At 45.3% G+C, this 117,205-nt stretch overlaps 10 protein-coding genes and 1 long non-coding RNA gene across 33 annotated transcripts; 7 read left to right on the plus strand and 4 right to left on the minus strand.

The window, feature by feature from the left end:
• Positions 1 to 9,765: 9,765 nt before the first annotated feature.
• SBNO1 (strawberry notch homolog 1) lies at positions 9,766 to 40,358 on the minus strand. The gene is made up of 32 exons (XM_039724503.1): positions 39,862 to 40,358; positions 34,331 to 34,464; positions 33,779 to 33,883; positions 32,523 to 32,832; positions 30,712 to 30,812; positions 29,519 to 29,615; positions 28,271 to 28,431; positions 27,164 to 27,297; positions 26,927 to 27,017; positions 25,827 to 25,988; positions 25,188 to 25,323; positions 25,003 to 25,108; positions 23,732 to 23,885; positions 23,463 to 23,645; positions 23,164 to 23,261; positions 22,345 to 22,496; positions 21,607 to 21,804; positions 21,160 to 21,330; positions 20,903 to 21,072; positions 20,094 to 20,225; positions 18,845 to 18,980; positions 18,304 to 18,416; positions 18,132 to 18,203; positions 17,608 to 17,707; positions 17,043 to 17,117; positions 16,645 to 16,791; positions 16,473 to 16,567; positions 16,254 to 16,346; positions 15,720 to 15,857; positions 15,144 to 15,220; positions 14,236 to 14,429; positions 9,766 to 13,391 (listed from the first exon to the last, which is right to left on the minus strand). The coding sequence occupies exons 2-32, from the start codon at positions 34,460 to 34,462 to the stop codon at positions 13,249 to 13,251; spliced, it is 4,176 nt and encodes a 1,391-aa protein (XP_039580437.1). The 5' UTR covers positions 34,463 to 34,464; positions 39,862 to 40,358; the 3' UTR covers positions 9,766 to 13,248.
• Positions 40,359 to 41,727: 1,369 nt separating this feature from the next.
• Positions 41,728 to 52,830, plus strand: KMT5A (lysine methyltransferase 5A). Of its 8 annotated transcripts, none has more exons than XR_005629307.1 (8): positions 44,623 to 44,919; positions 46,876 to 47,032; positions 47,852 to 48,068; positions 48,736 to 48,820; positions 49,170 to 49,229; positions 49,699 to 49,889; positions 49,973 to 50,050; positions 50,610 to 50,747. XR_005629307.1 is itself a non-coding variant. In XM_039724507.1 (8 exons), exons 1-8 carry the CDS (start codon positions 44,764 to 44,766, stop codon positions 50,818 to 50,820), a joined length of 999 nt encoding a protein of 332 aa, XP_039580441.1. In that variant the 5' UTR covers positions 44,623 to 44,763; the 3' UTR covers positions 50,821 to 52,830. The 8 variants fall into 8 exon arrangements, 7 of the variants coding, with proteins under 7 accessions (XP_039580444.1, XP_039580446.1, XP_039580448.1 ...); XM_039724507.1 differs by lacking the exon at positions 49,973 to 50,050 and having other exon boundaries at positions 47,852 to 47,917; positions 47,996 to 48,068; positions 50,610 to 52,830; XM_039724511.1 differs by lacking the exon at positions 49,973 to 50,050 and adding an exon at positions 45,118 to 45,445 and having other exon boundaries at positions 44,779 to 44,919; positions 50,610 to 52,830.
• SNRNP35 (small nuclear ribonucleoprotein U11/U12 subunit 35) lies at positions 41,785 to 62,150 on the plus strand. 6 transcript variants are annotated; one of them, XM_039724516.1, is made up of 4 exons: positions 41,785 to 41,864; positions 56,654 to 56,763; positions 57,471 to 57,653; positions 59,506 to 62,150. In XM_039724516.1, exon 4 carries the CDS (start codon positions 59,509 to 59,511, stop codon positions 60,298 to 60,300), a length of 792 nt encoding a protein of 263 aa, XP_039580450.1. In that variant the 5' UTR covers positions 41,785 to 41,864; positions 56,654 to 56,763; positions 57,471 to 57,653; positions 59,506 to 59,508; the 3' UTR covers positions 60,301 to 62,150. The 6 variants fall into 6 exon arrangements, with proteins under 6 accessions (XP_039580450.1, XP_039580449.1, XP_039580451.1 ...); XM_039724517.1 differs by lacking the exons at positions 41,785 to 41,864; positions 57,471 to 57,653 and adding exons at positions 52,365 to 52,496; positions 53,017 to 53,074; XM_039724515.1 differs by lacking the exon at positions 57,471 to 57,653.
• Positions 53,081 to 59,230, minus strand: RILPL2 (Rab interacting lysosomal protein like 2). 3 transcript variants are annotated; one of them, XM_039724524.1, is made up of 5 exons: positions 58,828 to 59,230; positions 58,182 to 58,301; positions 57,138 to 57,289; positions 54,768 to 54,878; positions 53,081 to 54,302 (listed from the first exon to the last, which is right to left on the minus strand). In XM_039724524.1, the coding sequence occupies exons 1-5, from the start codon at positions 59,056 to 59,058 to the stop codon at positions 54,278 to 54,280; spliced, it is 639 nt and encodes a 212-aa protein (XP_039580458.1). In that variant the 5' UTR covers positions 59,059 to 59,230; the 3' UTR covers positions 53,081 to 54,277. The 3 variants fall into 3 exon arrangements, with proteins under 3 accessions (XP_039580458.1, XP_039580455.1, XP_039580457.1); XM_039724521.1 differs by lacking the exon at positions 58,828 to 59,230 and having other exon boundaries at positions 58,182 to 58,610; XM_039724523.1 differs by lacking the exons at positions 53,081 to 54,302; positions 58,828 to 59,230 and adding an exon at positions 55,241 to 55,334 and having other exon boundaries at positions 58,182 to 58,611.
• RILPL1 (Rab interacting lysosomal protein like 1) lies at positions 61,298 to 82,311 on the minus strand. 3 transcript variants are annotated; one of them, XM_039724505.1, is made up of 8 exons: positions 81,985 to 82,311; positions 78,600 to 78,750; positions 74,096 to 74,214; positions 72,969 to 73,196; positions 70,293 to 70,465; positions 69,694 to 69,786; positions 66,355 to 66,442; positions 61,298 to 64,019 (listed from the first exon to the last, which is right to left on the minus strand). In XM_039724505.1, the coding sequence occupies exons 1-8, from the start codon at positions 82,285 to 82,287 to the stop codon at positions 64,014 to 64,016; spliced, it is 1,161 nt and encodes a 386-aa protein (XP_039580439.1). In that variant the 5' UTR covers positions 82,288 to 82,311; the 3' UTR covers positions 61,298 to 64,013. The 3 variants fall into 3 exon arrangements, with proteins under 3 accessions (XP_039580439.1, XP_039580438.1, XP_039580440.1); XM_039724506.1 differs by lacking the exon at positions 66,355 to 66,442 and adding an exon at positions 67,268 to 67,342 and having other exon boundaries at positions 63,883 to 64,019; XM_039724504.1 differs by lacking the exon at positions 66,355 to 66,442.
• Positions 82,312 to 82,448: 137 nt separating this feature from the next.
• On the plus strand, positions 82,449 to 84,539 carry LOC120509640. Its single transcript, XR_005629308.1, has 3 exons — positions 82,449 to 82,563; positions 83,285 to 83,420; positions 84,007 to 84,539. It is a non-coding gene; the product is annotated as an uncharacterized LOC120509640 (long non-coding RNA).
• Positions 84,540 to 84,849: 310 nt separating this feature from the next.
• On the plus strand, positions 84,850 to 90,917 carry TMED2 (transmembrane p24 trafficking protein 2). Of its 4 annotated transcripts, none has more exons than XM_039724549.1 (5): positions 84,850 to 85,093; positions 85,986 to 86,178; positions 86,549 to 86,569; positions 88,398 to 88,480; positions 89,456 to 90,917. In XM_039724549.1, the coding sequence occupies exons 1-5, from the start codon at positions 84,914 to 84,916 to the stop codon at positions 89,513 to 89,515; spliced, it is 537 nt and encodes a 178-aa protein (XP_039580483.1). In that variant the 5' UTR covers positions 84,850 to 84,913; the 3' UTR covers positions 89,516 to 90,917. The 4 variants fall into 4 exon arrangements, with proteins under 4 accessions (XP_039580483.1, XP_039580484.1, XP_039580481.1 ...); XM_039724546.1 differs by having other exon boundaries at positions 84,888 to 85,093; positions 88,398 to 88,505; XM_039724550.1 differs by lacking the exon at positions 86,549 to 86,569 and having other exon boundaries at positions 84,851 to 85,093.
• A 569-nt stretch (positions 90,918 to 91,486) lies between these two features.
• Positions 91,487 to 99,013, plus strand: DDX55 (DEAD-box helicase 55). The gene is made up of 14 exons (XM_039724583.1): positions 91,487 to 91,625; positions 91,841 to 91,891; positions 92,084 to 92,170; positions 92,550 to 92,641; positions 92,733 to 92,795; positions 93,359 to 93,508; positions 94,174 to 94,363; positions 94,510 to 94,592; positions 94,971 to 95,102; positions 96,026 to 96,118; positions 96,750 to 96,864; positions 97,513 to 97,681; positions 98,035 to 98,327; positions 98,750 to 99,013. The coding sequence occupies exons 1-14, from the start codon at positions 91,518 to 91,520 to the stop codon at positions 98,912 to 98,914; spliced, it is 1,791 nt and encodes a 596-aa protein (XP_039580517.1). The 5' UTR covers positions 91,487 to 91,517; the 3' UTR covers positions 98,915 to 99,013.
• A 189-nt stretch (positions 99,014 to 99,202) lies between these two features.
• On the minus strand, positions 99,203 to 102,749 carry EIF2B1 (eukaryotic translation initiation factor 2B subunit alpha). 2 transcript variants are annotated; one of them, XM_039724589.1, is made up of 9 exons: positions 102,721 to 102,749; positions 102,516 to 102,617; positions 102,296 to 102,432; positions 102,090 to 102,206; positions 101,777 to 101,889; positions 101,078 to 101,146; positions 100,340 to 100,415; positions 100,019 to 100,144; positions 99,203 to 99,594 (listed from the first exon to the last, which is right to left on the minus strand). In XM_039724589.1, the coding sequence occupies exons 1-9, from the start codon at positions 102,731 to 102,733 to the stop codon at positions 99,439 to 99,441; spliced, it is 909 nt and encodes a 302-aa protein (XP_039580523.1). In that variant the 5' UTR covers positions 102,734 to 102,749; the 3' UTR covers positions 99,203 to 99,438. The 2 variants fall into 2 exon arrangements, with proteins under 2 accessions (XP_039580523.1, XP_039580524.1); XM_039724590.1 differs by having other exon boundaries at positions 102,693 to 102,748.
• A 66-nt stretch (positions 102,750 to 102,815) lies between these two features.
• On the plus strand, positions 102,816 to 108,014 carry GTF2H3 (general transcription factor IIH subunit 3). Of its 3 annotated transcripts, none has more exons than XM_039724586.1 (13): positions 102,816 to 102,832; positions 102,997 to 103,076; positions 103,733 to 103,842; positions 104,384 to 104,547; positions 104,806 to 104,868; positions 105,105 to 105,134; positions 105,582 to 105,610; positions 105,695 to 105,769; positions 105,955 to 106,008; positions 106,258 to 106,326; positions 106,448 to 106,583; positions 106,666 to 106,702; positions 106,789 to 108,014. In XM_039724586.1, the coding sequence occupies exons 1-13, from the start codon at positions 102,823 to 102,825 to the stop codon at positions 106,856 to 106,858; spliced, it is 927 nt and encodes a 308-aa protein (XP_039580520.1). In that variant the 5' UTR covers positions 102,816 to 102,822; the 3' UTR covers positions 106,859 to 108,014. The 3 variants fall into 3 exon arrangements, with proteins under 3 accessions (XP_039580520.1, XP_039580521.1, XP_039580522.1); XM_039724587.1 differs by having other exon boundaries at positions 102,825 to 102,832; positions 103,736 to 103,842; XM_039724588.1 differs by lacking the exon at positions 102,816 to 102,832 and having other exon boundaries at positions 102,884 to 103,076; positions 103,736 to 103,842.
• Positions 108,015 to 108,695: 681 nt separating this feature from the next.
• Positions 108,696 to 116,828, plus strand: TCTN2 (tectonic family member 2). The gene is made up of 18 exons (XM_039724492.1): positions 108,696 to 108,850; positions 109,576 to 109,689; positions 109,977 to 110,050; positions 110,183 to 110,378; positions 110,582 to 110,682; positions 110,930 to 111,126; positions 111,354 to 111,477; positions 111,984 to 112,119; positions 112,736 to 112,801; positions 113,199 to 113,327; positions 113,587 to 113,664; positions 113,974 to 114,054; positions 114,354 to 114,465; positions 114,831 to 114,934; positions 115,320 to 115,470; positions 116,111 to 116,236; positions 116,326 to 116,414; positions 116,599 to 116,828. Exons 1-18 carry the CDS (start codon positions 108,769 to 108,771, stop codon positions 116,703 to 116,705), a joined length of 2,067 nt encoding a protein of 688 aa, XP_039580426.1. The 5' UTR covers positions 108,696 to 108,768; the 3' UTR covers positions 116,706 to 116,828.
• The last annotated feature ends 377 nt before the right edge of the window (positions 116,829 to 117,205 follow it).

Consider the following 117,205-nt stretch of genomic DNA (forward strand, 5'->3'; position numbering starts at 1 on the left):
AGCAGTAAAACTTCCCCACCAAAATTTTAAAAAGAATCAGGTTAAATGATGAAGCTTTCCAGCACGCGTGTGCCATCAGAAGTCATCCTTTTCACTGCAAGATATTCAGGTTTGCTCCTTCTGTCAATTAATATCAAATACACTCGAAAATTGTTCAATTACTCCAGATTTATCCCAGCAAAACTGCTTGGGACCTGGACAGTCTCTCCTTAGGTGCACAGCTCAGCCTGAGACCCCCCGCAGCAGACCCCAGGTATGTTTTACCAGCAGCCACTCAGATCTGATTGTTTTATTGCATGTGCTACTCAATGTCCATCCATGGCTTCATACTGCTCTTGATGGCAGTGACAGCAAACACGGAGAGCCTGATCCTGCTTCCTGGAGATCAGGGGCACATTCCTGGTCAGTGACATGGACTCAGGCCCTGCAGAGGGAAGCAGGTGACACCTCCATCACAGAGACACGGAAACAGTCACGGAGCAATCAGATTATTTCCTCTGCAAAAAGGAGAATTGAGGAAGAATGGGAAAAGAGGAGCAGCCTTTCAGCCCCTGGCTCATGCCCTACTGAGTGTGCACTGCATGAAAGAAACATCTGAAATTTCTGGTACCAAATGAAACACCGTTGTATTTTATTTCTAGACCAAGTGCTTGAGTCCAGCAATCCTGGAGAATTCCAGACTGGCACTGACTGTCCTTACAACTGATCCATGCTCTGGTCTATTAGAGAGGGGTCCTGAGAGCCCCAGGCACAGAATTACATGCTCAGTGACAGTAGTGTCACACTCGTGCTTGTGATTACAACTGTGTCATTCTCCTCAGAGCCCTGAAAGGCTGCACTGGCAAACCCTCCCCGTGTGGGTGAGAACTCTGCAAACCTAAAGCTTCACCTCCAGATTTGTAAAGAACAGCCTTTCTGTTGAATCCTGGAAGGCCAGCAAAGTCCTGCACCCCACTCTGGGATTTTCCATCCTGTGGTTGTTTACAGTCACACCAAGTGAGAGTGAAATGGGAGCACTCCGAGCTTTCGTGTTTTTCACAGCTTTACACCAACTCTACAAAACTGTGCTCAGAGCAGCACTGAAGAACAAGATCCCCTGTGTTCTGCCTGGGTTTTATAAAGACAGCTTCAAAATTTCCAACATTCCAAGGGGAAGGCAGGGGATATGGAAAAATTCCTGTGAAGTTTATTCTTCCTTCAGCACAAGGCACTGTGAGTTTTGGAGCAAGGTGTGAGGGCCAGGCTGGATGGGATGGTCAGGCTTGCAGGGCAGCATCGTTTGTCCTGTAGGCAGGAGCCCAGCAGTGCCAGGTCTGGGTGTCTGATGTCTCTGCAGTTTCCTGGGCACAGGTAGCAGTGGTGGCACAAGGCACAAGCCCCTGGTAAAGGACAAACTTACTGCTTGGCCTCAGACTCCATTTAAGATGACTTTACTCATTTTTTGGCACTCACTGCAGGGTAGGAAGTACCTGCAAGTTCTTCCCATCTGCCGTGTGCTCTGGGGGTTCGCTGCAGTTGTTCTGAGGCAGGTGTGGCCACAAGAACAAAGCCACCGTTGTGCTCAGGCCTGGGCTGGCTGTTCAGCGGGGTGACCACAGAGCCGAGCTCCCCTGGAGGGGCTGCCTGTGGTTCCTCCTGCTCTGATGCCCCAAGCTGGGCTGGAGTTGTGCTCTGCTCATGCAAACTGAGCCTCCAGGAGCGTGGCAGCTCCGGCTCCCAGGCTGTGTGCAGCAAGCTGCAGGTCCCTGCTCTGCAGCCTGATGGCTCGGTCGTGTTCGCTGCCAGCAAAAGCAGCTCTTCATCACCAAGTGGCCAAGTCACAGAGCAGGAAATACAGCAGAGCCATTTTATCACACAGGTGACATTTGCAAGCCTTCTGCACACTATGACGTAACTTAAAAATAAATGTGTGAACTGCTGTTTTCCAGCAAGGGAGGATGGAGGATGGAGAGGAAGATGTGTCTGTCCATTCAGTCACTACAAGAAGCACTGGTGATGGATTTTCCAGGTACAGCTGCCTCTTCTGGGTTCTGTAATATCTGCAACCTCCACTCTGTCCCCCTCCCCTTTCTTCTCTTGGCATTTTCTCTGTTCCCTCTCCTGGTTTGACTTCCTCACCTCTGCTCCTCCCAAACCACTGGGAATACTGAGCAGCCAAAGTTTCCACAGAGTTTGCCTCCAGCCCCTGCTTAGCCCGAGCTGTGACTGATTTGAAGGAGGTTTTCCCTTTCCAAAGCTCCGGGTCGGTGCCATGGCCCTGGGCGAGGGTGGAAGGAACACACATGCAAAGTGGGATGCTGGAAGGTGCTGCCAGCTCTGCCACAGAGCCAGGGCCTTGGGCCGTGCTGTGAAACAAACTTGTTTGTCCCCTTTTATCTGGAAACAAAATGAAATAGTCATCACAGAGCCGTGCTGTAACACTCCTGGGGACCTGCAAATGAGGAGAACAAACTAGGCTTGTTCCTTATCACCTTGGGTTAAATCTACAGTGAGAAGAATTAAAGATGGCACAGTAAGACCCTCTTTTTTCCTGGCATGTCTTTGACATGTGTAAAACATTAAATTTGCGCATTAATTTTAATGTAATTAATTGTTGTCAGGCTTAATGAATTGAGTGACTTGGGGGTATTCTAACTGTCCTTTACCCACCACAGAGCCCCATGTAGCAGCAAGGGGAAAGAAGAGGGAAATTTGTTCCTTTTCCTAGAGGGAGTTTATATTCAAATGCTTATCCCTGCATTCCTGGTGATCCAGCATTGTACATAAAATAACCACAACCAACTTCAAGTTGCTCAGCACCAATTTAATTTTCGAGTCTCCAAACTGCTCTGGTGCTACAACTAACATGATCAACCAAAATGAAAAACCTCTGGTAGGTGTAGACTGAAAATTAAGCTTTTTTAGTCTTGGGTGAAGGCAAGGTTTAACCTCTGTGGAAAGCACAAGTGGTAGAGGCAAGTGAGTGTCAGCTTTAACAAACAGCATTTTCAAAGATGCTTTGCAGAGCTGAGTACCTTTCTCACTGGGATTGTAATGAGCAGCTCCTGGTGCAGAACCTTTCCTTCCTCAGGACACCCAGCACGTCCCTGGGGCAGTCTGGGACCCTGGCACAAAGGGAAAATTGTGCATTTTGTGCTTTTTTGGCATCAGTGTTGCTCCTTATCGCTTTGCTACAGCTCCTTCCATTCCTGTCTCTGTTCCCCACAGCAGCTTCCTGCTGATGCTACAAAGTTTCCCTCGTGCTTTTTTTGTTCCCAAGAGAAAGCTTGGTGTCCCTCCTCTGTGATCTGCCTTTCCTGGCTGATATTTGCTGCCTACTGTCCCATCCTCACCAAAATGCACAAAACCAACCTAATCCTGAATAAAACAGACGTTCCCCAGCTGCGCCCTGTTGCCTTCTCACACCTCAAAATCCCCCTGGGAGCTCTGGATTGCTCCCCTGCAGGGGACAGAGCCCTTTGAGGCTCTCTGCAAGGAGGATCCAGTGTCCAGTGCAGGAGTGCTGCAGCAGCAGCCAGAGCCAGGCCCCAGGAAATCCTTGCAACAATTTCAGGTGGAAGCCCAATTTCAGGCTTTCCCCCTTAAGTCCTCCCTGACAAACTTCTTCCCAGTCTAGCCCTGCTCCCCACTCCGAGATGGTTCCTCCCAGGGCCAGATGCTGTATTATCTGGAGCGACTTTCCCTCCCAGCCCTGCTTTCCTCCTGCTCCCGAGCCCTTTGTCTGGCTGCCAAGTGGAGCAGCCCTGCCAGGCAGACAGCTGCTCTGCATCGCCGCACGGGTGCTGCCCTCTGGGCTCAGGAGCCGGCTCCAGGCTCCTTCCATCTCCCAGGGGGACGCTCTGCCTCCGAGGTGGCTGCACCAGCAGGAGGAAAAGCAAACAGCGCCTGCAAAGCTGTCCGAAGGGGCTGGAAAGGTTTAAGGTAAAGAGGCGTTGATGGTGCTCTGGGTTTTGCTCTGAGACAGCGGGAGTAGAGAGCCTGCTCTCTCCTGCTCTGGCTGGAGGTCTCCCTGGAGGACCACGGAGGAGGAATGAGAAGTTTCCAAGCCCGCAGCCACAAAAGCACAGGCCTGGAATCTCTCTAATGAAAGTTTTCCTCTTTGCAGTTTGCCAGGCAAACAAGCACCAGGCACCAATATCAAAACCAGCCCAGATTCCAATGAAAACCAGCAAAGAAATATTAGAGTAGAAATGAAACTGCTTCATTTTCCTCGGTCAGTACTGGCAAATAAAACTACAGAGCCCCCTCAGCGAGAGGAGAGGAGAGGAGAGGAGAGGAGAGGAGAGGAGAGGAGAGGAGAGGAGAGGAGAGGAGAGGAGAGGAGAGGAGAGGAGAGGAGAGGAGAGGAGAGGAGAGGAGAGGAGAGGAGAGGAGAGGAGAGGAGAGGAGAGGAGAGGAGAGGAGAGGAGAGGAGAGGAGAGGAGAGCTCTCCCTGCTCTGCTGGGCACAGGGCACAGGCAGCTGGGCTGATGGTGGAGCTTGGGCCAAGGGGCTCCTCCTTCCTTGCTGTTGCTCGCAGGGATGGAATATCACTTTATCCCCACATTACAGGGCTTCTCTGCATCATCTTTCCAGACAAACGAGTGCTCCACCCTGCCCGATTCCCTCAGTTTGCCTGGAAGGACTCTCCCTTCTTGCCCTGTGGGCTGGACTCCCGCTTCCCTCCCACTCCTGAGCCCTTGAAGGCTGTGCCAAGGAGTGAGCTGGCACTGCCGGGCTGCAGCACGGCCCTGCCTCTGCCTCCCTCCCCGCGCTGCTGCGGGCCCGGGGCAGGGAATACCCCGCCCTTTGGCTGGGGCAGAGGAGCCTCTGAGACTTGCTTTCATCCCAGCCCTGTCTGGGAAAGCTCCTGAACCTGCTCAGCGTCTGGGAGAGCAGGAATCCACAGCAGCAAAGCTGAGTGCTGGCTCACCCGGAGTGATTCCTGGAGGCAGGCTGGTGTCAAACACCCCCGTCCCTGTGGAATAATCATCCACGTGGCACCTGTGAGAGCTGCAGATTCAAATCACAGCTTGAAGGGACACACCGGGGTTAAGCCCCACAGAAAACCTGCGTGCAAAGCATCACCTGACCAGTGTCATGCCTGAAACAAAATAATCAGAAGCACAAACTCCTCTGTCCCTCAGAGCCTCCCTGTAGCACCAACTGTGCAGCCTGATGGGAGCATCCCTAATTGTTTTGTGACTGGTCATTTGAGCAGAGGAAGTGGAGGAGAGTGTGAAAGCAAAGCCCAGGGTTGGAAAATGGAAATGACTGTGAGGAAAGGAATGTGGAGCTTCAGAACAACCCAGAGCTGGCGGGGGAGAGAAGAGCAGGGTGAAGGGGGAAGGAGGAAGGGCAGGAGGTAAATCCCGGTGACAGGACAGCGCAGTCTGAGTGCCCCGGGTGGCACGGGCAGCCCTCGGTGTCTCTGCCGGTGCCACACAGCCCCCGGCTGGCACTGCTGGGCATGGCACGTCCTTCCCTCAGCAGCCCACAGCCCAGACACAGCTTTTGCCAGGATGAGTCTAACACGTCTGCTGAGCTCCTGCCCCAGGACACTGCTCAGAGCAGAAGGGAGAGCCCTGAAGTCTCTTGCCTGGTGTCTGTGTGTGAGGACCACTGGTGTGAAGGCTGTGTGCCCAGCCCTGTGAGAATGTGGGTGCAGAGTCTGGCAGTGCCAATCCCCTCTCCCACTGGAGGCACTGGGACAGGATGATGCTAAACACAAAGCGTATAAATGATCAAACTCTGCCTAAACATCTACCTGAAGAGCGACAGCAGCCTCCTGCCCTGTCACGCTGCCTAAAAACCCCTTATTCTCTCTAAAAAAAGGCAAAAAGGGGAGGCCGTGGGGTCCCCCGGTCTCTGGGAGGGGACACGCTGTGGGTGCTCCCCGCAGCTGTCCCGGCAGCCGCTGCAGCCGCCCCGCTGTCCCCCGTGAGCACAGACAGGGAGGGACAATCCCGGACGGGGAGGATTTACAGCCCTGGCAGGCGCTGGCTCGGTCGGGAGCTGGAGCAGCGCCGTGCGAGGCCGAGCCTTGCCAGCGATCAAACGCCGAGCCCGGGGCAGAGCCCGAGGCCCCGAGGGGCTGCAGGAGCCCGGCCAGGCCCTGGCGTCTCTCCAGGAGCTCGTGGGCCTGGGGTGGGCTTTCCTCTTGACACAGGGAGGGGAGGAAAGCAGGGCTGAGCTCCAGCAAGGGGCCGGGGGATGCTCAGCAGCCCGAGCCGGGGCAGCAGGGCTGGGGCTCTCCCTAAGGCAGGCAGGAGCCGGGGCTCTCCCTGAAGCAGGCAGGAGCTGGGGCAGGAGCCGGGGCTCTCCCTGAAGCAGGCAGGAGCTGGGGCAGGAGCCGGGGCTCTCCCTGAAGCAGGCAGGAGCTGGGGCTCTCCCTGAGGCAGGCAGGAGCTGGGGCAGGAGCCGGGGCTCTCCCTAAGGCAGGCAGGAGCCGGGGCTCTCCCTAAGGCAGGCAGGAGCTGGGGCTCTCCCTAAGGCAGGCAGGAGCCGGGGCAGGAGCTGGGGCTCTCCCTGAGGCAGGCAGGAGCTGGCTCCAGGAAGGTGCCGGTCCCCAGGGCTGCCGGCACGGAGAGCTCTGCCCTGCCCCAAAGCCCAGCGCTCCCGCACGGAGAGGGAAGGCTGGGAATTGTGCAGGCTCAGATCGCCACCGTTCCGTTGCTCCACGTTTGTATTCCCCCCAAGTGACTTCAGAGCAGACCTTACCCAGGATTCAGTCACTTGCACCCTGGTTCATGATTTAACTCACTCTGGCTGAGCTGACACACAGCTCTGCTTCATGCCCTGCAATTCATTGTGCATTTAGCAGGCAAAGTCGGTTTTTCCTCTTTATAAATGTGGAAGGAACACAGAAACCAGACCTGGACTTCCAAAGGAAGAAGCTGTCAGCTCCTGCGCTGCCTTGCTGGCATTTTTAAGGTGTATTATTTACATGCTGGAAAGGAGCCAACCAAAACCTCTCCTAAGAAATTTCTCCCTTACAGAACAAAGTCTACTGCTTTGTGAAAATGAATAATTAAATTCTGAGGTTTGGGCATCTTCATTTATTGCTGAGATCTTGGCATCATCACTTTTCCATATTTGGGGAAAATGAGAATAAAAGTCAATGTTAAATGATGTACAAAACTAAGATTAGTCTGTTTACCCCAGACTAACTCTTTGGATAAAGGAAAACTATTTTCATACTTTTTGCATAAAATATGCATAAAATATGAAGTTGATACTTTCCAATCTTGATACAGTTTTTATAAATCCTCCTCTCTTTTTTAAGCCCAACACAATTAGCACTTTGAGAATGTTGTGAGTCTGCTCTTAACTACCAACAAAACCAGTTTGATTTACCAGTGACATTAACCAGGTTAAGTGCCAGGATTCAAGTGGATTGAAAGAAAAGCTGTTTGGATCACAAGAACATGATTTCTGCTAGTCCCAGGGATCCTAAAAAGGTGTGACAATGAGTGTGTTCAGTGGATGTAGATGCATTGCTGAAAGGTGCTCCAGCACCTCTGTGGGCAAGTTCCAGAACAGAAAATTAAAAGGGGAAAGAAAAAAAAAATCCCAAAGTAGCAATCAGCTTAATTTATTCAACAATTTCTTTACCAAAAAAGAAAGAACTCAGTACAGAGTCCATGATGTTTCTGTTTGTCATCTTTGGGGGTATAAATCTTTTCAAACACTGCTGATGTTTTACTGCCAGGCACTCCAAGTCCTGCTGCTCTGGGGACATCTGGGACACAGCACAACCCCAGGCTGCAGGATGGAGGCTTTCAGCTTGGCAAAGGTTCCCATTAGGGCAGGCAATAAAAAAACAAAACAAAACAAAACAAAAAAAAACCACCTCACACAGCTCAGCTGAAATCCAAATGGCTTTGGGATTCTGTCACCTTGGACTGTTAAAGGTGGAGACTGAACAAGTACTGATAGCAAAACCCTACTCAAAAAAATCAAAAAATCAGTGTATCCTTTGTGCAGAGCAGATTCCCAGAGAGTTCCTGCAGGGCTGGGGGACAGGGAAGGTGCCGAGGCAGTGAACACCCACCTCCAGTAAAACTCAATATGTCAATGACTGAAAAATAAATCAAATTACTTGGCAAATAAAAATGTGATTCTGTGACTGCAAGGAAGCTGGCATTTTCCTGGTTATCTTCTCCAAGACAGGAAGAAGAGACATAAATATATATGGCATCAGAAATGGCAGCAGAAATGTCTCTTTACCCTTCCTAGCACAAATTCAGTGTAGGAAAACTGCTCCTCCACAAGGCACTGAAGTGATGCCCTAAGCACAGCTGAGCTCAGAGACACCAACCAAGGTCAGCTCTCACAAAATAAAGTGTAACACACGTTGGTTCAGGTATTGACCCTGCAGGACAGCACTCAAATCTGAACACGCTTCTGTATTTTGGTTTAGCTGCCTGTTTTAAGTGCACCAATTGCTTTACTTTGAGCTTCCACCCAGACATCTCAGCATCCCTCACACACAGGGTGCCAGCTTCACAGAATCCTGGACACTGGTGCAGGACACAGCAGGCAAAAGATTTCTTCCACGAGTTTTGGCCTCAGCTTAACCCTGCCCAGTTCCTATTCTTGAATCTTGGTGGTGCCTCAAATCCCTTTCACTCAAAAAATATTTTGGGCCAGTGAAGAAAGAGCGAAGCACATCAGACCTGGGAAGTTCTCTGCAGGTTTTTACATCTCTGTTCAGCAGAAGCTTTTAGGGGCAACCTCCCTGCAGCTGTTGTAAGAGGGGCTGAGAAACCTTACAACCTTTTCTTCCGTTTTTCTCCTTAAGAAGAGAGTTGCTGCTTTTCAAACTCATTCCAGAACCGAAGCAGCCCCTGGGGCTGACGCTGGGGTTCCCTGGGAAGGGCTGGCTGAGGTTCCCCAGGGCTGTGGGGGCTGTGGTTGTTTCTTTGCTCCTCCTGCCAGCCCCGTGCCCCTGCAGGTGCCAGCACCCCCTGGGCTCTCAGCACTCCCCGTTTCAAGCTCACAGTGACCACAGAAAGTACCAGAAGAATTCTGCTGCTATTTGCAGCTGCACACCTCTCGCCCTGGCTCAGACTTGGCAGAGCACTGAGTTCAGGGAACAACTGCAGGGCCACAGTCCTGCCCTGCAGCTGGGGAAGGGCCAAGCCCAGGGGGCAGCTGCTGGAGGCTCAAGGGATAAGTAAGAGACAATTAATGGGATTTCTTATTCATCTCCAACTTCAACAGAAATATATTATTTCTACCTGGCAATTAAAAATCTGCACTGTTTTTTTCCCAAGGTAAGAAATCTCATTATGTTCATTTTGCACATTTAGACATGACAGGAAGCTCAGAGTTTTCCCAGGAAAACACTAGAATAGACACATCTTTTCTGCTCTCAATCACTGCCATTCTAGAGAACTTTTTAAGACAGTTCATACTTAATATAAAAGCAGTAATAGACTTTGATATGTTAGAACTTAATTCTAGAACTCTGATTTGTGGAGCTCACTGAATGCACAGCTGGGGATACCAATAAGTGGAAGAAAACAGAAATGTTGCTAGGATTAAAGCTCATGTTCTGAAAGAAACAATCTGCATGAAAACTCAAATATTTGTTTCTGTGATACAGCCACTAAGTGAACATGCATCACTGAAAGACATTGGGTCCATTTCTCTCAAGGGAATGCATTTTACACTAAAAATGTAGAACAAACCCACAGAGCATCAAAAGGATCATGGGAGACAGACAAAGTTTTGAAAAAAAAATGACAACACATAACATCTACAATGTACACACACACCCTGGAAGGTTTATATATGCTCTATATATATTTCAAAGTACACACAAGGTGCCCATGTGGCAGGTTGAGAAAATAGGAATACATCTTGGGAAGGTCATGGAGGAAAAAACCACAGAGGAAAACGAGAGTTATTTACATTCAATAATTCAGTAGCCTTTAACACCTCTATATACAAACAGGCTCTATTTATGTACAGACTGCACTGGGAGCCGAGTGAAGTTATTCCAAACACAAAAGAAAAATACAAAACCCCTTGATAGTTCACTTGAACAAGCGTTTACAGGTTGCAGAGATTTCTCCATTTACAAAGAAAATACTACACATGGAACAGAGAACTTGCATCTTTGGGGAACTTTCAGTCCTTACAAGAGGAGTGTGTTCCCACTGAACCACACAGCCACTGGAAAAAGTGGAATACTTGCAGTGCAAGGAGGTCTTGAGGGGGTTATAATTGCATTTATCGTGCCAGACATATCTTAATTATGAAACTAGTTAACAAGTCATCATTTAGTTGCTGTCAAGGAACAGTTAGAAAAAAAGAACACAAAATCTGGGTTTTCAGTTCCCAAATCAACTCAAAGATGTACCTTCCCCTTCTGCAGCACAATTCCAAAATGCACACAGTACAGAAGTTGCTGCCATTTTACACGTGGCATTGCCCCTCTGTCCTCTGTAGGTTTTATACCCATTTCAGATGTACAAAGCATTTTGTATTTCATTTTGTACAAAGCAGATCAATATCCCACAAGCAGGAAAATACAGAGACCACCCTTGCCTGGCCTGGTAATTTATGATGTAATAATTGGCCTTTTTTTCCTCCCCAGGAAGATGTTTGTCTCTCAGGCAGTGCTGCAAAGGGACACCAGTCACTGTTCTTACCCCATCCAGGACAATTTATATTCCCTTTCTCCCCAAGCTTTATCAGCAGCTCATGCAGGGAACAAATGCCAAAATCCACACCCCAAGCACCAAGTTGAAATTTTCAAGAGAGAAAATATTGCTGTGGCTTGAAAGCTGTTTTCTTTTTTTTGATGTTAACTTTCAAGATGTTACAACAGTCCAGAGCCGTGGCTGCAGCTGTGTTAGTAAGAGGATGGCAAAGCCAAGGCAGTGATGGTGCAAGGAGCAGGCAAAGAAGAGCAAATAGAGGAATGGATTTCTGGAACAGGAACAGTTCCTATGGATCTTGGAAGTACTGTCAGCTTTTTTCCCCTCCAGGGGACACAAGTCCATGGGAAGTTTAAAAGGTTGAAGCAAAATAGTGCTGTTTGCTCATCAATACAGGGAATATCAGATTTGCTCATCCCAACAATCAAAGTGAGCACACCAGGCTGAGAAGAGCACTTAGGAACCAAGTGTACTTAAATCATTATTTAAAAAAAAAATATTTAAAAATCACTAATTGTGAATCTACCACTTCCAGAACTATTTCACTGAGGATCAAGACCTAAACTGTTGTGTCACCATCTCTGATGGCAGAAGTTTCTACAGCAAGTAACAATTCAGCAGCAGCCACACACAGCCTGTCGTTACTGGCAGTTTGGTTTGCTGTCTGCTGCAGTAGTAAGCTGTCAACACTCTCCTCAAAATCCCAGCCCTGCTCCTGCAATGGGTGCCAAACACAGCCCCTGGTGGGTACAGAACACAGAACAGCCTCCCCCACACCCTGTGCTCCAGAGTTTGCCAGGCCACCATCAGCTCCCAGTGCTCAGCTCCCCTCCTGGCTCCCAGCACACTGAGCACCTGCAGCCCAGGTATTTACAGAGCTGCAGCAGCACATGGGGAGCAGAGGATTCATTCCAGATCTGCATTTCCAGTTATCCCAAGCAGGAGCAGGGGATTCATCCCTCCTGACCAGTTCAGGCTGGGGCTGAGGGAATTGGGCAAGCTTCCTTTGCCTGGTGACCACACCGAGCTGCTGGCACAGGGAGCATTAACTGAGCCCCAGGACAATAATTCCACAAGGGAATTATTCCACAACCCCCTGCTTCTGCCCCACTCTGACCCCTGAGTGGCTCACCGAGTGCTTCAGAGGTGCCACACTGCAGCCATCCTGCTCTGGAACTGAGCCTTCCTTAAAGCACCCACGGAGCCTTAGACAGAGTTCAGCTGAGATTTGGGCTGCAAGACAAAGCCTGGTTAGAGCAGCCTGGAACATGCCAAGTCCTGTCGCATTCCAATTGTACAGACTTGTTAGTTTTTTTGGAATATGGTGATTGCCTAAACAAGACTCCACTTCTTGTTAGTACAATAACTTTTATTTGACATCTACAAGATCATTATCTTGTAGTTTTTTGGACAGGTTTATACAATCTCAATTTTTCAATAGTGCAACCTGTGCAAGCAAGAAATGACAAACATTGTCCTTCACTTTCTTATAAACATCTACTATTATAGGCAAAACAAAACTTACCCATATTATAGATAAGTGACTATTCACATTTGTACATTACAATTTCTTTTAAACAGCTCCAGATAAACTCTACAATGTCTTACAACATATTAAACATAACAGAAACAGCACATACAGCGGAACCCTCGAGTGTTTCCCATTCTCTAATTTACAGCTCAAGTAAGGTTTCATCTTAAAAGTGACAAATTAAATTATGTTAATGAAGTAGAAAATATAAGATTGTATGAGAGATGGAAGTGAATTTGCACTTAAGTTTCCATAACCACCTCAGATTAAGGAAATGCTTCAATTTAAGGAAAACAGGCATCCAGCCATCTTTGCAGTACACATTAGGAATACCATTAATACATTAAAAATGAACTAATTTTAATTTAAGATGTTTATCACAAAAAGAACATGTTGTAGACTCAAATATATAACTCCCAGGAGAGAACCAGAAAAAAATGCAACACCTGGGTATAAACACTATAAAAATGCAATAACCAATGCTGTACAACTAAGATTGTGTTTCTCTCTGAATTCCTGTCTCGTGTGTTTATGCTGTCCATGCCCGTTTCCAAAGACATGCACTGTCAAACAGAAACTGGGAAGGAACCTGAATGCATGATGTGCAACCTCTAGGTTTCATGCTTTTATAAACTCAAATTGAAGAGAAAAACCCAATATATATTTTCTATATATATACTCAATACATGCATTCGAGATCTCCCACAGCAATGGCATCGATGCACTGCGTTAAACCCTGAGCACTGTATGACAAGATAAAAATAAAGCCTGCTTGGGGATTTTCAAGCATTTTCAAACAAATTGTGGTTTGTAGCTTAAAAGGCCAAAAGTAAAAGCAAACAGGAAGCACTACAGAGAGCATAAGGAAAGACAGATGCACCACCATAAACAACTGCTGGCTTTCAGTTCTACCAACCTTTTTAGATCTCTTTATTCCCAAAGTATTTGAGACACAACTGAACTGAAAAAGTTATATTTCTTTGGAATCTGTCCCTGATTTTTATGCAAGTGATATGCTTTTACAGCCTTTTCCTCAAACACCAAAGTCAACACCTGTAGCTCGTCCTCTCACGCGTTGTTGAGGTTGGTGATGCTCTGGGGGTGGTGCTGCTGCCAGATCTGCTGCTGCTGCACTGCCAGCTGCTGCGACTGGTCGGACGTCGACAGCAGGTTCACCAGGGGCGACACACAGTTTGCAGGAATGATCAAACCTGAGAACAGCAACACATCAATGGTTTCATAAAAACTCCATCCGTTGTGTTCGTTAAGAGCTCAGGCTGATGATTGCACCCTTTAATTTATGCTACATTCAATAATGACTGTTCTGATGTCAGGTCTAATCAGCACAGCCACAAGTCCTGCTCCTCAGTCCTTCACATCCTTTAGGTTGTGAAGCAAGAGAAAGTTCTCATTTTGCCTGACAACAAAATTTATTCTCATGTTACCTGCTGTCATGAGAAGTCAGCTATCTTTGCTTTTTTAGTCTCACAGAAGTTACATCACCACGAAAGTTTAAACATGAAAAAACCTACATCCAACATCCTAGAAAACAGGTACTAGAGGAGCTGCCATCATGTTGGCACATCCATAAGGAGATCACATTCTAGCAAACATTTGGAGAGTTTGGTTTCTGACATCCCTGTTTGGAGGACTTCACTATGAGGTTTAGTGAAGACACAATCATCTTGAAGTCATTCTACACACTTTCAGTAGCTCAAAAACCATGAAAACAATTATTTCAATGGCCTACTATTAATTGCCCAAAGTGGGGGGAAAAGTGGAGCCATTACGATGTCAGAGAACCTTGGCTGGAGCAGGCTGTGCATGAGATTTTTGCTGCATTAAATCCAAAGAACTGAGATTAAGTGCTCCAAAGCCTGGCTGAAAAAGAAACCTGCCCTTCATTAATATATTGTATCATAGATTTCTACAGCTGCACTTCTTCCCCTCCACAGCAGACAAGCCTGTTCTTTTCCACACCTTTATCCAACCTCAGGCACGGAGCAGTGAGAGGCAGCCCTGCTGCAGGTGCAGAGGAGCAGCCCATGCACCCACCTACGATCCTCTGGCCATCCTCTGTCCTCAGGCGCACGATCTGCATTTTGACGTTGGTGCCGCTGACCGAGGCCAGCACTCCCTCCACCTTTGTCCACACGCTCAGCACGGAGCCACAGAGCACGTAGTAGGTCCTGCAGCGCAGCCCCACCTCGCACACCAGCCCCAGGCCTGCCTTCTTGCAGTTGCCTCTCCTGCAGGCACAGAAAAGCTTTCAAAACCATTCTGCAAACTGAAGTATCTAAGTTCATTAAAAATGAGACTTGTGGTTATTTAATGTGCATTCAGAGCTGAGCACACACACTAAGGGAAGGACACTTGGAGCACAGGTAATGGGAAAGCTTTGGGAAGGGTTGGCCTAGTTAAACACCATCTACAAAATGCACAGACAGCTTTGAGTCAAAGATACCATCACTGAGGTCACCTGAGAGCTGGAGCACGTTACAGGACACTGGTATCTGATCAGGGAACTTCAGAAGCTCCAGTATTAATCTGAAACTTCTACCAGTTATGCAGCTCCTCAGGAATTCAGCCACCAGCTGAGTTCAGACACACAGGAGGCAGCAGAGGAACAGCTGCTTCTGACATCCATCTCATCTCTAAACATTCCCCCCCAATAACATTTGAACTATCAGACTACAATAACAGCACAGATGAAGACACTTCAAGCACAAGCTACTCCTGAGTCACTCTGAGGGTAATTTGTACATCAACATTCATCTCATGTACTGTACTTCAGGGCAAGTGGAAAGCTTGATGTTTTCAGCCACAAGCTGGGTCATTTGACTGGTCATGGGGCAATTTCCCTTACACAAGAAACACAAGACTTTACAGGAGGGACAGAAGAACAGAAGCAGTGATAAACCAGCCCAAAGTGAAACAGCAGAAGTTAAAGCACAGACACTGACCAGTAGGCATGGGTGCAGGTGTCTGCAGAGGAGTTGTACTGCTCCAGCCAGTGTGGCAGAGCATCCTCAGAAGGTACCTGGAACAGTCATCCAAAGAGGGAATGAAGTAAAACGCATCAAAACTTACATAGAATAAAAATAATCTGGTTGTTATCACGAGAAAGGAGGGAGCACCAGCATCAGGATGGTGTACAGAGGTACAGCATCCTACACGATAATAATTTCAAATTATCCATCCCAAAGGGCAAGCAAAATACTTAAACACAGCAGAACCTCAGAGCTTTTTCCATAATCCACCTGATGAGAGTTTCCTTAGGTTCTTGCAAATTCAACACTTGCTAGACCCTAAGGAACCTAATTTTTTATTACCACACCACAGATAAATTATATTTAGAAAGAAATTCAGAAATTTATGTAGGAATGTTAAGATCATGTAGGCCTGCTTAAAAAGATCCAAATAAAAGCTCTGCTCTGGAGAAAGAAGTCTACTTTTTGATTTGTCAAAATGATACATAAAAAGAAATAAATAGAGCCCTTATAATTATTTTTAAAAACAAGCATAACTTTAATGGTTACCTTCTTATATTTCTTTTTCAGATCTGCACAAGTTTCTAGTTTGAGTTGTTTCCCAGTATTTGGTCTGTATATCAAAAAAAGCTTCTTTTTAGGATTCACTTCTTTTACTAGAATTGCTGTTTTCTTGTTATTTCTTATCTGGAAAAAAAAAAGGACAAACCAAAAACTTCCTGAATTAATACATGATGAAAGTATCTGCTTAAGTGATTCTATATTGTGTTTTTTACAGAGTAATTAGTGTGTAATAGTACAACCAAGGACAGTAATACACTTCTAGATCACAGTAACCCACATCAGCCTCACAGTGAAACCACAATTTCCTGGTGGAGGTTTAAATAAGAGCTCTTAATTTGGGCTCATATTCCTATCAGAAAATATCCTGAGGAGATAAAAGGAAGAATTTCATACTCAGTGTTTTAAAAACCCTAAAATTCATTTTCATGTAAGACTCAATGTATTTTGCAAAACTGAACAAGTTTTTCAGTTTAGCCCCCAAAACCTCTGAGCATAATCAAGGAGACAGAAGAATCTTACCTGTAGTGATAAATAAAATCCATCATCTGGACCTGTTTGTTCTGCCCAGATCTTTGTTGCTTCATCCCAAGACATTCCTCTCTCCACACTGATCTGCAAGAGAGCAGTGCAGGGGTATTTGAGTGGGATAAAAGTTACACACCTGGGGACTGAACACATTGTAAAAACTTACTGGCAAATGTTATCAGTTCCTACACAGATGATACAGGATTAACTTACTGTGTACAGCTCTACATGTCCAGAGGTAGAATATCCAGGAGTTAAAAACTTCTTAACATCTGCCTTCCTCACTTTCTCATCTCCAGAGCCCAAATCTGAAAAGGAAATCAAGTTTTATTCTGCTGCTCTGTTCTCACTGAAGTTCAAGAGCACTGTGAAATTATTTACTCACCTAAGATGCCCATGTCATATCTTCCATTCTTTTTAGCATTTTGAATAACTGCATTTAACGTGTCAGAGAAGTACTGGAACAAAGCATTCTGCTGATGGACTTCCATACCAAGAATTCGATTCAGAAATTTCCCTATATTGTTGTAATCTTAAAAAAGAGTGAGAAATACATGTATTAGGTCAAAGAATAAGTTTGATAACCACAAGCCCTCAATCAGTATTCAAAGATTCATACAAACACTACTTAAATACTTTCTTTCAGAAATGCAGAAAACATGAAGTTCCTCAAAAAAGGTCATTTTTAGACAGTTACAAGTTCAGTTCTGCTGCTGGGAACCCACTGTCAGGACATAAGATGTTCCCTGGGACATTCTACAGACACACTGAACACCCAAGTACCTTTATCAAGTGTCAGTATTCCAGATCTGTCTTCTACATTTATCAAGCCTACACCAATCAATCCCTGACGAACATCTAGGAAAGAGAAAGAAATTAAATCATAGCTGCTTTGCCATCTAAAAATAACCCAGTGAAGTAACAGCTTGTTTAGCCATAGGATCCAATTCCAAAGCCCCTGACACCCCTCACTTCCCATTACTTGCAGTTTCTGCTGAATACATCAATAAGCAAGACCCAGCTTTGCCTTCTGTCCCCGCAGGAAGCCCAGGCAGGGGAAAGCACCAATGGCATGAGAACAGTTCCAACAGGTAATAGGAAAATGAAGATAAAATCTGTTTATAATACACTGGCCAAGCAGATACAGAACATTCCTCACACAGAGCTCACAGATCTGGTTTCATGTGTGAACTTCAACATTCAAGCAACGTGCACAGACTCTCACTGGGCGTTTACTCCCATCTGTCTCAGCTGATCATTTTAAATTGTAACAGTAGTTACAGCTCTAACAGTATTTTGATTTTCTGTGAACTGGGGAAGGATCAAAAGGTAGCTGTCACAGCCTTACCTTTGAAGAAGTCTCCAGGAAAATCAGGAGGAGGTGAGACCATTGGGGAGTCCAAGTTCACAATGGATTTCATAACAATCTCCAGAGCATTTCTGCCATACTGTGTAAGAAAAAAAGTTGCCATCCAGTGTTTGTGCCTCAGCCCCAGGCACAAGGTTTAACAGGTATTTAAATTCACAATGAAAAGCTTTCCTGCACCATAGTGAAGGGAATAGTTTGCCACCTTTATGTAGTGCAGTTTATAACTGAAAACAGCCCAGTCTTAATTTTTAATTACAACTGCCAAATTAATCTTTCAGGACACACACCATTTACTTAAGACTTTGATTGTTTGCAAGAACAGAACAGTGATTTACACACATGTTCCACATGGCTTCACAGACAGAATTATGGGTTACACAAAGAGGCCTTCCATCAGCAAGTGATACAGTTAAAGGTAAGGGATGGAGAGGAACCTTCCTCAACAGGTCATCTGTGGAATAAATGCCACAGCATCAGGTCTCCAAAAGAAACAAAATTGTCACCTTGTTGTCAAAATTGAATCTGCTGAGGTCTCGAGTTTCTGTGGCCCGTCTGTCCCCGTGGGTGAGGGCTCCCTGTTAAGACACATCATTGTCATTACATACAACTTTTAAGAAAAAGAAATCTAAGTTGCATTTTCTCAAAGGAAGGATTAGACCTCTTGAAACATCTTACCAAACTCTCCAGTCTTTTTGCAACTATAGATGCAAATCTTTGCTCTCCTGCCAGTTCAGAAATGAGGAACACATACTCTGGAGCAGTCACTTGGTTGGATCTATGAGTTCTCCCTGGATAATTAAGTAGAAGCATGTAAATCAGATAAATTCTATTCCACTGAATATTTTTAATAAAATATGAACTGCGAAGAGCAAGGAAAAAGGGTAGAACTTAATCCAGCTTAAAGTTAGTTTCTGCTGTAATACAGCAAAGAGAAGGTAGCACAGAGATACTCTAAAAGTTGTGGCAACTTCTGTAAAGACATTTCTTATGTGAATGAAACTCCAAAGCTGCAGCCTAGGCTTGTTCATGAGGTTTCCTTCAAAGCTTTCAAGACCATTAGCCATGACCACAGATAAAGCTGATGAAATTCTGTTCATGGGTACAAGGGACTGGAGGGGTCCTTAGGAAATGCCTACTCCATCTGATTTCCCACCTTAGCAATAAATTCAGTTATTATTGCTGAGTCTGCTGGGTCAGGACACAGTGAGTGATTTACCAAACTGCTGGATTGCTCTGTCTGCACTCCATGGCAGCTCCAGGGTCATGTGAACCCTCCTCCTCTGGTTCTTGGCCCTGCGGTCTGCTTGCAGTGAGATACCAGAGCTGGCAGCCTCTGAGATGATGGCAATGTTCTGTGATTGAGAAAAGAACTCTTAGTTAGCAATAAATCCAAGATCAAGCTTCAGTTTCCAAAAAAAATTTCTTGTTTTACAACTATTACCAAACATGGATCTGGGATGGTTTCACTGTTACTCACAAGGCAGAGGGAGGGCAGCAAAGGTGTGGCTTTCTGTATCAGAGTTAGAAATACTAATGAACTTTGCTGAGTGAAAGGAGGGGGTTTTGCTTTACTTTTCAACAACAACTCTCTGTGCAAACAAAGATTTGCCATCCCAGAGGGCAGGTCTCCTGACACTGGCCTGTACTCTGAAGGAAAAGGGGAGGGACACAGGCTTGCTCCAATAGCAAACACAGAAAAGACAAAACATTGCTGCTAATGCTGTACAGGGAAGAGGATCCAGCCATTCCAGTGCCTGGATGCATTTGCCTTGAAAGAATGTAAATGTTTGGACTGTGCACAAATCACTTACAGGAACCAGAGCTTTTACTCTGAAGTGTCACAAGGGACCACACAAGTTCCATGCACAGTGACATTTACTCCATTTGCCCTCTTGTGGCAGCAGGGCCCAAGTGAACCACTGGGAAGGGCTTTCTCCCCCCACTTCTTTTATCAGATGCAATTCTACAATTATTCAGGTCAGGATTTTCTTTCAGAGTGCAACATTAAGGGCAGAAGCCACCACTCCTCCCAGTGGGACTTCTCAAGCCTTGTTAAGGTTAACAGGCCCCACCTTCTCCCTTCACCCCTCACTTTAAGTTTTCATACAGTGGCCTTCCCCATTTCCCAATTTAATTATTTCCTCTTGGAAGGGGAGGTGCACAGTGACCCAGATCAATGAATCAAAGGTATGAATCACAAATCTGCCTTTTAAACACATATTGTTTTAAAAAAAACAGCTCAAAGGTGCCAGCTTTCAGTTTGGCACATGGGTGCACACCAAGCACAGGCCTCTGAGGTCACCCAAACTACAGCCTGACCTTTCAACACACTGATTTAAAAAACAAACCAGCAGTGAACTGAGTGTTTCTTAACTAGAACTTACACTACCTGCCAGTCACTGGTGAATAGCTTTGAGTTACTATGGCACTGGCACATGTGCCTACAGGCTCTCTCCACAGATTACCTTATCTCCATCCATGAACCTCTGCTTTTCTGTGATGTTCAGGATTTCCACGGGCACGTCGAGTTCAGACCTGGACTCGTAGGAGATGCTGCCGTCGTCGTTGCTCACCACTCTGCCTTTGCGGCCCGTCATCTTGGGAGGGAACACGAGCTCAGGGCAATGCCAAAACCAGCCCAGCACCCAGAGCCCCAGGCAGCATGGTGGATCCATGCACACACAGTAAAATGCCCAGTCATTTACTCTGAGTGCAAAACTGCTATGTGGAATGTGACAGAGATGATGCTGTATTATGCCACTGTTCATAAGGGATTTACCAGCAGCACTAAGAAAATAAGCTCAACAGACAGCTTGGGCTGCCACTGATTTTAACAGGGTCTCTTAAATCACACTGATGCTGCTACTTGATAAAAACAGGTAGCTTAAAGACGTTTTTCTGAAGTTATTGAGAGATTCATCAGGCTTTTCATCAACACAAAGGTTCTTGATCTCCACTGCCTTGAAGGATGAGTTAAAGCTCCTGTCTGTTTAATACACACCAGCAGCAAATTGGCTATAGCCAGTCAGAGAAACAGACCACAGTAAAACAAAAGAGAAACTGGTGTGATTTACCCAACCAGAAGCCATCAAATCTCAGAAATAAGTGTTCACCTACACTCAAAGCTCCCCCAGTATCCCAACACAATATTCAAATTTCTCTTTCATTCAGAGGCAGAGTGACCTCTGCTCTCATTCCTGAGATCACTGTCTAAAACTGATACACAAACTTTTTAAAAACATACTTTTTTCTTAATATGTGATCACCAGCCTACCTCTGCAACATTTTCAGGACCACCCAGTTCATCTATAAGCTCATCCAGTGTATTAGGTGGAAGATCTTCAGCCAGCTTTTCCAGTTTATCCAGCAGTTCTTTTTTCATTTGTTGGGCCCTTTCAACAGCATCCTGACTCGTTACAAAGCTGCTGTTTGTGTTACTGTTTGCTGAAAGTTAAGAAAGACTCTTTGAGATTTAGAATTTTATTGCCTAACTGCTAGGAAATTAATAACATCAAAGAAAGCTGCTCTTACCAGACGTGTTGGTACTAGAAGTGGTGGTTCCAACAGTGGAAGTGAAGCAGCTGGGTCGTTTGGATCCCAGACCAGAGGCTAGTAAGGCACTTTGAATAGAATCTGGATCTATGCTTTTCTTCTTTTTCTTTTCTTTATTTTTTTTATGCTCTTTTCTAATCAACCAGGGATCTGAAGTTAAATAAAAATTTCAAACATTTACTAAGCAGCCATCCATCCCTTTGAAACAAATACATTCTCATTGCATAAAGTGACTTACAAAAGTCTGAATTCCAGAGTATAAAAAACTAATTGAAGCTTCACATCCCACTAATTGCAGTCTCACTGGAACTAAACTGCCTGCTTAGTAAACAGTCATATGTGGCTCACTGAAATGTTTGGGAAGACTTTCTGTTTCCTCTCTGCAAATACAGCTACTTTCTTGATGAAACACTTAGAGAGCCTTACCATCTTCATCATCTTCACTGGATTCATCTCTGAATGGGTTGAAGTCGTCATCGTCTCCAGAACTCAAAAATTTGGAGCTCTCATTGTCACTTTCTTCATTGTCTGAAGCATCAGACTCACTTTCACTCTCATCAGAGCTGCTCCCTGCAAGGCCACCTGTTTTGCGGGCTTTTTTGGCTTCTCTGCTTATTTCTTCACCTAATTCCATCATCCCACAAGAAAGAGCAGTTAGTTTAAACCTGGTAGTCTACACACTTTGAGGCCTGTTTTACCACACAAACTAGAAAAACATGCAATTTTTGAAAACAGAACAATTTAAAAGAATCCAAGTATTAAGCAAGACCTCTTTCCCAAGTTTTTTACCATCACCTACTTTTAAGATAACCAGTTTGGGCAGGGGGTAGTATTAGGCTTCTCTTAATTGAGCCTCAAGATATAGAAAGTTACCTGAGTGACTACATCAGAAGTGATCTGACACAGACAAGGCATTTTGGGATATGGTTCCATAGCAGATCAACCCAATTTTGAGCAAAATTAACTAAAATTTACAGGCTATATTGCTTATCAGAAATATAACATCTATTAATGGCAGCCTCTAGCCTTAGGAGATCTGCAATACATTCCCTTTCATGGATGACTGTACAGATATTCCCTTTTTTCCCCAGACAAAGTTCACTCTTAGGCAGCTGGGAAGTTGCCATTTTCACTGTGGCATTAGTGTAGGAACTCCAGCATTACCTTTTCTTTTCTTTACTTTGTTCTCCTTGCAAGGGCTGTCTCTGGGTGAATTGTTGTTACTTTGAGCAGTCAGGTCAATTCCCAACAAGCTGAACAGCTTCTTCCTGTCAGGAGCTGGAAAGTGCTTCTCAATAAGAGACTGGAATACTCCTCTGTTTAAGAAAAAAGGGTTGCTCAGTGGAATTTGCATTTATTTAAAGTACAAACCTGTAACACTGAACAGCTTGCTTGACTTCTCTGAAGAATGACTCCTTGTGAGTGCAGTTGGACACTCTGTATTAACACCCACATTACTGTATTTGTCACCTTCTTAAAAGTAGGACACACCTCTTTTACAGCACTGTTATAACTTGTTAAATTTGTTTTTGGTAATAAGTGGCATTGCTACTGCCATTTTTTAATTGCTCAATTTAAGTAAAAAATTAAGTTAATAAATTAAGATCTTCAGCAAGGCAGCCCTGGGATTGGCTCTGGTCCCTCTGATCAAAGAGGGAAGTCATGGTCTGTAACTTGCTCTGGTATAAATGCAGCACACACTTGGCAGGTCTCCCCATCCTCCCAGTTTGAGAACAGTCTGAGCTGTTCACACCTGAAAACATCAGTCTGGAATGCCAGGAGAACCAGCAGACAAGCACTGCCTCACCTGAGCAGTGCTGCCAGATTTTAGGTACAGGCAACATCTCTAAACATCACTAAAGGACTCCCAACCTTCCGTGCACTGATGCACATTTGACACACACAAGGACAAATGGCCACATACACAAACCAAGTTGGATGAAGGTTAGTTTTCTAAAGAACAGTTTTAAAATTCAGTCTTACTTTGCTGTAGAAACGAAGTCATTCAATTCCCCACCACCTTCCTCCAAAGCTTCCAATGTTCTTGCTTCTCCTGTTGACTGCAGGCCAATGACAACGCACTGAAGAACAAATGAATACCAGACAGTGTCACTATGAGCTGTAAGCTGTTATTTTGCCTGATTTTCTGCTCATTAGATGGCATGAAGTACAAAAGCATGCTCCTACTATGGCTGAAATTATTTGTATTATATATGAAAAAAATTAATCTAACAGCTTTATCTTTAAGACAAATGTTTAAAAATCAGTCTTGATCAACTTACTTTGCCATTCTTGATTTCTTCCCGAGCCAGCTGCACCACCCTCTTCACCTTTGAGGCTATGCAAAGGTACTTGAAAAACCTCTGGTGAGCTGACCAGAACTGACCCCACATGGACTTCTTCATGCGCTGCTCCGCGTCGATGAGATCGGCCGCTTGCTGGAACCTCTCTCGAGCACTGACCCACTGAACAAGGAAAGCAGCATTCAAATTTCAACCAGCTCCAATCTCTCATAACTCAAGAGAAAGCAAATTCCAAAAGGGGTTCTTACCAGTTTCACAGATTTATTGTACATTTTAACATATTCCTGTGAGAGCAGAACTTCGTCGATTTTGAAAGTTACACCTGAAAAACTCAACTGTCTGGCTATGTACATTCCTCTCAGCTTCATATCCATAGCAACTATTTCCATGGCACCAACACCTCTAAAATAAAGGAACAATTTAAATCCATATTAGAATTTTCAAAAGCAAGAATTTGTTAAAAAAACACATCAAAACACAACCCCAAGTACTTTAGAAAAAAACAGGTTATGAATGTGAAGGAATGTTTTTGAAATAATTTGAAATTTGGTCTTTACATAAAATTGTATCCCTGCCTTGTAAATGTTAAGTGTATCCCAAGAGGTAAAACTCAGTTACTTTTTTCCCAAATGACCTAGGATGGATTAGGAGACAGTAACTTATAAATTTGAACTGGATAACAAAGTTGGTCCAAATATCAGCAAATGCTTGCATTCTAATTTTATAAACTGCTGATGATTTGAAATAATATAAGCAATTTTAATTTTTTCAGATTTATGCTGATATGAAAATTATTTAACTGACTGCTACTCACAGGCTTGGGGCTCTAACTTCATTATTGCTTATTTAATTGCACCCAGTAATGAAGAGAGGCTACACTTGCAGAGTCCAGAAAAACCACACATCATGTAGATGGTAAACAAGATGTATCCTAAACCCTACTGTGGCATTCTGAAGTGTTTAAATTCTTTTTGAGTAGGCAAAGCAAGATGCTCAGGCACCACAGAATGCAGCAGCCGCCTTTTCTACTGACCTCTCGCATTTTGTATTATTAGTTTGTTCTGAAACACCAAGTACCTTGTAACAGCACAAAGAATTTCCCTGAACTGGGTTCTTATGCCAATAAGCACAAGATTTCCTCCTGTTAAATTGCCTAAGATGAATGCATAAACATTAGAGGCCTTCTGCAAATAGGGAGCCATTAACTACACTGAGCATACCCACTACAATACAGGGCGTTTTCATGGGGAGCAGCAAAGTATTTTGCTTTCCTAACACCCACATTTTTGAGAGGCCTCTTTTCCCAGAAAGCTTTTAAAGCTCTCAAAATTTTCTGTGAACAAAGGAAACATCTTATTTTTCACCACTTATGATAAATAACACTTCTGCTAGATATAGAAGCCAGAGTTTTTAATGTGACAGGACATGCTTGCAAAGGACTAGAAAGTGAAGACAAGGAACAGGGGAGCACAGTCAGCCACAACCCTGAGCATTCTGCTGTAGGTCTTTGAAACTTTACCTTCTTTCAACAGCCTGAATAAAATCACTGAATTCCCTAAATGGAGTTCCTTCACCCCATATTCCAAGACGGTTCATATATGCCATGTTTCTTGGCTCAGATGCACCTAAAAAGAGAAACATAAATCTGTACCAGTGCTAGCAAAGGCATCCAGAAACATTTAATACAAACCCAGCAGTACATACCTGTGGCACTGGCATAAACAACCCTGGCTTTTGGAAGTTTATTTTGAAGTTCCAATACAGCCAGACCTGTTTTTGTTGGTTTTGATGAACCAACAGGACACAGATTCTTTGCTTTATGACACTCGTCAAATACGATCTGAACCGTAATTAAGGAAAAGCTTTGTCCCACTAATGTACAGAATGAGAAGCTACAACAGAAGGCAAGAAAATCAACTACAATGGGGGAGCAGATGGAAATTGTAAACTCCAAACACTGGTCATTTTAACTAAAAAACCTTGGAAAAATATTTAGATAGTAAATTGGCACACTAGAGTTCTTAAAAATGCTGATGATACTCCAAATATATATTTAAATAAATCCATTAAAAATATCAATGTAAACTTAGGGTTCTTAAGGACAATTGTTTAATTTTATAGGTTTGATGTAGAAAAAAAACAAACTTCACTCTTGTACCAGAGTTGTGTGGCAACAAGTTGATGGTAATATGTTTGGCACAAAGTTTGTAAAAGTGTAAGTGTAATGTCAGAACATGCATACAACTGATCGCTATCACAAATAAAGAATACCTAAAAATCTTTAAAGATATAAGTATAAACAGTAATTTCATTATAATCAAATGAATTCCAGAAAAAGGATACAACTCCATCAAAGTCTTCACCACACCAGTGAAGAAGCTGCTTTAATCTGGTTTTGTATTTACCACCAGACTGACTCTCCCCAATAAGAGAAGAATAGGTAGCAAAGATGACACCTTTCTTCACACTTCCATTGTGTTTGGAAGAAATCTTCCCATACTTGAACTGCAATAAATAGAAATTACAGAAATTAATCAAGAGAGACCCCTCCTCAATCCCACCTACCAGATGAAGGGATGCAGTGGGCTCAGACTGAAAGGTGTGAACACTTGGAGCCACCCACAACCCCACATCAAGATCAGGGCATGGCTGATGGCAACCTGGTTAAGGGGTTACACAGGGCCTTACTTAAACACAGACATAGGGAAGACTGAATCTGAGGCTTCAAAAGCTTAGCAGCCACATTCTTTGGCTACATGGTTTCCTTAGTTTAAATACAATTGAGATTTTAGTTTCAATGTATCCGTTTAAGAGCCAATACCTCAAGTGTACTTTACAGCTGCTACCTTAAATGATGATTTCTAAAGCCTTATTTTGGAAATTAAGAACTCACAAAGCAAAAATACCAACTTAAACCAAACTTTTGAGTTCAGTGAATTCAACCAGTAATCACACTTTACAATTTAAGCAGCTAATCCAGAGCAGAGGCAGTGTCTCCAAAAATAACTGCACACCATTGCTGCTTTAATAAATCACTGAGCAAGTCTATTATTCAAGTTTTACACATAAAATGCATTACATACAAAGTGTGCACTGAGAGATAGAAAGAAAAAAAAATCAAATGCTATACAGCTTTAAGGACGTAAAGAATATTTCAACTTCTAGAAAACACTTTACTAGTAGTGTCAGTAGTAGCTTGAAGTGTAGTTTTTTTATAAAAAAGCACACATGCTAAGACTTAATCCTACAAGGGGCCTATTTACATGATTAACTTAAAGCTCTGTGTGGTTCTTTGTAAGATTTAGGCCTGTCAAACAAGACCTAGACAGCAAATTTATTGAAATTAGTACATTCTTGCTCTTAAAACAGTCAACATGCACAACTCGTCACACAAGCGTACCTAAAGGTTTGCCTCAACTGTACATAGTAAAAAGTTTCCACACCTTGTTTAATGAATGCACCAATATGTTTTTTGCTCCAATATCTCTCAAATCTCTCTCAGCATCGTATTTCAGATCATTTGACACGCTAAACCTGAAGACACAAAACAAAGCACATTCTGTAAGTCACAGCAGGTCAAAAGGCAGTCAGCTGCTAGAACATTTGGCAGAAGACAGATGACCCTGAATTTAAGTCATAGAGTCACTGGAGTGTCTGCTCTAACAAATCCTGATACTTACCAGACTGCTCTTTTTCTGCCTAACAAGTAATTTTCATAGATTATTCCAGCTATGGTCCTTCCTTTTCCTACACCAGCACCATCACCTATCAAGAATCCAGCTCTGTCTCCATTGGGCAGGAATGTTTCATGTTGCTGTAGGAGAAAGAACAAAAAACTTGTACTCATTCTCCAGAACACATCACAGGGGATTGTCAGAAAAGAGCAAACATAAGAAACATCCTATTGGAGGAGACCAAGTGGTCCAAGCAAACTCCTGGCAGCAGGAAGAGGGGATTTTATTTAGGGAAGAGCACAGCACCCTAACTGCATTGTGTGATCCATTCTCCCCTTTCTTTCCTCAGCATCCAGAACTGTTCTAAACATCTGTCCAATATTTTGTGCCTTTTCCTAACCCTCTGACAGACACCTACAGCCTTTTGTAGCAGGAAGACTCAGACATCCACAGCCTGTGGAATGCAGTGTTCTGAATCTACCCATTTTAAACCAATCTCCTGTCAGTGTCACCAAGCTCTGCTTTGCTTTTGGTTTTGTGTGATATCACTCCTTGATTATCTTAACCCTGATTTCATTCCCATTCCTTTCTCTCCTCCCCAGCCCCAGGTGTCCCAGCTGTGTCAGTCTCTTTTCATGAGGTAACTTTTCCCTCTGTGACCATTTTATTCAGTTGTCCCCTAACTCCAATGCCTCCTTCCCCACAAAGTGCTGCACACACATCTGGGGTGGGCACACTGAAGTTTAACCCAGCAGCAAAATAACACCCAGTGCTGCTCTCTATTCCCTTCCCAAGGATGTCAAAGAGGGCTGGCTTTATCAGCCTGCTGCTACTGCAGCCATTAAATTACTTCAGGGAAATAAAAATGACTAACATGTTCTAAGACAATTAAGAGATCACCATCATGGAAGTGGTTTAGAGGAAATTTTCCTGGGTGTATTACCTCCCATTTATCTGAGCTGAAGCTCACCTGCCATCTTCTAATGCAACTCAAACCTTTAAGCTCTTATTATTTTATCTCCTTGTAAAACTGACATAGCTGTGCTTGTCAGATTTTAGTTTTTCTTCTTAAATTCTCTGTTAGCTTTTAAGCTGTGCTGATGTCTGGCATACCTGGGCTGCATAAGTGATTGCTTCCAGCTGCAAAGCTGACAACCAGCCACTGTCAATTGTTTCCTCTGATATTGATGTCTGGTACCACACATCAGGAGGAGTCACACTGGATAACGAGCTGGTTTCCACTACTGGGTCAGGGTGACGTAGACCAATTTTTACTGGTGGAGAAAGAAAAGGAAGGAAGGCAGAAGATGAAAACAAAATACAGAGTTCTGTTGCTGCAGCACAAGTTATTATATTTACCCAAACAACTTAAAATTGTGATTGCAAAGGCTGAAATCAACAAGTATGTTGCAATGAAACAATCTGTCAAGTGTTAAACTGCATTGCATATGAACACATGAATCTGAATTTATAACTGCAATCCTAACTTTCTCTTCTCACCAGCTTCCCACAATTTTTATGAGATTAGATAAAATTCACTTTACAGAAAATTAAAGTATTTGTGTACTTTACTTGTTTGAGAAAAACTAGTCTGAACCTTGTCTTCCCAAAAAGGCCAGAAGCAGCCTCAGGATGCCAGAATCACAAAAGCAACATTCTTCTCACTATTTATATAGTGCCATTTTTAAGCAGAATGAGAGGAGAAAAGATTTAGAACAGACATGGTTTAATTGCTGACAGATCTCATCAGTAACAATAAAAATTAACCATTCAGCTACAAACTCCCTGCAAAATTTTTGCCTTGCTTTTACAGCAGGTCACTGTATGTGGCAAACAAGATAACAGCTTGTTGTCAATAGGTACAACAAAGAAAAAAGAAAAAAGAGGAGATGGCAATTAACAGCAGTACAAGATTCACTCAAAAAACAACCAAGAGCCAGTTCTAAGTAGTCAGCCAGGAACAATGCAGGAAGAATGTGCTTAGGGTGATTTCACACCAAAAGTCTCAGACTAGATTCCTAAGTGTAGCAGTGAGCACTGAATTCCTTTACAAAATTTCCTCTGCTGAGGCATAAGGCATCTTAACAGAGGTAAAAAAAAAGCCTGAATTTGGTTCATCAGACATATCTGTGAAACAAATACTGCTCAATGATACTGAAGAACTCCTCTTCTACTTAAAAATCCACTTATCTTCCAAATCTAAGTGTTACAGAAGATGCATTTCCTAGGAAAACCCACAATGTATTCAGGTCCTGTTAACTTCAGACACTATCTATTTTCTGTGTTAGTAATTACACAAGAGTAAATACATTAACTCTCAAAGCATTCAGCCTTTTGATGTAACAGAAGACCAGGTCATACATTTTATTGGCATATATTCAGCATAGGTCTCTGCATGGCCCATTTCTTCTTCATCTTCTTCCTCGGGTTCCTCCTCTTCTTTTACTGCTGGCACTTTCTAGAATTGAGAAATACTTGTGTTAGTCAAACAGCCCATTGTTAATATTCCATCTCCTGGAAATTAACATGAGAAAGGAAATGAGGACAAACACGCACTTCAATGTTTTAACACATGTAGGGAACAAACCAGTGAAACTACACACAAACAGATTTCTTATACTCTGAACAACCCTCTAAAGACACTAAGTCAGGCAACTTCCTCTTCTTCGCAAGGAGATCAAGCACTCCACACTCACATAAGCAGAATTAAAAAGAGATTCTTCTTGCTGCATATTAAAACCAGATTATGACTTAAAGAAAATGGCCTTGAAAACATGACAACCCTAATGTTCAAGACTCCCCTGGAGTCTCCTGCAGTTCCACATTCATGGCATCATTTCACAACTTCATAAGTAAATAGTCAGTGCTGTCCAGTATTCTCTGAATGCTGACAGTTACCCATTTTCTGTGACCCTGACCAATGTAAATATATAAGTATTTGTAAAGCACTCAATAGATGAAAAATTAAATATCTTCCACAACTAATGTTTAATACAAAAGTGATCTGAAAAACCCTTTCTGTATGGCAGTCACTGAGGAGCACAGTTCTTCCCAAACATCAGCCTGAGTCTAGCTATCAGTGAAGATGCCAAAACTCAAATGTTTACAGCATCAGAATGTAATTTTATTACATTTAGGAAATTGAATGATATTCAATTTACATTTTCAATTTAACTGCCCAGAAGCACAGCCATGCTAGGGGGAAGTCTTTCAGTTTCCTCACTGCTAGTGATTTCAAAAGAAAATGTTTAACCCAGAGGAAATGCTATGCTTATCACCTTTAATCAGAGCCACACCCTTCTTGGCCCACACCACCTTCTGCTAAGGACAGTAATTTCTTGAAATTGTCATTTACTATCTAAGCTCAGCACAGCTGTTAACTTCACTCATCTAACCAAGTTTCATCTTGTGGAGCAACTGACCTTTTGAACAAACAGATGCACTTGACAGTTCCACCACACACAAGACAAGTATGAGTAACTCCTGGAACTGGTCACAACTGTTTATGGCCAGCAACACATTGGTTTGGCAAATTAATCATTTGTGCCACTTACCACAGTCGGTGAAAAACTTCTCATTTTAATGTCATTTATCCATATTCTTGCTACCTCTTTTGTGGAAGCCTCCTTCTTCACTGCACCATTGCTTAGGTCAGCTGCAAAAGAAAAGAAAGCTGTGGTTTACAGAATTCCCTCCAAACATCAACTGACATTAACATGCTGCTCTACTAATGAGCTGAAAGAGAAGATTAAAGTATCCAGGAGCACAATGATGCTTCAAGAACAAATTTGTAACACAATCCTTTAAGAAGAACATTTATTAACTTTCCTGTCTTCAGTCACATTTGCAAGGAACTAGAAATAGGGCTCAGTACACAACTAAAATAATTTGCATAAGGATGGATGCAAAATATTGAAAGCAGCTGTCAAGATTCCATCATATCAATGCATGTAATAAACTTAGCATAATTGCCTCTAAAAACAATTAGGGCACTTGCACAAATAAATGTTTTCCTCAAAGACCTTGCATAATTTAACTTCTTAATATTTTCCCATCTAGAACTCCTGCTGCCTGAATTATATGAAAAGACCATTTTCCTTCCAAGAGCTTCTCTTTTCTACAAGTATTTGTCATTTTTTTTAATAAACGCAAGAAAATATCCAGAGACACAGGAACACAAATAAGATCAGGAATGCAGTTCTAGAGGTTGCAGGTCTCCTTTTCACTTTACACAAGCTACAGATTGCACTGTTTTCTGCAGCTGTGCCACTCTAACAGTTACTGTGTGCTGGTGTCACCTATCCTGTGCTTCTCTGAATTTTCACTTGATTTAACAGGACTGACTTATCCCCTTGTGCTTTCTCCCCTCCTTTACTCCCTTCCCCAACTTCAGTTCATGTCCCAACTTGGGTTTTGCAACCACTCCCTAAGAGAAAGCAGTGACACAAAGAGGGACATTCTGCTTTTTGTTTCAGTTCTAACAGACAGCTCCTGCACTGCACTCTCTCTGCATACAGAAAAATAGGTTATGCCAACCACACCTATAAAATCAGCAAAGCTTGTTTCAGAGACAATGAAAATAACAAATCCAGAAAATGCCTGCATATCTTTTAGAAAAAAAAAATTAGCGCTGAAGATATTTTCAAACTGAACTAGTCTGATCTTAACCTCATGCTAAAATCAGAACTTAAAGTTAGTTACACACACACACAGAGCTTTTCCTTATGCAAGTTGACCACATGTTAGAAATCACACACAAGGAAATACTATGGAAGAAATCACAAAATTAAGATTTGGAGTGTGATAACAAAGAACTTGTGGTATTTAACTTACTGCAGCATTTCAGAAGTAACATGAAAATAAACAGCAAGTTTTTAGGACTTAATTTCTTAAACAACAGATCTGATGCCTCCAATGAACAAAGGGATAGGTTTTCCTTTTGCAGGAGACAATTCACACAAACAACTTGTGTGCTACAAATCTAGTTTGGAAGATGTCAAATAGAAAATAGAACTACTTTGTTGTAGTTCCAAATATACACCAGAACAGGAACTGGTGGAGACTCCAGTAAGATACTGAAGTCTATTAGCTAATGTTCACAAAATAATTTCACCAATTTTCCAGCTGCAATCTGTCATTTTCCTCATTCCATGCCGCAAATCAAGAGTTTAATTTTTTAATTCTGTTATTTCATACTACTTCATCCTGAATTCTAACACTACTACAGTTAAAATGAAATTTACCAGGTTTCCTGAATTCATTTTACCAGGATGTTGTACTTATCAATGAAAATCCTGGATGTGCAGAGTTCTTTGTTATTTCACTAGTCAAATAAATACTGTAATGACAAAGAAAGAAAACTCACTTGCTGCTGTTGCTACTGGTTGGGCAATATTAGGAGGTGGCTTCAACTTCATGAGTTCATTAAGACTATTGTTCTTGAGCAGATCTTTCAGCTGAATCTGGTCCTTGGGAGGTGCAGTGCTCAGGGCACTGCGAACTGCTGGTGCAGCCACCGAGGGCCGGGTGGTTGTGCTGGTCTGGATGATCTTTGCTACAGTGATCGTCTGCCGCGAGGTCGTGACAGGCGTCGTTTTTGTCACCACTATCGTCGTCCCCAGAGTTGGAAGCTGATTTATTTGATTCAGCACAAAGGTTGTGGTGGATGGTGGTTGCTGGTAACAAAGAAGCAGGGAAATTTTCAGAAAACAGTCAAAAAGAAAGAGCAAACTTTATTAGACTTTAGTTAGCACATAGGATACACCAGTTTTTAAAAGACACTTGAAATAAGAAATGTCTTTAAATAACATGCTGAAGGTGCCAGAGTAATTGCTTTGTACTGCAACAGTATCTCTTAATACATTGTACATATTTCAGAAGGTTTTTTTTTTTTTATATTTTATTTTAAGGTAAAGGGGAAAAAAAAAGAAAAATTCATCACCCATGTACAAGATATGACCACTATTGTACATATTTCAGAAGGTTTTTTTTTTAGATTTTATTTTAAGGTAAAGGGGAAAAAAACAAAAATTCATCACCCAGGTACAAGATATGACCACTACAGCCTTCCCCATATCTGATACAGCCAGTCCAACCCACTGCTGGCCAAGGCCTGGCTAGTCAGTGTCACTGGAGTGCCTGTGAGAAGGTATTTGTTTAACAACAGGCAAAAACTGTTACACCATCAGCAGCTGGGATGGAGGAGTGAGAATATGTGAGAAACCCTGCAAACACCAAGGCCAGGGAAGGAAGGGGAGGAGGTCCCCAGGTGCCAGAGCAGGGACTCCCCTGCAGCCCTTGGAGGACCATGGATGCCAGGAGTGAAGTTGAGCCCAGGACAAAGGAAGGAGTGGGAAGAAGGTATTTTTAGATCTGTTCTTATTTCTCATTTTCCTCAATTGTTAACTGGCAACGAATTAATTTCCTCGAGTTGAGTCTGGTTGGCCCATGACAAATTGCTGATCTCCTTGTCCTTATCTCAACCCATGAGCTCTCACCACGGTTTTTTAGCCTTTGTGCAGCTGAGGTGGAGGAGTGATAAAGCAGCTTTGTGGGCAGCTGGTGCCCAGCCCAAGTTGAGCCCCCTCCCCATCAAACCCTGGAGCAGAGCTCAGCCCTCACCCGAACATTTAACAAGGCTGGAGTGGAGACAGTCTCTGGTTCTTGTTTCACAGCAGCTGCAGCCTCAGTGTCCAGGCCCAGCTCCAAGGCGCTGAGCGGTACCGACTGCAAGGGAAGAACACAAACAAGTCAGCAGGAATAAAACCTTAAGGCTTTTGTTCCCAGCCTGTGCCTGAAGTGGCCACACTCTGGCAGAGTGAAGGCCATTGTGGAGCTTAAACATGGTATTTCATTACACTTTTTATGCACTTTACTGTAGAGCAGCTAGACCCCAATGACACGACAGCTCTCCATGGATACCTGACATTATTCCCCATGTCATGTCCAGAGTTAAGCATATTTCTGCCTGTACTGACCTCAAGTGTTTGACATTGCTTTTTTGTATGGAAGCTGAAAATTAATTCACAAGCTATTTTCCAATCTCAGTACTGTGAAGCAAGAAACTTAAGAAAACTCCACATGTTTCAACCACTTGCCATGGACACCATTCCCTTTTAACCCCTTCATCCAGCAAACCCAAGCTCTAACAAATTCCTGTGTTCTTGTTTTAACCTGCTGAACAGCTGGAGTTGGTGCTGGATTTGCAAGAACCACATCTGGAGAGTCAATATCAAAGAGATCATTTGGACTGATTCCACTCTCACTCAAAGCAGCAAGCAACAGATCTTGTCCTGGCTCCACCATCTCTGAAAAAAAAAAAGAAACTGTAAATACAAGTACATTTAATTGATTTATTTTTTGCCCACACACAGCTCCATTTCCTGGATTTAAGGGCATTCATGGTGCAGTCTCTTGTACACACAGTTTCACTTTCTAGATGTGCTCTGGTTCCTTTGCTTATTTGTAGGCTTTTCAACATACCCACCACATTCAAAAGCAGGGAGAATTAAATAATTTACTAGGCAAAATGCTACCCTACCCATAAACTTAAGACACCTCTTCTAGTCTTTGAGGCACTACAGTTTCAAGCATTACAAGAAATACCAAGAGCAGAAATGGTGAGACCATGTTATGCTAATGATCCATCTTTGTCGGTGAAGCAACTGCACGAGGGAAGCACAATTAAAACTCATTTACTTTATCTTGTAACAAGTTAGTGATAAAGAGCTTATAAAGAAAGCTTTAATTTCTTGCTTGCCCTTACATTAGGTTACATTCATTCACTGGAGAAATTTTGTTTTGCATGGTGGAGAGAACAAATGTGCCACTATTATAGTATGTAACTGCTTATTAAATAGGACACTAACATCAGGTCACAGACTCCTTTATGTGTAGGACAAGAAAAACTAATTTCAAAAAGCTATTCTAGACAGCATAAAAACTTATTAAAAAGCCAAATACTCCATATTTAAAGATGAAGAGAGGAGATAACACATTTCACTTGCTTAAGAAGGAAACCCATCTGCCTTAGTATTAAGAAAAAAATTAAATTATTTCACAGAACTTGAGCTGTTGCTTATACAGTCTAAAATATACCTCAAGTGGATCTTAATTTCACTCACCCTCCACACCCCTTAACACCCACTGGGAATAATACACTGAAACCCAATGAAGCCAAACACCTACTCCAAATAGGTAAGAGGACAAAATTCTTAGTTGGCATTTTAGATGTTCATTCACAAGACTCCAGAACAGCACTCCCTTCTTAGCCCTTCCACATGCACAGCTGAGCCACATCCAGCTGGCTGGTGACACGTATTCCTCAGCACTTTTAGCAGAACAGGTAATTCTTGTAATAAGCTAAGCCTCAGGCACTTAGTTCTTACTCTTCCCAGTTTTAGTCTGTGCAATAGCAGGGAGAAACCTTTGGGTTGTGGATTCATGCTGAGATGGTGGCATCACAAGTGCAAGGTACTGAGACAAGGGGAGGATACATTTTAATGTAACAAAGCCTTAAAGATGCTCCAAACAATATCAAAGCAACAAACAACCGTGGGACTGCTACTGACTACACTCAGCCCCAAACACCACTGGCTTGTCAGAACCAGACTCCTCTTTCTTAAAGGCATTTGAGGTGACCAAATAAAGTGGCAGAATGGCCTGGTTTGTTGCTATGAGGTACAGAAAATATGAAGAAGTATTAAGTCATCTAGCACACTTCATTGATATGGCAGCAGCATTAAAGGATGTCACCACCCAGCAGCCTGTCTCCCAGAATCCTGAACGGGTCACCAAAAGTGGTAAGACCTGACTTTTAGTTTCACCTTTCATTCCAGAAAGATTGTGCTTCCTCTCTCAAAAAGGGGACTATATATACACACTAATCAGGTAGGATAAATACTTAATTTTCATCAGACTACAATCTTAACAGTGACCATCACATCCAAGTTTAGAAGCTTGCAGCATTGTTTACTAACCAGAAAGAGCTGAGGGAAGGAAGGTTTAAGTCTGCAGATGAAATTTGGCTTATCAGTGCTTTTGGTGTTCAGCACTTGAGAGCAGCTACTGAAGATGAATTTCTCTACAGAAGGGGAATTAACACAGGTCACCCATCAAAACAGCTCCAAAACACTTTAAAATCTCAACTTCACAGTATCCATTTGGGAAAGAGGCATGAGCACCCTTCCACACAGAGCAACACCTTTGCTCAAAGGACAAATAAACTAAAATGTCTAAATGTACAATGGAAAAACCACCAGGTAAGTCATTCTTTAGTCTGTATGGAGTTGTGATCATCCCACTGCTAAACGAAGATATGACTAAAACTTGGTTGAGAATTAAGGGACTGGACTAAATAGTCCACAAAAAGGCAGAATCTTGGGGTTTTTCACTTCACAGAACTAAGAGAAAATGAAAAGACTCAAACTCTTAGTCTGCTTTCACAGTATAGGAATGAAAGGCCTTTCTATGAAACTGGACTCAAAGCAAAACCAGAGCTAGAAGAAAAACCCACACTAACACCACAAAAACACATCTTCCCCTGCCACCCTACAAGGGTGTCACGACCCATTCCATCGGTTTCAAGTACAGTTTAACATTTCCACAATGCCACTGACCTCTTCATGTTTAACCTTTAAAAACATGATGGCTGAGACCTTAAAAGTTTCAGAGTTCAGAAAAAAACCCAATGAATTAGTTGCTTATTTCAAAGTCTTCAGTAAATGACTGGTGATAGAAACTAGCAAAGCAATTCCTACAATTTCAGAGTAAATATCTCCAGTTTAGAAGCATCCCTCTCTAGTGAGGCTGTTTTCAAGTAAGAAATCCCCCAGCTGCACCCCTCTCCTGATACCCCAAATTTTAGGGTAAAGTCTTAAAAATTCATGGTTGCTCACAACCCAGCAAAAAGCTCAGTAAAACAACAGCAATTGTTTGTCTGTCAGTTTGGACAATGAAAGTTTGACTAGTTTCACTTATTTTGTTTCTGTACAGTAGGAACAAAGCTGCATTGTTTGGAACAAAAGGAATTCTGAACTTCTAGAATTTTTACATTAGAAGTCACTGAATACTTAGCACCAGTTTTAGGCTTTGTGCAACTTCCAAGCACCAATGCTGCCCACCCTCCTCATTTTAATTTAGCAAGGAAATTAAATGAGGAAGAAAAAATATACAGGGGAAGCTGCATTGTGATAACATTTTATTTTATGTAGCACATACTGGTTAAGCTTAAAACATTATCAGGCTGAACCAGCTCCATAATCTTGCAAGGTAGGAGGCTCCTCAGCTAACACAAGTGAAAGTGACTTTATCAAGCTCTGCAGCTCAGCCTTGCAATACTATATAAGGACCTGTTTGCCACATCTTCAAAATCTCCGAAAGAAAATACTTATTAAAAAGTTGTGAATATTACAAGCTGTTCCCTGAGCATTTCATCACTCAAAGAACTGTTTTGAGCATGTAGAATCTTGCAGATAAGATTGTCTATGTTTAGTGAGGTAGTCCAATGTCACTGAGCAAGAATCAGCCTATTCAATGAAACTAAAAAAACCCGTATTTATAACATTTCAAAAGTAGTAATATCCTACTTACTTTCTTTGTATAAAGAAAAACAAACTGCTGCTATTTCAAGAAGGGCTACCAAACATTTCTGTAAGGTGCTCTCCTGATGAAGCTTAAAACTTTGATAAAGAGGCAGTTTTGTGATCACTGCACATTATGTAAATAATTCCTGATTTAAAGATACAAAAGCAGAATGCCATGTTTAATATCATGTCATGTATCCATGCCAACCTGGCTCTCTCTCTCCTTCCATTTTAGCTTTAGTACAAAGAAATAAAACAAAAAAAGAAAAAAAAATTTCTAAAACACATGTCAAGCAACCTGCTCTGTGTCCCCTGAGAAACATAATGGTAGAACCCCAAACAATGAAAAGCCTTTTGATTTTCAGGTCTGTGAGTTACACACTGTAACGCTGCATGCCTGAAGTGCTTATTTAAAAACCATAATCAATTACAGTATCATAAGTTGCTCTAAAACCAAACATCCCAACGGAGCAGGCAGTGCTATTCCCAAGCCCTTGGGACACCTGGGCTCTGTGGTGTAACACAGACCAGGGGGCTGATGCCTGCCTGGGACACAAACAGCACTCAGCAACTTCTGTCTTTCACTGGCAAGGTTTTCCCCCTGCCTTTTTGGGGAATACCTGCCACCTGAGCCGTACTGGAAGCCATTTATAACACCACACAAATACTGGAGTTGTAGAGACAAGAGAGCTTTGCCCTGCAAATTCTCTGCCTGTCTGAACCGTGAGTTCTTATTGACCTGGAAATTTCACATCTCCCTCTGCAGCCTCTCAGAGGTGTAAGGGCTGCCGAGCCCCATCCCACCCAACAGGATTCTCTGGATGGCCACGTGGGATCTGCTCATTTCACAGCTTTTGTCTCCAGAAGGCAACCTGGGTAACAGTTAAAACAAAAAAAAACCTCACCCAACCCAACCCCTTCTGGTCCTCTCCAAGTCACCATCCAATCAAAGAGCAAAGCCCTAATTAATGAACTCACTCATGCTTCCATGCCTTAACCTCAAGACCAGCAGTTAATTTTGCATTCACACGTACAAAGGTGTTCTCACAAAAACCAGAAGTCAACTCAGATCCTGGAAAAATCATTCCCACTTTTCCAAGGCTGGTTACCACTCAAAGCTTTCAAGGACACGAGGGACACTTCAGGGAACTGTGGGCTTCAACTCTGCCTCAATGCTTTTTAAAGACTGTTCTACAAAATTTACAACTGCCATGGTACACAGTCTGCAAATGTGAAACTCAGAAGTCCTGAAAATATTAAAAGTCTTAACAATGCAATAATTTGGCATGAAATCTGCTTGCAGACTAAAAGGCTGGAGCTGGCAATTTGGCCAGCAGTGCAAGTTTTTAAGAAGTAAAATCTCAAAGAAAAAGAGCAGCACGTGAGCACCAGGATCCTTAGTTTTAGCCTGGGAGGCAGGTCCAGGTGTGTCTCAAAGCACCATTACCCACATCCATGACCTGCTTCAACAGCTTTTAGAGTGGCTCTCAGCCAGTTTTGAAACCAGAGAAGTCTGGACAAAAAGACAAACTGCCCACATTTTATTTCTAAATATTAAGATTGCATACAAATATAACATCTCATGGCTGTGAGGGAGATACAGAATACCAATTCAAATGTCACGCTGTTACACAATTTCAATTCTTGCTTTACAACATCAACTACAGATTTTCATTTTGGGGGAGGGCAGCTTACAAAACATTAATGTATGTTTTTAAATAATTTTAATCCAGACAGAACCTTGGTAGTCTAAAGGGAAATAGTCTACCACTGAGTTAACTGAGTTATTTCCTAACTTCACACTGTGCCGTTTGATCACACTATTTTTTTTTTTTTACTCACTCTGGAGTTACCTAACAGATCAATTCAAGGGTTTTATTTCTAAGCATTGACAAAATCTGCCTCATCTTTAACAAGTATTAAACACGTGGAACCAGCCTATGAGTACCTGAAAGAAAGTACAAGAGTTCTAATTTATACTCTCAAATTCAGCGTGGAACCTAGTCAGCTAAAAATAATAAATAGACAAAAAAAACAAACAAAAACACCACAGCAGAAAAACCCAAAAGGCCTCTTCCCCATCAGACTGCAGGAGCATTTCTACGTTAAACTATTACTCACCCTAGCAACCTCTGTTTGAGGTGCGCTCGTTAAGAGTCCCTGGACTTTGAGGCCGTGTCTGCCGCCGCGGTTCAGCTCCCCGGGAGCAGCGGGGCCCCAGAGGGCTCGGCAGGGCGGGGAAGCCCCCGGGGGAGGCGACGGGAGGCGCGGGGGGTCGGCGGCGGCCGCCCCGCCACCTTCCCACCAGCACGTGTTCCCGACATAAACTTCCGGGTTGGGCCAGAATCGGCTGCGTAATCCCGTCCCATGCGCGACTTTTTGTTTCCAGACCTTCACCTCTTTAAAGATCCCTCCAACAGCACCGCGCTCCCGGGGAAGGGCGGGCGGGCGGGAGGGCTCCGTCTCACGGCGGCTTTCGGCACCATAAATCAAGCAGCCCCCATCCCCCCCCCACGCCCGCCTCGTTTCTCCATTTCCAACCTCAACAATCAGCGGCCGCGGAAAGAGCGCACAAAGGCGCGGGCCGGCCCGGGGGGCTCTGCCCGCGCAGGGATGCGGCGGGCGGGGGGGGCGGCCCGAGGCACCGCGGGCTCCCCGGTCACGTGGCCGCCGCCTCGCGCCCACCGCGCCCCCCCACCTTTTCCCGCCGCCGGGCCCCGGCGCGCGCTCGCCGCCCCGCGTCACGTGACATGCCGCGCCTCGGTTCCGCCCTGCCCTCAGCAAGAAGGCAGCAAGGTCCCCGTTCCGTCCCCCCGCAAAAACAAAAAAAAACCGGCGTATCCACCGTCCTTCAAACAAGCGACGTCCCCGCGGACAGGCCCCGCCCCAGGGCGGCGGCCGCAGTCGAGCCCCGGCGCTCCGGGCCCGGTTCCCGGTAGGGTGGGGGGAGGGGAAGGCGGAGGCGAACGGCTGCGAGCGGTCACGTGACCCGCGGGCTCCCGCAAGATGGCGGCGGCCGGCGAGAACTCGGCGGCGCGGCGGAGCTCTCGCGAGAGCTCGCGTTTCTCGCTGCATCACGGGGCGGGGGGGGAGGCGCGGTGCGCGCGCCCCCGCCTGAGGCGGCGCTGGCGGCACCGGGGGCTCCGAGGGCTCCGGCGTGAGGGGAAACGCTGTCACCCGAGCTCATCCCCGCCCGGGCTCCCGCCGCTGAACGCCTCTCACCCCAGGCGGGCCCCTGGTCCCGTTCCTCCGCGCTTGGCGGCTCCGAGCCCCCCGGTGCGGCCCGAGCCCCCCCGCCCTGAGGGCACCGCCGCCTCATCCCCCTCACGGCGCCGCGGAGTTCCTGCCGCAGGAACTCCCCCGGGAGAATGCACCGGGACAGCCCCGCTGCCCTCCCCGGGAATGCCCCGGGGGTGTGCTGGCAGATGAGTTTTACCCTGCGAATGTTGTGCAAGCTGCTAATGTGAAACTTGCTGCTGTAAAAAGTGAGTTAAAATCTGGAGACCACTCATGCTAGTTTCACATTTGGAGACATTTTTTTTAGCGCTGGAGGCCCCCAGACTGAGAAGACTTGTTAAAAGAGACAATCTTCCAATAAAATGCTTTCCCAGTTGTGTAAGAACATGAAAATTTGTAAGAACTTTCACACAGAATTGAGCCAGACATAATTGAAGTGTGAGCAATCATGAAATTCCTTCAAAAGATCAATACTACTCATTCAATCTTGTGCAAGTTTGCTTATTTTATCATTAGACAAATTTAACAGGGATTAATATAACCAATGAAGGATTAGACAGATTAAGGCTAAACTATTTAAAGACAAAGCAACGTTAATTAAACTGACTTAAATAATTCAGATTAATCAGTGATGCTTCAGATGGAGAAAAAGACGACAGAAGTGAGGCCAGAGACCAGAAGAACAATTGAAATGGCAGCTTTTATCTTGGTTATTGCCCTCTGCACCCTTCAGATGAAGGCATGATGAAATACAGCTCACACGTGCTGAATCAAACTTCAAATCTCAGCAGCTCTGTGCAATCGTGACAATAAAGAGAGGGTTTTGATGGCTTGAGTAGAAAAGGGAGTTACCTGTCAGCGTTTGTGATCATCCTCGACTGCAATAGGTGAGTAATCCACTGGTGGGAATGCTGCTTTCCATTGGCGTGGAATTAGCACAGGCACATTTATCTGCAGGACTCTGTTTCCATAGAATTTTGGCATGTAATTCACGGCTCTCACTGCACTTTCTAGTCAGAGATTTTTTTTCTTTATGTCATTGGTAGATACAATTCTGAATGTAATTATATTTTATAATCTCTGAAATGCAGTTAGCACCTACTGGCATTTTACTCTATGACTTTATAAAATGATATTGCTTAATGTAATACTCAGCAGTTACCCTCAGGGATTGTTTTTACTTGATTTCTAGTGGCTGAAGCACAAATTGTAGGGATTTCATCTTGTGAACGAGAAATTTGTGTAAATGCTGTCATTTATTTTGCAAATTGCAAATATGACAGGTGCTGTGTGAGAACTTGCTCTCAGGTGGGAATATTTAACAAACCTCTCCTTGGTATATTGGACAGAAAATTAAACTACGAATTCAAAGATAAAATAAGATTTATTTTTTTTTTTAACTGGATGAAGTGTTCATCTAGACCCAAGAGATTTACCTTGAGGATTTTCTTCCCTTTCTGAGCAAATCACCGCCTCGCCCGCTCTCCCTTCCCTTCCCTTCCCCCACAAAACAATTTCACATTTCCGCAGTAAAACGTGGTGCTCCGGGGAGCTGCTCATGCGGCACCACGGCCGAGAATATTTAGGTCACTGGGTTTTAGCGCTGCTCCCTCCGGATTCCGGATTCTCTCTCCCTGTGCTGCTGCGTGTCCCGAGCACAGCGACCGGGGCTCCGGCCGCGCTCCTTCGGGCTGCAGCCTTTAGCGTTTTAACTCCTCATCTCTGGCTTTTTTAAGCCGTCTAAGGGGTGAAGCCAGCACGTTTTGCTAATTCACACTGCGATCCCACCGCGCCGGGAGCGGCGGCCACTTAGAGATGACGTTGTTTTCTTTGTTGCTCTTGGGGAAGAGAATTCCTTGGCTTCCTTTGCCCTCTACTGGTGGCCCGCACGGCTTCGATGCCAACTCACTTCCTTTGCTTAATATACATATATAAAATAATTATTTAAAGCATACAACCCCCAACAGCTGGGCAAAACCACAGTCGAGGGCGTTTCCAGAGCTTTCCCAAGACAGTAGGGAGAGTGCTCCCTATTACTGCAAGAAGGAAATCATCTTAGTAATTTATGAAGATCTATTTTTTTTCCAGTTGCACCCCAGCTGTGTGAAAAGCACAGTGCAAACTGGGGTGGAAAATCAGAGCAGTGTTTGCTCTGGTGCTTTTGCAGAGAGCTTGGAGTACCTGCCTTGATGGAAGAGCACCGTGGATGTTCATGGACATGATGCCCAGAGGATGTCAGCTGGCTGCAGCTTTGAGTTTGCAGGAAAACACCCAGTGTGTTTTGCTTGCCTCTCTTAAATTCATGTGCCTGGTGATCGAAAACCCATATGTGACAAATGTCAGTGCCATGCAGAGTTTGTTCTGCCTTCTCCCAAAGCACCTGAATGCAAGAAGAGGAGGGGCTGGCAGGGAATGCTGTGCTGCCTTCTGGGGCTCCTCTGCAGTCACACTGGATTTCTGTCCTGTGAGCCCCCAGCTGCTGTGTGACAGCTTAGAAAGGACAAGGTTGCTTAAGATGAGAAGGGTTTTTCCTGTCCTTGAGGGAAAGGATGGTTTTCAGCTGTATCGCTGACTGGCTGTTTATGTCCCTGTGGGAATGCCCGAGGGACAAGCAGCAGCCTGTGGCTGTAGATAAGCCCTGGGAGGGAAGCCACCCCCGTGGTGATAGCCAGCACAAGTGCCACCAGCCCTGAGCACCCTCAGGTAGCCTGGCTGCAGGAGGGTAACACAGATAGGAAACAGGAGCCATGCACGGTGCTCAGTGTAAGTGTTCTGCTTATCACGGAGCACCAAACTCCCGTGTGGCAATTTCCTCACTTCCACCATGGCACCCACTCGGCATCCATCCAGATCCCCGATCCATGCACGCTTTGCCTCATTGCTGCGTTGCTCTGTGCCATTTTGCTTTCCTGATTTCAAAGTGTATTTGCTAGTTCTGTTGGCAGCTTCTGACCAGGGAATCCTGGTGATAATGACAGCTCTGTCATTTGGCTTTGTAATATTTTAGCTGCCCTCGTTATGGAATGGGGATTTACATACGGTCTTGATGCTTTCGTGCAATGCTGCAGTATTACCCGCTCTCCAGCAAACTCGGAAGATGCAACTAATAGACTTAAACTTCAACCAGGGAGATCTAAGCTAAGCATTGCGTAAAGCAGCCTAATAATTTCACAGAGCAGAGTTTTGCAATCCCGCCAGGATAGGGGTCCCCCAGATCGCCGCAGCGAGGTGGCGGGGGCCGTGTGCCCTGCGGAGAGGTGCGGGAGGGACAGGGAGGTGCCGGTGAACGGGCAGGGCCGTGCGGGGGGACCCCCGGCCCCGCTCCCGCGCGCTCCCACCCACGTGGCGCGGAGGGGCATGCCCTGCCGGGCCGCCAATCAGAGCGCTGCTTGCCCTCGGCACGGGCCAATCAGCGCCCAGCGAACACACATTTAAACCCCGTTCCCGGGAGCCGCAGCCACCGCGGTGTGACAGGGGGAGGGCGGGTTATGGCCGCTCGCGCCAATCGGAGGCCTGCGCGCGATGATTGGCAGGAGGTTAAACCAATGGGGTTGCCAGGGGTAACGCGGCGTCTCCCTGCGGAGCGGTTGGCGGCGGCGGGGACTCCGCGGGGACAGTCGGGGCCGCCCGGCGCGGGGGCTCCGGGGCGGAGGTGCGGGGAGCCGGGGCCGGCGGGACTCCTCCCCCGCGCGGTGTGCGCAGCTCGCCGGGAAGGGGCTGGGCCGCCGCGGCTCGCCCTGCCGCATCCAGCCCTTTAAACATGGCGCAGGCCGCGGCGGCCGGGCGATGACCGCGGGCGGCAGCGCCGGACATGGCTCAGGCGCCGATCTTCCCCCGTTGCTCCTAGGGAAGAACATGCCCAAGACCAGGGCGGGCGGCGTGGAGAAGGCAAGCCCCGAGAGCGCCGAGAGGAAGGGCCCTAGCCGCCCCCGGGCCGGCGGGGTAAGCAGTGCCCGGGCCTGGGCGGGCGGAGCGGGGCGGGCGGCTCCCGGCGGTCCCCGGTGCGCTCCGCTTCCCCCGGTGCGGGCAGTCCCGGGGAGCCGCGGGGCCCGGGCCTCCGGGAGCCCCCAAATCATTCACAAACCGGTTAACTCGAACTACAGTCGGACTCTCTCCGTGTTTCCCTGTGCCCTACCGCAGACAGGCTCTGGGCTCGGCATTCCCTCCGTGCCATCTTCCCCGTCCTGCAGCTCTGTCCCGGGCAGCCTCCTTGCCTTTAGCTCCCAATGGAAATAGTTGTGGCTATCGCATTAAATCGCGGGGCCCCTCAGCAGGCAGCCTTTTTTGCTGCGCTGAGAAGATCTCCGCTCTCCGGGGTCTCAAGGCTGGCACAGACAAAGACGTGGCAGCGGCAGCGCCAAGAGCACAGCAGGCAGGGAGCTGGGAGTGAGGGAGGAAGCTGTGCTGGAAAAATTGCTGTTCGTTTCCTGTTCATGGGGTATTCAGAGCCTGAAAGCTCAGCTGGCAGGTGGACTGCTCTTCACTGCTTTGGGCTTTCTCCCCAAATGCCCGTATTTAAACTTCTTATTAAATCTTGAGGACTTTGAAGCTCAAGGCTCATTGCTTGCATTTGTTAAAACAGAGTGTTTTCATAGTATTTCATGCTTTGAAGCCCAAGCAAGCTTTGCCTTTCATAGGCCTTTCAGAAATATTGAAGGTCAGGGAGTGTCTGTCTGATTTTGTTTTTCTCAGGCTGTAATCGTAATCTCAATCATTTGTAGTTTATTTGTGGACTAGGATTTGAGCCTTTAACTGGTCTGATTTTGTGTGAATTATGTACATAGGAAGTTTGTTATTCATGACCACGTTAATTATTAAAATTGTCCTATCTGTTCTATTGTGTACTTTGTTTACTTCTGCAGTGTCTGTGACTGAAATGCTGAGGTATTTGTTTAGTCAGCTATGTTTGAGCTATCTTTTTTTGACTACTGGGACCCTTTGTTCCTTGCTTTTCTAAGAAAATGGATGCATATTTTTGTTGTTTTAACTGGCATGCAATGTCTGAAAATTGCTTTTGGTCGAGTCAAACTATAGCCAAAAAAACCTCATTCTGCCCAAGTTGCATCTGTTTGTCCAGACACTGAGATTTCACGGTTGGAATGTGCCTGACCTACCCTGCACAGCAGAGCCAGGTGGCAGGAGGCTGGGACAGCAAAGGTGACAGGGCTCCACTAATCTTTGCTAAATTTGACACTGCTCACTGTTGGCATCTTGGAGCCTGAGCCGGTGACAAACCCCAGGCTCTGTGGTGTCTGCCCATGCCAGAGGGTTTTGCCATTTTCCTGACTGGGCTGTGCATAGATTCTTTTTTGCCATACACAACCTTTACACTTTATTTTTATGTCGTATAATGGATAAAATATAGCACTGTTTATCTGCCGTGCTTTGCTGAGAGGTATCACTCAAGGTAGGCTGTAAAACTGATTCCTGTGCTGCTCAGTTGAGCATATAATTTGCTGCAACATTTCACACCTCCTGAGAGTGGCTGGGTAGCTCATACCTCTCTGGCTGTGAGAGCTCTGTGCTGGGCCTGGGCAATTTTTGCTGCACTATTCATATTTTTTTTGGCTTGTGCTCTTTGAGGCTGCCTTCCCAGGAGCTCAGGCTTGGGGGTTTTTTTTAGCACCAAAGTTCATACTGTGAAGCACAAGGGTGGAGGCTGGAGTTAGCTATGACTACCCCATCCTGCCACATTTTATTATTTAACTCCCAGAGTGCTCAGCACTGTTGCATTTTCACTTAGAAATCACAACCTCAGTGAGGGTGATGCTTCAAACAGTGTAATTTGCATCAGCACAATCACCTGTCAGCCCTGCTTGCTGCAGACTGTTGTGGATGCCAGCTTCAGGTTCCTGGAATCTCTTTTCTGAGCGGATTTTTTGTGTGGGTCTGTTTTAGGAGAATGTGTTTATTGGTCAATCCAAAATCTACGGCTACCTGAACCCCAACAAAGCTCCTGGTGCTCGCCCCCCACTTCAAGAAGAAAACTCTGTCATGTATCACGAGGTGAAATGTCAGGGCAAAACACTAAAGGAAACCTACAGGAAAGGAGCTGGTAAGATTGAGCTTTGGATTGCTTGTGTTGGTAAATGTGCTCCCACCCCCCCAATTCTGACATTTTCATCAAGAAATAAAAGCAGTGAGGAGGAGCCCAGATTGTGGATGCTGAGTGCCAGGCTTCACAGTGACTAGAAATGGGAGTGTTCAGTAAATTTATGAAGGGGAAGAAGACCCATCTGGCTCTGTGTTTAAAGGTGCATTTAACAGCCTTGGTAATTTGTCAAAGCACTTTGATGCAAGCACTTTTACAAGCAGGTATTTTCAGTCACGTTTGATGCAGGGAGTGTCAGGCTTTCTGGAAACTTGGGGCCTTTAGTTCCTAATTTGGCTCCCCAGTTTTGACAAGGAAGTGAAGATAGCTTTAGCTTGTCCCACTGCTGAGGCCTTGCAGCTGTGCTTCTTTTCTCCAGTGAGACTGAAACATCTGTCTCAGCAGATGGGACTGTTAAACCTGATTATTTACTCTACATAAAAACGTTATTGGGCTTTAAAGCACTCTCACCTACCTCTGAGTCAGTTGTGTGAGGAGGAGGAGGATGTGGTTGCATTGGGGTAGGATGCAAAAAACCAAGTAAATGTTGGTTGTGGGGAGTGTAGATTTCTTGTCAGTGCCAGCCCTTTAGCTGCCATGGATTTATCCTGGGTGGCATTGGCCACTGGATGCCAACATCTGCAGCTGCTGAGCCCAGCAGTGCAGGGTCATTGCTGTCCTTTTTCTCTCATTTGACAGAGCTCTAAACCACTGGAATTAATTTAAACACTTGGGTATAGTTGGCCCTAAGTTCAGAGCCTTACTCGATTTCCTTGTCACCAGGAAAAAAGAATGGTGGCAGAATAGTTGAAGGTGCTGTGAAACCAGAAGACCAGAAGGATAAGGAAGGTGGGTGCAATCCTTTGGTGCCCTCCTCTGATCAAAACCAAGAAACTGTGGAAACCCAAAAGACTCCCCTGCCTGCAGAGTGTGCTGAGGAGGCCAATGCAAAGCCAGCTCAGAAGAAGATGGTTAAAGCAAAACGAGGACCAAGGAAAAAGTAAGTGATTTGTGGAATTGTGAAAGGACAGCTCTTTGTTTTCTCAAGAATATCACACTTTGAAAACCCTAAAATAGCATCTAAGTACCTATTTTGCAGAGGACTTGCTTGTCTTGAAAGCAAGGTTAATGTGTTCTGTTGTTCTATCAGAAGTGAAACATTTGCTGGTCACCTATGGAAAAAAATAAATTAATGAGCCATTAAGACCTACTTTCCTGTGGACAAATGGGAATGTGTCTTGTCAGAAACAGAACAGTTGGAGGCTTCCTGGCTGAGCTGATCTCTTTCTCTTGGTATCAGAGTAATGTGACCTAACATTAATGAATTCCTTGCCAAGCAGTTTTCATGACCTAAATTTTCGAGTGCCTTCTGGCAAGGCACGCAGGGGGCCCCAGACTTGTAATGTGACCTTCAGTGGATTTCCAAGGACATCTCACTTGTATTGTTCAAGAATTAGTACTGGAGCAATGGAGATAGTGTGGGGAGGAAAAGGGATGTAGCTGTGGCTTGAAGCTAAGAGTAATGATAAAATCCACTGATTCCTATTGATCACCTTTCAACTTACCAAGCTCAAATAAAAATTTCTTGCATGTACCTTTGCTCTGGTGGCGTGACTTAACAAATAGTCTGAAATGTGTGTGTGTGTTCTCTTTTTCTTCCTCCTTAGAACACAAGGAAGAGCACCAAACCGAAAAGTGACAGATTATTACCCAGTTAGAAGAAGTTCCAGGAAGAGCAAATCTGAATTGGAGGTAGTGCTTCTTGTTAAAATGACATGACTTAGAACATGTCTGATTAGCTGAAAATTTGGGGAAGTGTGTAACTATGGTTTCTATTCCAAATGCAAATAAAGTTGTGCACTTGAAGTATTGTTAAGAACATGCTTAAAATTTGGAAAGGCTGGTCCAGTTTAGAACAGAATCTAGCTGTTTATGTATTTTGGGGGGCAGAAATCTGTCTTTCTGCTGTTCAGTTTGCTGGAAATATGAGATGGTTTGGAACAATGAGTGTCATTGGTGGGTAATTTCCTTCCAGCTCTAGAAGAAGCTACAAAAGCTATCAATAATACTGTGGTTTTGTTTGTTCTTGTTCATTCTGCAGACTGAGGAAAGGAGGAAAATAGATGAGCTGATTACAAGTGGGAAGGAAGAAGGAATGAAGGTAACTGCAGTGCCAACCGAAGTGGTCATGTATTGTTTTTTACACAGTATCTTGATGTTAATCAAGAACAGAACTCAGTCTCAGGACCCTGCAATTCTCTGAAAATGCAGGAAAACTGGAACACACAGTCCCTCCTTCTAGTGAGCAGTGTTGGTCTCTGAAGGCTGTGTCTGTGCAGCCTCTGTTATAGATATTGAGGGGGCTTTAAGGTCTTTACAAAAATGCACTCCTAAGTTCTTTGATTGGAAGACACTGTGTCCAGCTACCAGTAACTCAGAGTGTGTCCCAAACTCATCCTGCATTTCTTCCACAGTGCCATGCATTGTGCTTCTACAGCTTTGTGTGCAGTACACACAAATTCCCTTTTGCAGCAGTTTTTTAATGACAAATCATTTCCTAGTAATCAGCATGTCTGCAATGATGTAAATCAGCTGGGAAATGAGAAAGTATTTTCTTTTCAACTCAACAGATTGATTACATTGATGGCAAAGGGAGAGGAGTAATTGCTACTAAACATTTTAATCGAGGAGAATTTGTGGTTGAATATCACGGGGATCTCATCGAGATCACTGATGCCAAGAAACGAGAGGCTGTGTATGCTCAAGACCCATCCACAGGCTGCTACATGTACTACTTCCAGTACCTCAGCAAAACCTACTGGTAAGCTCAAGTTGCCATTGATAGAGGCTTTGAATGCTGCTAATTCTTTTCTTGTTTTCATGCAAATTTTTTGTTTTTAATGAGAACTGTGAATTATGAAATCCTTTGGAGCACTGATCCATGGTCTGAGAGCCTCCTATACATCTGGGCTATGAGGAATGGTAGGTGACTCAAAGCCCTCTTTGAAGTACAGCACAAGCTATGTGGAGAGTTGCTCTGCTTGGATGAGGCTTGCAGTTCTGCAGTGGTCTTCTGCCTAAATTTATCCTCTTGTAAAATGGACTCCTTTGTCTGAGTTGCAAGGAGTTGGTTTGGGAAGCAGGATGGACAGACTCCCTGGAAGAGAAATATTTCTTTCAACTTTGACTGGGTGTCCTTGTTGCTCTAGTCTCTGACACCCGCTTCAGTCCAAGCTTTATCATTTTTTTCACATCTGGATTCTGCTGTTCCTGGAAACAGGCAGCTCAAACAGTCCAAAGATTTGATTTTCTGGGTTTTGTACTAACTTATAAATCTCCCAGAGTTGTTTCAGTTTCCCTGCCTTGCCATATTATGGCTGTCTATTCAATCATGGTTTGTAATGTAACATGATAACATTCTGTTTCCCCTTAATTTTTCAAGACTTGTGTGGATTCCTCCTCTGTGTGATTTGCACTTCTTGGGGTTTGTCTCAAAGCCCCCGTCCCAGGCGCCATCCGCGCTCTGTTCTTGCTCTTTCAGTGTCGATGCTACGAAAGAAACGAATCGCCTGGGGAGGCTCATTAATCACAGCAAGTGTGGCAATTGTCAGACCAAGCTCCACGACATCGATGGTGTGCCTCATCTCATCCTCATAGCTTCCAGGGACATTAAGGCAGGTGAAGAACTCTTGTACGACTACGGAGACAGAAGCAAAGCTTCCATTGAAGCTCACCCGTGGCTGAAACACTAATTCATCTTCTTGTTTTGGGGTTTTTATTTTTGGACTGAGTGTTCTACAAGGAGTCAGTGCATTTTTTTTTTTCTGCCCTCACTTCCCTCAGCTTTCTTAGTGGATGGCTTATGGTCTTCCGAGCTCCTTAAAAACTGCCTTTTTGCTTTGCAGTATTGAAATACCTGTTATAGTTTTCCAGGCAGGCTTGAATAATTGATCTTAGATTGCCAAAACTTTTATATCATAAAAAGAAAACCCTCCTTAAAATTCAAATGCTTCTGTATAGTGACCAGTGCCACTTGAGCAGTGAAAGACTTGCACAGAAACTTAATCACTGGGGTTGTGCTTCTGCTTTTGCAAGGAAATCTCACGCCCCACTTTGGGGTGCTGAACTTGGCTTTAGGACAGAAGTACTGCTGTACTCTGACTTGGTCATCCAGTGGCTTGACTGCCTGTCAGACTGCTTTTCACAGCCCACTGCTGACAGGCTTCTCTGAGATGGATGCTACTGTCATTCTCAAATAATTTGTGGTAGGAATCCAGTTTCTCCTGTGTCATACATTCTGTTGGCAATGAACTCCAAATGCACTGGCACTGAGGGAAAAGGATGGTCAGATTGACTGCTTCCTTTGGAGAAATTACTTCCAGCCAAATGAGGATAAATTTTGATAGACTGGGTTGATACTGATTACAGATGTGAAGATAGAACTTCACAGTGAGAATTAATATTTGACATTTACTTATTTTCTAAACTTTGAGAAGGTACCTTTTTTACAGTCGATGGCTGATTTTTGGAGGTGTCTCCCAGAGGATTTTAAAGAAGTAAAAACTCTCTCCAAAAAGATTTTATATTACCTTCCTATGCTAATTAGCCACATCAGAAGCTATTTATTTACTGTGAATGCTTGAAGTAGAGCATAGTGGTTCCAAAACTAGGAGTCATCTTCATATGCAGCTTCAAACTGTAGTGATGGAGTTCATGCAGTGAAGAAAGTAGATTCCTTATTGCCTGGTCCTGTAGGTGTGTCCAGCACAGCCTGGTCCCACTGTCTCACATGGGAGTGGAGTTCTTGGCATCTCGTGGCTGTTTGGATGTTTCTGTTGGAGAGCCAACTCTGGGATATAGGCAGGCAATACAATGCAGGTCCTTTATGTTAAAGAGGAATTCTTACCAGTTGGAATTTTTGCCAAGGCAGGCTTGGCATGTGTGTAGATGAAAATGGCTGTGAGCCATCAGCCACGCTTGCTGCTGGAAGATGTCAGCAAGGGATCTGTGGCTCTGTTAATGTCTTCTATTCCTCATGTCTTGAAGGCTGCTGCTGTTCCAGCTGAATGCCCTCTAGACAATCTTATGCTTGCCTATGTGATAGGTCAGATAGCAACAACATCCTGGTTGTGTGCTCCAGCAGCAAGAGAGGTGGCTTAGTGATGTATTTTTTAAATTAAAAACTTGAAGACAATGTCTCTGTAAAATAAAGATTATATTTATTATTGATGAAACGGCTGCTATACTACCTGTCTCCATTGCAGTTTTATGAGCATTTTGAAAGAAAGCTGTGAAAATCATTAGCTATTAAATGCTTTATATTATTTACTGCTTCACACAAGGCAAACTCGTCAGAGCAAGCCTGGGTATCTTCCCATTTCTGAAGAATTAACTGGAGACGTGTTACATTACGTGTACTGAGTTTCAGGTAAGCCTCACTGGTCAACTTGTCTGAGTTGGCACTGATTTTTCTCTGTCTCAGTAACAGAGACCTCACCAATGTGTACAGTGTCCTGTTAAACTAGAGCACTTCCCTTAAGTCAAAATTGGAATAATTTTTTTAAAATTTTATTTAAAAATTTATGTGTTCTCTATCAGGTTGAATAGCTTAAAACCTCTGTACTTCAGCATCACTTTTGTAAACAAGAAAGGGGAAAGATCTCCCTGTTTTACATAAAAAGAAAATGTCTTCTCTGAAAGCTTAACTGGTAATTGAGTAGCACTGCTTTGGAGGATGGAAATAAAGCTCATGTTGCACTGCATCTGTATCCTTTACTTTTCTAGGCACACATACAGAGATCTAGAGATCTATCTCAGTGTGTTTCTCACAGCAATGTGTCATTTGGTGTTTATATCTGTGCCTCACAGGAAGGCTTCATCTTCTAACAAGGTGTCACAGGGAAAGATGCCCTTGGGTTGGGAGCTAAACTGCTTTTTTTTTTTTAAAGGAGATTGGAAAATACATCCCTGGATAAGCCATGGAAGAGGATGGAATTCAGATCACATGTAAGCATCTCTCTTCAGCTCAGAGGTGCATCCTGGCTGTTGCTGATTGTTCCTTTGTTTCATTTTTTTTTCTCTGTACAAAGCCTCTGCTCAGGCCATGCAGTAACTGCCTTCCCTGCTGCCATGCTCTAGAAAATACACAATGAGGGCAGGGCCAGGGCTTATTGATATTTTGAAGATGGCAAAAGGACCTGAGTGTTTCTGTGCCTGGCTAAAGCAGCTGGCTCAGCTCAGCCAGCTGTGGTGTGGCCTTGCTCACAGCCAGCTGTTCCTGACCTCTGCAGGGAGGCTGCAGCTCTGCTTCTGCTGAGCCCATCCACCCTGTGCAGCTGAGCAGATCTCTGAGGTGCCCTATATTTCTCATGCTGCCAGTGTAGGAGAGGGAATCAAAAGACTTCAGAGCCTGCTTTTATTTCTGAAGAGAGTAAGATCACAGTTTGATACCTGTCACTGCTTCTTTTATGTCTGTTCAGACTTCTGCTCTGGATATTCTACCTTTCTAAATGGAGAACCTAATTGGTGTCTTTCAAGCTTCTTTTCCCACTCCTCTGTTTGCCCTATATGCTTCCACTGGTGCTAAATCTCATTACTGGGGCCAATACACAGCTTGTGGCAGGTGATTGAAAGAACAGAGCTTATGCAAAGCACAACTCCCTACCACAGGAGACCTTCAGCTGTCAGAAATGAAATGTTTGGTGCATCTGTTCCAGTCTGAGCACTGCCTGCACCTCAGCCCTTCATGTAGGCAGAGCCCAATTGCAGCAGCTTTTCTTCCTTTGCTGTGCTTTCCTCCACTGTTCACCTCATCCCCAACAAACACTTGTGAATGGCATGTTTCTATGACCTTAATCTTACAAAATAATCTGGGCTGAATGTTTTGATAGCTGGACAGGATAAGTCTGCTGTAGAACAGATAATCACAGGCACTTTTAATAAGAATAAACCCCAGCTTTGTATAAACATTTTATTTTCTACATGTGGATAATGTCTGACAGTAAGAAATACAAAAAGTGTCTGTTTCAAACAGTTTCTGAAAAAAGCAGAGTAAAATCTATTCTGAAAGAATATTATACAACATGATTTTAATGAGATTGCTCATTCTCTACAGTAGGAGTGATGCTGCTGCTTCCAGGCATTGTCTTTCCCAACGCCTCTGAGGCTCATCAGTGCCATTCTCAAAAGCAGCAAAGTCCTTGAGGATGCTCATTTTCCATGTTTAAAAGAAAACCTAAAAAAAAAGAAGAAATCAATAGCAGAAAGGAAACAATAATGTACAACTGGAAAACAAGGAACAGGCAGGGAGCTGGCCCTGACAATGTGCTATTTTGGGGGACTTTAGGGACAGACCCTGAGCTTGTGGGTTTTGTGTACAATGTAAACAAAGCCTGGGGCCAGCTGGGGTGCTCCCACAGCACAGCCCTGAGGGGCTGGCAGGGGAGGCAAGTATTGAATCATTTTGCTCAGGAATCTTGTTTTTCCTAGGAAAAAAGTGACTCCCTGCTTGCCTGGGTGGAGGTGGCTTTCCTGGGCAGTGCTTTTTCCCCAGGAAGAGATTGCTTTATCAGGTTTTTAACTTTACATGGAGAGCAGCAAACAATATCCAGCCAACTAGGCTAAAGTTCAGCATCCACCCTGTGTAAGGAGTGGGCCATGTTCTCACAAATTCTGCCCCAAAAGCTGCAGATAAACTCACAGCCTTTTGATGATTGTCTTCTCTTCACTGTTCTTTCTGGTGCCAGCACTGCTGCCACTGGCTTCTTTGTCCAGTTCTTCAGTTTGGTCCCTTTTCTGTGAGATGATCCCACTGGGAAAATAAATGGTTTTGTTTATTTTTTGTGGGTTTGTGCAGAGTGTGACGGTGCATGAGTTAGACCTCTCACTGGACATGGGTGAATGAGTGTTCACAGGACAGGGATGGCAGCTTGCCTCTTGCTTGTACTGAACTGAAAATAATGAATTATTATCCCTGAATACAGCAATGTAATGGTGCCAGGGTTATGCTTAGAACACTAAAAAAGTAACAAGATGACTTCACAGAGAAAAAAATGGCAAATCATAATGGGGGTGAAAGGGAAGTGTAATCACACTTGGATTTGCAGAAGTCCAAGGGCAGGAGGATGGTGTGGACACAAACGGTGAATTTCTGCAGGGGTGGATGTGTGGTACCTCCAGCGCAGCCACCCAGGCTCACAGCAGGCCTGGGCACAGATGGGAGATTCCCAGCTCCCCTGCAAGGCAGGTGCCTGTTCCTCTTTCCACCCTACAGAGGAGAGAAGAAAGGCTTTGCCTCAGCTCTAAGATTTTGCCATCTCACTTTGGTGTTTCTACACTCCAGAAGCTGGAACCGCCTACTCCAGACAACAGTTTCGGTTTGACCAAAGGGTGTTTTCCCTGCCTGGAACAGGGTGAGATTTTCCCAGCCTGCACACTCAGTGTTTTCACAGCGTGTCCTGAGCTGACCTCAGTCACTTGGAGAGCTCAGTGGATCACAGCCTGTGACTGCAGTAGCTGCAGGCGGAGAGTAGCCAAGCAACACTCAACTGGATTGGGAAATAAAAACACAGAGCACTTCAAAACTGGTGTGACACCAGGCATGGGGTAATTCTGAAGCAGACTCTCTTGGATAAATGAGACAATGAGCTGTTGGGTGACACTGCAGAGCTCTAACATCTGCATAGTAACTTCTACCCAGAAATCATGATGAAAAATGCAGCCCCCAAACACCACCAGTCACTTTGAGCCAGTCTCTGAGATGTTTGTTACCTTGTTATGCAGAGCTTATTTCCAACGTGTACAAAGCATTTTAGAACATATATTTATCCTCTTCTCCTGCACAATTACTGTTTACTACAATTACTCTTTACTACAATTACAATTAGGATTTTATGTGACTGTTTAGAGGGAAAATGGGCTTTGGCTTAAGCTGTAACACTGTATGAGGAGATAACCTCACAAATTACTCGACCTGAAAAGCAGCCCTGCCCTGCTCTTGGTGCACAGCACTGTGACTCAGATCACTAAAAACCTGAAAACATTCCCACTGTTACATTTTTAACTTGGCCTGTACCAAACTGTGTAACAGCTGGGAAATCAAAGCAAGAAGCCATTCCACTGCTGCACAGCAAAGCAGCCAGCTGAGCTGTAGAAGTGCTGTCAGGCAGTTTGTAAATTCTTGGATTGAAGTGTAACTTCTTGGCTTGACCTGCCTGTTACAGGCAAGGCAAAGGGCGGGCTCGCTGTATCCAGGAGGGTGCTGCTGAGATGTCCCAAATGAAACCTGATGTGCTCAGATTAATCTTCCAGATTAAGAAGAAATTTCTTGACCCAAAGAGTTTATAATCCAACCTGATGAGAGGGGGCAGAGGTTGGGAAGGAGAGCCTTTGGGGTGAATGAATTTGTAGCACCAAGATCAAGACCCTTCCCACATCCCACCCTTTGACTCACACTGATTCCCTTCAGGAAAGACCAAACCCTTCTCTGAAATCACTTGCAAGGGCCTTACACAACCCTCTGCTGGCTGTCTTAAAAACCCCACAGATTATCATGAGTGATGAAAGAGCTCAATATTCTGTTTCTAGGTCAGTGTCACACCCCCGTGGGAGCGAAGGACCGGAGATCAATCAGCATCGTGCTGTAGGAGGAAGGAAACTTTGCCTGCAGCTGAGCTGGAAACCCCCCGTGCTCTTTGGTATGTAGTGTGGCTTTAGACACAGTGTGTGTGCAGCTGCTGTGGCTGCACAGATGAATTCCTGTGCACAAGAACCCAGCCTGGATGTGGAGTGGGAGTAACTCTGCGTAGGCTGAGAGTGGGACAGTTATGGGAATGGGCTGAGAACTGTGCAGAGAAAAGGGAGTTTGGTTTTTAAATCATATTGCATAGACACTTCATTGTTCCCCCATTTTTCTTTGCTCTCTTGTATGCTCTGAGGAGCACGGGGGTCACTTACATACCTGGACAGTGCCCATCCTGACCTAGGGGCCAAACCTGCAAGACTCAACTGGTGAGCTTCATGAAGTACTCGTTATTAGCAGTATTAGTTCTCTGCTGACTTCAAGCTTTACCTCTTATAGCACTGTAGCTCCTCTTGCACCACCAGCAGCTGAGCTTTCAGCTGGTTCCTCTCTTGCAATACATCTCGGAGCTCCTGTAACGTGAACCGGGGCCGGTTGGGGTCTGTGAGGTCTATCACCATCTGATCTGGTCCAAGGCTGGGCTGTAAAATAAACAGTGGTGGATCTTGTAACCTCTCAAAAAACTCAGCATTCAGAGAGTAAAATATCTGGATTTTATAAATATGGAATTTTTAGAACTGGTATGAGTTCATCACAATCCTGATTTTTTTTTTCCCCCAAGCAGTTAAGTATAGTTCTTCACATTTTTTTGTATTCCCTTAGTGACTGTGTTCCCCAGCCAACCATAGGCCACAACTGTGACAAGATCTGACCACAGTTAAAAGCAAAGTTTCTGTTCGGAAGAGTTTGCAATTTAGTTGTCAAGATGCTTTTACCAGATTGTTCTCAGATGATGAGTGAGGCTGAGCCATCTAATGCCACACCAAAATTCCGTGTCAAAGAAAGGTGAGAACTGAACTCGCCTTTTTTGATTGAAAACCTTTGTAGCAATGAAGACATCAATTTCCCTCGCAGGGGGTAACAAAGCCTCAGTGTTTGCATACAGTTGTCTCCATGGGGCCGGTGCTGTGCAAGAGCTGAACGTGGTGGGTTTGCACTCTCTGAACTTTGTGTGTGACTGACCCAACTTTGCTGGGTCAGTCACTGGAGCGAGGAATCCACAGCACTGCGACCTCCCCGACGGAAAGAGCTTCCAGGCTTTCACGGCCAAAGACGGGAAGTGACTTTGTGAAACTCGCCCGGCTGACACAAAAGATACCACAAGTATCGGCCGGGCCAACTGGTGCGGCTGTGGGTGCGCTCCGCGACCCGCGCGTGGTGTGCCCGTGCTGGGGAAGGAGCCCGTGGGTCCCGTGTGCCCTGTGTGTCCCGGCCATGTCCCGTGTGTCCGTGTGTCCCGGCCATGTCCCCTGTGTCTGTGTGTCCCGGCCGTGTCCCCTGTGTCCGTGTGTCCCGGCCGAGTCCCGCACCCACCTGCGGGGCGCTGCCCCGGGCCGCCGCGCGCAGCTGCTCCAGCTCCCGCCGGAGGCTGTCCCGCTCCCGCCGCAGCTGCTCCTCGGCCACGCTGCTCTCGCTCACCAGCGCCTCCAGCATCTCCAGCACCCTGACGATCCTGAACTGCAGCCGGGCGCGGGCGGCGGGCAGCTGCGGCCCGGCGCGGAGCTGCAGCAGGTCCCGGCCCACCACGGAGGAGATGTCGTAGACATCCGCGGCCGTCAGCTGGAACGGGCTCTTCTCCAGGGCGCTCTCCGGGCCGCCATCCTCCTCCTCATCCTCCTCATCCTCCTCCTCCAGCTCCTCCTCCCCGCCCCGGCCCCGCTCCATGCCCGCCGCTCCCAGCCGGGCCGGGCGGCGCTGCCGGCGGCGCCGCGGGCGGAGCGGCTCCTCCCGCCCCCGGCGCTCCCGCGGCCCCGCGCCGCTTCCCGCCCTGCCCCTTCCCCTGAGGAGGCACCGCCCGCGCTCCGCGGCCGGTAAGGGACGGGGGCCTCCGGCAGCCCCGGGAACCGGCACCGAGGCCTTTCCGCAGCGCCTCGGCGGCTCCGGGAGCGGGGCGGGGGGACTGGCGGGCTGCGGGAGAGGGGAAAGGGGCTGAGATCGACCCCGGCGGGAGCGGCAGCATCTCCAGCACCCTGACGATCCTGAACTGCAGCCGGGCGCGGGCGGCGGGCAGCTGCGGCCCGGCGCGGAGCTGCAGCAGGTCCCGGCCCACCACGGAGGAGATGTCGTAGACATCCGCGGCCGTCAGCTGGAACGGGCTCTTCTCCAGGGCGCTCTCCGGGCCGCCATCCTCCTCCTCATCCTCCTCATCCTCCTCCTCCAGCTCCTCCTCCCCGCCCCGGCCCCGCTCCATGCCCGCCGCTCCCAGCCGGGCCGGGCGGCGCTGCCGGGAGGGGAAAGGGGCTGAGATCGACCCCGGCGGGAGCGGCTGCGGCTCCTCAGAGCCGGGAGAGCCGCTGAGGGGACAGGCGGCGGCGGGAGCGGGGCTGAGCGGCCTCCTCGGCCCGCGGGGCAAGGCCGGGGCCCTTCAGGCCGGGCCGGGCCCGCGGGGCAAGGCCGGGGCCCCTCAGGCCGGGCCGGGCCCGCAGGGCAAGGCCGGGGCCCCTCAGGCCGGGGTAGGCCAGGGGAGGATGCGGCTCCCGACACGGCATGTGGGCTCGAACAACAGCGACACGGCTGGTTTGTTTTTGTGTGTCACACTTCATCTATGGATGAACACAGTGCAGCGGTGCTGGAAGCGGTTCCTGCGCGGGCTGTTCTGACACCGCCGTGAGCCCGTGCCGTGTGTTCTCCCCACCAGGCAATGGCTGACTGGGCCCCCATCGCGAAGGAGTACGACCCCCTCAAGGCTGGCAGCATCGATGGCACGGACGAGGAGCCCCACGACCGGGCCATATGGCGGGCGATGCTGGCGCGGTACGTACCCAACAAGGGCGTCACGGGAGACCCTCACCTCACCCTCTTCGTGGCCAGGCTCAATCTTCAGACCACAGAAGAGAAGCTAAAGGAGGTTTTTTCCCGCTATGGAGACATCAGAAAGATCCGTCTGGTTCGAGACCTGGTCACGGGGTTTTCCAAGGGTTATGCGTTTATTGAGTACAAAGAGGAGCGTGCGCTGCTGAAGGCCCACAGAGATGCCAACAGGCTGGTCATCGACCAGCATGAGATCTTTGTAGACTTTGAACTGGAAAGAACTCTCAAAGGATGGATTCCCCGGAGGCTTGGGGGTGGGTTTGGAGGCAAAAAAGAATCCGGGCAGCTGCGGTTCGGAGGACGGGACAGACCTTTCCGAAAGCCCATCAATTTGCCAAACATGAAGAACGATTTCTATGGAGAAGGATCATCAGAGAAAAGAAACTGGTCTCGTGAGGGAACGAGGGACTGGAGAACGAGGGACCGGGACCACGAGAGGAGCAGGGACAAACGCTGGCCTGAAAGGGAGAGGTCGTGGGCTTGGGGTGACAGTGAGAGAGACTCCAAAGAGGAGAGGAGCAGGGGGAGGGAAAGGAAGGACAGAGACAGGAGGGACAGGGATAGAGACCGCAGCAGGGACAGAGACACCAAGAAGCAGAGAGATGATGATAAGCACCGATAGGTGACCGTGCCTTGTCCTTGGGGCTGTGACAGCACTCCCAGAGCAAGCTGTGGTGCTGCACCTTGTGCCTGTGACTCTGCTGCCAGCAGCTCTCTATGGTTTGGTTCCTGCTGCAGTTCAGATGTGTGTTGGATTGTTCTTTAGAGAAAATAAATTTTGTATTATTGTTTTTGAACTGGTGACTGCTGTAAGAAATGCACCGTGTGTAGAGCATCCCCCTCAGCTGAGCACACACCTTGTCTGGCTGCCTGGGTGAGGAGTTATCTGTGTGCCAGGTGTCCACATTTGTTATGAAACAGTCCCTGCTGGAGACACAAGAATGGAATAGCAAACTTCTGTGCCCCAAAACAGAAGCTGATGGGATGTGGCTTCATTTTTGTGAAGACACTGGGACAAGCAAGACCTTTATTGATACTGTGTCCTTAACTAGTTCTGCCAGGTGAGAGAGAAACATGGAACCAATCCACTGTCTGTGACATGGGAGGATGAAGCTCCTTTGTGCAGAGGAACGTGCACCTCAGGACAGTGAGCACGTCCTGAAATGCCTCTTGTTCCTGATGAATCCATGGAGAGTCACTGAAGGAGGGTGTCATGGGTAAATGTGGTTGCAGCTGCATCCACTGTGTCCTCACCCTTCTACACAGGGTTTAAATCCATTCTGGAAACTGGGCTTGCTGCTGGGTGTAGCTCAATGGGGGAAAAAGGGCTAAATATCTTTTTCAGGACTAGATGTGTGAATACAGACACACCTCTTCCATTCAGGAGCTTACTGTACTTTCTAGAAAAGGTTCTGTCACATTCTTTGTCATCATAAGCCATTCCTAAATATATAATGTATTTTAAATTGTATTTCATCAGTCTTGGAATGGCTCTGTCCTAAACCTTGTCTGGTTGGGGCTGTATTTCCATGAAGTTGTACACAGATCCATAAGCTGCATCCCCAAGAATGGATGGTATTACTTTCTACCAAAAAAAAAAGACACAAGTCTTGCAGAAATACATATTTTTCAGAAATATTTATTAAACTGTTAAAATGATTTACTGCCCAACCAAAAAAAAAATAAACCAACCCAAAAAATGTCAGTGATCCTGCACTTGGCAGGCAGGATTGTTACACCCCTAACCTGCCAGCATCCTGGCCCCTTTTCTAAAAGCAGATTTTCCTTGAATATTGACAAACAATACACGACAGATCTTCAGATCTTTACAAGCTTCCCTCTGTGCCATCCTGCCTGACAGCACTGGGGTGTGTGAATGCAGCATTGCAAAATGAGAACGAGTGGTTAATGCCAGCAGGTCAGGAGGGGCCGTGAGGGGTTGAGGTAATGCTGCAGAGATGTGGGGAAGGCTGTCCTGCCTCTGCAGTTGGTGTTGGCTGCAGAGCTGGCCTGACACAGCCCCAGGCTGGCCTGGAGAATTCCTTTGTGCTGCTTAGGCTGGGTCTGTGCAGCTCCATTATCCCAGCTCGTTGCTCTCAGCTGATTTCCAAAGGGATCTGCTTACTCAGGCCCAGGTTCCTGCATTGTTCCTGCTCACTGCATCCCTTCTGAATGAGCCACACGACTCGGGACAGACTCGATGGGGTCATCCACAATTTCACTGCCTGATGTGACTGGACTGCACTTTTTGTTTTCTTGTATGGAAGTGAAGACAGATCTTGGCAATTTAAATTACGACAGTCACCCCATTTAAGAGCTGCCTTTCACAGGAGGGGAGAAGTGCTGCTGTTTTAAGGATGTTACCAAAACATCAGCAGGCAAAACCACATCTACCCCACACCCATGTTGGACTCTGATCACCATGTCCCATATAAGGCCACATGTCCCCCCTGCCCCAAGCTCCAGTGACACCAGAGGGACACAATAAACACTTTCCCTTCCTAGAACACACAGAAGGCCCATGATGGAATGAAGCACTTACAGCCAGGAGCAGGGCAGCACTCAGCCCACCACTGCAGGGAGAGGTTTTACTGCCAGGGTTTTACTACAGATGGGCTAAGAACCATTGCTGCTCACACTTATTAAAAATCCACTCTTGGATCACCCTGTAATGAGAACAACTGGCCTGCATGAAGCCCTCTGGAGTCCTTTGAGTTCTCCTACACTCAGTGCAGCTTTGCTCCAGCCTGAGCTGTATTTCCTGTCCTTGGTGCCACTTCTTAGAGGCTCTACAGAGCAGCTGGGGCTGTGGTGCCAAGAAGAGCTCCCAGCCCCTGGCACTGAGCTGCACATGCAGCTGCCCATGGCCCTGGTGGCACGAGGCCTCCCACGAGCAGTGGTCTCAGCATGGACCTTCCCAGCCCATGGCCAAGGCCACAGAGACACTCCTGTCCTCACACGGAGCCATGGACACGTGCAGCCTCTGCCACCTGCTCAGGCTCCTCGTGGAGTGTGTGGAGCAGAGCTGGGCACTGCACTGGCACTGGGTGTCCACAGCTCTGACCCTGTGAGGTTTTAGTGTTGGAAGGACAACCTCGGTCAGGCCTGGGGTCTCCCCAGCTCAGCTGCAAAGCAGATCCAGCCCCAGCCCCTGGGTTGGCTGCTGGGCTGTCCTGGCAAGTTCAGCCCTGTAAAACAGGGGCTACCCAGACATCTGCCATCACCACAGCAGCAGCTTCACACAGAATTCATGTGCTCTGCCCATGTAGTGTTTAGTCAAGAGAAAAGGTTGGGTTCCTGTCTAGGGCAGTGAAATAGTTCATGTCAGCCAGCTGAGGATGTGTTTCCCTCTGAAGCTGGGCAGTTTTACCTAGACAGGAAATTGAAGTGTGACTTAATTAAAAACCTGTCTGTGGGAAAGGTCTAATTCTTTCACAGCAGCTGCCTGCTACACTGTGAGGAAGTCCCTGGTAAGAAGGGAAAAAAATTGAAGAATTAATTCCTCCCTGTAAGCAACTTGTTTTCCATGAATACTGCAGAACACAAGGCACGCTCACCTCATGCATCGGCTCTTCATGCTTGAGGCACTGTAAGCACAAGGGAAATGTGCACTCACTGTCCCTCCCAAGGCTACTCCAGTTATCACTGTGTCAGGTGGCTTTCCAAGGGGTGACTCTGTGAGATGCTGATGCCAGCAGCACTGACACAGGACACAGCAGAGCTGTGGCTGCCACCAAGGGCGTCCAGCCGTCGCATCCCTCTTGAAAAAATTCTTACAGAAATAAAAAGCAAACAACCAGTAGTGTTAACAAACAGGGTAGAAGAGTCATTGCCCTGTACTAGATATACACTGCAAACAAACTTCTAATAATGGCACAGGTCCTTTTTTGGTTTAAAGAAGCTTGTGTTACTGTAGTTAATGCATGAACAAGATCATAGACTTGTTATTCAGCACAAAACAAGTCATCTAGAAGCTTCCATGTCCCAGGGTGTCAGCAGCTGTTACTACAAAGCTTGGGTTCCTGTTTGCAGCAAACAGTCACCAAGTGAACAGTGAGGGATCCCTTTTGGAGTCTGAAATAACCCCCAGGTGTGCAAGGCAAGCACAAGTGACGAGCTGCCGCGAGGCTTTACAGAAGCTTCTTGTTATGAGACTCGAGATCTACTGCAGCAAACCAAACACCTCAGGGCTTTAGTCACAGGTGTTGCAGGGCTTCTTGTCCTTGTTCCATGTAGGAGTCATCTCTGTTTGAATGTGACCATTCTCCAAAAGTTTCCTGGAAGTGCACGTTTTTCTGTGACGCCTGCATACGTTTCTTATCACGAGAGAAGAAACTAAACCTTCCAGGAAAGGAGCAGTGAGGGAGGGAGGGAAAAGAAAGAACAGTGTTTACCATCCTGAAAGCTCTTCAAACACCCGCCCCAATACACAGCACAACAAAACACCGAGCAAAAAACTCTGTTTGCATCTGCAGAAAACCAAGGCAGAGCGGCCTGATGGGAGTGCATGTCAGAAGGTTGTTAGGGATGGAGTCACTGCAGTCTCAAGCAGTTTGGCTGCAGAAGCTTCAGGTAAGCTCTAAATGCTGTTGACTCTACAAGGTGCAGGTATCATTTAGATGTGGGCTCCCCCTTCCCCAGCCCTCAGGTAACAAAGCCACACAATCCAGGTTAGTTTCTTGGCATAAGTAAAGTGGTATCTTTGGCGTTAAATCTGTATATTTTACCACAAAGCAGAAATAGAATTTTTTTTTAAGTCATCAGCAGGGAAGTTCGCAAGATAAGAAACTAAGTCTCCACATTTTTTCCCAGTGTAGAGGTTTTGATACATAGACTTGATTCCTGCAGAAAGGAATGAATAAATGCACCTATGTGCATGAGAGTTTGCAGGATGAAGGCTCTAAACAAATGCACACGAGTGTGCACGTCATTTCCTGTCACACAGCTTGGGTGCTCTAAGATAATGACGTACATGAACCAACAGCCATTTAATACAGCTAAAAAATACAGCTGGAAAATCCTTAGTATTGTTTTATTTGTATGGGATGAAGTTATTGGATTAGGCAAATTCAATGTTTGTTGTGGGTTGAGTACAAGAGGTGTTAGTGCAGTGTTTAGGCCTGCTGAGAAATGCAAAAGTTGTGGTTCCAGCTGCCAAAGGACTGAGTTGGCTGTGGATCCCTTTGGTCTCTGCTGGGTGGGCTTCAGGAGGTGAGGATTGTTTTGCCTGCACTGCACCAAGTGTGACACAGCTGTGATCCAGGACAGGAATTGCTAAATGCTGCCCAGGAAGGGACTGTGCCAGTGGAACCTCAGCTTTGTCAGGTGCTGGAGTATTGGTCAGGGCATAAACCTGACCCTGAGTCCATGCTCACCCTCCTCAGCATTCTCCCAAATCCCTCTCCCTTCATCCCCCTCAGCACCACGATCCCAGCCCTCCCAGCTGCCTTGTGCAGAGCAGGGAGTTCAACCTTCCATGCCTCTCAACACACAGGAGGCTGGATGATAATCACTGAGAATATTAAGAATAATTACTTGTTGATTAGAAGGGGAAATAAACCACTACACAAGTTAAATGCACATAAATAACAGTGCCAGCAGAACCTGAACTTTTGCATTTCCTGACTTCAAAAGTGCAGCCTTAATAGTGAAGTAAGTATTTTGCACTCAATTAGCCTCAAACTTTTCTACCACTTTCATCACAGGAGCTCATGAGTTCACACACATATACTGAATATTTTCAGGGCCAGAGCCAGCTCCAGCTGATAAAAGGAGTGTTTAGTGACTGAGCCTTTCTACAGAGCACATTTGGTCCTGTCTGCTCAGAGTTACTGTCTGGAAGCCCACACAAAGGATTGCTGTGTTTATACAGTCAGTATCAAAGCTCAGTAATTTTTCACTTTATCAGGAAATTAAGCAGGAGAAAAATAAGTTTGTAAACCTCTAAAGGGTTCAGCTTTTAAAATTCCTTCTGAAACAATGAAAATTGTTATTATGGCTAGAAAATTCTCATGAAGGATGTTTGGAAAAAGCCTGTCTTTTTCCAAAGAGGAAAGGAAAGTTGCTGGAAATATAAAGATTGCTAAAGCAGCAGTTCTAATGCAAAGAGACTTTACATTAACAATTATCAGTATGTCTTCCAGGGAGAGCCAAGAATTGGATGACAGAATTGATTATGAATAGTTTACACTCTATTCCAAAATACATAATTAGAGACAAAATATACAGGGCATAGATAGAAAGACATGAAAGCAACAGCCTGTAATTAACAGTGGAAATTAATGTGGAAATCAGCCTCTCCATTCTGTAACTCTAACTAATGATTGTAACAAATTATTAGAAACTAGTTTCTCAATAAGCACTGGTGAGAACTGTGAATAGCCTTGCTTAGGAAGCAGAATTAACAGATGCTGGTTAAAACTGCACATTGCACTGATTTTCCAAGGAATAATGATTGGTTTAGCATGGCAACATTAAGGCAAAAGGTGCTAACATGTCAGTTTGAGGATGAGTGTGGAGGACTGGGATGAGTACTGGCACTGACTGGTCATTCTGATTGGCACTTTGATCCTCTGGGATCCCACTGGCAGCCAGGAGAATGCAACCAGCAGTGCTTGTTAACACGGGGTCATGCAAGAGGAAACCACAGTACCAAACATTTAAAAACAATTCCTACAAGGGACACAAGTCTTCTTATTGGCTGCAATGTGGGATCGTCTGGAATCAATCCAGCTGCTACCATGGGCATTATGGCTGTAAAGATCCTGGTCAGGAAAGTACAGACACAAAAGAGATAAGACTGGAGCAAGGGAAAGAAAAGGCATTCCATTAAAAAGAAAAGAGGCAAACATGATACACGGGGTTACTTTGAATTACAACACAGGACACGTTACAGGGAGAGGGGGATCTGCATCACCCAAGACAGCTCTCCTCAGTGAAAAACTCTTGTTCAGAAAAAAACAATCATTGTAGCAGTTTCAATTGCTTTTGGATTTCTAAAAGATACCACTTTCCTGTTGTGAGACAGCCTGCAACCTGGGTTGGATTTCATCAGGGTATGAGCACCTCTAGCAATGCAGAGCAGAGTGCAGGTTTTTGTTCCAAGAGACAAACAGGCACAGACACAATGAAATGAAGGATGAAAGTGTGTGTTAAGAAATACAAAACAGGACTCTGCTGTGACTACTGGATATTGGCACAGGGTTAGAGAGGACCAGCATTACAGTTAAAGATTCCACAAGGGTTACAGTTGATATTTTCAAGTTCAAAACCAGTATTGCAGGTGAACTCTTGAAATAACCTCCTAAGAAACTGCGTGGTTAAAGGGCCTGTGTGTCTGCTCCAAAGGAACCTGTGTTACTTCTCATGCAGGAAGATGCCAACTGCAGGCAGCTGAATGCTTTTGGGAAACCTTGCAGCTGCTCTGGCAGGAGCACTCAGGAGCTGGCTCACAGCAAGATGAGTTCTTTGTGAGGGTTCAGCACTTCCACTGAGCATTAGACAATCCATGCAGCGCAGAGGCTGAGAGAGCCGAGTGCTCTGTGCCCAGCCAGCCCCACACAGCCCTGCCAGCACACCTCCATCCATACCTGAGCACCCTCTGTCTGGCTAAGGATTCTCCTCACAGCTTCTCCCTTGTGCCAAATATTTTTTTGAACTGTGGACTGATGTCAATTAAAGATGAAGTTGAAATCACGAGAGACATTTCACTTGTGCCCAAATGCAGCTGTCCCCAGCTCACTAACTGCTGTTCTGAGGTTAAAATTGAAAACAAATGGGCAAGCACTGTTGGATCATTAGCAGCAGCCAGGATTTCTATTTTTGTGCAACACGGCACGTCCTGAGCTGCAGAACTGACACACACCAGCTTTTGTAGACTGCAAGAATAGGAAGAAAACTCCTGGCTGTTTGAGGCATGACATCAGTGACAAACAAGCACGTAGTCTTAAGGAGAAAACAAAAGGGTGTTTTCTGCTCCAAACAGAGGGAGCATTTTTAATCCTTGGACTTTTCCTCCTCAGTAAAGCCTCCTGGTTACATTATTTCATTAAAACTCTGTCATGTGATGTGGGAGAGACAAACGTACAGTCAGGCAGTCTGAGATCAGAACTCAGAGTTTGCCCCAAACGTGCCAACCCAGAAAAAAATGCTGATTTCTGTAGCTTCTGTTTTCCTTTCTTTATGGACTTGCAGCACTGAATCACCTGAGCACATCTTGGATGGCACAGGCTACACATCCATATGGCTCATTCCCTCACTCTGTGTGGTGAAAGGAAAAAAAGGCACATTGCACAGGCAAGCACAAAACCTCCCTTGAGAGGGCTCCTGTTTTTGTAATCCAGCTTTTTGTTTAAGCAGGAGGAAAACTCTGAAAGAGAGGGAAAAGCAGCCCCACTTTGCTCTGTAAAGGCACTCTGCATGCAGAGAGCAGCACTGCAAGTGTTTCATCACAGCACTGGGTTTGTGTGCCCGAGTGTTCCCCAGGCAGCCAGAGGGACCCTGGAGAGGGAGGAGGGAGCTCTGGAGACACCTGGCAGCAGGCAGGGGCTGCAGGGGGGTGTTGGGACAGGACAGAAGCTACACTGGCTTCTCTGGTGTGCCCAGCAGTGACATTTCCTGACCTTTTAAAGCCCAACTACAAATACAGTGCTGACAACACACAGAGAGGAAGGAGAGAAGGAAAATAAAACCCCACCAGGGAAATCCTATCCAGACAGGCTGCAAGAATGAGACAAATCTGAAAACTGTTACCATCCTTCAGATGACTCAGCTAGACAGTTTTCTATTCCCTTATTTAACATGATGGCTAAGTGGAGAAAGAGCAGAGTAAAACCTGGGGACAGAGCATGACATTTAAAAGAAGTAATTTCACCTTAGGCAGAGTCAAAACTAATACCTCACCAACATGTGCTCTGCCTTACAACCTCTGTTTACATTTTTATGCTGCCTTTGCTTCATCAAAGGCAGCATTTCAAATTAAACATGGAAGATGCACAACACAAACTGTGTGAGCTGAAACCAGCCATTCCCTACAACAGAATTCGCTTTAAAAAGCTCTAAAAGAAATGTAAAAGAAAAGAGAAACTTTATAGTGAAGATCTTGTGCAACACAGTATCATCATCATCATCACAGTCACAGAATGAAAACTGAAATGCAAATTCAAAGTGTATTTTCTGCTCATGTGAGAGGAAGGTTTCTCTCAGCACAGGCAGAAAGCTGCAGGCTACTGCAAATAATCAACAGCATAACATAATAATAAACAAATAATCAGCCCTCCTGACTTCATGGTGTTTTGGGTCAGTCCAGATCTTCCTATGGAATTTACTCTCCCAGGGCTGCTGCTGTTATTAAACAAGGACTGAAGGTTGTGGACATGGGGACAGGATGGAAGAACTCTTTATATGGAAACAACTGTTCCAAAATCACTTATGCGGTTAAAAAAGTTAAACTTCTGGTATCACAAAAATCCAAAGAGTTGCTACAAGATTAGGAGACTTAATTTGGAATAAATAAATGTCCAGGAGGGAGTTTCACCAGAGAAAAGGCCTGGCCATCCCAGTGACTTCATAATTCAGTGATACTGTAGTAAAGCACATCTCTGGCAGTAAGCTTTGGTTCCAGCAGCAGCGTTAATATTTCAGAAGAAGGTGGGGTTCTTTTAGCCAAGCCAGTGCCCATCCTCCCAGCAGCAAATTTGCTCAGCAAACAGAAGGGTTTTGTGCTGCCCACTTAGTGCAAGTCAGGGTCTGAAGGCTTCAGTCAACAGGGAAATGGGCACAGTGAGGTCATGGGAAAATGATAATCCAAGACTGAAAGTTGTCTCAGATCTAGGCAAAAGTTTTGGCCAAAACCAACTGCTGTTTCACATCTGCCAAGTGCTCATTCAGTGTGTCTCTCATATACAGTAGGAATGTGGTTATCTGAATTTTTAAAGTCTTTAAAATTGTCCTATCCATAAGAAACATTTGGTATTTACAGACTATACCCAGTATGTTTAGTAAATGTGCTACTTACAGTCGTTTGATTCCAGATTCAGGCTGAGTTGAGGGTTTTGGCTGAATTATGGGTGTAGGCTGTGGGGATCTAGTTTCTTCTTCCATTTCCTCACTTGAAAGAAAGAAAATACAATTAATGTTCTCCTCCCAAGCCATGGAAGCACTTTGAGATCTACAATTCAATCTGAGGTAGCACTGTTGATGAAGGAATGCAAAAAGATCTGTTGAAAACCCATTCAAATCAATTGAAGATTTTTTATCAACCAAGGATCAGCACCAAGACTGGGTCTCCATTCAATATTTTTTTCCCATTGTGACAAGGAGAGGGAGAAGAGGAATGGATTGAATAAAAGGTCTAGAATTTTCATTTTAGGCCCACTCCTGTTCTCATTTTTGAAGTTCAAATGTATGAAATGTTTGTAATCTTTCTAGGATTCAGCACAGACCTGGGAGTTGGGAATAGTTTGAGGTACCAGGTTCAAACTGAGGCTGCATTCTTGCAGTCAAGCCTTTGCAGAAACACAAACCTGGACAGAACTTCAGAGCACATTTACTGTCTCAACACCTGCCCTGTGTTCCCTGAGTATATCACTCAACAGGAGAGGAGATGTAACCCACCTTTTGTAATATAAAAGCTCCTCTTGCAGCAAGAACACTCTGGATTTCAGTTCATTCCTCTCATGGAGGACATCCCGGAGCTCCTGCAGGGTGAACCTTGGGCGATTGGGGTCCTTTAAGTCCATTGCCATCTTCTCTGACTCAGAGAGACAATCATCATTGTTTGGCTCTGCCTAGGGAGTGAAATGTGGGATTTAAATTCACTGTCCAATTCAAATGTCCAACTTTGGATAAGTCAGTTTTAGGAATTCATACTTTTAACAAATGGAGTAAATCAAACATCAGTTTTTTATCTAAACACTGAAAAAATGGCATGGCAAAGGTCATACAATTCCTTCCAGCTCCTCCCACAAAGAGGTGTCTTCTTTTAATGTAAACATACAATGCTGAAAAATCACAAGGTTCTGGGAATTGAGATTCTGAAAAGCAGCTCCAAGCCTTAAGAGGTCTGCAGGATTTATAACAATACAAATAAATGCAGGACACTCTGTTCCAGGAAAATACATTTGAAATGTAGCAGAGTCCATTTGAAATGTGATGCTTTTTGCAAGGACTGATAGAGGCCAGCACATGAAATCAGAGCTGCCAGCAGCCAGGTCAGCCACTCGCCCTCGTGGGAGGATGCAGAGATCAGAGTCTCAGAGCTCCTGTGTGGCAGGAATCACAAGGTTCTGGGAATTGAGATTCTGAAAAGCAGCTCCAAGCCTTAAGAGGTCTGCAGGATTTATAACAATACAAATAAATGCAGGACACTCTGTTCCAGGAAAATACATTTAAAATGTAGCAGAGTCCATTTGAAATGTGATGCTTTTTGCAAGGACTGATAGAGTCTCAGAGCTCCTGTGTGGCAGTGACAGCTTGCTGGGATGCAAGCTGGAAATTTGAGGAGTTGAATAGTGAAATTCCTCCACAGTCCATTTTTTATAATCCTGACCCTACCCTCTTTTAAGCTCCTGTTTGTGAAATGGTTTTGCAATGCACTGATCCATGGTTTCAGGCTGAACTTGGCTAAGGCTGTGCAAGGTGAATTCCAGTGCCTGTCCTGCAGGGATGAGGCAGCAGAGTGATGCTCAGTTGAGCACTGTTTGATCACCCTTTTCATCCAAACACATTCCTTTGCACAGACTACATGGAATGAAGATTGATGCAACAAGAGCTTCAAAGGGAATTACCCAAACACTTTTCCTCCTCTTCACCCCCTAGGTATGGGTCTGAGCTGGTGTCTCTTCTTTTGGTTGTATATTTGTCCCACATCTCTGCCCAAAGAAGCTATTTTTGCTAGATTTGGCTCAAATCAGCAAAGACTGAGCAGCCTGTATCCAATGCAAATGTCCCTGAGTGAGGCCAACAAGCAATGTCTCCTCTGGAGCATGCAGCTATTCCAGCTCTCTGCTTGCCACTGCAGTTCCTGTGTGAGCACTGTCCTGGCAGAGGGAGCAGGGACTACTCTCATTAGAAGAGGCACCATTGCCATGGAACTGATGAGTTAGAGGGAGGTGAAGAATGCATCCTTTCTCTGCACACACTGAGGACACTTTCACTCCTGCTGGCTCCAGGCCTGGGCTCCCCAGCCCTGTTTACAAAGCTGGGTGTCCTGGCTGAATTAACAGCAATGAAATAATCCTTTTCATTATTAGTACAGTGCCCAGCTCAGCAGTGACATGTTAACACAGCACTGGCTGTCACATTCCCAGGGGACCAAGGTACCCCATCAGCACTTGTCTCTGCTTTTTGATGTGTATTCCTGCCTGTTGCCAGTGAAATGGATGTTTCACTGGATGTTTCACTCTCTGCTGCAGTGTCAGGCATTTACACCATGGAGCTCTTACCAATGCATCAAGCTGAACAGCTCTGTGTGATAGAGCTCCTCTAAGTTCTTAAATATCATTACACCCCTTATTGCATTTCCTACTCTGCTAAGAGCATCATTAAGAGAGGGAAATGCAGTACATTTGCTTCAGGAATAAAAAAGTAATGTCATAGGCACAAAGGAAAACACTAGGAACCATAAAGAGGACTCAGGGATCAACAGATCAGTGCATCTTTTTCTCAGGAAGCTCCCCTCAAATTTGCATTCCTGCTGCTCTGATCTCAGCCCAGCTCCATTTGCAGACTGTCACTTTGCCTGTTCTGCAAGAACCTGGCTCTGCCAGCAGGAACGTTTGCTTTTCATGAACATCTGTGCTCACAACACTTCACTGCACAAATTCTAATAGGAAGCAAAAGCAGAAATAAGGCCAAAGTTGGTTCCTCTAAAACGTGCCTTGAAATATTTATATGTTGATTTGGTAGCACTTAACCAGCTTAGTCCTGACTGATCTGAAGTGCCATAAGAACTGCAGGGACCAGGTGTGCAGAGCTCTGCCCTGACTCCAGGCTGCTTCTGGCAGTTTCTGTTCCACTGTGGTTCAGCTGCCACCACCACCCCTGTGCCCCACCTGGCCTTGAATATTTGCAGATCTGGCAAAGCTGAAGCTACTCTTGGCTGTTTGTCTTTGGAAAACCCAGACCCTCCAAGGAATTGCTTTGTTTTCCTTTGGGGGAAGGGAGAGGTGTGTACAAAGAAAATGAAGCAAACAGGCTACCACAACCCTGCCAAAACGCAAAGAGGTAATTGGTATGAAGTCCAAAGCATTTTAAAAAGCCGTTTAAAAAATGATCCAAAGTGCCTCTTACCTTTTCTTCCTCCCCATTTTGGCTGGCCTGGCTGTCCTCACCCTGCAGCTTTTCCCTGAGCTTGCCCAGCTCTGCTCTCAGGGTGCCCATCTCCTGCTCCTTGGTTTGCAGGTACGCCTCCAGCTCCACCTTCTGCTCGATCAGCGCCTTCCCCTGCGCCTCGACCACCGTGATCCGGTGCCGCAGGTCGTGGTTGATCTTCATCAGCCTGTTCTGCTGCTGCTGCAGCTGCAAAACATCCAGGGCACAGCTCAGGGTCCATCCAGCCACCAGCCATGGTGGCCCAGCCCCAAACATCATCCTGAAATGCTGGGTTCCTGTTGCATTTAATCTGAAAAATTCCCCTCCTCTCCTCACCCCCAGATTAGTTTTTCTATCTAATTATCTACTACAGTTTCAGTCATCCAAATTTAATTGATTTTTAGAGTAAATTCCCTTAGCACAGGGAGGTTTTCAGGTTTTTCAGGTTTTTCAGGTTTTTTTCAGGTTTTTGTATTTGCTGATGTATTTTCAGCAAATACATCACTTCTGATATTAGTTCAAGGATAGGGTGGCTTATGGGATTCTAAATCAAATCTTAACCCAGGGGAAAAGAAAGACAAGGCAGAATCCTTAGTGTTCAGTTTAGAAGTACTTTGCTTTGAGCTCCAGGGCTCTCTCCTAAGGCAGGATGTGACCTGCTGGGTGTGTGTGGACAGCCCCAACTCCAAAGGCTGCAGCACCTGCCAGAGGCACTTGGGCAGAGCAGAGATCACCAAAGCCTGGCCTTACTAGCACCAGGAAAGCCCCATGGCCTAAGGACATGAGGCAGTGTGAGGAATGGGAAGCAAAATATGGGTAAGGAGGTCATTCCACAGAGAGTGCCAAATCTCATGTCATGCCTGGAGTCACAGTGGAGTCTGTGACTCATCTTACAGCTCACTGCAGGCCCTTCTCATGCAGAGGTGATCCACACTGCATCCTGAAGCCTGACCATTCTGGACACTCCTCAGCTCTGCTGGACACTTCACTTGCAGGCCTATTAAACCAGCACTATTTATACTTTCTATATTAACTTCAAACTCAAAACCAGGCTGTGGAAGTGTGGGTGACAAAGAAAAGAAATAGGAAGACCAAGAGCCACTTACAGCCTCTACATCCTCATTTTTCAGTCCAAGTTCCCGGTCCTTTGCCCTGATTTCATCCCTCTGTTTATCTACCACTTCCTTCAGCTTCTTCATGACTTGCCGCTCTCTCTCTGACATCCCTGGTTAAAAAAAGAACACAGAACACAAACTAAGGGCAGTCAGGAGCTGCTGAGGCTGAGAACAATAACAATGAGGAATATTTAAGTAGACTCTGGAAGTTGCCTGCTGGTAGAATTCCAGAGATGCTTTAGAGGTTACCTCAAGGGTAACAGAGAACACGGATGACAGAATCCACTCCATAAAGCCACTGCACAGAGACTCCTTAAAAATGGAACTGACAGTCCTCAGAAACATTTATAACAGTGAGTGACACTGCTGCATCTCGCTGCCTTAGTAGTTTTACATCAATGTTCACACCATGCCCCAGGGAGCTTGGTTATCTGTGTGATTGTCTCTGGAATCAGCTGGCCAAGGCCTTGTGGAAATTGTAAAAAAGATGGTTTGGATCTTCAGTAAGATGTAAACAACATATCACTGTTGTGGATTGCATCTGGATCCAAACCAGCTGAGGAGATTGATTTTTAGTTGAAATCTAGCTTTGTGTTTGGTGAAAATAAGATGAAACAGGACCTTCAGAGGGTGCCCCCACCCTGAATGCAGAACCAAAATTTAGTCTGAGTTATGGTCACATATTTTCTCCTCATTTTTTGCCACCCTTTCCCCATCCTATTGTGTGGTAATTCATATTTCAAGTAACTGTACTTGAGAGAAGAATACTTGATAGCATTTCACTGGTAAAAGGAGTTTGGAACATTGCCAAGAATCCAACACTGATATTGTCTGAAAATAAAGAAAAGGTTAGATTAACCTTAAATCTGACCAATGAATCATTAGGAAATGTCATAAACCACAGGAACCATTCTTCTATTTACATTACAGAGATCCATATCTTGGCTCTGGCACTCTTGCAGTGATGGACTCTTGAGAGCACACACAGAGCAGAGGTTTTACCTTGGTGAGGTGATGAATCTCCTGCCCTGACCTTCCCTGGGAATGGCACTGAGATGTGCAGTTTGATGGTCCTGAGCTATCACATGAAATCACACTGCAGACCATCCTTGAAGATGAAAACCCTGAGAGCAGGGCAGTGTGAGGCTGCCCTGGCCAAAGCCCAGCCCGAGCAGGAGCTCAAATCCAGGCTCTGCTGCTAACTCCACTCATTTTGGCACAGTACTTTGTTATGTGGGTCTTCAGCTTCTTCCATTTAGGAACTGCAAGTGGTTCTAATTCACTCCCCACTCTGGGCTGGCTGGAAAGCTCTTCCTTTTCAATATATTAAAGCAGCTCCCACATCAGAAATCTTCTCTGTATGCATCAAATGTATCCAGCCAGGAAAGGCTCTGCTTTCTAACATCAGCTCAGACGTCCTGGTTTTGTTCTTCCCTCATCAGAGAAATCCAGAGTTGTTCCCACAAGAGAAATTAGCTGCATGTCTGTAGGAACCCCATCTCACAGGTCAGCTACAGGATGAACTGATGGAAAACAGAGTAGAGCAGCCTCAGAGAAGGAAAGGGAGTAACTGGTGATGTGCACTCCTGCAGCAGCATGCAGGGCGTGGAGCAGAGCAAACGGGGGAACAGCAGCTCCAGGGCTCAGTGCTGAAAGGAGCAGAGCTGTGGTGCTGCAGAGAGCAGGGAACTGCTCTGCTGGGAAAAGGACTGCTGCTCATGGCTGGCCAGGAATTTGGTTCACAGGACGTGTTCCTGTCAAACCCCAGAAAAGAACTGTCAGTGTTCACATGGTGTTCACATTCTAGTGTTACGTTCTCACCCCTTTTAATTCTGTGGTACATTTGCCTGCTCTATTTCTGGACCCTGGTTTTTATCAGCTCTGTGCTGCTCTGGGTTCTAGTTTTTCACAGGACAATTTTAATTCTTTGCTGTGGTACCAGCTCATACCCACCAGGGAGAACAAGTGTCACAAACACAAACTGCAGCTTAACTGTCCTAAAAGATCCACATTGCTCTCTCAGAGCACAGCACTGGTACTTCTCTGCACCCACAAAACTCACGGCAGCCAATCTCAGGGCTAGGGCCTGAAACATCAGCTGTATTTAAAACCAAAAGAATCCAAAACTTTGCCTTGAAGTAGAGGGACTGCAGTGAAACTTTACACCTGTGGTTTCACCCAGAAGGAGGTGGTGAATGCAGCTGTATCCATTAGTACTTGTGAGATGCTTTGAGATCTCTAGATAGCAGGTGCTATTTAAAGAAAAAATACCATTCAGTGCTGACTACTTTTCCTCCCACTGAGCTCATTTTTTTGCTAACATTTGTTGAACCTAAAAGACTTCAATTGTGTGCACAGATCACTACAATTTTTATTTCAGGAAGTGGGGGGGAAGGAAAGGTGGGGAGTTTTATGAAATAGTCACATCTCCTTCCATTTCCTCAGGCACTGGGAAAGAGGAGAGGGAAATCACTAAGTGCCCTAAATGTAAAATAATTATCTCTAAATGGTTCAAACTCTAATAAATGCAAGATCTTAAATGGCACACCCAGCCAGCTTCCCCAGGCACATCCTATGAGCAGTTTCCTGTGCTTTGCTGTGATCCTGGCGTTGTTCCAGCAAGAGAATGGAAAGCAGCTGGAGGGGAGGACACCAAGAAAAGAAAGAAAAGAAACTGACAAAAAAAGAAAAAAAGAACACTTTATGTTTAGTGGTCTGTTCAGTGCTGTGTCCACTTGGCCTATCACTACAGGCCAAGTGCCAGGCAGAGCCTGTGGCACTGCACCATTACCTAAACACTCAGAACAAGTTCCACATCCCTTTTGAAGGGAACTGCAGGTCCTGCAGCCCAGGAGGGTCACACGAGTGCTGCCTGTCCCTTGGCACAGCCAGGCTGAGGCAGCAGCTCCCCTGCAGTGGCACAGCAGCCTGCTCGTCCTGTTTGACACACTCGGGTCAAGTTTGCATGTGGCATTTTCCTGGGATATCCCAATCAGTCAGCACCATCAAGCAGTGCTCCATTTGGGCTTGGGAGGAGTCACCCTAATGGGTGTTACAGGCTCATCTCAACCCCTCCCTTGTGTTTTGTGTTCTGCTGTCACAGGTCCTTTCACAGGAGCCCTGCTCTGCTCAGACTGCACAGAACACTCCTGTTTGCACAGGACTGCCTCTCCCATGATCACTTCATCACACTCAAGCCAGGCTCTGAGAATTAACTGGCAGGACTGACTCTCAAGGTCTTGCACACCCAGCTCAGTGGCCTCTGTTGCCTGTGTAAAATAAGCCCTGTCACTCTCTGGTGAGTAAGCAGTGAGCTGCTGATCCCCAGGGCCAGCACTGAGGGGAGATGGATCACAGTGCTAAACCATGCTCAGATGGGAGCACTGGAGTCTGCTCAGAGTCAGTCCAGCTAACACAGGATTGAGCCTGAAGTGCTGCTTCTCTGGACTCTACATCAGACCAAAGGACAGAGGCTGAAAAAGAGCAGCAGAACTGCTTTTGATACTATCAAAACAAGCACTTGAGACAAATCTATCCCTGTTCATTAATGACAATATGTCCTGAAAGAAAAACACTCAGGTTTGATATAATAGATACAAATAATTAAATGGGGTTGATATAAATTAAAATATTTCACTTAAAGTGAATATTTTGGCCAAAGAATATCAGTGATCTCAGAATCTAAGCCCTGGAATGGGCTTATGGGTTTTGTTTGTGTTGTCATACATGGGTAGGCACAGTAAAAATAACAGGAAAAGCACGTCTGGCATTTGCTTGGCTGGCTGGATGTGAAGAGTATGGCTATATTTAAATGCAAGCACATGAGCTGCAGTGAGCTAGATAGCCACTGGAAGGGAAAAAAAGAAGGGAAAGAAAAAGAAAACAAAAGGGAAGCTGGTTCTTTATAACACAGTGTCAGTCTTCATGGTCCATGACTCATTGCTGCCATTCTGAATTTTGCATGGAGTTTGTCAGCCTGATGTTGAGCTACTTCTTTGCCACTAATTGACTCCTAATTTGAAAACATTGCATTTGTTTTAAAAAGTATCTTGAGAGGCTTAACAATTTTTACTTTTGAAGGTTTCATTATGCTCTTTCCCAGTGCAAGTGAGCAGCACTGAGCCTCGGGGAGAGAGGAAATGTAACTTCCACAGTGTTGGACAGAGTTTCATCCACCTCCAGCAAAATGAGAACCCAAACAAGAGACAGACCAAAAGGTGTATCTAGACTTTACTTCCAGAGATGCTTCTCAGCCAAACAAGGAGTTGTTTTTCTTTCTCTCATTGCTCCACCTCTTATCATGTCTTCAGTGTCATCATCTATTCAGAGATTTTCTATTTAGGTAAAAAAAACCCCAATAAACAAACAAGCCTTCAAAACCCAGATCTGAATTAATCTACAGGGAAAAACACACCAGAATATCCAGTGAAAGTATTTTGATAAAGTTTTGCTTTTTGTAACAAAGCAAGGACTGAATTTGAAGTAGCAAACTTGCCTTCATGCTTCTGAAATTCCTCTTCTGTGAAATTAATGTCTTTGTGAGACAAGTTTGTCATCAGTTGTTTATTCTCCTCCTGGAGCTGTGCAATTTGGGTGAGAAGATCCTGTGCTTCCCCTCTCCAGACATCCTCCACCAGTTCTAATTCCTATAGGGTAGATCAGGACAACACATTCATATTTTAAAACATGTTAAGAGTGTTTGACTGGACAATTTACAGATCAAACTAGTACTGATCCTACTGATTCTTATGGAAAGCAATTACATAAGACTACACTTTGAGTTTCTTAGAAGAATCTGCTTTTGTAATGCCACCACCAGGAAAACAGCCACCACAGTCCCCTTTGCTGCATCTGAATGGAAATACCTGAGGGGTCATTCCTGATGCAAAGAAAGTTACCCAAAGGATGGCTCCTCATACCCTGCTGTGCTGAGGACCACATTTAGGGGTTGTGTTGGACAAATAACCAAACACCAGCTCCCCTGGAGGCAGCTGCAAAGCTGTCAGAGAGCCCCCAAACCACCCCACAGCAGGGCCAGGAACTCAGGGGAGGGATGGACAAACTCCTTCTGACAGAACAGCCTGGTCTAAATTCCTGATGTGAAACACAAGTGTAAATTGATGAGTGTGGGATCCTGTGCAGCAAAGGCAGAGCCCCTGGTGCACACATGAACACAATCCCAAAGCATGCTCCTCCTGTGAAAATTGTCCTGCTGGAATGTCCTGAGTGGTGTCTGTTAGTGCAGCCAGGCCAGCCAGAACAGCTCCCCTGTGTCGGGACACTGTGTCAAGAGCAGCTGTCACCAGTCCTCTTGAAGGTCAAGTCAGGACAAAAAGTAAAAAGTCCTTAAAGAAAACAGTTGTATTTAGAAGCTTGCTTGTTCCAAAAGCTTCTCTGAATATCTCACTTCTGCAGTGGGGGGCATTCCCTGCTCCATTTTCACTCATGTTCTTCAGACAAAAAGCTGCATGCAAATCCCTGGAGCCAGGCTGAGTCACTGCTGACTTTCACATCCATCCACATGCCCCTTTCCTACCTAACAACACAACACATTCAGACAACAACCCAGCTCGAGGCTAAAATAAGCTCTGCTGAGAGATTAAAGGATAGCTCTCTGCTTTGAATGTATGCTCTGATAATGGGAAGTCATGTTCCTGATGACTTTTGGGTCCAAATGCCATTTTATTCCAGCATTTGTTACTGTATTGCTGCTAAAAGTGTTGCAGAAAACATTAGGTTTTATAATAAAGAATAATAAATAGCAAAGGCGTGGTAAGCTACAGAGACTTAACTATTAAACAGGAAAGAAAATCTCATTAATCACCTATTTTACTTGAAACTCTTTATCTTGAGAGAAAAGTAAATCTGTAATGAAATTGCTATTTCCAAAAAAACCTGGATTGTTTACAGTGATGCTGCCTGCTACAACTCTGTAGCTAAAATAACGCAGTGACCTATTTTAGCAATAAACCAGCACATTCATCACTTACAAGCATATTGATAAAACCAAAATAGAATGCACACAAACCCCCAAACAATCTAATCTTATTAATATGTGGCTGCACTGTAAACACACAACTATCCCAAGGTTTGCCTAGGCAAACTTTATCACTTATTACTATTGAAGAGCCCAATGAATTGGAGCAGAAATGAACTTCTGAATCCTCATTAGTGGAAGCACCAGACAGGGAGGCACATCCGTGGGCCAGGCAGTGCCAGCCAGCTCAGGAAGCCCCAGGCAGTGGGTGCTGAGCCAGGTTTACAAGCAAAACAGATTCACACATAAAATTTAAGTGCTGAAATCTCATAAAATGATGCTTGCAAGGACCACTAAAAGCTTTGTCTGGGTATTTTTTGGAGGCCTTGACATCTAAAACTGTTTCTCAGTGTCTGATTTTTATTGCTTATCAGCACCTGTCCTGTGAAAGAGTCTTCAAACCCTCCCATTGGAACACAGAAGATGTGAGACCACAGTTCTGTAGGGACCTGGTACACTGGGAACCAGCTTGATTTAAAAAGAAAAATAAAAGGTATGTATCCTACAGTTTATTTTCCTGTTAAAATCTGTTTAGACTGAAGCAAATTGTTTAAACACTCCCTGAGCCACTTGATGACCCTCAGAGAAGCTGACCGAGCAGAGGTGGTTGACTGGCAGGGAGATCAGCTGACACCTTTAGGAAACTTTTTAACACTTATAAGAACTTCAGAAACCTCTCCACAGAACAGCTTGTACAATGACACTGGGCCAGTTCAGTATCTGCTTCACCCCCAGCCTTTGGTAAATGCCCAAAATATTTGTATCTATTCTCTAGACCTTCTTCTATCACACTCTTGAGATTTATCACGTCTTTGTACATTAAAGGTCTTTTACCTTCCTTTGGAGAGATTGCCCTGAGACTTCCTCTGCAAAATGTTGCAGGGTCTATCCTGGGTTTCCCATATGCTAGGTGAAAGTCCTTTAGCTGACTCTTTTTGAAATATAAAACTGGAGTTTATCCAGTTAAGCCAAATCTTGAAGTTTGGGGGCTCTCTTCCAGAAATGCCCACTGTGCCCTGTTTATCCTGATTCTGTGTGTGGAATTAGGAATGGCAGCAATGATGATTTAGCATAGTCATTTACCAGAACCATTTCTTGTATCAGTTATCTGGATGGTTTAAAGAGTGGATCTGCCACTTTTCCTGCAGTAACTGGAGCGTGCTGTCCTGCCATAAGAGGCTAACAGGGTGTGGGAAATGCTCTCTGCCTCGGGCTTTAATGGGAGTGGGCTCAGGGAACTCTATGAGCACCCCAAAACAAGCCAAGGAACATCTTGCCATCAGAGGATGGAGCAGCAATCTGGCAGGGTGCTCTTCCCTGCTCTAACTCTGCTCTGAAATCACTTGGTTCTCCATCTCTCGCCTATGACTTGTCTAACCCGAAGTCTGTTCCAGGAAAACTAGACTGCTAAATCATTCCCAGCTCCGGAGAGGAAAGTGTATTCTTGTCAGTGACCTTTCCTGGCCTAGCAGGAAGCAGCACTATCCTCCGGTCAGGAGAGGGGATGGAGCAGGAGTCCGAATCGGCCAGACACAGGGGACGGAAATGCAGGGACTGGGGAAGGGGTGGAGAAAGGGAAAGAGGGAGGAAACTTCCAGGAGGGAAGCAAACAAAAAAAACAACAACACGCCCAAAGCCTCGGCGACGCTAAGGCAGCATCGGCGCCGAGCCCGTGAGCCCGCCCGGGCTGCACCGCCCGCTCCCGCGGCATCCCGGCCCCGCTCTTTGTGCTCCCGGCGGCGGCGGGGCGACAACGGCGGCGGGGGAGCCCGACTTCCCCCGGAGCTGCTGCGGCAGCGGGGGCAGCCCTGCCCCGCCGCGTCCCCCCGCTCCCCGCCCGCACCTTCTGGTGCTTCCTCTCCTTCTCGATGCGGTCCATCCTCTCCAGGCGCAGGCGGTCGAGCTCCAGGCGCAGCTCCTCCATCTCGGGGTTGATGTGGTTGCGGCTCACCAGCACCTCCAGGATCTCCAGCACCCGCACCACCTTGGGCATGAGGCGGGCGATGGCCTCGCAGCCGTGCTGGTCGATCACCCGCTCAAACTCCTGCCCCACGGCCGAGGCGATGTCGTACACGTCCATGACCGTCAGCTCCGCCGCGTTCTTCTCCAGGGCGGGCGGCACCCCGCCGCCGCCGCCGCCGTCCATGGCTCGCCCGGCGCCGCGTGTCCCCGCCGCCACCGCCCCGCGCCCGCGGCCAATGCCCGGCGCAGGGCGGGCCGGGGGCGGCCCCGCGCATGCCCGCGGCTCCCGGTGCGTCCCCGTTCATCCCCGTTCCCGGGCCATCCCCGGGCCATCCCCGGCGCATCCCGGCTCCCGGGGCCGTCCCCCGCCAGTCCCGGCTCCGGGAAGTCGCTGCTCCGCGGGGTTTCGCTCGCCAGGCGCGGCCGCGCTTCGCTCGGTGCTTGCCCGCAGCAGCTCCCGGTACCGGCCTCTCCTGCGGGGCTGCGGGGGCAGAGCTCGGGTCCCGCACAGGCGATGCAGCAGCCGGGGCAGGGCTGTCCGCGGTGCCCAGCACCGAGCGGGGTCCGGAGCCGCCCTGCCCGGTCCGGGATGGAGCGGGGGCGGTGTTGCCCCGCTCCCGGGCGCACGGAGGACGAGGGAAGGCTTGTTCGCGCTTCCTTCACGTGGAAGGCTGAACGAGCCGCTCTGCAGCACAGCCAGCGGCGCACACACATCGCTTAGCGGGTTTAGGCTCTTCTCTACAAGTTTTTACCGAGCACACGTTCAGGGGATCACTGGGGGTTTCACACATGCAAGCAGCTCGCTGGCATGGATCCCCTTACAGAGGAATTTAAAGGAAACTGAAATGCGTTTTTCTCGTCAGGTTTTTCAGTATTTTTTTCTTTCAGGTGTGACTGTGAAAGTTTGGATGTTCTCATTTCCGTAGGGTTTAGGAAGAGATGCTCCAGATGAGTCTACAGATAAGTTAAATGTACCTGGAAATAATTGTAGGTCCCAGTTCTGCCATTTTCTGTATGCAGAGTAGGAAGAATGCATTTTATTTTGAACAAGATATGATGAATAATATCAAACACTGGAACTAGTCAGGAGAAATAGCAGTGGGGCTGCAAAAGCCAAGCCTGGAATGACTTGGCACGTGCTGCATGTTGTGAATACAGCATTAATTATCCACTTTTGGCAGGTGCAAAACGCCAGCAAAGGTGAATGGGAGGGATGAACGATGAGAAATGGAACACTGTAGCTCCCAGAAATGCAACACTGTGACGCCCAGACCAGCTTTTTAATGCAATTCTGTCACAACCTCGTTCTCCCACAAGGTACAAAATATCAATTTTCCTCATGTCCTCTCAGGAGGTACCGGGGCAGCCAGGAGGGGAACAATCTGTCCCCAAATGCCTGAGCCAGGTGATCAATTGCCGAAGTTGGAGCAATAACTCAGTGAAAATATAACTATATATTGTTAATAAAACTTATTCCCGAAGTTGAACACCACAGGATATTGCACAAAGTTCCAGGGAGAGCAGGAGGGTGAATAATGGAGTAGTCATCCTTTCCTGGCAAAGGTGCTTACGAACACACAAAGAGGAGCAGAATGCTTGGAGAACACTGCAGTACCTCAGGGGAGCAGCTATGCTGTGAAATCATAGTTTTACCCAAATTAGAGATGAGAAAAAGAGTTTTTGCCACAAGAATTTGGTGCTACGCGAGTTCCCATTGTTCTGTTTGAGCGTGGGCAGACAGAAAATATAACAATGTAGGGAACGTGTGAGGAAAGACTAAAACTACAGCTGAGAAAGGTGAAAATCCAGCAGTGTGTGGTATGGGAAGCAGCAGGTTCGATGTTGGCCTGATGCAAACCGATGGAAAAGTCTCTTACCAGGTTTTTGTCCACACTTGTTGCAGGTTTTTGCCCACGCTTGCCCACAGCCTGTGCCTGCCCTGGCACAGCAGCGCTGCCGGCCCACAGCTGGCACTGGAGGGACAGAGCAGAACACACTGCTGTAAATCTGCATTTCTGCAGATAAACGCGTGCAACAACCGGCAAAAGCAACGCATAAATATTTCACTGGAAACTCGGACTGTGTCAGTCTTTGACTGCTCCCACATCATTAAAAACAGGCTGCCCTGAGCTCAAGCGTGAAGTTCTGTATTTCTGTCTGGGAGGTTTAATTGGAAATTAGCGCTTAAGCGTGGTCATGCAATGAGTGCGTTTTTAAACAGTTGCTCTCGGGTGAAGCCAAACTGGACGTGCCATGACTTATTCTCCTTAAGCGTGAATAGCCCACAAGCCGGGCTTCCCTATTAACGCCTTGGCTACGCCCCAAACATCTCCCTCACTACAGCAACGTCTGATTTCCCAACTTTAGCAGCAGCCTCGGCCGCCTGACAGCCGCTGGGACCGCCGCCTTTTATCGCTCCCGCCCGCCCTCCTTCCCTCAGGAGCCGCCGGGTCCCTCAGGAGCCGCCCCCCCCCATCCCCTCAGCCGCGTTTCCCGCCTCCCGCGCTCGCCCCGCCCCGTTGCCGGGCAACGCCCCCTCATCCGTGCTCCTATTGGTTGTCTCTGCCAGCGCCCCGCCTCTTCTCCCCTCTCATTGGCTGCTCCCGCGCGTGGGTCCCGCCTCCCGCGCCGCGCGGGCGCTGCCTCAGCGCTTTGGCGGTGCCGCCGCCCTTTGTCTCCCGGCGGCCGCCGTAGCGCAGCCCGTACGTGGCAGCGGGGCGGCGGCGGCCAATGAGCGGCGGCCCCGTGCGCCGGAAGGGGCGCGGCGCGGGCCGGAAGCGGCGCTCGGTGCCGCGGCCGCTCGCTCCGCCATGTCGCCGGTGCGGGCGGTGCTGGCGCTGCTGGCCGCGCTGGCGGCCCCGGCCGCCGCCTACTTCGTCAGCATCGACGCGCACGCCGAGGAGTGCTTCCTGGAGCGCGTGCCGTCCGGCACCAAGATGGGGCTCATCTTCGAGGTGGCGGAGGGCGGCTTCCTGGACATCGACGTGGAGGTGCGGCGGCGGCGGCGGCGGCGGGGCGGGCCGACCTTGGGCAGCGGGGCGGTCCCGGGGCCGCGCGGTGTGCGGGGCCCCTCGCGGCGACCCGTGCGGTGCCGCTGAGCCCCCGTCCCGTGGGGTGCCCGCCCCGCCGCGCTCGGTGCAGCCCCGGCAGCGGGAGCAGCGGCGGGGCCGCCCCCGGCACCCCCGGGGGTGGCCTCGGGCCGGTTCTGAGCCAACGCCGCTCTCCGAGGAGGAATCAGACCGGGAGATGCCGAGCAGGAGCTGCCTCCCTCGCCTGGGAGCTGAGAGGTTTTTGTTGGGGTGTCACAGAGCGGGAGGTGCTGCCGAGAGCCCGCGGCAGCTGGAGATGACCCCGGGCTGAGCCAGGGCAGGCTGGCAGCTCCGAGGTGCCCTTGCCGTGTCTGCGGTGCGGGCTCGGGGCAGCGTGGCCTGGCGGGATGGGGATCAGAGCACAGTGACCCCGAGAGCTCGGAACTCGGGCGTTCAGTCCCTTTGAAATGGTGGCTGCAGCAGTGCCCGGCTGTGCCCATGGGAGACTGGCTTTTTCCCTTTTTGTTTTCCTTCAGACAGCAGAGATAAGGTTTCCCCTGCAGTTGCTGATTTGCCAAGCAGCCAGGGTTTGTGGTTTGCTTGTTCTTGACTGCTTATCTCGGCCACAGGAGGCCAGGGAGAGAAGCTTTTGCTTGATTTCCTTCACCAAGAAGTTTGTGGTGTTTTATAAAAGAGATTTCTGTGCGGGGAGCTGTGGGAGGGAGAGACTGGAGCGTGCCAGAGCAGCCAGGTGGCCCTGGAGGCTGTGAGTGGCTGCCTGGCAGGGCTGTGAGGGGGCACGGCAGGCCCTGGGTGTGGAGCACAAGGTGTGACCCTCTGCTTCCCCCCGCAGATCACGGGCCCCGATAACAAAGGGATTTATAAAGGCGACCGGGAGTCCAGTGGGAAATACACCTTTGCTGCCCACATGGACGGCACCTACAAGTTCTGCTTCAGCAACAGGATGTCCACCATGACCCCCAAGATAGTGATGTTCACCATCGACATCGGGGAGGCTCCCAAGGGGCAGGACATGGAGACAGAAGGTGAGGAGGAGCCCTGGGAGGAGCTCAGCCCTCCTTGCATGACTTGGGAACCTGAGTAGGGCTCTCAGCATTCCCGTTCCTCCAGGTGGGATTAGCTGCCCTCCTGCACAGCCAAAGTGGATGTTTTTAGAGCTGGTTACACAATGTGAGGCAAAAACCACCAGAGAATCCCTCGGCCATCTGCAGACACTAATGCTTCCATCCTTTAGCCCTTCATCAGTGCCATCCTCTGACTCCAGCAGGCTCAGCAGTGTGGAGCCTTAGCTGGTGAATGTGCTGATAGAAAACTTCTCCCATAGCTGTGTAAATGAGTGTTTTATCTGCAGCCTTTTGTCCTGTACCCGTGTTCATCTCTCACACTTTCCTCTAGGTGGTGGAGATACCTGGGATGGTATGTGGACTGCTTTTTGAAAGCTCCTTGGCATCTTGTCTCTGGCACATGTTCATTCACTAACAGCTAACTTGGCTTTTTCTCTGTAACCTTGGTTTGGAGCATGAGAATGTCTTTGTTTAATAAACTACCCAAAAGGTCTGATTCTGAGCAATGCTGAGCACCTGCAGGCTCCCAGGGCAGGTTTGGGATCAGGTCCTTGTGGCCACGGCAGTTTGTTGTTCGTGGCTGACAGAAGATTTAATCAGTTTAGGTGAAACTGAGCTAAAACTTTGAGCATCCAAGAGTGCTGGATGTTTTTGGCAGTGTTTGCCTTCTCTTGCTAAAGGGGATGTTGAGTAATCAAAATCTTTTGGAAGCAATAAGCTGCTCCTAGGTTATGAATTATTACTGATGTGTCAGGGGAAAAACTCAAACTTGTCATTTGCTGTAAAAAAAAATGAATGTATTGCATACCAAGTTATAAAGTTTATTTAGGAGTCAGTGACTGTAGGTAGAAAGGGCAACAAATTCTTGTTTTCTATTTTAGCAAGTAAATAACTTGGGCATTGAGTGCTTGATGTCACTTAACATATAGCACATTCCAAACTTTGGATTTTTTTTTGAAGACTCACTTAAATCTTTTATTGAGTCTGTTTATATCTGTTGTAAAGAGTATGAGTGCAATAAGACAGTTTTCTAAAGTGAATTTTTAGAGTGTTTTTAGACTGTCCCTGCAACTGTAGTTTCTTTTCCTACTGATAAACTGCACTTACTGCAGTGACCAGTTGGCCATGAAAATAAGGGAACTGAGCTTTTAGCAAAGTTTGCACAACCATTTAGGTTTTAATTGTAACTTGTATGAGTGTTATTCTCTGGTCCTCTCTTTTGACTGCTCCCCACAAGGTGTGTGATTTGAATAGCTCTGTTTTCAGACTGTGATCTGAAACACTTAATTTACAAATAAAACTGTAGTAAGGCAGCTCCCAAGTCAATGTCCCTTGAAAGGAAAATGTGTTGGGTTTTGTGGCTTTTAAAGAGAGCTGATTGCCCAGGGCATGTCTGTGGAATGATACCTCAACCTGATGCTAGAAATCTCTGCAAATGACTTGCCTAATTTATAAATCTGTGATGGACAGCTCTTGGAGCGTGGATGTCTTAAAAAGAGCCTGTGATTGACAGTCAAACCACTAAATCTTACATCTCTGAGCCTTCCATTTGCTGAGCTGTCTCAGGCTGGTTTTGTGCTACTGGTTTGGTATTTAACTCTCTCCTGCTTTCACAACACCACAAGAGCAGGCTGTGCCAGGCCCCTGGGCATTGTGCCCCCTCAGTGCTGGGTTTCAGCTGAGCTTGAAGATCACAGGGTGTGATTTTTTTGCTTCAGAAAGTGATCTCATGATTTGCCAGCATCATGATCTTGAGCTAAATTCTCAGTTGTTCTATTTTTGCAAGCTTAACAACTAGGAAAAGCTGTCATGTTAAGATAATTTGCTTGGAATATATTGGATGGTATTGGCAAAATAGATATTAGTGTGTGGTATTGATCTCGTGCATTCTTCCATTCTGTTCTCCTGGAAAAGTATGTGCACAGTGGAAATGTGGGGTCTCTCCTGAGTCTGAACTGTGTCTCCTATTTGGATGTGGAGAAATGTTTTCCCACTTGTTAAACACCACAGAGACACGTTAGGGAAAGTGCCACAGAAACTGGCTGTGAGGGTAGGAAGTGTCCAGCTGTACTGTCAGACCTCCTGCAGCAGGAAATTACCTTTAACTGCTCATAAATTCATTGAAATCCCTTTCTGCAGCCGTTAACAGACTTTCTGATGCTTCTGAAATTACTCTGCAGCTCACCAGAACAAGCTAGAAGAGATGATTAACGAGTTGGCAGTGGCCATGACAGCAGTGAAGCACGAGCAGGAGTACATGGAGGTCCGTGAGAGAATACACCGAGCAAGTAGGTGCCTGCCTCAGCCCCTGCTCCCCCTGCACTCCCTGTGCATGGCTCCAGCAGGGCTTGTCCAAGTGGCTGCAAAAAGAATCATTTGAATCCTGCAGGACCTGACATAATAAAGGATGTGGGTGTTGCTTGAAGTCGTCTTTAAATTGGCTTCCCATATAACATAAATGGGAAACAAAAAATAACATTTGCTTAAGTGCTGTAAGTTCTGCTTAAGCAATGTAAATTCTGCAGTTTGAATGGTGTGTTCATGGAGATACCAGTGGTGGTATTGTTTAATCCATGTACAAGGGCAGGGTAAACCATGGGATGGTTTTAAACTGAAATGGGGAAGGTTTAGATCAGAAAGTGGGAAAATTCCTCCCTGGGAGTGTGTGCAGCCCTGGCACAGCGTGCCCAGAGAAGCTGGGGGTGCCCAAGGCAGGTGTCCCTGCCCATGGTGGGGGATGGGTTTTAAGGTCCCTTCCAACCCAAAGCATTCCATGATTTGGTTCCTAAACTTTGGTTGAGCTGTTGCTTCACCCTTGAGGTGGATGTGGTTTAGCAATTGAGCCAAAGTCTCTTTTTAAAATGTTTTGTTGAAACAGAGCAGAGCTACTGTTACTTTCATGGGTGAGAATCAAGGGCAAGTAGTTTTGATGTGAAAAAACATTATATAAAACCACTGGCTCCTCAATTGTTTGAAGCTATGAATATCTCCAGTTTTGTGACATGTGTTACTAATGGTCTGATTTAAGAAAAATCTGAATGTGTAGAACCTTCAGAGATCAGAAGTTCCCTGCTTGACTCAGAAAAAGCAGGAGGTTTTGTTTGGCAGTTCAGAGGGCAGAATAGAGAAAACTGCTGCAATTATGTCCTGAGTGGGTTTAAAAGCAGATCCATGGCAGGATGTTTTCAGTTTAAGTGCTTTGTTACTTACTACTTTTTTCCTTTTTTTCTCCCAACAGTTAATGACAACACAAACAGCAGAGTGGTTCTTTGGTCATTCTTTGAAGCCCTTGTACTAGTTGCCATGACACTGGGACAAATCTACTACCTGAAGAGGTTTTTTGAAGTCCGAAGGGTGGTGTAAGATCCTTCTGTGGTCTCAGATTTCAGTTCACTCTCTACCAAACATCCTGGTCACAAAAGAAAAAAAAAAGTCATTTAGTTTCTGAACCCTCTTTACTGAACTGTAAAACTTCTTTGCTTATGTTCCTTCCTAGTTAAGAAAAAAAAAAGAATTGTTTTTATATATCCTCTGTAGCAAAAGCTGTGCTGAAATCTTGTCACTTTATTGGCATCATTTTGTTCCACTGAGAGCTGCCCAGTCTGTGTGCTAAGCAAGGTCCAGGCAAGCTGCAAACTCTGTAACTCCCTCTAGCAACAAGCCCTTCTGTCTTTTGTGACTTTTTTCCCTGTTTCCAGGAGCACTTGCAGTTCTGTCCAGGGAAACGGTACAAGGCCCTCACGTGACTGTTTGCACCCTCACACCCCTAACCCTGCAGCAGGTGTCATAAAACTGAGATAATCCCTCTTCCCCTCACACAAACTGCCAAGGAAAAGGTTAAAATTCATTTGCTATTCAAGGGATAGTCATCAGCAACTGTCTTAATGATACCAACTTCTTCCCAAAGTTCTTTTTAATTAAATAGTTGATAGGAAAACGCTTTTTTATTTTTTTCTCTGCTCATCACCAAATGTTCCTTACACGGTTTTCAGTCTCTCAGAGGTTTTATTTGGAAGCCAACTGTGTGCAGTGTCTTGGCAAACACTCGTGAACCCTTTGGCTTGTGCAGGTCCAAAGCTCAGACTGTTTGCCCAGGGCAGAAGGGTTCAGGAAATCTGGATTCCTGAGGCCAGAGGGTTCTGGAGCTGGGGTTCAGTCCATGCTATGCAGCCCTGGTATTTAAGTGCAGTGGCAAACCCTGCCATGGTCTGATCAGAATTAGCATAATGCTAAATACTGGCGTGTTTTCTTTCTTCAGGCACATGTAGATTTGTTTTTGTACAAAGTTACTTTCCTCAGTTTTCTGATGATTGGTTTCAAAATTTAAGCAGCGTCTGATGTGGGTGCTGAGCCAGGATTATGTTGTGACTGATGTATATTAGTTGTAATCATTTTTGGGGGTGGGGTGGGGTCTTTTCCAGGGGGGAGCCTCTACAAGTAACACACAACAGTTTTGTACAATTAATTTAAAATTTGTTACAGGTTTTCATGTTCCAGGTAAAGTTTTTTCAACCTCGGGCAAACACTTGCAGCAGTTCTTCAGAGAGGTGGCTGTTACACCTTATTGCAACTGTTGTGTGCCAATATTTTTGTGTAAAACACTGAAAATTGAATTCTAAGATGTACATTTAAAAATTGCTCGTGAATCTAAATATGACCCAGGTTCGATAAATAAACAAATTCTTTAAAAAAATAAAAAATAGCTTTGTGGGTTTTTTTCTTTGATACCTTAAGGAAGTACAGATTAACACAAAGGGGTTTTTATAAATGATTTGTTTAATAGTGGCCATGAATTAAAAATTAAACCATAAGAAGTTCCATATCAATGTGATTTGAGCCCTGGAGCTGCCCAGGGAGGCTGTGGATTCTCCCTCTGTGCAGCCATTCCAAACCCACCTGGGTGTGTTCCTGTGTCACCTGCTGCATGACTCCAGAGTTTTCTCCATCCTAACGATTCTGTGATTCCCTGCTTCCTCAGAATATTGGGAATTTATCCAGACTCCATCCAGCTCTGGGGGCAGGTAGAATAAATATCAGGTGACTCTGAACCTGCATCTTGGGTTCGGGGTAATGGGCTGGCACAGCGCTGCTGTAAGACCCGCAGGAGTACTCCCTGCGATAGGCAGCTCGCCATAAAAATGGGAATTTTTTGTGAAATCCGAATTTTGTTTTTCCCCGCGGGGCCGCAGCCCGGCGGAACTGATGTGCGGCGGAACGGGAGGTGCCGCGGTGTGTGTTTCCGCCGGGCGCCGCCGCGGCGGGGCGGGGGAGCGGCGGGGCGGTGACACCGGCGCGCCAAGATGGAGGCGGGGGCTGAGGGCGGCTGGAGCTCGCTGCCCGTGCCGCTGAGCCCGGGCGTGCTGCGGGCGCTGCGGGAGCTCCGCTTCCACCAGATGACCCCGGTGCAGGTGCGGGGCCCGCCCGGGGAAGGGAGGCCGGGCTGGGGAAGGGGGCGCGGGCGGTGTGAGGAGCGGTCAGCGGGTCCCGCAGCAGCGAGAAGCCGCACCCGTGACTTTCCCACCGGCTCCGCTTGGGTGGCGGTCACAGCGAGCTCTGCTGTGTCGGAGTTCCACCTCTGTGAGATTTACCAGCGCCTGCTCATGCGGGGCTTCTCTTTTCGCAGTCTGCGACCATCCCGCTGTTCATGAGTAACAAGGACGTGGCTGCGGAAGCGGTGAGTGCTTTTCCTTTGGGTGCTTTTCCTTCGAGTGCTTTTCCTTCGAGGGCTTTTCCTTTGGGTGCTTTTCCTTTGAGTGCTTTTCCTTCGAGTGCTTTTCCTTCGAGGGCTTTTCCTTCGCGCAGCTCGTTGTTTTCCAGCCTTGTCTCTGGAGCTGAGGGAGGCCTGACGCTGTTTCCACTCTCGCAGGTCACAGGCAGTGGGAAAACCTTGGCGTTTGTGATTCCCATACTGGAAATTCTTCTCAGACGGGAAGAAAAATTAAAGAAAAAGCAGGTGAGATTAAAATATTCAGTGCTGGCTTTGTTTTTATGATGTGCCAATAAGATTTGAGAACTTCCAGAAAATATCCATGAGGAAAATTACCACCACAGAGTGACTGTGTGCTCAGCAGCAATAAACTGTTTAAAACCTGGAAATAGAATTGGGGTGCTCTCATTGCACTTAGGTACAGCTCTGGCATGAACAGAATGGGGTTCTGAGATGTTAGAAAAACGTCCCAAAGTATGGATGTGTTTTACACTTTATTGTCTTTATGGGGAAATGTTTTGTCTGAAACAAGGCTCACAATCATGGCTCGTGTTAATTCAGCTTGAAAAGAAGGATCCTGCCCAAATCTTTCTCTTTCTTCTCCCCACAAACTCCTGTTTTTCAGGTTGGAGCTATAATTATCACACCAACCAGGGAGCTGGCCATCCAGATTGATGAGGTGCTGTCACATTTCACAAAACACTTCCCCATGTTCAGGTGGGTGAGCTCAGCATTTCCATGGCCACAGTTCCTTCTGTCTCTGGTGAAGCAGCAGAACTTCCAGATGACCCAAATCTTCCTGTCTCAGCCAGATTCTTTTGATTGGTGGGAGGAACCCCATGGAGGATGTTGAGAAGTTCAAGGAGCATGGGTGAGTTGTTTGTTTGCCAGTTCCCAGAGCTGTGGTTTTTACTTGTCAGGGTTTTCAGCCCAGAGCTGTGCTGGAATGGGGTGGTGCTGCCAGAATCTTTTGGGGAATTGTGGGGTCTGTTCCTGGAGTGTCCTGGAGTCAGGTGCAGCTCTCATGTGACATCAGCACCATTTTCCTGCTGTTTGGGTGAAGAACAATGCCCTCAGTGGATATTTCACTTCTCCCTGCTCATTAATTTCCTGCAATTGTTTGGTGCTGATGCTGGAGCTTTGAAGGAATCCTGTTTGCCACTGGCTTTTGCATGGAGGTTCCAAACATTCCTGCAGCTGCTAGCTGCTCTCCCTACCTGCTGTGTATTTAGAATTTTTAGAACTTCATTGCCAAGGGGATGTGCTTTCACCTGGGCATTCCCCCCATGCCATGGCATCTGAAATATGGCTGCAGTAAAAGTGACAAAATGAAATTGTTTGGCCGAAGAACGCAGGGCAGGGCTGTGCTAACAACACCAGGAGCTCTCCCAGCTTCCTCCCCTGTGGTGAGGGAATTCTGTGTGTGCCCAACAGTGGCAACATCGTCGTGGCCACGCCGGGCCGCCTGGAGGATCTGTTCAGGAGGAAAGCAGAGGGGCTGGACCTTGCCAGCTCTGTCAAGGCTCTGGATGTGCTGGTGCTGGATGAAGCAGACAGACTCCTGGACATGGGCTTTGAAGCCAGGTATTGAAACAATAAATTCTGGTGGTTCTTCTGCAGTTTTAGATGAGTTGATGTGTGATGGATGTGAGTGAGTGTGGCCTGCAATGGCCTCCAGACTTCATTTCTTCTGTTTTATTGAAATTTCTGAATTTGTTCTTTCATCTTGGCTCTGTAACTACACAAAGCAGTTGCTAAGGGGGAGGAGAATCAGGAAACGTGGAGCCTCAATGAATATGGAATTTCCTTTGCTGAGATGTATGTTAGCCTATCTCTATTAATAAATATCATTATTCACACTCCAGTATGGCTTAAAACACTTTAACCAACAATCTTTGATCTCTCTTTTCTCTACCTTTCTGAGAGAAAGAGAGGTAAGGGCTTATCTCTCTTTCTCTCAGAGTTAAGGTAATTATTTCAAGAGCAGTTTGACATGTGATAACAAAGCTGTTTTGCTTGTAAACTCCTTTCCAGCACTGGTGCTGGTCAGTAATAGGATTTTTATTTCTCAGAGGTGCAGAATTATGGCCTGAGGGTGCTTTTGTCCATTTTCAGTCAGTGTAGCTGAGAGCTACAGTTGCCTGGGTAGGAATTGAATATTATTTCCTGCTTGGATATTTCTGGAGTGATTAAAGCTCTTCCTGAGGGAAGCCTTGGGACAGTTACATTTTCCACGTGCTTCCTTGCAGCTTGAATGCCATTCTGGACTTTCTGCCCAAGCAGAGGAGGACAGGTCTGTTCTCAGCCACGCAGACCCAGGAGGTGGAGAGCCTGGTGAGGGCAGGGCTGCGGAACCCCGTGCGCATCTCGGTCAAGGAGAAGGGAGTGGCAGCCAGCAGCACCCAGAAAACCCCAACACGCCTGGAGAACTACTACATGGTGTGAGCCTGGGCTCTGCCTCAGCTCCTGTCCCCTCTCCTTTCTCCCTGGCCCTATCCATAAGATTATAAGTCTTGGGTACTCAGGATCATGTTAACAGGAGAGTCAAAGTCCATTTTCTTATGATTTTCTTTTGCATTTTTTAGATCTGCAAGGCAGATGAGAAATTTAACCAGCTGGTGCATTTCCTTCGGCAGCACAAGCAGGAGAAGCATCTGGTCTTTTTCAGGTAATTCTGTTTGTGTTTCATTGTGAGAACAGTTTGGTGTTTCATTATCCAAATTCCAAAACTCTGCCCTTTGCTGCAAAGGACACAGCTATTTTCAGAGGGATTCATTTTGAGAGCTGTTTTTTAGAATAAGGTGCCTAAAAAGAGATTAATCATTGCTTCATGTCAGGACTGTGTTATTAAGCAAAACATAAATTTTATGCATTGTTAAGTAAGACATTATAGATGATTATATGTTAATTATAAAAATTGTGTGCATGTTTTAAATAAAAATAGTGTCTATTTTTCAAAGAGCTTGGGAAACTCTAGCTTGATTGTCTAAACCTGATTAGAAATGCAGCATAACCTTTTGCTTTATGCCTGTCTTTATCACAACAGCACGTGTGCCTGTGTGGAATACTATGGGAAGGCTCTGGAATCCCTAATTAAGCAGGTGAAAATAATGAGCATCCACGGGAAAATGAAGCACAAGCGAAACAAGATTTTCACAGAGTTTCGGAAGCTGCCGGGGTGAGAACGTGGGAAGGGCTGAGCCAGCCAGGGGCAAAGCAGTCAGGGGGAGCTGGTTGTGTCTCACTGTTCTGCTGCTGCTTGGTGTGGAGGGATGGCTCAGGTGCTCCAGGCTGGCTCTGAGTGTATTGAGATATCACAAATTGTGATGTTGATAATATCACAAAGTATGACCCCAAACAAAGGGAAAATGGGACTGGAGCATCTGCACCCTGCTGTAGGTAATCCATGTGGCAGCCCAGGAGGTGAGCACACTGCACTGTCACTTGCTGCAATCACACATGAGTCCTGATTTTAAACAAAGTGGTAGCAAAAATAAGCTTTTCCTGATCAGCAGCCAGAGTGGAAACTCAGAATATGACTTTATTAGTGTATGAACAAGAACATGGCAACACAGTGCTGTAACCTGCCCACAGGGAAGTGTTCTTGGCAGCTTTGCAGGGTGCTGTTAAGAAACTCTTGCCTCATCAACTGTCATTTTTGTTATTGCATGAGACCTGAGTTTTAGCTTTTTATATTATGAGAAAAATAATTACCAGCAGATTGTAAGAACAGCTGTTGAAAAGAACAGCATGGCAGTTTTGCTTAAATTGTCACTCAAGTCTTAAGTCTTTTTTTTAAAAACATTTATTATAGTACATTCTGCTGTGGTGGATGAAGTGCTGGTTTAAAATTTGAATTTTTAATGGGGAATTGATTTGTCTTAGAAATGCAATATAAATCACCATAATTTTCATGATGTTATGTAGAATTTTAGTTGGTGAAAGCTGCAATTACCTTGTATTTTGTCCCTTAAAAAACCCCAAATGTTTTAAAATGTTTTGTTCCTCACTCTCCAGTGAAGGTGCAGAGCACAGAGCTGTGAGGAGGCTGGCTCTTCTCAAATGACAGCTTAATGAAAATACACTTTTTCTTCTTCCTAGGGGCATTTTGGTGTGCACAGATGTGATGGCCCGTGGCATTGACATTCCAGAAGTGCACTGGGTGTTGCAGTACGACCCACCCAGCAGTGCCAGGTACGACTTCAGAGCCTGAGATGTTTTTCTTTCTGTGTGGTCTTTTCTTTCTGTGCTGTTCAGGTCTCAGTGAGGAACAAAAAACTGCATAAAGCACATTTAATCACTTCCTGGAGGTTAATTGAGAGAACACACCACATAATGCAGGAGCAAGGGAGGCTGAAACAGTGCAGGTTTTGTTGTCACTGCTGTGAATTGCAGTGACTTTGTGGTGTGTGGGTGTCAGTCAGGGGGTGATTGTCACATCTCTGTGCAGAGGTGGCTCTGGGGTAAGGCTTTGTGTGAGGATATCAGAGAAAGAGTGAGAGGTGACACTGGGGTGAAGGAGAACAGAGGTGAGAGCAGGGACTGAGCTCTTCAAGGGATGGTACATTGAAAACTCACAGGAAAGGAGCCTTTCCATGGATTTTAACTTTTGCTGTCATAATTCTTCCTACAACTTGCTGGAACTTCACTCCCAAAGCAGGCACCCCTTGCTTTAGCCTAACAATTGAGTGGGATTGCCACATTCTCTTGTGTTACACTTTGCTAATTCCTGTTGGTTCAGTTTAGTGTTTTCCATCCCACAAGATTTGCCCTTTTGCTGCCCAGTGCTTGCAAAGCCAGCTGAGCTCTCTCTGGGCTCTTGCAGTGCCTTCGTGCATCGCTGTGGTCGCACAGCACGGATTGGCAACGTGGGCAGTGCTCTGGTGTTTCTGCTTCCCATGGAAGAATCCTACATTAACTTCCTCTCAATCAACCAGAAGGTGAGTAGGCTTTTATTCTACCCCAGAGCAGGAAAGAGCAAGGGTACAGACTTGCTGATAGGAGCTTTGAAATCAGAATTTGTAGAACGTGGGGTCATACACGTGGGTAATGTTTTAGCAGAGGTGCAGAATTAAAGGACAAGAGCTGCTTATTAACCACCAAATACAGCTGGAACATGATTGCTCCAGTGGTACCCACTGGGTTTGTAAGAGGAACATGCAATGAGTAAGGAAAGGCCTTTTGTTCCTTGGGGTGTAAATTGAGCATTTGCAGGAGGGCAGTGCTGGATTACAGCCCTGCCCCAGCAGCTCACCCTGCAGCCTCTCTGCTCTTTACTTACAACTCCTGCAGTCCCCCATGCCTGCTCCTGCCTGTGTGGGATTCATTGTGTGAATTCTCTGGAGACCTCCTAGTGAGACCAGAGCTTGATAAAGCAGGAGATGAAGATGTTGCCTCTGTGGAGCTGCAGTGTGAACTCTGCTGGGCCAGGAGCTGCTGTGTGGGGTCATGGTCGGTGCCCAAAGGGAGAGGGGCTCAAAGCTGACTGAGGATTAACTGGGCAAGAAGGGTGAGTTTGAGGTTTCACAGTGCATTCCACATCATTTGTTAAACTTTTCCTTTGGTTTTGTTTATTTTCTGGTTCCCAGTGTCCCATGCAGGAAATGAAACCACAGACAAACGTGCTGGATCTTCTTCCCAAGCTGAAGGCCATGGCCCTGGCTGACAGGGCAGTGTTTGAGAAAGGGATGAAAGCCTTTGTGTCCTATGTCCAGGCTTATGCCAAACATGAGTGTAATCTGATCTTCAGGATCAAAGGTAATTCCCAGCAGGGCTGGTGCCTCTCACTGTTTTTCTCAGACAACAAAAGTGTAGTGGTGTTATCCACAAGCTTCAGCTTCTGATTTTTGATCTCACATTCGCTTTCTGCACCATCAGATTTTGATAAAACTATTTTTTTCAAGCATCTTGTTTCAAGAGAAAACATTTAAATATGGAGTTTGACCACACTGACAAAAGCAGAAATAAAAGTAACTTAGTATTGTTGCCACTATTATGGTATAGAGTGCAAACAATACATTAAAATAATGTTGACGTTTTTTTTTCCCTTTCTCAGTTAAATTAACTTTTTATCCAGCAGGACACTGACTTGATAATCTGTATTTCAACAGATCTGGATTTTGCCAGTCTTGCCAGAGGTTTTGCATTGTTAAAAATGCCAAAGATGCCTGAACTAAGAGGAAAACATTTTCCAGACTTTACTCCTGTCACTGTCAATACAGACTCCATTTCATTTAAGGATAAAAACAGAGAAAAGCAGCGACAAAAAAAATTAGAAGAACAAAGAAAAGAAAGAGAGGAAAATCAAGGGAAAAAGAAATTTGTAAAGAACAAAGCATGGTCAAAGCAGAAGGCCAAGAGGGAGAAGAAAAAGAAAGTAACAGCTAAAAGGAAGCGTGAAGAGGTAACTGTGTCCATTCCCTTGAACTGAAGTGATTGCTGGAGTCCTGCCACTGGCAGAGAGCCCTGGGATTTTAATGTGGTGGAACTGATGGTGTGAAATAACATTTTAGGACTTGGACAAGCAAAGCTTAAAAAAATGATAGAGGTTTTTAAAGCCAAACACTAAAACAACTTCTCAGCACTGATGCTGGTCAGTAATAGGATTTTTATTTCTCAGAGGTGCAGAATTATGGCCTGAGGGTGTTTCTGTCAATTTTCAGCAAGTGTAGCTGAGAGTTACATTTGCCTGGGTAGGAATTGAATATTATTTCCTGCTTGGGTATTTCTGGCAAACTCTGACTTGTAATCTTCTCTTGTGTTCAGCTGTGTACAGTGAAAACCTTCTGGTGTTGTGTTTAATTTGTTGTTTTTAACTTCCAACAGGGCTCTGATATTGAAGATGAGGATATGGAAGAGTTGCTGAATGACACAAGACTCTTGAAAAGATTAAAAAAGGGAAAAATCAGTGAAGAAGAGTTTGAGAAGAAACTAACAGGCAACCACAGGCTCAAAGCAGAAACTGTTGAGGACACGGAGTCTGAAGGCTGACAGTTACTCTAAGCACATTTTTACATTAAAACACTGCTTATTTCAATAAAACTGGATTTCTGTAAAAATAGAGAATAAAATACCTCTATAAAAAGAAAACAGAGCTGATCTAATTTCTTCACAGAGAGACCTGGCAACCCTAAAGAATGCAGTTGTTGAGGACAAAGGTAAAAGCACCATTCTGGTGTGGCAGGAGCTGCAGGTTTCCATCAGCAGCCTTGTGCATGTTTTAATTTTGTTTTTTTCAAGTACATACCACAGATCAGTAAGAGACCACCTCAGAGTGAGTCTGGATACACCATAAGGGGTTTTATTTTACAGTATCAAAATATTCCATCCCTCTTTAAAATAATTTAGTTGCGGCCTTTAGGAGCTGTAAGAACTTTGGGAATTTTTTCAACAGTGGTCCATAATTATGTTAATCCTTCTAATGGCATTTCCTTGCCATGCTCACGTATCATCCTCCAAGTTCTTAGAACCCTGGCAGTCATGAAGATGACACATCCTGTGCAGGAGTCTCTGAGCTACAGGTAGAGTTTGATGAGTTCATCACTGACAGCTGAAGGAGTCAGCACACCCAGGTCTGTGAAGAGCAGAGTGATCAGTGATGGGGAGGTGTAGTCAATCCAGGGGTGCTCCTCTGTTAGGTTCTGACCTGTTTTCAGAGTGTCTGCTTTGTACTGGAAGGAAACAGAGACCATTAGTTACTGCACAACTGCAGTGAAATCCTCTTTTGGGCAAGAGCAGTGCTACAGCCTCAAGCAGATGTTTGTGGTAAAACTGCAGGAAGTCAAGTGCACACACTGGTGCCACCTTGGTCTCAGCTCTTTTATCGTGTGTGAAAAGTACAATTTGTAGTTCTGGAGTTTGTTGGTTTAACTGTCACTGACCCTCAGCTGCTCGTGTGCCCTAAAGGAGCTGCTTTAGGAGCAGAGTACCAGTGTCAGGACAAATTGTGGCTGTTTGGTGCCTCTGCCATGGGGCAACCCCATAATGTACCAAGGCAGAGAGATCCACAAAATCAGAGATGCTTAGAAGACAATTTTCCACAGACACACCAGTGTGCACCTTAGCTGGGTAAGATGCAAATTGAATTTCTCTCACCTTAAACCTGTCAGGGACGTCCTGCTGATTGAGAGGGAAGAGTCTGACAAACTTGAAACTTTCTGCTACCACATAAAATGGCTTGTTCTGGGCTTTGGCACACACAGCAATTTGATTGGTGCCAATCTGTGGAGACAGATGGAAAACAACATTGCAGTCTCAGAGCTTGCCTGAAAATATTGCCCAGCTTCCAACAACTAACAGACATTTCCTGGATAAAATCCAAATGGGAGAGACTTTTCAAAAAGCTTTAAATGCTTCAGAGAAACCAAACTTTAAAAGTCCAGAGTGTACAGAATGATGTAAGAAACTCACAATTACCTTGTTGATAATGCCTCCACTTTCAACTACACCTTCAGCACCAACTAACACCAGGTCCACTTTCTCCATAATGTAGCTGTTAAAAGGGGAGAAAAAACCCAAGCATTACTGGGTAATAGGACAAATTACTTGCTGAACAGAACAGAAATGAGTAATTGAAACAATCTTTCCATATTCTGCACTATTTCCATCTACCTCTTGTAAGTCCACATGCTGCTGCACATCCTTGCAGTGGGATTTCATCTGCTTCCCTGCAGGAATATTAAGTAGCCTTTTCTTCCCCAGCCATAACTGACCCTGGCAACTGTGTAAAAGCTGGAAGAAGCTGAACTCTTAACTAGGAATGTTCAGATTTATTGTAGTTCTTTTCTCATGTATTGGGCTTGTACTAAGCAGTGCTAATTTAACAAATACCTTAAGAAACCACAAAATTATAGCACTTATGAAATTAGGAAAAAAAGTGTCTTCTTTGTTTAGCACCTCAGTTGTTTTTTACAGACCTGTACAAGTTCTTAGGTCTGGTTCTTTCTTTCATTCCAACATGCAAAATCAAATGCTTGTGTTGTAGCTGACACATTCTAATTGTGCACCTAAAGCTGTAACTCGTTTGGCCTGTTGGATGACTTTGACAAACTAAGTAATATTCTCTGGGTTTGAACAAGCTGCTTACATCTAAGTTTGTCTTACTGTCAAAATGAAATTGTGATGAAAAATATCAAAATTTATGATCAGGCTTACCCAACTGCAGCATCCAGAATCACAGTCACAGGAATGTTCAGCTTCCTCAGGGCTTTTGCCATTTTTTGCCTATTAAAGAAAATATTTGGGCCTTAACAGTTTGTTTTTTTTTAAAGGCAATAGTAGGAAAATATTGTCTGAAAGTCTGAAGCTTGTGACTGCCCCCATTCCAATGCTGATAGAACAGATAATGAGTTATTGTATAGAAATGGAAAGAATTGTTACATGTTGTTAGTGACATGTACTACCCAGTGTGCAGGGTTAATTCCTTCACCTACACAACAATATTTGCTCTGAAGGATTTATTTGGCATCTTTAAATGACATTGTTAGCTGTTTAATTTACTTTGCTATGTTTAGCATAATACCGATTATTTTAGCCTACTTCTGAAAGAGACAGTTGTAAAGAAGTGGCCTCCCATCTCCCAAGGGAAAAGTAGGTTGCCTGGCACTGACCAAAGGTTTGTGAACCTTTGAGGAATACCTAGATAACACTAATTAGGATATTGAGTATGGAAAGTTAATTACCAATACTTTTTAGATTTTTTTTCACTTGTCCAGAATAATGTGATATGAGTCACACTTGCTGTTTAAAATGCTCTGACCAAGCCTAGCAGCTTTTCTTAGGGCAGGACAAGTTGGATGGTAGCTGTAACTTACCCTGTTAACGAAGATAAACCCCAAATTAATGAACACTCACCCTGCTTCATCTGGCTGTGATTCAGTGACATAAACACTGAATCGCTTCTTGGACTCCACAGCTGCTTCCAACACCCTGAGGACCACCCTGGAGTAGGCGTGGGTCAGTATTCGCTGCCAGGACAAAACAAAATCACACATTACACTTGCTGAGCCAAGGGAAAGGGGAAAAGAAGCCAAAGGGAAACTTTGACTTTTGTCATGGCTCTGTGCAGAACTGTGTTGTGCAGAAGCCCCATCAGCCTCCTCCTCCTCTCCCCTCCTGCCGGCAACAGCAAAACCAAACAGCAGTGATCCTGCCCCGGCCTACTCACAGCACCGTCTCTGATGAAAGGGTGACACAGCTTGGCGATTTTATTCCTCGACAAGGAGACTTTGGTCAGGAAGATCTCCCCGCGCTCGATCATGATTTCTTTGCACTTGGAGTAGTCCTGGCAAAGAGCGGGGCGCGCTGAGCGGCCCGGCTCCGGCAGCGGCAGCGGCAGCAGCAGCAGCAGCAGCAGCAGCGGGCCGCCCTTACCGAGTACTCCAGCGAGGTGAGGCTGATGAAGCGCAGGAAGAGCTCCCCGCCGGAGGACACGGCCACCGAGGAGTCCACCCGCGACAGGGTGTCGATGGCGTCCCGCAGGCTGTTCCGCAGGCCCTGGATGGTCTCCCCTGGGCAGAGGCAGAGACGCGCGGTCACGGCCTGGCCCCGGGGACAGCCGGCTCCGCGCCCCGCCGCGGGCACCCGGGCGCACCTCGGTCCTGCTTGAGGAATCCCAGCAGCGCTCGGATGGCGGCCACGGCCGAGGCCACATCGGGGTCGTCTCTCAGCTGCGCCCTGAACGTCTCGATCAAGTCTGAAAGGCAACGCGCAGCGTCAGGGCTCGCCCTGCTCTGCCCGGCCCGGCGGCTCCCGAGGCTGCCCCCGTTACCGTCCGCGCCCATCGCCGCCCCCGTTACCGTCCGTGCTCATCGCCGCCCCCGTTACCGTCCGCGCCCATCGCCGCCCCCGTTACCGTCCGCGCCCATCGCCGCCCCCGTTACCGTCCGTGCTCATCCGCGATGAGCGCGGGTGAGCGCGGCCGCGGCCGCCCGGCGGGCTCTGGGCGTGCTCCGCGGGGCTCTGGGCGTGCTCCGCGGGGCTCTGGGGGGGCGGCGGCGGGGCTCGGGCTGCTCGCGGGGCTTCGCCGCTCCGCTCGGGGCCCGCAGTGACGGCGCTGTGCGCTCCCTTTGCAGATGATGAGCTGAGCCTGCTGATCGTCGTCCTCGACACCAACCCCATCTGGTGGGGGAAGAGGGCCCTGGGAGAGGCTGAGGTACGGCCTTAGGGCGCTGGCACTGCTTGGGCATTTCTGGGGGAAATTGTGTCGTTTTCTTTGACTTCTGAGCTGTCCTAATGTAATGGGTATCCTAATACCTTTTGAAAGAGCTATGCAGCATTCTGTATTCATTAGAGCTTTTTTTAACAGCAAAAGCTCTTTCTGCGTTGTGAAAAACGCCAATCACTTGTTTTTGAAATTTTAAAAATTTAATAGTAATAAAATGGTTATAAAAATAGTAATATAATTAAAATAATAAAATTTGAACATTTGAGGTTAGGACAATATGAGACAATAAAAACAAAGAGATACGGACGTCCGGGTACCTTTTTCAGGGCAACACAAGCCCGAGAAAGGAGCCCCATTAACAGAGGATTATCCCTTAAAAACAATTGCCTGTTCCATATTCAATCATAAAATACACATTTTTCACATGCATCTTCAAATTTAGGTTTTTTTGCCGTCATTTCACAGATTACTTCTGAATTGCTGCTCTGTGAATCTTATTGTGCTGCATCTGCTCTCATAAAATACACATTTTTCACATGCATCTTCAAATTTAGGTTTTTAAACTGCAGTCATTTCACAGCTTACTTCTGAATTGCTTCTCTGTAAATCTTACTGTGCTGCATCTGCTCCGTTCTCTTTTCCAGCAGTTCACCCTGTCGAAATGCATCGATGCAGTGATGGTGCTGGGAAACTCTCACCTGCTCATGAATCGCACCAACAAACTCGCTGTCATAGCAAGTCACACTCAGGAAAGGTAGAGCTGCTTCTGAACTGTGCAGAGGTTTCCAGTTTCCTGTAGCTGTCTCCTGATTTTCTTGTCTGATGGCAACAAACCAAGTTAAAAGTGTGTAATATATCATTGTCTTAGAAAAAGAAATTAGCTGAAGCTAAATAGGAAAGAATCTTAATGAGTTACAAAGTAATAAAAAGACTTAGAAGGGAGGTTTAAATATAGAGACTTAAAAATATGCAGAGAGAGAATGGTAGATATGTGTGGAGTGGAACAATACAAATGGCAGAAGTTCCCTGTTTAAAGGATATTTTTACCCCCAGATCTTTGTGAGTCTCAGATCTACCCCCAAGTGCAGCCAAAGAGCTTCTCCAGATCTCTTAAGAGGTGTCTCAAAAGGAGGGAGCTGCATGTGGGTTTTACTCCAGTTTAAGGTCACCTACATTACACAGCCTCATTAATGCCTAAAAAGATTTTAAATTAAACTTCAGAGTATAGTTATCTGCAGCCGATTAATTTATAGCATTTTTTCTTACATGAATGCTTTGTTTTGCCTCTGTTTCAGCCGTTTCCTGTACCCTGGGAAGTGTTGGGCTGCTGCAGATCCCTTTGGAGAGGGAGGCCCTTCCGTGGAATCTAATTGCTCCGGCAGCAAGGATGGGAAATATGAATTATTAACAGCAATAAATGATGCAATTGCAGAAGAGATTAAAGACCTCATGACAAAGAGTAAGGAGAAGAAAATTCTAGGCTTAATGTGCAGAATTCCAAAAGACTTGGACTGTCAAGGAGTTGCAGAAGTGTTCTCTATTTTCATCATATGAATTTTAATATGCTTGAAGTAGATGAATTTATTATGTTTGACACTTCAGGCCTCTGCATTAGTATTATTTGCCAAAGATAAAAAATGTGTAGTTTTTGTATTGCTAGGTTCAGTAGCTTTTTTTATATATAAAAGTAACTTTTGCACTTTTTCTTGTACTGCAGCTGACATGAAGGGCCAGCAAACAGAAACCCTGTTAGCAGGATCACTTGCTAAAGCACTTTGTTGTATCCTTTTGCTTACAGAATCTTCAAAGCCTTTATGTGTTCTTAAGACTGTTTCTTATAATATTAACTTTTACTATTCTTGTTTTGTTATAATACTTAAAACTGAAACATTTGCCTGATAGCTATAAGCTTGTGCTTATCAAAATGTGTATTGGCCAAGGTGGTGAATATGTGGTGTGGATCATGGAGTTATTTCCAAGAATGGAATGTAGATTCCTTAACTGCAGCTGATGTAGACATTAACAAGATGAGCAAAGACCTAAAAGGTAACACCTCTTTTCCTGTTTTCAACACTGAGTAAATATTTAACCTGAATAATAGGTATAAATGCACATGCACACATAAATAAATAAGTCTGGACACACACCCATTTTCAAAATCAAAATATCTGCCTGATAGGTAGAGGTTTATTTTGATAATTTGAAGTTGCCTACATTTAAAAAAGTTAAAAGACTTGATCAATAGTCCACGTCCTTGGGAAGATTTTCTGTTGTGTGGAAATAAACTGTAACTGGAACTTCTTGGAATAACTGGAGGTTGAGGGGAATTAGTCCATAGATAATTGTCACTGGGACTGGAAATAGTTTCATATAGATTTTTTATCTGACTGTTAGATCTAACATCCAGTATATTCTGAGGTGTCATATGCTACAGAATTAAAGGGGTGGTACAAACAAGGTGCTGATGCATTTCTCTTTCTTTTTAATACTTAGCCAATCAAGAAATTAAATCAAGGATTCTGGTAAGAACTTTTGCTGTCACAGTTTTCTTTTAGTCCTGAAATCCAGTGGTATATGTAGGCTAACAAGTTTGAGTTTGTATCTAGGTCATAAAAGCTGCAGAAGACAGCGCATTGCAATACATGAATTTCATGAATGTGATCTTCGCAGCACAGAAACAGGTGAAGCTGGCCTTTTTTCCTTTTATATTATCTTTTATTTCTGTGTAAAGATAACACAAATGTTAATTTCTCTTATGATTACATAATTTATAGTGCTTTTATCATTGAAACAAGTTATGACTAACACTGACAGGGCTGTGTGGGTTTTGGCTAAATTTGTTTTTTATGCATGTCATCTCTTGCAGAGTATTTTGATTGATGCCTGTGTCTTGGACTCTGATTCAGGTCTTCTACAACAGGTACAGACTTGCTCTTGTTATTTGCCATTTATATTAACTCATAAATACTTGATGTTAAATGCTTCAACACGTTCCTCAGCTCTTTTTTCAACACGTTCCTCAGCTCTTTCCTTTAATCAAGAGTGGGTGTGGAAATATGTTCAGTGGATCTGACAGTTCTGTCATGCAGGCCTTGTGCAGTGCATGGATATTTTAAATGCCCTGTTGATGTCCTCAAACAACAATCTGATCGTGGTCTCTGCTTTGCAGGCCTGTGATATCACGGGTGGCATTTATTTGAAAGTGCCCCACATGCCATCCCTTCTGCAGTATTTGTTGGTAAGTCACTTAAAAAACACTTGATGTTTTTTGTGTGTCAGATATGAAATACTCACTTCACTGACCCGATAATACAGGAATACCAACCCAATTCACAAAATGCTTCTCTCTATCCCTGCAGTGGGTTTTTCTCCCTGATCAAGAGCAGAGATCACAGCTCGTCCTTCCACCTCCTGTTCATGTTGACTACAGAGCTGCCTGCTTCTGCCATCGCAACCTCATTGAAATTGGCTACGTGTGCTCCGTGTGCTTGTCAAGTAAGTTTATAAATATTTAACAGTCTGATTTCTTACATTCCAGTGACCTGTTTTAGTGAAAGCCAATTCTTTGATTTTTCAGTATTCTGCAACTTCAGTCCTATCTGCAGTACCTGCGAGTAAGTGTTTATTCTTTGTATTTCAAGGGTGGGTGTGGCAATATGTTCAGTGTATCTGACAGTTGCTTTTCCATGTTTTTTTCCAGGACTGCTTTCAAAATATCATTGCCACCTGTCATGAAAGCAAAGAAGAAGAAATTAAAGGTAGCTGCGTAGCAACATTATGTAAATACATCATTACCTCCTCCAGAATTCCATGAAATGGAACCTACTTGAGAAACTGATGGCACTTTTTACTGGATATGAAAGAGAACTGTATGCAGTGCTATTTCTTGTTTCTTAGGGGATAAATATTTAAAATGTATGTTTTCTATGCAGCTTGTTAAGTAACAAATCACTGTATTACCATGTAATCTGTGCTGTTTTAAATACTAATTCTTCACTGTAAGAGGAACCAGAAGTTACATCCTGGTAAAGAGACACAGCCTGTGAATTTGAGGGTCTTCTGTCCACTGAAAAGTTTCACACCTCTGAGTTATTTTCAAAGTCAAGAAAGCTTCGATTCTTTCTATATGTTGGTGTAAAGTTAAGACTGACCATTTCTATTGTGTAGGATCAGAATCATAGCACTGTGTTGTTCAGGGACTTCAGCTTCTTACTAGCAATATGAGCCATCATTTTCAAGATGGTTTGTGAGCCACTTGGGAAAATAAAAGGTGCTAATTGCCCTGCATGTGCACTCACATGTATTCATATTCCTGTGACTGTTCTGTCCTTGTGGTATTTCTTTTTCAATTTGATATCTCTTCATTTGTGAATGAAAGGACTTCCCTTTGTTTAAAATAGCATCAATAAATGCAGACTAGCTGGTTAGTCTTCAAGGTTTTGTTTTGAAACTGGAAAACAAGGAATGTAGTTGTAATCTGATAACAGGCACACTTCTTATTTTTAGTATTTGGGTTTCCATCTGACACGTGACAAGAACAAAGACTTTTGGATTGGTGTCTTTTATGGGAGGAAGGTCTGCTGTGTACTTCTGAATGTACATTTAAAGAAACAAACAGTATCTCCTTCTAAAGAGAACTATTTAATTTGGTAGTTTAACCTTTCTCCTGAAAGGAATAGAGAGGAATTTTTTTCCACATAGAAAACGAGTTATTTTTTCCTTCCCAATGTGTATGCAGGAATTTGTTAGGTCTTGATATTCACATCAGGTTTTGTCACTGTAACAGCTGCAGTGCCAGTTTTTTCTGGGCTTGCCAGTGTAACAAGGCGAGCTTTTTTTCATTGACAAAAGCCATTTTGTGTGAAGGCTGTATTTATAATTTACGTTGTATAAAACTTTTGTAATAAAGACTGTCTCTTTTTCAAATGTGGTCAGATATTGCTTTGATATTTAAGGGTGAGCTACATGATTTTCCTGGAGTTTTGTTGTTTGAGTCATACTAGCAAACAAAGGGATTAGTGTTTATTTGCTACAAGTTACCTACTTCTCTTATTAATTAGTATGCTAATGACTATTAATTAATGATTCTCTCAGTTCTCATTCTCATTAGTCTACATGCCCAGTTTCTCTCTTCTTTTGGGTGTGGGGATTTCTTGGGTCACTGGTCTCCTACCAGAATTACCTTTTACCTCCTTGGATCTGATTTCAGCACAATTACTGAACTGGTTTTATTAGTTTCTTCCTTAACTGGGAAGTCCAGCCAGATGTCCTAGTGGTCCATTTCATGTTCATAATCAACACAACCTCCCGCTTCCCAAACCATGCCCCGGGTCTGAGAGCTCTAACTTTAATTTTTTTTCCCCCTCACACACTTAAGAGCTTGTTTGTTAGCGTTGTTAGCTCTGTCAGTTTGTGACCGGCCGGGGGTGTGGAGCTGCCCCGCCGCCACCACCGTGAGGCGGCCGCCTTCCCGCCCTTCCCGTGAGGCGGCCGCTTTCCCGCCTTCCCTCCGTGAGGCGGCCGCCTTCCCGCCTGCCCTTCCCGTGAGGCGGCCGCCTTCCCTCCCGTGAGGCGGCCGCTTTCCCGCCCTTCCCGTGAGGCGGCCGCCTTCCCGCCCTCCGCGTTGCCATGGCGCCGCGCTGGCGCTGCAAGATGGCGGCCGGGCGGCCGCCGTAGCGCTATGGGGGCTGTCGGCTTCGGGGCGCTGCTGCTCCTGCTGGTTCGGGCGGCTCCCTGCCCCGGGCAGCTGGCCCGGGACACCGGTGGGTCAGGGCGTGAGCGGCCGCAGTGAATGGCGGCCTCCGGGGGGCGAGGGACCGGCGGGATGTGGGGATGGCGGTCGGCCCGCGGCGGGATATGCCCGGGTGGGTGTGAGGGGAGGCGGCGCAGCGCTGAGGGCTCCCCTCAGGAGCACGTTCTGGGGCACCCCTTCCAAACCCGAAGGTGCCCGCCGTGGAGCTTCTGCCGCTGCTCAGCACAGAGGGGGCGGGTGGAGCAGTTTATGTGGGATCTTTCAGCACTGGCAAAGTCTAAAAAGAAAAATCCGGTGAAACTCACAACTCCGAACCCTAAACCTGCCACTGCGTCCGCATGCTGAGGGCAGGGGCCCGCAGCTCCTGGATCGCAGGACATCCCTCGCACAATTCATGGCCCCAGGAAATTAAAAAGTGTAAGCTGAAGTCAGCAAGAAGTGCTAAATATGGTATTGCCTGAGCTGTGCACCATCTGCTTGGGCTGTAAGTGCTGTAATGTTATTTTACTGCCCGTTTACTGGGCATCTTCACACATGTAAACTTGTGGCATAGAAAGCTACACCCACTCTTCCAGCACTTGGGAAGAATTTAAATACGACCCTGTACTAGGCATTACATGATATTTTTCTTCTGTTTGCGACAAAGTCTTAGAGTGTAACAACATAGCCCAAGCACACCACCCTCTTTTGGAAAATTTGTTTTTTTTTTTTTTTTTTTTTTTTTTTTTTTTTCAGTCTTTCAGCCTTCATTTATTCATATGTCAGGACCCAGAGTCAATTCATTTTTTCTTGGCAATTCTTCAGGAGTTAATTTTTCTATAATTTTAAGTCCTAGAGATGCAGAGACAGGTAAGAACACTTCAACCCCCTTTCCCCATGTAAATAAATACGTTTGAATTGTTAATATTTTTTGACACAAAAATTGCTAGAGAAATGGTAATACATGTCATTTAGTGCCTTAATAGTTACAGAAACAGGAATTTCAGACATTCCTGTGATTAACTCCTTAGTTCTCAGTTGTTTCTGTGGGAGCTGGGCCTGAGGGTGCACCTGAAAGCACAAGAGGAGTTTAAATGTACTTCTCATTTCCCAGTCCTTTCTAAATTACCTTTAATTTTATTTTTTATTTGTGATAGGAAAATTGCAACTTGCAAATTGCAGTGGAAGTAAAAGAGCTGGAGACTGGAGTTTGGATGTAACTCCTGGTGTGGTATGTAAAATACTGATTCTTCTGTTTTCCACTTCATTGCAGCTTCTCTCTCAGAAGCTGATGAATGGGATAGACAAGAGCAGTTTAATACAAGCTGTCAGAGCTGTTAAACTTTATTTTGTGTTTTTCCAGAACGCTTCCAAGGTGACTGTGAGCCTCAGCAGAGCTCTGGAGCTGTGTTTGCCCAATGCCACTGAGTGCTGCCCCTCACCTCTGTGCATGCTGGAAACACTCCAGGTTCTAGCCTGCCGTGGTTCAGTGATACTGGCACAGCTCCTGATTCAAGCTGAAATATTTGCCAACTCTTCCTTTGCAGGAAATGTGTCAGGTAAGTGCTAAAGAAAAAATGGCATTTTGGCTATTCTTTTCCTCTCTGTATGGAAAAAGTGGGATTTGGGCAGCAATAAGAGATACTGAGCAGTCAATGGAATTTAAAAAAGGTTTCTACACAGAATAAACTGCAGATTGCATGAGGTTTTTGTTTGGATTTCAGTCCACTTAATCTGATTTTCTCTCCGACTTCTGTTACAGAAAATGCAACTATCATCCCAAACCAGGCATTTAAGCCCTTGGGCTCTTGTCCTTGTAACTTAACAGCTGGAGCTTGTGATGTTCGTTGTTGCTGTGATCTGGTACTTATTTCTTGTTGAACTTTGATTAAGTTATTTTCAAAGATTCTAGACTCTCTTGTCTGTGGTGGGGAGAGAGAGGTACTGAATGCTTCAGACTAGATGGGCCAGGGTGTTTGAATATTCCTGTATTTCTCAAAGTAAATATGTTCTCTCTACCAAGTTGCTTGATTTACCTGTAAGTTTGCTTTTTATTGCCATAAATACTGCAATTACCTTGCTAAAGAGTGACCATTCTTTTCCCTTTCAGGAGTGTACACCAGACTTGCAGCAGTTATTCAGTGGATCATGTTTCACTGGAGTGTTTGGTGGGGATGTAAACCCCCCTTACGATCAGCTGTGCTCTTCCCAGTCAATGGAATATACCCCTGAGTGGTTTCCCTTCCTCTGTGTACATTCTTCTCTTGACAACACACCATTTCTTGGCTATTTTTATCATGGCTCTATGTAAGTCTTAAGAAAATTTATTTTCTCATCACACTCATTATGCAACCAAAAATATAAAAATATTATATGTCTTTATAATGAAAGTTCCTTTGAAATTAGGTTTAGGGTGTAAACCTTAAATGCAAGTGGAGAAATGTTATTGGTAGTATATAAGAACAGGGGACATGAAAGCAAACTTGTAATTATTTGTGTGAGGTAAAGAGTTTAATTTTTAAACTTGTTTGCAGCTCTACACCCAAAGTTCCTTCATTTAAGATCCCTCTACAAACTTCTCCTGGGAAACCTTTCACTGGTTACAGAGAAGGAGATCCAATTATAACAGAAGAAGATGAGTATTTTACTGTTCCCCAGGTAATGACTTGGTGCTTGTGAGCTTTTGATTCCTCTTGGTTTGTTTGGAACTCCCTGCATCACTCTCCTTATGGCTTTGCATCCAATCTCAGCAACTTGATGTTGGGAAGTGGTGGGGTGTATTTGTCACAAAAACCCCTCAACCATTCAAACAGAAAAACCTCAAAACAAAACCACAAAGTCCTTATTAAAAGTAAACATTATCCTTCCTCATCCTCTTGCCCATCCCTGCAAAAGGTAACGTATTTTGGAGACACTTGTTGGTTATAATTATTTTCACAAATGAAGGTGAAGTCATGGTGTACATTGAAACTACTTTTAAAGCTGTGTTTTTAAAATGTTAACCTCTATTTGCCAGAGGCTGAGGTGTTCTTATTACATCAGATAGCTTGCTTGTCAAAGTGTTTTGTGTGGCTGTAGTGCACATGTGGGGCATTTTACTAATAAGTATCTTCAAATGGAAAGCAAAGGGATAGAAAATCCTAATTTCTGTGAACCCCCTGCAGCAATCCATGACTGGACAGTGTGTTGGGAATGCTCCTGTGGCCTATCTCCACAACTTTGATGTCAAGTGCCTGACCAATTTGGAGTCTTACAAGGAAGGCCTGCCCCATGACGTGAGGATAAACAGTGGCACTGCAGGTATGCTGCAGAAACCCAAGCAGGAACGTTTCATTGTTTCTCAGAGCTGCTGGAACAGAACAAACCCCAGGGCTGTTGGCACAGTCACTAAATGTAACATCTGTGTTACCTGGTGGCCCTAGTTCAGCATTTGGGGATGTTCTGTTCCTGGTTCTCATGACCTTCTAGCAAGTGTCCCACTGTTTGCCAAGATTTAGGAGGTAAGGAATAACGGGATGGGCCTTTGTGTCCCATTTACCTGTTCCTGGTGACTCATTTGCAGACTTGCAGAGCCCTTTTTCTGTCAGGAGGGTGCAGCATCAGCGTTTTAGAGTTAGTGAGAAGTGGTTACTCTCTGCATTACAAAAGCCTGTACTTATGAAGAGTCATTCTGGAGTTTGAGATAATGTGATTACCAGCATGAACATATTTTATTTTATGCTCCATGACTAATTTTGTTAGTCTGTATTACCTCTGTAAGACCCACAGTTAATTAGCTCTGCTTTCAAAATACATAAACAGTCTGGGTCTTCACCAAAATTAATTTTTCTAAATAATTTCCTACTCAGTTTTCATAACAACAAGGATTGCACCTTGGATGTGAAAACAGAAGCTTTTGTTTGTTTTTCGTTCTCAGACTTCATCCAACAAAATGTTGTCTATAGAGCCATCACTGACAGGAGCAAATTCATCACTGAAAGTGGTAGGTCTATTCCATTTAATTAATGTTTCTTACTTAACCTGGATTGTATATGAAATAGATTGTTTTGATGTCTAAAATGTTTACCTTCTGCAATTCTTAGGAGGAATTTTGTATGTTATCTGAGACTGAAAAAGTAAACTGGCTTCCTGCAAAGCAGGAAGTATTTAATTTACTCCAGTTCATCACAGCTGGTCAGGAAATCAGGTTCCTTACCTTGCATACATGGGGGATTGCACCACTGCACACTGAAACAATAAAATAAATTCTCAAAAAGATGAATGTTGTAATTTCCTGAATTTTGCCAAGATTTTAATGTGTTCTTTCTCAGCTGCAGTAGCAGAGCTTTCTAATTAGAGTACTTTTCATTATGACCTTTTCTCTTTTTTCCTCCTGCCAGAAAACCTTCTTGCTGCTGAGATTCTGTGTCAAAATGTAACTTTTGCAGAATATTATAAATTCATTTGGAAAGACAAGAACATTGAGCAAGCAAATGTCACTGTATTCCTTGGAAGCTTATGTGATGGAGGTATCATGACATTTCTTTTATGATTTTTGATTTATTTCTTTATATTCTGTATGGAAATTCTGTGATAGAATCTCTTATTTACTAATTCGTCTTAAAAATAGTTTCCCTTGGACTCTAGAAAGAAAATTATGGGGTGATTTCCATTAATTTGTATTGATTTCAATCTTCTGTCACTAATGAAAGACAGAAGTTTGTGCCCTACATAGAAGAAATTTTGCTAATTTACTTATTTAAAAGTAATATTTTTTTCTTTCACCAGAAATCCTGACACAGAGATTTACAGTGGAATTTCTAAGTTTAAACAGTACTAATGGAGAGGAACTATTTGAGAATCCAGGTATTAATACTTCATTTTGCGTACTACAAGTAAAAAAATTCATGCTGTACAGATTCTTATCAGTGATTGCATTTTATATTTCTTTTGTACTTCTTTATGTTGCCAGCCTTCACCTTCCTGCCTTACTGCAGTGCCAATAGCAGTGAGTGGTTCTTAGGCTTTTGTTGCATAGATATTGATTATTTAAAGTGAGGCCATTCCCACTGTAATGGAAATGTCTTGTCATTTACTTCAAGATTGATGGCATTTAAAGCAACGCTAATGCTTATAGATTCTGATACAGTTGATAATTTACCCTTCTGTGTTTAGGGTATCAAGTTGGAAAACCAGTGAAAGCTGCAAATCTGAATGCTTCTGATCCTCTTGGAAGCCTAAACATTTGGCAGCCAGGTATTGGCTTGTGAGGTTGCAACTTCAATTGTAGTTAATGCTAAAATTTTGGGGCTTTATTTGGTTTTTGGATTTTTGAAAACATATTTTACTTAAAAATCTTTGTCAGATTTTGCTTTTCTTTCCCAAGCTTTCAAAGGTCGGTGAGAAAACCTTTAATGCTTTCTTGGAAAATTGAATGGACTTGTATCTGTTTTTGAGCTCTACCACACTGAGTTTGCATTCTAATGTTTGATGCTTTGCACAAAATTGAAAGCTGGATAATAGGAAAGCTCAAGTGAGATGTTTTCATTTCACAGCTGGCAGAGGTTTATGTGCATCAGCAACTGACAGACCAGTTCTGTTTGGAGTAGACTCCTACTCTGGGTGCATTCTAGAAGTTGATGTTAAGGAAGATTGCAGCCTTTTAAGGTGAGCCACACAAGCTGAATTGTTTATCTCTGCTTCATCCCTCTTGTTGATTGTTATGTGACTGTCTACAATCAGCACTGGTACATTCTTTTTAAATATTCATGGGTGTGTTTCAGCTCTCTGTGGTTAATAGTCTCACTTCTGTTTTTGATGGGAAATCATAATGGTTTCACTCTTTACTCAAATGAGGATTGTGTTGGCTGCAATACTTTTCCATTTCTTCCCTTTAGTAGTTCAAGTTTATTTTTGTTGTTTGATAACATCTTTCAGATGAAACTGACCCTAGGATACAGTAATACTGCAACCCAGAGTGGTAAGACAGTACAGATTTACATTCTGTGTGATGCTACATTCTTACATTGCAGAGGAAATGTGACTGAGAAATTGAATGCATTAATACAAGCCACTCACATTGGAAAGAGGGACAATTCCAGTTACACTGATCTAAATGACTGGGTGGAAATTATACGTAAGTGAGGCTCGTGTTGTTCTTTGTAGTCCAAATATGCCCATACAGTAAATAAAGCATGTCAAAATAAATCCAAATTGTAATTTCAAGTACCTAAAGCTAGTGATATGTGTGTCTGCATCCATCCATCCATCCATCCACACAGGCACGTAATTCAGTACATCTGTGGACACTGTATATTTTACTGCCAGCCTCTACACATATGACTTGGTATTTATCCACTGATAAATTACTCCTTTAGGTGTTTTTTATAGAGAGAAACATTTTAATGTGTTCCTGTGTGACAGTTACCAGCATTTCACTGAGCTATGAGAATAATCTCTTTATGGAATATAGAATGTTTTCCATAAGATTTACATTTAAATCCCTCTGTTCTCCTTCATAGGTCTTGATCCATTCAGTTCTAATGTGAGCACTGGAGGCTTAAAAGGAATTTGTCCAGATATTCCTGCAAACCTGAACATTCGCATAATCTTTGCTAAAGTGGGAGCAGTGCAAGGGATTCCCCAGCAGGAAATTCTTGCTGTGCAGATCAGGTAAAGTGAGTTGTATCTCTGGCTATGTGACAAATAAATGCTTAATTTTGAGCCTTGCTTACCTAACACATCTCAAATTAACTTTACAGACAAAAAGGGTGGGTTTTGTTGGTTTTTCACATGCCTTTCACTTTGCAACCCAAATTCCTTTGATCTCGACTAGGTTAGCCTTTCTCCCTCTGAAATGAAAATTAAAGAAAAAATCAATGAGTAAAAGCAGATAATCCTTATACTTTACTGAAATATTAAATAAAAGACATGATGCTGACAACAGCAAGCATACACAGGGCATCCCCTCAGGAGTCACGTGGTGGAAACAAGAAGATTGTCCTGTGTTCTGGCTTACCCCATTGCAGAGCTTTGGGAGCTGAAGTAAATGTTTTATTCTTTCCTGAAACAGAGAATTTTCACTCTGCAAACCCTTCCCCCTCTCCACCAAGTCAATCCCTATCAAATAAGTGGGATTCTGTTCTGTTTATCTCATTTCCAGACTGTGCAAGTTCTCCCCTTGTACGATGTGGAAAATCCAGGGATTATCAACCTCCTCATAAATACTGTGTGTTTTGTCCTTTCCTGCTTGTGTTTAGGGTCTAAATTTCCATTTCCAGCCCTCAAGCAATAGTTATGCATTTTGTTACAGTTACTCAACAGTTTTATGGCAGTTCCAGTGTGGGCTTGGCTGCAGAAACACCCTCAGCTTTCTTCCCATCACAGCTTCTGTTCAGTTCATTGAAGTCCCAGCTCAGCCACCCCTTCCAGTGACCAGGTAGTTTTGGTAAAAACATTGATAACCTTCCATTTATGTTCAGCAGATATAACATGAATTGCACTGACCAAAAGGTTCCTGTTTTCCAGGTATCACAAGATTTATGCAGAGTTTGACTGCAATCAAAATGAGGTGTGCTGGCCACAACTCCTTTATCCACTGACACGCTTTTACACAGGTAAAGTGATAAACAGTGTGGGATGCCACAAAACATGAAAGGCTGTATTTCTTTGAAACATAATTAGATGTGGGGAGTTGTCTGAAAGAATGCTTTTGCATACACTTTCATCTGTATTTTTGGGTTGTTGTATAAACTAAAATTTAGATCTCACATGCTTACTTTTTTTTTTTTTTTTTTTCAGGAGAACCATATTCCCAGTGTCTTGCTAAAGGCCTGTTTCTGGCATTTCTTGTTTTACTTGCAACAATTATTAGCAACCCTTGGTTTTCTAAATTATGGAGCAGATAGGTAAAAATTATGGAGAAACACTCTTGGATTTTGTAGAGAATTTATGTAAACATTTAAAGATACATAAAATCAGGATACAGAAAATGGCTGTTACTTAAAACAAAAATAAATAAATTATTTTTAAGCTCTAGACTCTGTGTTTGCAGTAGCAAAGTGCAGAGTCCAGCCCAGAGGCTGCAGTGGGTTTGGGATTGTCCTCATGGATGGAGCATTGTCCTCTCAAGCCAGTTCCCTTCTCCTAAATCTCTTGACAATAAACCCCTTGTGCCCATCTATTTTTGGAGCAGTGGGCAGACTTCTCACGCTTCTGAGAAGTCGTAGCCCTTCAGCTATTTTCATGTTTTAATCTGAAATTCTATTTTCCAATTAATTCTTTGCATTGGCAACTTGCTGTGTCTGTGTACAGGGCACAGAAAACATCTACTCTTTGTCCTTAGCTGATGAAATGCAACATTTGGGATTTTCTTGTGGTTTGGATGGGCACGAAGTTGAGGACTGGA

This window comes from Passer montanus, unplaced genomic scaffold (genome assembly GCF_014805655.1).
Source record: "Passer montanus isolate IOZ18808 unplaced genomic scaffold, ASM1480565v1 scaffold53, whole genome shotgun sequence".
Taxonomy (NCBI): Eukaryota; Metazoa; Chordata; class Aves; order Passeriformes; family Passeridae; genus Passer; species Passer montanus.

Bases quoted from the DNA above. Each gene is read 5' to 3' on its own strand.
- SBNO1 (XM_039724503.1), bottom strand. From the start codon at position 34,462: ATGGTGGAGCCAGGACAAGATCTGTTGCTTGCTGCTTTGAGTGAGAGT. The intron at 29,616-30,711 runs GTAAGTGGCACA...TCTCAATTCTAG, and splicing joins GAAGTTTTTCACCGACTGTG to AAAGTGCCAGCAGTAAAAGA. The intron at 27,298-28,270 runs GTATGCCAGACA...TTTCTCCTACAG, and splicing joins CAATCACTTATGCAGCCCAG to CAACATGAAACATTCCTGCC.
- KMT5A (XM_039724514.1), top strand. From the start codon at position 44,764: ATGACCGCGGGCGGCAGCGCCGGACATGGCTCAGGCGCCGATCTTCCC. The intron at 47,033-47,851 runs GTAAGATTGAGC...CCTTGTCACCAG, and splicing joins AACCTACAGGAAAGGAGCTG to GAAAAAAGAATGGTGGCAGA. The intron at 48,821-49,169 runs GTAGTGCTTCTT...TTCATTCTGCAG, and splicing joins AGAGCAAATCTGAATTGGAG to ACTGAGGAAAGGAGGAAAAT.
- RILPL2 (XM_039724524.1), bottom strand. From the start codon at position 59,058: ATGGAGCGGGGCCGGGGCGGGGAGGAGGAGCTGGAGGAGGAGGATGAG. The intron at 57,290-58,181 runs GTGGGTGCGGGA...TTTATTTTACAG, and splicing joins CCCGGGGCAGCGCCCCGCAG to CCCAGCCTTGGACCAGATCA. The intron at 54,303-54,767 runs GTGAGTTTATCT...CTTTTTTTTTAG, and splicing joins AAGACAATCATCAAAAGGCT to GTTTTCTTTTAAACATGGAA.
- SNRNP35 (XM_039724516.1), top strand. From the start codon at position 59,509: ATGGCTGACTGGGCCCCCATCGCGAAGGAGTACGACCCCCTCAAGGCT.
- RILPL1 (XM_039724504.1), bottom strand. From the start codon at position 82,287: ATGGACGGCGGCGGCGGCGGCGGGGTGCCGCCCGCCCTGGAGAAGAAC. The intron at 70,466-72,968 runs GTAAGAGGCACT...TTCACTCCCTAG, and splicing joins AAAATGGGGAGGAAGAAAAG to GCAGAGCCAAACAATGATGA. The intron at 64,020-69,693 runs GTAAGTAGCACA...CTTTCCTGGAAG, and splicing joins GAATCTGGAATCAAACGACT to GTTTAGTTTCTTCTCTCGTG.
- TMED2 (XM_039724546.1), top strand. From the start codon at position 84,914: ATGTCGCCGGTGCGGGCGGTGCTGGCGCTGCTGGCCGCGCTGGCGGCC. The intron at 85,094-85,985 runs GTGCGGCGGCGG...TTCCCCCCGCAG, and splicing joins TCCTGGACATCGACGTGGAG to ATCACGGGCCCCGATAACAA. The intron at 88,506-89,455 runs GTAGGTGCCTGC...TTCTCCCAACAG, and splicing joins TGAGAGAATACACCGAGCAA to TTAATGACAACACAAACAGC.
- DDX55 (XM_039724583.1), top strand. From the start codon at position 91,518: ATGGAGGCGGGGGCTGAGGGCGGCTGGAGCTCGCTGCCCGTGCCGCTG. The intron at 91,626-91,840 runs GTGCGGGGCCCG...CTCTTTTCGCAG, and splicing joins ACCAGATGACCCCGGTGCAG to TCTGCGACCATCCCGCTGTT. The intron at 95,103-96,025 runs GTGAGAACGTGG...TCTTCTTCCTAG, and splicing joins GAGTTTCGGAAGCTGCCGGG to GGGCATTTTGGTGTGCACAG.
- EIF2B1 (XM_039724589.1), bottom strand. The intron at 101,147-101,776 runs GTGAGTGTTCAT...TTTCTTTAATAG, and splicing joins TCACAGCCAGATGAAGCAGG to GCAAAAAATGGCAAAAGCCC. The intron at 99,595-100,018 runs GTGAGAGAAATT...GTTTCCTTCCAG, and splicing joins ACGTCCCTGACAGGTTTAAG to TACAAAGCAGACACTCTGAA.
- GTF2H3 (XM_039724586.1), top strand. The intron at 105,135-105,581 runs GTAACACCTCTT...TTTAATACTTAG, and splicing joins GATGAGCAAAGACCTAAAAG to CCAATCAAGAAATTAAATCA. The intron at 105,611-105,694 runs GTAAGAACTTTT...GTTTGTATCTAG, and splicing joins AAATTAAATCAAGGATTCTG to GTCATAAAAGCTGCAGAAGA.
- TCTN2 (XM_039724492.1), top strand. From the start codon at position 108,769: ATGGGGGCTGTCGGCTTCGGGGCGCTGCTGCTCCTGCTGGTTCGGGCG. The intron at 114,935-115,319 runs GTAAGTGAGGCT...TCTCCTTCATAG, and splicing joins TGACTGGGTGGAAATTATAC to GTCTTGATCCATTCAGTTCT. The intron at 115,471-116,110 runs GTAAAGTGAGTT...ATTTTGTTACAG, and splicing joins ATTCTTGCTGTGCAGATCAG to TTACTCAACAGTTTTATGGC.